This window comes from Macrobrachium nipponense, chromosome 10, assembly GCF_015104395.2.
Source record: "Macrobrachium nipponense isolate FS-2020 chromosome 10, ASM1510439v2, whole genome shotgun sequence".
Classification (NCBI taxonomy): Eukaryota; Metazoa; Arthropoda; class Malacostraca; order Decapoda; family Palaemonidae; genus Macrobrachium; species Macrobrachium nipponense.
The window spans coordinates 97,083,309-97,227,487 of NC_087204.1; the positions used below are offsets into that span (position 1 = coordinate 97,083,309).

A 144,179-nucleotide genomic window follows, 5' to 3' on the forward strand; every position below is an offset into this window, starting at 1 on the left:
GATGACCCTGAGCCTTTTTCCATGGTTTTGATGCCTCGCCCTATTCATCAGGTAAGGAATCCTTAACAAATTTGTATAAAATGTTTTATAAATTGCTAATAGAAATTTTATTAAAAGTGTACATATGCGACAATTACATCCACCTTATATATTTATGTACCCTATCATTCTTTCCAGATCTAGATGTTCCCTCATCAGTTGCTACGAGTAGTATCACCTCTCCAGAGCCCAAATCAGTTGATACGAGTAGTATCACCTCTCCCAATTCCTTCTTAGGTAAAAGAATTCTTCATTTTTTATATTGTACATACGTATTACACACTACATATGTCAAACAGTAATAACATGCAGTAGTTACAGTAGTAACTCTATCATTTTATATATTTTTATCATTCCAGACTCCCAAGCACCTGCCCATCCTACTCCATAGCCCAGCCACCCACTCATCTACCATATGCCCATCCCAGTAAGCAAGCCAAACCACTAGAATTTTGGTAAGGACATTTTTTTTTAATAATGTTTTAATATTACATATGTAATAACCATGTTATGTATGTAACATACATACTATAATCATATGTATTACATATCATTCCAGACTGGCATGCACCTGTGACTTACATAAACCAGACCTCTACATAGCCTACATGTCTTCATTTTGCTGAAGGTAAGGAATTCTCAGTTGTGTTTAATGTTTGCATACGTACAATAAATTTTGTACACCTAAGTGGTTACATACTGTCCTTTAATATTAATTCTTCATTCCAGACTGCCCATCATCCTAGCCTGTTATCTGTGATAAAGCACACTGAAGTTAGGTTTGGAATGCATCCTTATCATGAATGCTCTACACCTCCACCTCCATCTCCCACAACCTAGGTAACAGCTTTGAGACTCACTAAAAGTTGGTAAGTTATGTAAGGAATTTCTAAATTAAGTGTTATACTACATGTTATATGTGATATTAAACCACTGTATGGTGCATATTACTGTATGTAACTTACTCGCATTAGAGGACTTACTGACAAAATTATTTTTTGTACATTCCAGAGTCCCCTGAATGATGTAGGCTATGGGGCCACATAAGACTTTGTCCATCCAGGGTACATTGAACGACAACTTTAAACTAAAAGTAAGGAATTAATTAACATACATTAACTCTTTTAGTACTCTTGATATATCTACAGTAATTAACATATTGCATTCACAACTTTCTGTAGTGTATATTTTGTACACTAATTTTGTTACTTTTTTCCTTCCAGAACCAACATTTTCACACAACTCCAGGTTGTTACTAACAAATTAACTACAAGTGTCATCAAGGGATAACTACAAGTAGAAGCACCATTTTTGGATGGAAAAAAACCCTTCAGGAAAGTATACGTATCACATGTAACATGTAGTGTAACAAAGTATGAACAGTAAGGTTTTTACATACAGTAGTATTACATACGTACATAACTTTTTTTTACAGGAATTTCCAAACCAAGTTTGATTATGTACATACATGTTATAAACCACTGTACGTATGGTTACTGTATGTAACTTACTAAACATACATACATGACTTAACTTTGATACTTTTTTGGTACATTCCCAGAAAACCAGACCCCCTCCATGATTGCAGGCTCTGGGGCCACTAAAAACTTTGTCCAGGGTTACTACATAACATAGCACGACAACTGTAAACTATGTACTACTGTTACTAAAGGTAAGGAATTGATACATAGTAGTAAACATACATTAAGTAAGTTTTATAACGTACATACCAAAAAAAAGTGACCAAGATCTCTCACATGGGATAAGTGATCAAGGTCCCTCATGGAATTACATACTGTACCATCCCTGCTGAACAGGGGGTGTAGACCAATCATTTACAACATGCATACGTACCAGTTGATATTAAACCACTGTATGGTGCATATTACTGTATGTAACTTACCATGCATAGAGTACTTACTGACAAAATTATTTTTGTACATTCCAGAACCCCCTGAATGATGTAGGCTATGGGGCCACATAAGACTTTGTGCATCCAGGGTTACATAGCACGACAACTTTAAACTAAAGGTAAGGAATTAATTAACATACATTAACTAAGTTTTATACATGTTATATATGTGATATTAAAACCACTGTATGGTGCATGTTACTGTATGTAACTTACTATGCATAGAGTACTTACTGACATACTAATTATTTTTGTACATTCCAGAACCCCCTGATGATGTAGGCTATGGGGCCACCATAAGACTTTTGTGCATCCAGGGTTACATAGCATGACAACTTTAAACTAAAAGTAAGGAATTAATTCACATACATTAACTTTTTTACTCTTGATATAACTCAAAGTAAGGAATTATAAACTAAAAGTAGGAATTAATTAACATACATTAACTCTTTTACTCTTGATATCTATAATTTACATATTGCATTCAGGACTTTGTGTAGTATTTTGTACTAATTGTGTTATACTTTTACCTTCCAGAGCTACCAGACTGGGATTTTAGTGTACTCCAGGATCTACCAAAGGATTACTAGTGTACAGTGTATAATGTGTTTAGTGTATAATCCTAACCAAGGAATTAAGTGTAGTACATTGTGCTTTATAGTGTCACAAGAGTTTAATAAAGAATTATACCTTCAAGAACCATCCTTTGCCATTGAAATAACCACACTACACATCATGCAATACTTGCATGTCACACAGGTAAGGTCTCTCTAACTTTTTCTTAGTTTAAGGCATATTTCCAAGTGTCGTTCCGGCTTACGACGATTTTCGGCTTACGACGCGCCTCAAGAACGGAACCCCCGTCGTAACCTGGGGACTGCCTGTATGCATATAATATTCGTAAATAATAGTGATCACGTGATATATACTGATACAGTTTTTCACTTCATCTCATAAAGATACATATGCTACAGAAAATACTAATGTACTCTGATAATCGCATAGAATGAAGATTAGCATGATAAAAATCATATTTTAACTGATAAAAATTTCATATATGAATTAATAAAATTATTAATGTTTATGCTGGTTGATTCGTTGATTTTTATGCTAACTGTTATATATCTGATTCATTAATCCATATACTAACTCATATATAACTGCAGATGGGTTAAGTAAGATAAAAGGTAACAGATTGATTATAGGCTACCTGAGTGTTTTTATTACATATGTATATGGATTCATATAATTATGATTAATATATGTGCACTTTAAATAGATTCCCATTGCGTACACGCAAAGATATATTTAGATTCTGTTATTTATGATCATTTATATAATAGATTCCTATTGCGTACACGCAAAGATATATTTTCAATTCTGTTATTTATGATCATTTATATATAGGATACATGATACTTTATATATATAGGATACATGACCGAAGTTATACTACTTCACATTTAACTAGCGCTCGAACAACTTTTCGTCCATTACACAGTTCCAGACAACCACCTATAGCCAAATGAAATGGCCAATTTCAATGGTTAAAACAAGGGGAAAATTTGCCTGGGCGGGTCCAACGTTCTGTTTTGTGCTCATACTTGTTCTCTGCATCCTAAGCCACACGAATACGTTCGCGATGAATAAAATCATCCCCAGCACGAGTCCTTCGCCAGCAAAGTAGAGTTGAATATCCTTCGGGTCGTAATTGTCGGAAGTATGTCCCTTTTGTAGTCTATTTCCGACAGCCGCCGGAGCATTCCGCATTAAAACGAGATTAACAACGGGATACGGTGTCGGTCGAAGAAGTCCATGATGGTGCTTATTCCTTTCACATTGTAGGCGGTTGTTACTAGACTGCCGTCGTCCGCAGTGACGAACGATTTTTTTTTGAAGTTGCGATGTGAAACTCTCGTACTGCAGGATACTGTAACCAGGTTCCATTAATCAGCCTGCAAGTGAAATTATACTTGTCACAAGGGCAAAGTAAATTCAGACGACATCCAAATACAGGGGGGGAGAAAGCCATTAAGACCAGACTTAACCCACATGAATTCGCTGATTTTTTATGGAATTCAAAAGAGTCAGCTGTACAAACTTTTTTATCCATGGCATTAACAATGAGTGAACCTATCCAGGTCTATGATGACTGTAAAAATATCCATAATTATAAAAAATAAACAGATATCAATACGAATCCCAAAGAAAATTCGATATTACTGGTAGTAAATTACTAGACAAAGAAGTGGAAAACGGAGCTATTTGTAAGATTGCCAGGCGACATAAGAGTCAAAGAGAATATTAATCATGATTCTGTATTTCTCTATGCTAACTGAAATTAAGTCGTGATAAAATCTGATCCTATGTGCCCCTAACAAAAGTTTCATATTCAATTTCTCGCGCGCATCCTCTGAGGTTAATTTTTAAAACTTTATTAATAGGCTAGAGATGCAACGAAAGAACCCACTATGTAACTAATTTCTATATAAACTTTGTTTTTTTTTTTTCAAGAAAATGTGACATTTTCCCATGAATGTCATAGGCTAATGTTGCAAGTAAATTTTCCATATCCATGACTTGATACTTCTAATTGTCTATGAGGTTCAGAAAAAAAAATTAATTCATTTTGATGTTATAGAAATTCTATTTGCTTAGTTTGTTTATTCATTTTAAAACGATTGCAATCCTTAACTAAAGTTGCATTGCACACACGGATAAGAATAGGTTATGTGGTATGTCATGTGACCTATGAAACCACATGTGAAGTTTCATGAGCTAAGCATTCCTTTCTCCAGTCAATCTGCTTCGCAAGCGGTTTATTGAGGTTATAAAGAACAATGATTAGTCGGCAAACGCGACAGGCATCTTCTAGACTGATGACGTCGTCACCAGCTTAAGAGTTACGTTACTTGCTGTAAAAGAAACGACTTAGTATAAATTTTTTTTGTTTTTTGTTTTTTAATAGTCCGACCCACACGAAAAGAATGTCTGAAAAAAAAAAAAAAAAAAAAAAAAAAAACAGTACCAAAAATTGAACAATATATTATGTTTCATTGGATATCTGCATGATTGTAAATAAATGTAATACTGTTAAAATTAGATATTCCTTATTCAAACTAATGAAAAGGGTTTCCATACAAATTTATATATACTATTTGCCCTGTATAAGATTATTCGCATAGATATACATTTTCACTTCTAGACTTCCTGACTTTAAAATCTCTTTTATTTTATATTATTTTATTTATTTATTATTATATATTTTTTTTTTTTTCATTGACTACGAATATAAATCACCGGGACAGACAATATGTCAGTAGGTTTTGATATGTATTTGAACTTTTAGCTTATTTGTCATTACTAAAGCGTTAAGTTAGAGTTCAAATCTTTACGCATATATATTTGGAATTTTTTAATTAACCTATGGTTACGTTTTGCTTATTGATTTTATCGTGATTCCTTTTTTTTGTTTTATAATTTGTAACCCTTTCCGACTTCGTACGGAGTGTATTATATTGACTCACTTGTATCCATATTTATTTTATTTTTATATTTATTTATTTATATATTTGATAAATTAATGGTTGGCTTGAATATGTGGAAAAGTGTTCTAGCGGCGTACCGTATAAGGCTACCTGCGGTATCATTTCTACATATACAAGATATGAATGATAAAGGTATCTAAAACCGCGAGAACCGCTATAATCCAGTTCGGATCCAATATCACGAGTTGTAACTCGTAGGACATTGACACTTTCTTATTTATCTCTTATTCTACCAAACCGATTGACTGGGTGATAAAATATGGTATTGGTTTTCTTAATGGATAGGAATTCACACGAGTTAAGGAGATTATTGATTTACACCACCCGAGTCAGATTATCATGTGTTGAATTCCATGTTTACTGATTTACCACTCATAAATATTCCTAACGCACTCAATTGCGGTGTTTGTTTTTTAGTGCTATTAATTCTATATAACGTGTCAAGGAACTATTAACACTAAGAGGTGTTTATTTCCTCTGTCAGACTCGTAATTCTGTTAATAATTCTACGTATATTCTTTCAAGGATTGATTTGGCACAGGATAGGCCCCTAAACTGACAGGTGTCTTAGTGTATCCCTTGTTTTCATGACACGTGTTACAATTAATTATGTGCTCTTTATATCTGTAAGCATCGTAGGCCAGTAAAAAGTGATTTGGCTTTCTGTGACATAATATGGAACCCTGGATGACGGAATGCAGCCAGTTTAGGACGATTGGTATGAAAGAGATTATTACTACTACCTGGTCGTTAGTCACCTGCTGTGTTCTTCGGGTTTTCCTCGTCACGGACCTACATATAATATTACATTTGATTACATAATTCTGATACACATACTTTAAATATACTTTTGCTTTAGGGGTTTCTGCTGCTTCGAAGTGTTTATTGTTTTATGCTTAGCCGCTGACCCTGTTTCCGTTCGAAGTGTTTATTGTTTTGTTTATTGCTGCTGACCCTGTTTTCGTTCGAAGTGTTTATTGTTTTGTTTATCGCTGTTGACTCTTGCTTTGTTCAGTTTGTAACAGTTCGGCGCTCCGACCCAGATATTCAATGCTCGCGATCTCTTGGGTTAAGGAATTTTCTTGTTTAGATACGTTTTTAACAATAGGCACGGATGTTTCTATATTTTCTTAGTTCAATTAATGGTTCCTTGCAGGGCTGTTGCCTTGTAGTATGTGCGGGATTGCGGGATAATGCGTCAGCTATGATAATTGCTTTCCCAGGTAGATATCTTATCTTGGCTCCAAAGACCTGAATGATCATTTGTCACCGAGTTCCTTTTGGACTGTGATTAAAGCCTTTGAAAAACTCGGTAAAGGACTCATGTTCAGTAAGGACTTTATCAGGATAGCCATAGATTATGAACTTAAAATGTACTAGTGAGTTAACGATACCTAGCCCTCCCTTGCCTATTACTGCATATTTACTTTCAGAGGGCTTTAGTTTACGTGAATAAAAAGCTATAGGGAAGAACTGTTTATCATATTACTGAAGTAATACCCCTCTTACCCCTTGGTCTGAGGTGTCTGTTGCTAAAAAAAAAAAAAAAATCCTTATTTAAATCAGGGATTTTTTAAGTTAGGTGAGCTGCATTATTCCGCTTTTAAGATATCGAACGCCTGTTGATGCTTTTTAGACCATAATAAATCTACGCTCTTCTTCGTAAGATCTGTTAAAGGAGCTGTCATGATTGAAGAGTTACATATTTACATACGATTGTAATACCCACTACAGCGCAAAAGTGCTGTATCCCCCTTTTACGTTAATAGGTATCGGAAAGTTATGAATAGCCGACACCTTACCATGGACTACTTTAAGACCTTGACTAGACACATAAAACCTAGATAAACTTGTTCGGTTTTTAAAAACTCACATTTAGATATTTTACTCTGAGATTATTTCTCTTTGTCTCTGTAGCACTAGCTCTAGTTTATGTGAATGTACTTCTAAGGTATTTAGAAAAGATTATAAGACCAACCATATAAGCATGTAGGGTATCCCCTAAAAAGTCTCCAAACACTATATTGTAATTAGGGCGCAACGTAAGGCAGAGGCATACGTAAAAATTGATAATGTCCCCTGAGTGTGCTGAAAACGGAGTATGAGGTACAATCACTTAGGTAATGGTATCTGGTAAAAGCTTTTAAGTAAGTCCAAGCTGGTGAAAAATAATTTATTCTGGCGTTTGAGGGAAAAATTATATGGGCTATTTGATTTCCTAATGACTCCTATTACTAACATTTTTCAACTTCATCATTTATCTCTATTTTGAAATTTCATTGAGAATCTATACGAAGGTACATATATAGCTTTATGTTTGTCCTTAGACCGTATTTTGTTTTTAATGACATCCGTTTTTCTCCCAGAGATCACTCGCTAGTGGAGAAACTTCCTGGTATTCAGATAAAAGATAAAAAAAAAATTTCTGCTGAATCACCTCTGCTTGAATGACTTTACTGATATTACTTTAGATAGAGTATAAGAGTAACTTGTTGCTGCGAGTCAACCGTGTATAGGGCTTTGTTCGCGGAAATCGTTATATTTCAGAGTGTCGGGAAGGGTTAAAATTTCAGATCCCAGCAAAGTCTTTTTACACGCACTAAGACATTCGAGGGTGCATGCTTCTCGAGATTTTGCGTGCACACTGCGACTGCGGTTGTGGGAGAATTCTATTGGGTCATTTGAACAATGTTACGATTTATGAGACAATTGTATAGTTCCTCTATATAAGTTATTATTTGATTAACTGTCTCTTTTTGTTCAAACGGATTTTAATAAGTTTGAAGGTTTATAGAATTTTCCTTTGATAAACACGCCTTATTTTGCAGGATGTAAGATAATATTTTGTATACCCCTAGATGGATATCTTACAATTACACTAGATACCGATCAATGTTTTTTTTTATAACTATAGAGGTATCTGTAAGCGCTCGCTTATCCGGACTTCTCATTAGGGAAGTTCGAAAAACAGACGGTGAGTCCGTAAATAAAGGATATTACGTGGACTAAAGGCATAAAAACAAGATATTCTAATTTTTACGGCGCGTACAGTCGGGCTTAATCCACCACTACTTATAATAACTTATGTATTAAAAAAACGAGAACCTGCTCTGATTACTTGATACAGTCGTGTGATTCATAGGAAAAATCCTTTTTAATTCAAAAAGATATTGGCATGTATGATCCAACATCGCTTTTCCCCACTCTGCTAGAGTCGCTTATTGTGTGGAATTTGCTTTGCTTTGAAAACTCGGCAGATTTAACTAACCTTGACCGCTTGACTGGATGACATAATACCCAAGTGCTTAAGCACGATTTGTTTGTTTCTGAAAGGGCTACTGTTTACCTATTTCTTTTTGTAATAATTAGGATCCTTCTCTTTATTACCATCGACAACGTATTGTATGTTTTTAGCATTCTGTTGTTGGTTACGTGTAAAACAACGAACGTATGAATGACGAACTATTAGGAGTTGAGCGATTACTATTAAGACAAATTATCTCTACTGCATTCAATATTAACTGTTTGTACTTGCTGTTGTTTACTTCATTCTTTGCTAAAATTTGAAATAGTGAGATATCCTGGTCAGCGCATTTAGCCTAATGAAAGTTTTTTACAGACATGTTATTCCTTGCAATCCAGCCGTATTTTTAAAGTTAAAGTTGAGTCATTGAGGTTCGATATTTTATATAACTCAAAAAACTCAAGGCTAAAACTGCGATCGGGACTTGCAAAGGAGCATTTTATTGTCATGACCCGACATAGTGTTACCTCTAATTTATCTAGATTTGTACGGGCGTTCCACTTGTTTTTGTGTGTTTTCTTATCACTACGGTGCCTAACGATCCTATCCATGCATCTGTATAAATACAGACGTCCACTGCGTAAACGCATATTCACTGTTTAATATGATTTGTTACGTAAGGGATTAATAATCACCCAAAATGATAAAATTAACATAGTATATGATTATGATATTTCAGCAGAACTTCTGGAAACAGACACTCAAAGATAAAAACTCGCAGTAGCGAAATCTCAATGATGTAGATAATTTCTGTAAAAAAGTAAGATTAAGAATGTCTCGTAACTTCAGCCACAGGAATAACGAAATTCGACCTGTAAAGGAAACACTCAAAGTTACTCCAAATGAATAAAAAATTGTACTTAGCTTGCTTTTGTGAGAAGTCACGGTGTTCCGATAACGACACACGGCCTTGGTCCTCCTTCTCTATTTAGCGGATGACCTGGTTTTTTGGCTTGAGTTTCCCCCGTGCGCGATGTTTGGATGATTCGAGCCCTTGTAGATCCGATGCTGCAGACGCGTTCGGTTTGTTTCTTGAAGTGCCGGAAACGCTCACTAACGATGTTTTCTTGAATGATTCTAATGAGAGACGAAGCTTGCGTTGCCGTAGGAAAAAGGACACGTCGGTTTTGTTTCTTGAAGTTATTCACTAAACGATGATACTAAGTTGCTTGAAGAATCTTGTTGTTTTCTGAAGTCGCTCACTAAACGATGATACTAGGTTGCTTGAAGAATCTGCTGCTTTTGTCGTCGTTGACTTCTTATGATACATCATTTATTCTGGTTTTTCTTCGGAGAAGTTGTAGAGTTCTTCTGGTACGCTGCCACCTCTTTTAGGCGCGTACAGTCGCTGCCACCACTTTTAGGCGCGTACAGTCGCTGCCACCACTTTTAGGGCTGTTGCCTTGTATAATAAGGCGCCCTATGCGGTAATGTTAGACTTGCGATAATCTTACGCTAAGTCGGTTGGTATTGCACTTCCATATTCAATGGAGTGTCTTGGGGTTTGTAGATCACTTACGAAGTCGGTATTATCTTCTTGGTTATGACGACGATGTGTTAAACTCATGATAATCAGTGATGAGGTGAGGATCTAGTAGAAACCACGAAGTACAAAAATACTCATATTCTCTGAATTTACATGGTGAAGATCAAGTAGGATTGTACAAGTCTTCTAATGACGATAGCTTGATCGCTTCTGCCAATGATGATGGCTAATTCTATTCTCTCTACATGATAAAGCTTAGGTAAAGAGGTACAGGTCTTCTAATGACGATAGCTAACTCTATTCTGCTCTACTGCCATCTCGGTTACCAGTCATAAAGGAACAGACAGTAGCTCGAACATATGAACATACAATCAGATGACATAGTTACATACGAACATACAATCAGATGACATAGTTACTAATCACGTAGGCCGCTTGAGCTATAGGTCACGGTGTTTGTCTCAAGCAGGAAGCTTGGACTAAAGTTTATAAACAATTGAATGACTACAGGTGACAGCATGTTATCTTAGCCTACTTTTATTGTATATGTCATCTTTAGCGTCTCTAGTCTGATCACATTCCTGCAAGCAATCTGGTTGACCTCTTTAGTTTTAGTCTTTTATATATATGGACTAACATTCCATATTTTTATTATGTAAACACTTACATATGTATACTGTAAACGTACTGACATGCCTCTACTTTTATTGAACAGTTATTCTACTCATTATGTTATTGTTAAGAGTTGTCAAAGTTGTGGTTGCAAGTGGCAGCAAAGGTAGAATGCTCATATAAGTATTTACCCAATACAGATACCTGGTCATAAGTCTAGGTCTGCATGCAGGCATGCATAAAATTTTTTACTACATATTTTCTAATGTCTTATTATGCAACTGCTAAAATATGTTAGTACAGAACTTAACAAATGTGGTACTGTACTGTTATACTCTTGTTCCTATCTGGTTTTCCACTTTACATTTGTGTATACAAGCATTCTCTTTCAAAGGAGTCCTCTTGCATTTGTTTATACAGTTAATACTAAAAAATATTTTACAAGAAATATGCAAAGCAATTATTATACTTACAAAGATATTCTAAATTTGCCAATGATTTTGAAATAAAATCAAATGACTGATCTTTGAGTTTAGCATATGGAGTTCCAAGAGCCAAATACAACACCTCAGTCTGCCTGCTAAGGGAGGAGAGGCTTTTTACAGAACCTTTAAAATGTGTCAGTTTCACCCTGAAAAAGAAAATAATGGACAGCTTTCAAAATTGCTAGAATACATCAGTAATTAGTATTTCACGAATTGTATTAGACCAAAAAGAAAATTCCACTACTTTTCTACAGATGTTTGTGCCAAGTAAAATAGCACATTTTTAAAGTTCAATACTAATGTAATTTATATTTTTTCCTAAATAAACAAAACAGGTTTTTACATAGGAGTACCCTTCAGTGTAACCTGAACAGCTACCACAGGTCCCAGAGAAATGTGTATGAGAACTTGTAGCATGCTTAAAATGAAAATATAAAATAAAAGTATACTTTACTGTAATAAAAAGTAATAAAAAAAATAGATATGAAAGCACTCCTACAATTACCATTTCTGGGCTCAGCCGTGTCGCTCCCGTGAAATGTGTCTACGTCCATGGGCAATGGCCGAAAATCTAGCCAAAGAGTTACAGTTGCAGTTACCTCCCCCGTCCCTACTGGTGCATACAGTCGCATCAATGACAGGTTGGGGAGGTTATTCACAGCACGAGAAGGTTCAGGGAACTTGGTCACCTCAGTTCCAAAAGCTTCACATCAACCTCCTGGAAGCTATGGCAGTGTTTCTGACCTTAAAGAAGCCCCGTCCTCTGGAGAAGACTCATATCAGGTTGGTTCTCGACAGTGCGGTAGTGGTACACTGTATAAACAGAGGTGGTTCAAAGTCAAGTCATGTGAACCACGTGATGATAGCAATTTTTTCTCTAGCTGACAAGATCACCTGGCATCTATCGGCTACCCATCTGGCAGGAGTCCACAATGTAGTAGCAGACGCACTGTCCCGGTCAGTCCCCCTTGGAATCAGAATGGTCACTGGACCAGGAATCCTTCAAGAGGGTTTGCAGGAGAGTACCGGGTCTGGAAGTAGATCTGTTCGCTACAGGGGCAAACCACAAGCTGCCTTGTTACGTAGCCCCAAATATGGACCCTCTGGCATACGCTACGGACGCCCTGAGTATATATTGGAACCAGTGGAGGAAGAATTTCCCTCCAGTGAACCTTCTCCTGAAGGTGCTGCACAAGTTGAAATCCTTCAAAGGTCAGGTGGCTCTCATAGCTCCTTACTGGCCCAAGAGCAATTGGTTTCCCCTTCTCCTGGAACTAGGTCTTCGACCTCACCCTCTCCCGGTCTTGAGGCTGTCGCAACAAGTTCAAACGGTGACTGTGTTCGATTCCTCAGGTGTTCACAAAACCCTATCTTTATGGATTTCATGAAGTTTGCAGGTAGGAGAGTAGGGGACATTGATCCACAGAACATTTTGTTCTTGGAGTCAGACAAAAGAGAATCTACACTTCGCCAGTATGATTCAGCAGTTAAACAATTGTCTACATTTTTCAGGGAATCAATGTCAAAGTAATGACAATGAACGTGGCTATAACCTTCTTCAGGACTTTATTCGAACAAGGCTTGGCAGTTGCCACAATAAGAACCACTAAGTCAGCTCTGAAAAAGGTTTTCTTCTCGGGTTTGGTATAAATCTAACCGAGTCTTATTTCACCTCAATCCCAAGGGCATGTGCACGCCTGCGGCCCATTCACAGGCCGTCGTCAGTGTCATGGTTTCTTAACGATGTTCTCAGGTTTGACTCTAAAACCGACAACTTCAAATGTGATTGCCAAACCCTTTTGCATAAGGCACTGTTTTTTATTAAGTCTGGCTTCAGGTGCCAGAATATCGGAGATGTCATCTTTATCTAGAGGCCAAGGGCATACAGAATTCCTTTCCTCGGGTGACGTGTTGCTTTCACCAAATAAATACTTTATGGTTAAGAATGAGAACCCTTTGGTAAGGTGGTCCCCATGGAAGGTTGTTCCGCTTCCGCAACATCCATCTTTATGTCCTGTTAAAACTCTTAAGGACTATTTATCTAGAACATCTACCTTTTCCAAAGGGCCCCCCCTTTTCATGTGGGGCGGCGGTGGTACCATATCTCTAAAGGGCATTAGGCAGCAGTTTTTGTATTTCATCAAGAAAGCCAGCCCAGGGTCATTTCCCAAGGTGCGTGGTATTCGGGCAATAACAACTTCTGTAAATTTCTTCAAATATATGAACTTTGATGATCTGAAGAAGTATACTGGTTGGAAGTTGCACTGGGTTTTCCAAAAGCATTACCTTAAGTCTTTGGAGGATCTTAAATATCATGCAATAGCTGTAGGGAGATCAGTCTCCTGCTACAACATCAATATAGTACTGTCCTTGTGTCATATGAATATTTTCCATTATGCCAGCATTATTAACATTCTACCTACCGCAGCAAATCTTTGTTATTAGAATTGGTGTATGGTGTTAATTTATACAATTTAATATTCTATTTCATTTCAGAGTGATGTAGCTTGGTGTTTCTCTGGTACAATTTCACGGGAGCGACACGGCTGAGCCCAGAAAAGGGATTTTGACGTAGGAAAAATCTATTTCTGGGCGAGGAAGCCGTGTCGCCCAGTGAAATCCCACCCTGGTTTTTCCTCCCCCCTTGTTGTGCACCAAGCTTCATTGCTATCGATAAGTATGACGTCACAGGCGCCTTCAACGGGGTAGCTAGGTGTGACCTATGGGTCGGCTCCCCGTATTTAGGGTCTTTTGATGAGGAAAAGGCTAATTGGAGGGGTTGCTGTGGTAGTGTTTAACACTCGCCCCAGTTTTATACCGACACCTTTTATATAGGTGAGCGAGTCAAGAGGCTTCTGACATGTCCAATTTAGCAGTTCTCTGGTATTATAGCAATATTTTACTAGAAATAGTGCTAAAGCAGACACATTTCACTGAGCGACACGGCTTCCTCGCCCAGAAATAGATTTTTCCTACGTCAAAATCCCTTTTATAGCAGCAACTGACTAAGCAAATCACAAGAGTGAAGTGCATTCCAGTTTCTTCATACTGATCTATATTTAAGCAAAATTTCTAGTTGAAGAAAAATAAAAACTTTCATAACAAGGAAAAAGTAAACAAAACAAAACTAGTACTAGTACATATTTGTGTTTCCTCCAGGTGCCACCCCAACAAATGGAAAAATGACACGTACACTAAAAGCCTCATCGGCAAGGTGCTGAACTCTCCTAACACTATTTATTAACTCCCATCTACCTTGTACACACTCCCTTGTTTTCTGAATCCAAGTAGCAATGGGTCACAATGCAGCTAAGAAGTGAAAGAGTGAGTCCATTCTAACAGTAAAGGCTGTTAGAAAAAAGATGAAATCCCTTAGGTACGATTGGGTCAAGGTGGTTTGATGCTGCAAATACTTACCCTCACTACCTGTTACTATAAAGTTACTCTGAGCCAACAGGAACAGATCCATGAGTTTTTGCCATAGCAGTAAGACTGACTACTTAATGATGCATCACAAAGCCAGAAAAAAAAGTGTTGCAAAACACCTACTTCTTGAGTTGGCTGGTACTGTGCTAGCAAGGGACCCCTGCTCTAGACATAGGGGATAGTCCTACTTTAATGGCATACACAGAGTATATAGGACATAGATGTCACTTGTCAGGAATGCAAAAAGATCCCAGAGAGAGGAAAGACATGCTCATATCTCTGAATCTCTTATCAGATTGACAGTGCTTACATTTTTCATCAGGAATTTACAAGCACAAGAGTGATCCTAAGCCTCTGAGTGCTGAACATGAAAGCTGAAGTCTCAGTCCAAAGCCTTTCTTAAAAGCCCTCACAGAGCTGAAGCAGGCTATGAACAGTCATGTCCCTTCCTAGTAGCCAAAGCCCCAGGAGGGCAAGACTGTTCAAAGCTCCTGTCTGGCACAGACAGCCCACCCACAGCCAGAGATCTATGCTCTTCAGCCTAAAGGCTTGTTACAGGCAGCTAATCTTTCACCATGATCACTGAGACAAGCTAATTTCAGAATGAGGGGTGGTTACCATGATCATCTGAAGGAAAGTTCAAAGAATCTTTCTGAGACTACCAAGAGCCAGCAGATCAGGAAAAACACTCTACATGGGCTCCACAAGAGGCTATGAAGGTGTTTGAGCCCCAGAGTGATCAAACACACTGCTGACAACCCAGTGGGATAGTGTGAGAAGGTGCAGGACATGGGAATGTCCCAGGGGGGGAAGGAGGAAGGCATCCTCCACAGTAGACCAGGGATATGGCACCACAGAACACAACACCAAGAATTCCCTGTTAGTGTTAGTAGCATGGCAAACATATTACCATAAACCTCTTCTACATGACTCAGATGGGTGGGCTGGTCTACCAAAACATTCCTCCATCATAAAATGTACACAGCTGACAGCTTGATGGCATGGCAACCCATCCAGTCATGTACATATCTGCTTTGCTAACTGACAGGGGTGATGGGAACTCTCCTTATCACCATGCTAGTTGCTTAACTGTCCTTATCCCCATGCTAGTTGCTTAAGTCACTGCAGATATGCTGTCACTCACCAACAGGAGTGACTCATCAAGCGATCTTTGAATACAGCAGGGCTAACAGCCCTGCTTGCCTTTCCAAAATTTTAATGTGCAGATAAGAATCATCCTTGGCCAAGGGGACTTGCCATAACCAAGCTGGTTGACAGGAAAGAACATCTAGATGCCTTGAATGCTAAGTGGGAATGAGATACAACTTCTCCTAGTTTACAACAATCTCCATACTGTGACGAAGTGAGTAAGTAATCTATGTTCTGAAGTAACTGCACCTTCATGATGTCAGCACATATATAACACTCAAATAGTCAAATGGGTCCAACCTGAAAGCAAAGGTGGACATTCTTGCAAAAAAGCTCATGGGACTGATCATGGCTCACGATCAGTACAACAGGAAATAGTCAATGCACCAATATATCTGGAAAGAGTTCCATGTTATGGACTACAGATTAGTACTATTTCCTACGCTCAATGACACAAACTAGTATTGGGTACAGGTCAATAGATAAATGTGCTGCCATGCGCACACACCCCCAGGGAAAGTGGCAAGCCACACACCAAGCCTGGAGCAGCATGAATGCAGACAAGCAGATGGTTCTAATATCTGTGTTAACCATGTAGAAACACTGCATGCAAAGCAAACCCCTTTACTGAGAGTGTACTCCGAGGACTGTGAACACACTAACAAAAGGGTAGCACTGGTTCAACAGGGTGTATTTCAGGCAAAACATGGCTGGATGAGCTGGAAGCAAATCCTTTCCAAAGCAGAAAGATGAAAGAGAAGATAAAAAGGAAGATGGAAGCACTCAACAATGATGTAGAGGAGGAGGTTGAAGGATAGCACTTGCACTTCTCCCACTTCTCGACTCAAACCTTACTCTCTTTGAACACTTTGAGGCAGGAAGAGCCATTGTTGCTACTGCTGGGAAGAAACAGGAATATCTTCAATGGGAAGCAACAATACCAGAAGAGGGTCAACCTCCTTAGCAGTCAAAGCAACAGCAGCAGCAGCAGCAGCAGCAGCAGCACCAGAAAAACCCTTCTCCTTAACACCATCAGTTGTTTAGAAATGATGCAAAGATGGAATTCCTGGGATATATAACAAATAGGTACCACATCTTCAGCTCTTCAGCAGGTATTACTCGACTAACCACAACTACGCACCTGGAACATCACAAGTCAATCTGGTAGTTTTCTGAAAAGAGTGAGGAACACGGGTAGGGGTCCTGCTCGGGAGAGGCTGGCCCAGGTACCTAACCCCTCGACCATGGAGTGCGACAGTTCACAACCCTCCCCAAGACCAAGAGGAAGGGACATTCAAAGTTAAGGAGCATAAACATAGCAACTGGAAGGGTTTGGTGGAGTTACTGGGGTAGTAGTAATACCTACAGAACAATCTGGTACACACTTCCTATCCATCCTCCCCCTAATAATTTTATCAAAGAGAGACAGATTAACCAAGGCACCCTTTACATGGGAAGAAGCAAAAAACCACAATACGCCTATAAGGGATATGAAGTGCCAACACAAACCCTCCTGTCCCTCACAAAACCATTGTAGTACTTCCCCCCCACCCCCCATACACATACACATCAACAAAGAAATATGCAGGCTCAGCAGACAGCCCAGGAGAAAGCAAGGTACAATGTCTGCACTTGATAAAGCTGAAGAAGACCTTGATAACACCGTGTGAGTGTGAGGTATTTTCAAACTCATCTCCATAACCACCCATTAACTACCTTGTAACAAGTTCATCAACCATCGCTATATTGCACTGAAGGATATCCCTAGTTTGTATTTCCTTAGGAATGATTCTTAATTTCTATGGGTATACAGTAGATGATACATACTTATTTTTTTTCAGCAAGCAGTGAAGAAAGTCATCAGACCATCCTTGTTCAGGATAGTGCCAATGGTGTAGTAAACTCAGATGAATAAATGTCTTCCTACTTGACAGAGATTTCAACACATCTTTTAAATACCCTAGTTTACAAGGGTCACTAAAAGTGTCTATGTTCACATACTCAAATTCTGAATTCTGTAGTACACACGCAGCTGCTTTTAAGTGTCCATCTCTTACATACAAGTAATTAGTATTCCCAGATATTATCTCTCTCACTTTGGGAACTATGTTAACTTCACAGTCTGTTTCAGTAAGGATATTCAACCAAGCTTCAGTATCTGTCAGATTTGTTTCTTTCAAAAGGTCGACAAGTTCACTGGCATATTCTTCTGACAAACTACTTTCCAATTTCAATACACCAATCAAATGTATTAACACTTTTTGATACCTTAACAATGAGAAAGAATCAGGTTTATCATAATGAAGGTCTTGTAATATCTCTAAAGACAGAATATTTTTTTTTTTTTTTTTTTTTGTCTTGTTTAGACTTCTAAGCGTTTTTTTTTTAACTTCCCCTCTAATCCTTTTTTGTCACTCCAATAGGAAGTTGATTTGATATCAAAATTTCATGAAAATCTGTCATTAATCTCTGGAGGATTTCATCATCACTTCCACGTTTCAAGAGATCACACAGAGCAAGGGCACCATAAAATTCACAAAATCCTTTGTGTCCAAAAACCTTTTTCTGGTCATCATTTTTACTGTTTTCCCTTCCACTTAAGGTGAAAAATGAAGAAAGAATACCTTCATATGATATATTTAGTTGTGAGCACTTACGCTTTAAAAAAATTAAGTCAGAGTTATTTACAGCAAAGTTTTCATGTCTTAAAGCATTGAGATTTTCTCTGAATACAAGCTTTAAGCATTCAGACAGGTGGTCCCTTAATTCACTGGATTGGTGAGCTCTCTTACTTTCATAAATTCTATTTAACAAACGATCTGTCATCAATTTTACTATTTCATTATATAAACTTGTTGAGGTTTTCAACAACTCGACTCTTCTTGGTGCCTGTGTCCACAAAAAAATTAAGAGTGTCAAATTCAAAGGATGTGTCATAAGTTTACTACACCAAGGCGTTTTCTGGATAAAGGCACAAAGGTTACTCACTTCATTTCCTTTTGAACCCTTGCTCTTCATAATATTATGCCATTTCAGTACAAATTCAGACAACCTATCTTGTGGTACTCCCACAATCTCAAGGTGGCATATTTCAATGTTTTTAGGAATAATCTTGAAAAGGGCTTCATCTCTATTCGGTCTGGTTGTAATCAACAGCTGCATTTTGTGACTATTTAGCCTTTGTATGAAGTGGATAAGAAGGGTTTGTGAATAACTGTTCATTTCCTCAAAACCATCCATAATAACTAAGATTTTCAAGTTCATAATTGCCATTACAAGGCTCTCACCTGTCATTTTCTTAAATGTTTTTGGCATGTGCATTAGAAATAACTCTTTGATATCTGTGCAAGCTGGGATGCGAAACTCTGAGAAGAGGATAAGATCATACTGTTTTAGATTTCTAATAAAGTCTGTTTCCTTGCACCAATGTGATAAAATTACTTTGGCCAAAGTTGTCTTCCCTGCACCTGCTAATCCCTCAACAACAATAACAGATGCAATTTCACCATTACTACTTTTCACATTCAAGATATCTTGAACTGTCAAAGTACCCGAATGATTAAAATATTTCTTTTTGGAAACTAGATTATTTGGTGTGAAAATATCATGAACATCAACTGTTTTAGAAAATCCTGGTATTTCAGAAGAACAATCAATTACGAATTCTTCTTTTAAATGTTCCTGTACTTCCAATTTACCTTGTTCTCTCACTAGATTTTCAAGTTCACACTGAGAATCATTATCCAATGATGTTCTTTTGGCTCTTTCTGAGATACAATCTATTTCTCTAATTGTTTCACAAATCAACTTTTCCACCGTTTCCTTGTGAACATCATACCTCCTTCTTGCTTGATCATAAAGGATCCCGATTTTGATTTTGATATCATCAACAAACTCCAAAAATTCCTCTCTTGAAAAATGACCATGATCTTCATGAACAAACTCATTGCGTTTATTTTTCAAGTATTGCAGAGTATATTCCAGAGTATTAGGTTCTGACCAAGTGGGATCTTTAGCATCAGCAACATTCCGGCACACTAATTTGATGCAAAGATATAGGAGAGTAATATCAAATGAGGTGCCCTCAGGATCTTTGGTCATTTGCATAATCTGATGTCCAGTAAACCACTTCTTCATGAAAATATTAGAGACTTTCTTTTCTCTTAATAAATAATCTTTAACAGATGTGTCAGGTTGCTTAGCACAACCCCACCTAAAAACCTGATAAAGTGCTCGTCTAACAACATTTGATAATATATAATGAGCTTGTAAACTATAGAACTCATTTTCTTGCATAAAACATCCTTCACCAGTGCTTGTCTCCATAATGTATTTCCAATGAGCATTAAAAAAAATTAACAAATCTTCGCCTGCAGCTGCTTCAAAAACAAACCTGTTATATACTTGTTACTGCACATCTCACCTGGAAAACAAACAAAAAACAAACAAAATGAATGCTGTTCAATTTTTAAAAATTCTACACCTACAACTTTATATTATTATATGTACATGATGTATTGCATTTTGGCCTAAACTTCAGACACTCAAAAATACTATTTCTACAGCTCCAAGTGGTGGTCCATACTTTGAAAATGACCAGCTCTCTGATGGCAATATCAGGCCTAGCTACAAGGAACAGGGGTTGAGAGGGTGGCAATTCCTGTAATTAATGGGTGTGTATATAAAAACTTACTTTTGCTTTCTTTTCAAACGTAATTTGTTTCTACAAAAACCAATACTTTTTAGTAGCCTGAATAGCTATCTAGGTGGAAAGACTTCAGCTGTCACTGTCACCAAAGGAAACACACACATCACCAGGGCATATTGGAGTCAAACAAACTTGGAGAAAGACTACACAGTATTACTAAAAAGTTCAGGAGACAACAGGGTCATGAACTTGACAGGAACCTTGTTAAGAAGACCATGTTCTGAACTGTTTGGACTGATTAACAAAAAGTTACAGAGGATGATAAATGTTACACACAACCCCCTTCTTTCAGGAATTGAAAATTTGTCCTGCTACTACCATGGACCATTGTCAATGGCACAAAAAATTAAAAAAAAAACATCTCAAGACATTAAATAAGAGTGTATCATGTCAAAAGACACAAAATCGCACTACTACCTCTCAAAATAACGTTCTTGCTGTACAAAATAAGAAGCTAGCTGACTCAAGTACATGTTGGTTTAGTAACATCCAGTGTGCCTTAAATTATTTTCAACAATGTGGCAAGTTAGACTCAAAACTAGTTCATTATTTAGTAGATCTATATAACTATTCCACAGCGATCTAGGACTATGGCAGTTGACGTTTCCCTGTATTTTACTTGCTTTACAAAGAGTTCAAGGGAATATTTTTTTCGTTCCACTGTAACTAAGCTTTTATTTACCTTAGAACCCTATACATCAGTACACCGCACCGTTGGTACCATCGTGTAGTCTTCAAAGGTAAATTACTGTTTAGTTACAGTCGTCTTCGTCTGAATAAATATTACTTTCAAATCTTATACAGCAAGTAAAATAACATAGGAAAACGTCAATTGCCACAGTCTAGATCGCCGCGGAATGCTTATATATATAGAAATACCCATTGTTTTTTTCCATAAATACAACATTCAATCATCATACTAGCAAGTAAAAAAGCAGAACTGCATACAATATTTCCATTTATTACAGACTGCTCAAAAGCAGACCAGGTAATGCTAAGAGGACCTCTGTATAGGTAGAGATTTCATTAATAAATTTTTTTTACTGAAAAATATAGAAAAGTGTATAAGATGCAGAACTGGTGAGATAACTATAAAAATCTATCAAAGTAATGTAAGAAACTTACCATCTTTGGTTTGTATTTTATATGCAAAACAGTCCTGTAGGATCCCATGTTTAGTACCAGACCTTTAGGGATGATCATAACAACAAACAAATGACAGTAAATTTGCTCTCATTACTTTGGTATACTTTTCAGTTTATCTATACTGCATCACATACCTAGACTACACCCTCTTCTAATTTTAGAAAACAAATTTCATCAGTCTTAATGATAAACAATTTCATGTGGAGCTCTTCCTTAGAATTAGCACATCAAAGACGGCTAGCTATATCCTAACCTAAAATTTCATTAATAAAACAGGGAAAATAGAGTGGTAGATCTATATTACTATTACGCAGCGGCCTAGACTATGGCAGTTGCAGTTTTTCTATGCAGTTTTACCTCCTGCACAAGAATTTTAAGTAATATTTATTCGGACGACTGTAATTAACCGCCAGGGGCCGGGTACTAAACATGGCGAAATATACTGGACGCCCCAATCCCTAGTGGATGTCGTATCTGCGGTTACCTTCCTTGCAGTCCATGCGGAACTATTCTTTAGAATTACCAATGGGGTACCTGGCTTTGATATGGCAGGGATTTCCCCATCCACGACCCTATATGAAACTGTGAAACCTTAGGTAGAGTGAATAGCAAAAGGATGTGTGCATACCTAGTTGCACTATACGGATGCAGGCTTATTTGGACCTTGGCTGATTCGGACCTTAATCTTGGCTGATTTGGACCATTTGCTAGGCTGAGTCGGACCCATACAAATAATTTTATATTATAGCAATGGGTATTTCTATATAAGCATTCCACATCATTCGTTCCTGCGCATACGAAAGCCACCAGGAATTGGGGCGTCAAATGTATTTCGCAGTGTTTAGTACGAGCCCCTGGGGGTTAATTACAATCGTCCGAATAAATATTACTTAAAATTCTTGTTCAAGAGGTAAAACTGCATAGAAAAATCGGCCAATCATATGAAGGTCCGAATAAGTCTGGATAAAGGTCCGAATGAGCCAGTACATGCTCCAAATCAGCCTGGTCCAAATCAGCCAAGGTCCGAATAAGCCTGTTCCCCACTAGTACTATACTTACCTAGTATTACCAGATGCCGGCGAACGAGAGAATTGAGAACTATTATAAAGTATGGGTGTACCAGACAGGAACAAGGGAGCAAGTACAGAGTAGGGGGGATAAGGGTTTCTGTAGGTCTACTAGGTAGGTACCTAGCCTAGTAGACATTTTTGTCTTGGGCAAAGAATTTCTGAGGGAATAGGTACTACCTTATAGGCCTAACCTAATAATCAGACTTACTATTACCCAAGATTACCTTCGGAGCCGTGCCCTAGGATTGCTTAACCCCCAAGTACTAATTCGTGACCCCTTGCTCGCCAAACCAGGGATTACCTAGCCTTAGCATATCTCACTAGACCTCAGAATTTATGAGCCGATAACCAAGTCTACCCAAATTCTTAACTAGTAAAGCCTCTAAAGACTTTTTTCCACACCCCCCCTCGTTGCCTAAGGCTGGCTACTTAAGCCTGTCCTAAGGGTAGAATGGAAACCTAGCTAGGCTTGGTATGACTTATGAGTTTCAGTACTTTAAGTAAGAGAGGTCAAAGGGCAAGTGACCTTCAATCAAGAACACGAGCTAGCCTACTACGTGAAGTACAGTGGAACTTACTGGTAATGAACTGGTTCTAACCAACAGACACACATGCTAGAGAAGTTTGAAGTTTGTGGTACTCTAACTATCAGACAAGGTACCTACTAAGTTATTTCATTTCAGGTGGACTCTGATTGGCTGGTATCGGGAGGAAGTCTGCTCTCTCATTGTGTCATATTTTCGCCTGTGGCTTAGAAAACTAGCAATATGTTTATACTTCTTCATTTATCCCACGTTTTGCAAAAGATAGGCAATTTTTGGTCATACCAAAGGATTCTGTGTTAATTGTACAACCAAGTCATCTTTTCCTGAAACCAATAAGAATAAACGAACTGGATATTGGTACGGCAGCCGTACCCCGATCGCTGTAGATATTGGTATGGCAGTGAACTGAGCATGTACGAAACCTTGTTTACCGCCTCAGGCATATCATGACAGCAAGAAAAATTGGCGACGGAACAGCATGAATGGCGGAATAATACATTAGTTACCGCCGAAAAACAAATGTTTTCAGGCTTTAACGAGCTGAAAGAAGCCATAGACATAAATGAAGACTCAAACTTTCACAAATTGTGGATAGATCTACATTACTATTCCGCGGCGGCATGGACTATGGCAGTTGCGGTTTTTCTATGCAGTTTTACCTCCTGAAAAAGAACTTTAAGTAATATTTACTCGGACGACTGTAATTAACGCCCCCAGGGCTCGTACTAAACACGGCGAATTCCATTGGACGCCCCAATTCCTGGTGGCTTTCGTATTCGCGGGGACGAACGATGCGGAATGCTTCTACAGAAATACCAAATTGTATATACGTAGGTCAAGAAAGATCGAATCGCCCCTGAAAAGAACTCCGAAGAGGAGATTCAAAGAGGATGTGAAATACACAGAAATCGTGCTCTGCTGTATTCATGGTGGTAAGGAAACTACCAAAGTCGCTCCTCTGGTAAACGGCCAATCAATCGTAAGTAATTGCAGCTGCCGGAGAAGATGATAGAAGTTACCAGCTACCGAAATGGCAAAATTAAACAATATTTTAGCACTATTCCATTAAAATTGGGATAGTTTTGTTATGTAGCACAAAAAAGCGGGACAAAAGCAAAACAAAAAAAAGGTTGGGGGCATTTTGCTAACTTTAAAGAAAACGGACAGATGTCAAAAAAGCGGGACTGTCCCGCCTAAAAGCGGAACTCAGGTCACATAAATACAGTATGATTAGCAAACTGGTAAACGGATACAGCTAACTGCCGTACCTACAGCAAGTCAAGAGCGCAATACGGGACCACAATCTGCCGTATCCCCACCACACTACGTTATTTGTACGGCAGGAAGTCTGAAATTGACGCATGCACAGTTCACTGCCGTACCAATATCTACCGCGATCGGGATACGACTGCCATACCAATATCCTGTGCACAAGATAAAACACAAAGGAATTACGAGTAAAAGTGGAGAGGGAAACATTTGATTCTTTATACCTGTTTTTATTTATCATCGGATTTTTAATAATTCATGCCATCAAGATAAAATAAGACTTGTGGTTTCATAAAATAAAATAACCCTGAATACGCTGGTGCCTTCAGATTTTAGATAAGTGTAATATGTGAAGAGAAAATGAAGAATATGTTTTATTATGTTGCACCAGTACTTGACTCGGCCTGAAAGGAAGTCAATCTTCCTTAATTCTTTGCTGTTTATTACTTCACCGAGATTATTATTTCATATCACTCAAATAAGTCTCTGATATCTCTTTCATTTGAAAATATATTCATATATTAAAATCATAAACAATATTCTGAAACAACCTGATTAAAGCTTAGGCTGAGTTGAAGAGTGCGAAGTCTGTCCACAGAGTTCAAATACTTTGCTGGACTGAATTCCCCGCGGGCTGCCTAGATCTGAGCTAACGATACTAAGCCATAGACGAAAATAATGAGATACTGAGCGAGCGGCCTACCTCTCGGTACCAGCCAATCAGAGGACGCCAAACAAACGTCTCATTGGCGCAAGAATCTACCTCAAATGAATCGACTATAGTACTAGCTATTAGGAAATAATACTTAGGTTACAGTACTAATACTACTGAACGCACACCTGGATAGTGGCAAGCATAAATTTAGCCTTTCAAGAAGTTTTCAACACACAGTACTTTTTTACTTTTTTTTTCTTTCTTTTTTACTTTTTAGGGGTTTATTTCTCGCCCTCCGTCAGACACTAAGAGTGTTCAGGCGGGCCTTGATGTGTGAAAATAATTTCTTTCCAGTTAATATTTTGCTCTGTATCTTTTCAGTATTCGCTAGCATTTATATTCAGGCTTAATAGTTTTCTGATCACTATTATAGCACTTTCCAAAGAGATAAGTCTTCAGGTTTTTCTTGAAAGCTGCCACATTTTTGCTATTCTTGACATCAAGTGGAAGGTCGTTGAAGAGTCTCGGTGCATGCCAATAATACAAAAAGTTCTTTCCTACCTATTGGCATGATTCAAACACTAATTTCGAAAATAGTCTATATGGGTCATCAGCATGTCTAACTCTTACAGCAGCGCTAGTAACTTGAGAGTAGGGGACCAAGCAATCACGAAGATATTTAGGCTTATCACTTGTAAGTGCCTTGTAAGTCAACAAACAAATCTTAAATTCAATTCTAGCCTTAACAGGTAACCAATGTAGATCGATCAGTGCAGGAGTTATTCTCTCGCCGAAATTTAATGCCCTTTTTTTTTCAGTCTAGCCGCCCGGTTTTGCACATTTTGAAGCTTTCTTAGTAGTGTATTGGGCAATTTATAGTACAGAGAATTGCAATAATCAAGCCTTGATATTACGTGACTCATCACTAAAATTTTTGTACTGCCCTCTGTTAGATATTTTCTAATAAATGCTATGTTTCTCAGGTGATAGTTACACACTTTCACTGTATTCACTATTTGATCCCCCATTGACAAATTACAATCCATCAGCACACCCAAATTTTTCACAACAGGCACAATCCTAACATCAGCCACCTTTGTGCCAAAAAACATACATTCAGTTTTATCACCATTTAATTTAAGCCTTTTCCTCTGCATCCATGTTTTTATTTCAGTCATTATCTCATCAATTTTCTTCATTGTATCTTGTGTTGTTGAAATTGAAAGGTAAAACTGAGTATCATCCTGCATATAGTTTAAAGCCCACTTTTTGTTTTTTCAAGATATGTGATAGCTCGATAGTATATATTTGAACAGATAGCGCCCAGAAACACTACCTGTGGTACACCTTTCATAAGAATTATCTCACTAGATCGGTTTCCAGAAACTTCTACAATAGTCTTCCTGTTCGTTAAATAGCTTCGCAAAAATTCCAGTGCTTCCTCAGTCACTCCAATGGACTTTAAGTCGTCAAATAAGTACTCGTGCACAACAGTATCGAAGGCAGCACTAAGATCTAACATAATCAAAATTCCACACTTTCCTTCATCAAGAAGACCTATCATATCATTCATTATTGAGCATAAGGTAGTTTCTGTAGAGTGATTAGCTCTATAGGCCGACTGATTTTCCGGGAATACCTCTAACTCATCAATATGCGCCCATAATTGCTCACTTATGATTTTTTCAATAAGCTTCGACATGTAAGATAAATTTGATATGGGCCTATATGAATTTAGTTTGTTTACATCACCTTTTCCTTTGTATATTGGTTTGATCAACGCAGTTTTTTCACAGCTAGGAAAACTGGATTGTGATATACTTAGGTTAATTATATTTAGGTAAATATTATATACAACTTGCATGTTTGGAGCTTCACTTATTAAACTATTTGGGAAGGGTCGTTTCCACAATATGTATTCTTCATCTCTATCATAACCTTTAACAAGTCACGCATATTTATTTCCTTAAATTTTTTTAACTTCTTACCCTCCTTCACTGGCATAACTGACTGTCCTTCTAGCTGATTTTAGGGGAAACCTCTATAAATTTTATCAATTTTTTCATTAAAGAATATAGCAAATTTCTCTGCACAGACATTTTCAGGTAAGACATATTTTTTCTTTAATCCCATCAAATCATCTAGATTTTTGTGAAATTCCCTCATGTTATTAGTTTTTTACTTTCGTCGTTGTAGAATTTTCTTTTTGTTTTTTCTAACAGGATGTTATAGTCATTTCGGCCTTATTATATAGATTTCTGGCTTGTGAGGATTTGGCTCTTTTCCATCTACCTTCCATCTTACGTCTATGTCTTTTTGCCTTTAATAGCTCACTATTATACCATCTAACATTTTCGTGTACAACTATTTGTTTGCTCTTTAAAGGACACTTGGTATCATACATTTTTCCAAAATTTTCATTATATTTTTTGGTATAACACCCAACACATTCTCTATCTACCATATGTTCACATTGTATGTTCTCACAAGACATTTGCGCTACACTAACTTCAATAAAATTCTCAGCGTCGAATTTTTCCCGTTCCCTATATGTGATCCATTTCTTCAATACTCTGATGCAATTTATATTAACATCGAAAGTGATGAGTTTATGTGTTTTTGAGATCTCATGCAAAGTCTGGTTCAACTTAAAGGTTTCTTATTAGGTCAGAATCTCTCCCACATATGACCAAGTCGAGTGTATGACCACCTACTGACGTTGATACCAAAACACTGTTTATTAAATTAAACATCTTTAGCCTTATTATCATTTTCGTCATCTACCCAACAATTAAAGTCTCCACCAATTAATGTATTTTTAATATCGTCTACCACACCCACAAGAACACTAAATTCTTCAATGAATTTCTTCATATTACTCCCTGGTGGTCTATACAATGATATTATATTCAATACCTTACTGTTTCTTGTCAGTTTTAAATAGATATATTCGAACGTTTCAAATACTATTTCATTCATGATAGAAACTCTAGAGAAGGTTTTCGACACGAAGACACCTACTCCTCCTCCAGTTTTATCCTTTCTTGGTACATGGTAGAAATCATGAGTACACGGCGTCATCTCCTGAATCTTTGAGTTATCACTAATATTTCCCTGCAACCAAGTCTCAGTTAATAAGCATAAATCTAATTCCATTTCATTAATAAGATTTCTAATCTTCAAGGTTTTATTCCCCACCGATTGAAAGTATTTTAGTCAGACCACACTTAACCAATGGGCTAGACTCCATGATCGGTTCTATTTTTTTATCCTGGTAAGCTCCTCCTTGTATACTTTACAGTTTTCATCATAAGTCCTATGATTCGTATCACTGTAATTCCTCATTGAGTAGTTATAACACTTTAACGTATTAACACTACAATCCCTGGTTCGGGGTTCCTGGCTACACTTGGCACATACCTGAGTCTTGCTACAACTATCGGCAGTATGACCAAATTCCTGGCATTTATAACACTGAAATACATTGTAGGAATCATAAATTTTACAGCATCCTCCATACGTGGTATATACTCTATCGTCCTTTTTACGGAAAGCTTTCCTGATAGTTGGACTACACTTAATAATGACATGTGATTTACTGCTATGTCTTGATTTAAACTTCCTGATCAATTTAAAGTCCTCTTCATATTCACATATATCATTCAACCATTCATTCTTCTCCTTTATACTAGCAATTATATCATCTTCATTTTCATCGATATTGCAGACCTTGATCTTCGGTTTAAGTAGATCGTTTTATCCACTTCTACCTTAATGTCTTTCTTGACCTCTTCTAAGTCATTTTTAGCCTTTTCTAACCCAACTTTATCCGCAAAATTAACTACCAAGTGGCCTTGTTTAGAGGTTTTGACCTGTTCAACATCCGTGGTTATCTTCTTCATGATTGTTTTCTTGATATCTGAAGCCTTCATATTTTCCTCCGCAGATCTTATGACCAAAGTATTCTTTGACTTCAGCTTACTTGCATATGTGGTCTTGGTCACGTTCTCTTGTTCGTATTCCGTAAGTTTCTCTCTCAGCTCAACAATTTCATGACACATATTGGTGTATTGAGCAATTATCATATCCATAAAATCTGACATCTGTCGTTGTACATTTACCTTCATCTCTTCCATGGACTAGCTTAGAACAAGAGGTTTTCAACATATTCCATGGACTATCCTTAGAACATGCAGAGATGCGAAAAGGAATGTAATCTGCAGTATTAGCCAGGGTAATGTTCTTGGCTCACTGACGTTGACCTGGGTAGATCTACGCAGTACACGGTACGCAGGGTACTTTGTACCAATTTATATCCTATATACCTTGCTTTGTACTTTGCCTCGAAAACAACCTGAATGCTCAAGCCTCACGAAGAAAATGCTATACTTAATTTGCACAAGTTTTGACTTTGTGGTAGCTGATTTAGCTAAAAGATTTGGCAATATCTAACCCCCGGTGTATTATGGGGAATGGAGCTGAATCTTAACTCAAAGGATGTTAGGCAGTTAGCAGGTCAAGTTCATTTCATCCTCACTAACAAGGTCTTTTCAATAACAGTCCTTCAGTAACTACAAGTAATTCACTTAATTATATATGTGACAGTGTCATATTAACTGTTAGTTATTTCATTTTTAAGAAAAAACATTCGGTCAAAGTCTTCAGTTCCGGAAAAAACACTGGATTACTGGACAAGTATTTCAATTTTCAGTACCTAATTCATCTACTTATCATAAGGAATTATCTTTATTACTTTTTGTGATATTTTGAATACTGATAACCCTTTTGTTCAGTTAAATTTCTTATTCCACTAGTCTTTGACACCGTCGTTCAATTAGCTTACTGTAATTTAGTACATGCTTTATATGAAATCTTTGCAAAACGCTGATCACCCTTTAAAATTTCAGATCAAGTGAAGTACCAATTGGATTCCAATACTGGAAAACAGTGCTAAAAAAAAGTCTGTGTGCTACTATTAAAAACTTGACAGGCCAGGCGATTCAAAAGTATGACATCTTCAATATATTTCCATCTAACATACCATTAACCATCAACGATTCACTTACCTACAGTTTCATTATCTTTGGGATCGTCCATGTTTCGTGGTATTTTGCATAATAATCATACATTGGGGGCAGCCACGATCAGCATCGGTAATTATGATTTTCAGAAGCTCAAATCCTGCATTCCAGTCGACTCCTATCAAGCCAAATCGACCACAGACCTGACGACGAGATCGAAGGGAATTTCACAACGTTTTGATATTTCATATCAGTTTGTCTTATACACATTTTTTCCATAAGATTCCGTTTTCGAATTCTGTGGCTTACAATTACCTTGAACGCATTTTAATTACTAAAGTGATACAAAATATAATCATTCTTACTATATAAATATCCATCAAATTATACTAGTTTTAGTATACTTTATTATTTGCTAATTCTATTAATTTATTCTTTGTTCCAAGACAGTGTAATAAGATTGACATTTTAAAAGAGTAATTGTATAGCAACAACAATAGCCTAGCCACTGCCACAGCACTTCAAACACCGTAAATACCTTTTCATGTGTGGCGTAAGTGTTGTTCAAGATGAAGAATTTTGTAGAAAAATAAAGCCGCCTTTCTAAAAAGCAACGCAACGTGGCCCTGGTTGCAACATGATTGGTCACTGAATGATTTGCATGACAGAACGTTATAGGAAGTTAATAGGAACATTTTATAACTGCAATTCTTTTCAACGTAATTTGGTTATGGAAACTTTACACTAACAAAATCGGACGGCCACTAACATTTACATTTATTTTCGTACTCTTCGCCATGAAATTGAATCAGGCACTATCATAAAATTTATCTCGTTCAAATAAGGAACTAAATTATACATGAATATGTACACAGACCCATATCAATTACGTCATTGAAATATATAAATTTACGCGCTAGGTTTGAACCTCTATTTTTCATCCCGGTATCTTTGGTATTCCTTGTGGAATGGAATACAATACGTATAGAATTTAGGCCAAAGTCCAAGCGATGGGACCTAAGAGGTCATTCAACGCGGAATGGGAAATTGGGTGTAAAAAGGTTTGAAATTTGTAACAGGAGAAAAACCTCGCAGTTGCATTATGAAATCATTGTTCGGAGAGGGTAGAAAGTAAGATGGAAGAAGAGATAAGAGTGGCGGTACGGTAAGAGGAATAAATAGTGTTGTACTACCTACAGTGCACTGTGTGAGCTGCATGACGGTACACTACCCAACTAAAGGGGTTATCTCGGCTTACCTTTCATCATTCAGCAGAGGCCTAGTACGAGGTTCGAGTTTATGAGTTCGACTCTATTATCCTGTTCTAAAGGCAGACCTTCTAACAGCAGTAGTAACAGGATGTTTGCCCCCTTTAAATCCTTATATGTGCATTTTCCAGTCGTATCGGTCTTTCACATACCATGCCTGAAAAGCCAGTTTAATCAGTATTAAAATCATACTTTCATAGTTACCCCCAATTTTATTTCGAACGGCAAAAATCATAACTTTCATACAGTAAACTTTTTCATTTCACTTAATTAGCGACAGCCAACATATTTCAGTTTTCATTTTGCCATCTATAAGCTTTATGGTTATCCTACAGTAACCCGCTCAAAATGTTTTTGTATGTTACATCAATAAATTACTCAACTGTTAGGAGCAAAACTTCCTCCATTGCCGCTTTCTTTCTAATGAGACGTAAACGATCACTGCATCAACTTTGCTCCACATTTTTAGCTGTGTAAACACTTTACGTCTTTGCCTTGTCTGCATTTCTCACCCCCTCAGCACACCAGACTCTACTACAGATAAATTTATCCTATTTACTTTTCAATCACATACAGACGGTGGAATCAATTGAAAAGCATCGAATAGAAAATAACATAAGTAAATGAGAAATTTCAGATAATAATCCACTGTAGTTAGCAGGAGAGAGAGAGAGAGAGAGAGAGAGAGAGAGAGAGAGAGAGAGAGAGAGAGAGAGAGAGAGAGAGAAACTCATTCAATCGAGCGCCGCCTACTCAGTGACAGTCGCAGTGCCCCTTGCCCTTTCCAGCCACTCGCAGTGTGCAGCCACTGCTAGTCTTCGGTCGTCGGCCCCGAGACCGGCGAGACGGCTCGTCGCTTATGCTTAAGTCACACTGACATCTTGGGGGAAAGCGGAGCCCTTTCACGTCTTCGTAAATTGTAAGTATTGATGTGAAGCGATTAATTCAATTGGGGAAACAAATTAAACTAAACCCAAGAATTCTTTCTTCTAATCTGAAAATCACAGTTAATCGCTAAACAACTACTGCGTATACAGGTGTCCATGTGTTTATGAAAATACCCAACTTACAAGGAGTGGAATAAATAACTGAAAAAGAAATACTATGCGAAATATCAAATTGACATTGATTGACCACAGAAACGCCAAGTTCAAAACAGGCACGCGAGCAGAGAACTAACCAGCATCATCACCGGTAAGCATATAATATGATCCAGCCTACAGATCTGCCCTTTACTTTCATTCCAGCAATATAATTCGTTTGCTGATCTTTTCTGGTTTAAATCCATTCTTTCGTCACATTCAACTAACATTTGGTTTTAATTAATCCCAGCTAACACTGAACGTAACTGCAACGTTGCCAACAGGTTGGTGGATGTTTGACGTTCAGGGAACGTTGCTGATCAAAGACTGGTAGTACAATCGGAAATTTTCCCAACACACACTCATCCACCAAACAGAAGGGCAGTGATTTTTAACCTACGGTTTATTTTCGTATGTGTAGTCGGTTTATTGACGGCATGCGTATGAATGTGTGTGTTTGTAACAGTACATTACTGAGTGAAAACGTTGAGAGCGGCGTGAACGAATTCTCCCGCTTCCTAAACGTGCAGAATGTTTCCTCCTGATAAGCAAACGTATAACGTAGAGCAACCGAAAGCAAACCAGGAAAAATCTGGTTAGAAATCAAAGCTCTTCGACAACAAGGTTCATTGGGCGTAGTTACATTCACGAAGACTTTGTACGAAACAGATATACATGCAATTCAAAGTTATATTGCTTTAATCAGCAACGTTCCGCGGGTTTGAAAAGACAACGATGTGATTTTAAGGCTGCGTTTACACCAAGCGAGTCGAGTCGAGTCTAGACGAGTCAAGATGATTCACGACTCTTCTTGAATCGCCACATTCATTCAAATGGGCGAATTTCAGAATCAGTGACTCAGGCGGACCCATTTTTTCATCAGTCACGGTCACGGCGAGTCCGCTGACAGGTGAGTATGCACTCAAATATCAATTTCCAAATCATAGCGAAATCGGCATTGAAATTATTTGCTTGTAGGTATGTACGTACGTTTGTAAGTGTATAAATATATGTGTGTTGTTTATATAACTTGTAACTGTCTGTAACTGAAAAAGCCTAAGAAAACCGAGAGCGTTCCTCTGGCGTCCAAAACGTTTTACAACGTATCAAAACGTAAACACTGCGTGGCAACTTGCAACGCATTAGGAAATCCAAGAGTTCCAAGCCACACCTTAATTCAACAGAGCTCTTTTGCGTGAACTGTCTTGTGCCTCCTAGATCACAATAATGTTAAAATATAGAAAATCATGATAATGTTAAAATATAGAACATAATGATAAAGAATAATAAATAATGTGAAATCTTAAAACGTGTAAGGTACAGTGTAATGTTAGAAAAGCAGTAGGTATTTATAAGACTGTGATCAGTCAATTTACTCACCATATTTCATGCACCCCGATTTTAACATAAAATTGACTGAAAACTCGACTGAAAGAGGATTAAACCCAAAGGATGTGTAGCTGTTATATATACTCATCCACTGTTCGTTTTGAAACCTTCCTGTATCCATGATAGGAAAGTTGGACCCTGTAATGTTACAGACACTGATAAAAGCTGTACTACAGACGCCATCTATTGAGCTGGTGCAGAAACAAATTCTCCAAATCTCTCCTGTTTCTCTTTAATTTGTACAGGTCTCATTAATTTCTACATTTTTTTCTTCAGAGAATCCTCCCTATGGGCTACCTATATATATATAAGCTCGATGGCACTCGTTACGCTGCGCTGGAACCTGGTGCTGCCCGTCCTGTCTCCCTAGCCCTCCCGATCCCCTACCTACCCCGCACCCACCAGGGGCAGACAAACAAAAAAAATCCACTCGGATTTTATTATTATAGATATATATATGTATAATTTGTAAGTCAACAGGGTCCTACTTACAGGTTATGAGTTTCTTTTGCAGTGACGTTCCATTTCAAGACCATGGTGTATACTACATCAAGGATACATACACGACATAACAGTTAATGCTGTCCACTTAAGGGTAAGAGTAAACTACAGGAGGACTTCAGTACTGCTCACTCGTTCTGCCATAAAACTGGGGATGGATGGAATTCTTCAGCAGCCTTCCATTGACACCAAACGCGGTCTTCTGAAAGATCAGGTTTTCTGTACAGATGAAAAATAGAAAATAATAACATTTCTGCATGTTAGGAGGTGACCGTTGCAATTCACTAGGACTCTAAAATATATAATAGGCACCTGTACTTTGTTTTGATACTTCTGAAATATCATATATATATGAAGAGTATTCATGTTGCCAATTTTTCTTTTTTTGCATCACTTACTTCACGATATATATATATACACACACACACACACACACACACACACACACACACACACACACACATATATATATATATATATATATATATATATATATATATATATATATATATATATATATATATATAACACACACACACTGAAGGAAGAGACCAGAATAATGACTACACATTCAAAATATAGTAAGTTACCCTGAGAGAGAAACTGGTTGTTTGCCAACTTAATTTTTTAATACATCGATGAAGAAGCTCTATGTGCATCAACACCATGACTATAGACGGAAAGAGGAAAGTAAACATTTCATCGTGATTTACGACTGATCTATGAAATTTAAGCTGTCAAGCCACGTACTGGAGCACTTTCGACTATTCAGAGCTTGTGCCAGTATGAAGGCCTCAAGTGTAGCAGGGGGAACCTGGAATGGAGGTCAAGTAAAAGGCTAAAAAAAGTGGGTGCAGCCACGATCAAATAGGACGCTGCAAACATCCTTGAGTGATGCCTACAGTGCACCTACTGGAGGTGCAGTGTCGGAACTACCTTCCCACGGGTAGGGGAACATTGCACTCTGAAAATAATTCATAAATACAAAGCAATGGCAAAGTCACAGTCCTCAGTATTGTACCACTGAAACAACTTGAAAAGCACCACACGGAAGCTTTACCAAATATGTAGCCACTGAGCCGGCTTTTACGGAATCACTTCTAAACTTGGCCAGTAATGCACAGAAGAAACTTGCCTAGTATTGTACGACTACTTGGCCAAAAACAGAAGCCACTTAATAAATTTGTAAGATGTCATAAGTGCTTAAGCAAAAGTACAAGTCACTAAAAACTAAAAGTAACTTGCAAAATAACATTTAAGTATCTGACCAAAAATGTTGGTTCCTGAAGCATCTTGAAATATCATGTACCTATTTGACCAATGAAGTAGCTTGCAAAGTATCCACTGAGTATTTGTCCAAACGAGTAAGACACTGAAGTAGCTTGCAAAGTATCCTGTAAGTATTTGTCCAAGCGTGTAAGCACTGAAGTAGCTTCCAAAGTACCAATTAAATATTTGATCAAAAGTGTAAGCCTCTGAAGTAGCTTGCAAAGTATCAAGGAAGTATTTGACCAAAAGTGTAAGACACTGGAGTAGCCTGCAAAGTATCAAGTAAGAACTTGACCAAGAGTGTAAGACACTGGAGTAGCTTGCAAAGTATCAAGTAAGAACTTGACCAAAAGATTAAGCCACTGAAGTAGCTTGCCAAGTATCCTGTAAGTATTTGACCATAAGCGTAAGCTACTGATGTAGTTTGTAAACTACCGAGTATTATAAATAGTACAATATAATTGTGATCCACTGAAGCAACGAATAAGAATACTTGTAATTTTATATAAAATATTGTAAAACGACTGATTCGTGTATCAGGTATATATAAACAGTTAGAAAATCGAATTTCGATATATATATATATATATATATATATATATATATATATATATATACATATATATATATGCACCAAATACTGTCCCAAACAGACAGTACGGCAAATCTTTAAATTTTCAATACTGGCTAAATGGTTATAGCTCATTTGATGCGTCACCAAACATGATGGGCAGTTTTTTCTTTTTTTTTTACGTTACTTCCATTCCCACTTCCTGTCTTCATTCTTGTTGCCCAGCCTCTCCGACTATTACTTCTTAGCGCAACAGTGAGGTTTTCTTCCAGTTACACCTTTTGTTTCGTTGAACTTCATGTCCTCCAATTTTTAGATCTCTTTAGCTTGCTGTCCAACCAATCCGACTACTTGTTTTCACTATCTTGAGCTCTGAATGGCCAAAAGTGCCCTACTTCTTGGCTTCTAAGCCTAAAATTCACAAATCAATCGGTCAATCATGCCCCAAACTCATAACGGTAACGTTCCCGCACCAGTGGAAATAATTGTACGCTTCCATCAGTCTAATAGTGGTTCCCAACCTTTTTTGGCCATGCACCACCCAATCTCCTCTAAAATCCTGACGCCCCTTGCGATGAAATACTATAATTCTTTTATTCACGCGGAGGAACCTAAAAGGCAATTAACTGGTTTAAACCTTCTCGAATTACCCCCTTAAAAATCAAATTAACCCCTGTACGAATAATGATGGGAACCGCTGGTCTAGAAAGAGCCCGTGGCTTCCATACGTTTTACTCTAGACCGATAGACGTTCCAGTGAAATATTTACGACAAATATTTTCTCTGGTTCTTATCCATTGTGGCTGTGTACTGACGATCCATTGAAGTGATGAAAATAAGACGTACATTTTATTTAAGCCTTAAGATCTACATCATTTATTTTATTTCGAAAAGCTAAAACAAAAACAACGCAGCAATTCTAAATGCTAGAAAAATCTATAAATAGTACGCCAAACCAGACCTCCCTTGCTCAAGAGAGCTCGAGTGCCCACAACCCCGGGGACTGTGCCCCCCCCCCCCCCCCCCCGCGATCCTCCCACCTCAGTTACGCCGCTGATCTTGTCTGCATCATTATAATGACCCCCACAAAATGACAGAATATATCGGCGGTCTATCTAGACAATGGAATATACGTAACCTGAAGTTCAGCTAAGCTTAACTGTTGCAAATGTCGCAGTCAGACATCAACATAGTAATGAATTGAAGCATTATAAAAAAATGGTTACTTGTTCACGATACTAAACTGACACGTTCAGTGCGTATGATAAAATTTTCTTGATTGCTTTCTATTTGGATGACCCACACCTACCAAGTCAGGTTCAAAGTTAGGTTGCAACGTGTTAGGTAGTTAGTAGCCCTTACTTGCCAGGGGTTGCGAATACATACCTAGTGTAAGAAGTAGACGAGGACATCGCTTCGGGTCGTTGATTGAGTCCAGAGGTGCACACCAGGCCTCTTATTCGTTTCAACGCTTTACCCCCACCTACGAGGTAACGACGGGTAATGGCTTCCATAATGATAATAGTTCCTGGCTTCCTGCGTGAACAGTACCCAGCGACCAACTAACGTAAAGTCTGGACCAAGGCCTGGCTGCTGCCTGTCTGCTCATCCTCCGAGGCAAGAGAGGACGGCGACTAGCGACATCTCTTGAGAGAACAGAGAACGTCGACGCTCCGACTGATGCTCGTTACATTTTGCGTTGTAAGTGAGCAGTCTTCAAATATTGTCTGGCTGGTAGGTACCTAATACGTTTTAGAGAAATTCATGGATCTTCTTGTTTTCACGGTGTTGTTTAAAGGGCGTGTTTGTTATTCTTATCTTTCGAAAACGGAAAAAAAGCTAACGTAAAGAGTAGTTGACCACGATCAAGATAACAACTCTAGTACAGGTCATTTAAGAAACATCCCGAAAGCAACAGTGAAAACAGCGCCGGCACGAGCACGAATAAATTAGCGACCAAGAGCGACTGTATAGGTAAGATTACTACTACTACTACGACTAGCGATACTTTCACTACTCACATACATTTAGAATACATCTGAAGGACTGTATTCAGATAAGAAAATTAAAAGTAAGAGTATAGTGTCACGTTACTTTACAAGCTAAATGAAAACGGTCAGGTAATGGTTAACAGCCGACTAGTTGAAATGAATTGTGCCCAGCTGTTCCAGGGAAGGTGAACTCCTTCACCTGGAAAACAACAACAACAACAATAATAATAATGGAAGCCTTGAAGTATGGGGGATTTTGACATTCCGTACTTAAACCATAAAAGCGCGCACGTACTAAGGAAAATGGTACGATATAAAAAAAACAACTTAGGCTTATGTTAAAGACCAGAAATATTGTAGTAATGTTCTCCCGGAAATAAATACATGCTTTCAATGACCTGTATGAGGATGTCGACACACAGGAGGGCCAAATAAACATCCACAGGATAACCAAAGCAAGAGACAAAGTAACAAAAGACCTCACACACATTAAGTAAATTAAAGATAGAAATTGTATGGTTCTAAAAAAAGAAGGGGGAATTAAAGGTGGGTGGAGAGAGTATTTCGAAAATCTCCTAAGTGAAGAAAATTCCAGGAATATCATTGAGGAGGGAATAGCAAATGAAAGAGAAGTTCCCAGGATTAGTCGGAGAGAAGTGAGACTGAAGAAGGGTAGCAGCTAAAGCAGTGGGACCAGATGGGATACCAGTTGAGGTATGGAGGTGCTTAGGAGAGGAAGGAATTAACATCTTGTGGGACTAGTTCAAAAGATCTACCATCAGGAGGAGATACATGACACCCGGAGAAACAGCCTGCTAGTCTCCATTTACAAACATAAAGGGGATATCCAAGATTTTGACAACTATCGGGGCATAAAATTGATGGCTCATACCTTGAAAATTTATGAAAGAATAACAGAGGCAAGGCTAAGGGATGAAACATCTGTAAATGAAGAACAGTTTGGGTTCATGCTAGGAAAAGGAACAACAGATGCCATCTTTGTATTGTAACAAGTCATGGAAAAATATAGAGAAAAGGGAAAGGAACTACATCTGGTATTTATAGATCTTGAGAAAGCATATGACCGAGTGCCTATAGGCAAGAAGTCTGGAAGGCAGATTACATGGAACTGAAATATCACATCACGGGGATAGAACGAAAGTGAGAAAAATGACCCATTAAAGTGAGGAAAGAGTTAAAAAAAATTATTATAACATGAAAAAGAGGGCAGTTCCAGTATTGGCAAACGTCGAGATTTGGAATATCAGTGCTTCAATTTATTCATTCAAACATTCAAAATTAACGTATGCTTCATAAGTAAATAGTATATTATGACGACAAGATTAATTAAACTAAAGGAAAAAGTTTATTTTAATTATCCTTGTTCGGTTTTTGGAAGCTTTCGTTTAGTACATCGATTGTGTCTTTCTTTAGTTTGTCAGTCAATGCTGGCTTTGCAATAAATACGTTTAATGAATTTTATGTCGTCTTATGGAACAGTTTGGATTCAATCGGATCCTTCAATGTGAGAAAAGTATCAATACTTTGTCATCCTTAGGCTTATAATATGTTTCCTTGATTTTCTGTTCTGTTTTGCATATTTCTGTTTGTTCCATCGTTTCATTTTAAAATTTTGCAAATAACTGCATCAAATAACAAGTTAAAGAAATGGTTTATGAGCTGCGGCCCACGAAACCTTTAGCTACGGCCCAGTGGTGGCCTGTCCTATAGCGTTGCCAGACGTACGATCATGGCTAACTTTAATCTTAAATAAAAATCAAAACTACTGAGGCTAGAGAGCTGCAATTTGGTATGTTTGATGATTGAAGGGTGGGTGATCAACATACCAATTTGCAGCCCTCTAGCCTCAGTAAATTTTAAGATCTGATGGCGGACAGAGAAAGTGAGGACGGACACACAAATAGCCATCTCAATAGTCTTCTTTTACAGAAAACTAAAAGCGAAAACTCGAGTTGACACCAACGTACTGAATTTCAACTCAAAAGTCAGTATGTACTACAGCACTTTACTGAATTTCAACTCGGATATGAGTAGTATACAGAACTTTACATCATTTTGGTAGGAGATTGTAATATTAAAAATACATTTTCTTTCCCACACAGGCATTTAATGTTAGGATAGGACCGTTAGATGACTGACTCCGTCTCGTTGTGTCCAAAGATTCTGCTTCCGAATTCTTGGACTGTTCGTCCTGAAGAGACCTTATTTTTGCACCACCAGGCCAGTCTCACAAGCATAGCTGGAAAGAAGAGTTGATTTTTGACGGTCAGATGTATAATACAATGAATCTCATAATTCTTATATTCATATAGTGTTTTGAAGAATTTTGTTGAATTGATTCTTATTCACGAGTCAATCGGGTCACGGAGATACGGAAGGTATGGCTTGCTTGTACATGCAACTTCATCTGGTGAAAAAAAATGCAAGATTTTATAACCTTGACTAAGAGGTGAACATAATAGCAAGGCAAAGATGAAGAAGCTGGACAGGTGGGTGGGAAGAGATCGAGTTAGACTGTCGACAGTAAAAGTAGAAAGCAGAGATAGAGAGTATGGGATGTTGCAAAAGGCATTAAGCACTGCCAAAAGCGTGTCAGAAAAGCTCAATGTATAGGCAATAACAAACAGAAAATCAACCTCTCTTATTGAAAATACAAATGTTGAATTATTTAGTGGCTTTATGAACCATAGTCTTAGACCTAAGAAACATATCGATATCGTAAGTGAAGATAAGTAGGGCAAATGACAGATGAGTAACGTTAAAGAATTCTGGGCCATCTTTGCCGCGAGATTTTACACGCTCTGCTAGTCCAAATCCCAGATCAAAATGAGGCCAGGTGTAATATCTCGGAATTCGTAATCTCTAATCTTAGACGGTAGAAAAAATGGGAGTCTCGTGAGATATATCGCAATGAAGAAGAAGGAAGCTCAACTTACTATTTTCGAAAGGAGCAGCTTACGTCATTCCATCTATATCCAACTTCTTTGCGCATTTCAACGCAGTCTTCTGGCCTCGAGACTCCGTTGGGCTCCCCCTTGCCAAATCTGGTAAAATATTCGTATTTGTTTTTTTAAGTCTTTATTTTGTTGGTTAGTTCATGCTCAGTTATTTCGTGTTTACTTTTCAAACACACCTGCATTTTTTTCTGTGGAAGCGTACTTTGCAAGTTATTGGATGGTTTCATCTGATTGCAAGCACGCTCAGAATAAGACTAACACCAGTTGTTAATTACAAGAATCGAATGGGAAATCACATTTTGCATGGAATCTTACGATTAATTAACCTAGTGAATATCAACATGGAAATGCCGTTAATAATAAAAAAAAAATCAATCTTACGCCTCGTAACTGGAGGTTTCACCAGAAGCCCAAACAAATTTTCCTTCTTTGCTTCTGTCGTTGTAGCCAATCCACGAGCTGTGATTCAAAATACCTTCAGAGAGACGAAAAATATTTTAATTCACAGAATATTTTATAAGACTATACATATTGCAAAACTGCAAATTTTTAGATTTCGTATGATGTAGGCCTAAAAAAGATATAGGTACTATTGTAACAATTATCATTTCGGTGATAGACATCTTTAAACTTAAAAATTCAGCGAAGATTCCATTTGGTCTATGCCCTTGGCAACTACTGAACAAAGTCTGAAGTAGCCATATGGGACTGAACGTTACATTTTACTTTTTATCGGCAAGTGGTAACTTTTACGAATGATTTTATGCTCACTTGCAACAAAGCGTTGCTCATCTGACGAAGTGATCGTGACGTAGGAACCACCGATGTTCTTGCAATATTTTAAACCTGAGTCCCAAGAGCCTCTTTCTGAAGAAATGTGGTAGCAAGAATCGACAAATCTTGACCATCCGTCAGGGCAGACTATGACTGGGGCAGGAGTGGTAGTAGTTGTGGTAGGTGGTTCAGTGGTGGTGGTGGTAGTAGTAGTCGTAGTAGTGGGGACAGTCGTGGTTGTTGTAGTAGGTTCTATGGTACTAACTAATTCTTTCTGGTCGTTATTATTCTCTCCATTGTTACCACAACCTTGCATGGTGGTTTCTTCAGGTTCATCTGTTTCTGGAACACTGGTTGTGGTTGCTTCTGGAGTTGTTGCAGGTTCAGTGAAAGCGGAAGATGTTATTGTTACAACAGTACTGCCAGAATCTGATTCAGAATATTCTGAGACGTCTGTCTTTTCAGAAGCTGTTTCTGTTGCGGTAATACCTGCGGAAGCTGCTGATGTCTGTGATGGCTCTTGCTCTGTAGAAGTTTCTGAAACTGTTGAAACTGCTGTTTCAACTCCGGAAGAAGTTGTAGTTTCACTGCTAGCGATACCTGTTGTTATATCTGAGACTGTAGCTGAACTCCCAGTAATGACGCCAATTGTTGAAGTAGTCTGAAGTGTTGCTGGAAACGGATCACATATGCCACTCTCCTCTCGGTACTTTTCAAGGAGATCTTTGTCTGTTGGGAATCAATTCTGCTTTAATACCTTATTTAATATTTTTTTATTTTTAGTATTCTCACAGAAAATTATTTGGCTCAACTGGTTAGACATGCTATTTTGAATTATTTTTTGTGGTACATCTACCTGAAGCCGACTCAATAATACTGCACTTGACTCCAGAGTAGCTATATTTCATCTTGATCATGAGTCCCATTGGTGAAAGTGTTGTTGATCTCTTGTAGACGGGTCCTGCTGACCAAGTCTAAAAGAAAAAATACATACACGCATACATACATCTCCGACTTACGTTTACAACTTCCCAATGAGCAGTATCGAATTGAGGGCACCTTTGATTACAAGAAGCATTCTCTTTATAGGGATACCATCATGCGATGTCAAATGAATGTATTTTTTTTTTTTTTTTACATTTTTTTTAATATCTTGTAGTCAGAACGTGGCATTACATAGACATTATTTGCGAAGACGTTGAATTCATGCTCGTGTTTCATCATCGTTACCGTTATGGAAAACTCGAAATCTGCACCGTTGAAAAATAATGTTATTTGGTACAAAGTTTGAAGGAAAGATACTAAAAGATGCAAAAAAAAAAAAAAAAAAAAATGTTCGAGTGTCTAAAATTTTTAAAGAAATATTATTGAAGAATAATTCTAATTAGGGTAACATGCTGATTTTTTAAATATTCTAGAATAACATTAATAAGTGTTGAGGCACTATTTAGATTCAATTAAAAACAAAGGAATTTATTACCTTAGATGAATCACATTTGAAACAAATATCTTCTTTGTTTACTTCACCACGCCATACATTGCATTTTCTATAACGAAATAATAATAAAGCGGTAAAAAAAAATCTGGAAAAAGATTTCTGCGGCCTTATTCTATCATACCATCAATTATAACATAAGTCTTAAGCGTTGATTTTATGAATGACAGTGCTTGCCATATGCCCATGCTCTTACAGGTGTTCACTGGAACTTCAGTGCCAACAGCATCTGGCTTTCGCTCATCGAAAGACCAGCAGTGTATCAAATTCGTCACTGTCTGACATTGTTTTTACCATTTAGACGGGTGATATAGTTTCATGTGCTTCATTTGGTGACGTCTAACTGATTTGCTAAAAGTAAGTACGCTTATTTACTAAGTATCATTGTGCCCGGTCCTTTAAAAGTCTTCGTTATTTTAGCAATTTTAGGGCATTGCTTGTGAACACAAATGGAGATGGAATATCATAGTGGATAGAGGTTGAAATTCATGCAGTCTAGGTGCACCGGACACTGAAGATCCCTATAGACGAGTGGATTCGGAGGGACAAAACAGTATGGATGGCTCTGTCACGTGAAGCAATGGGTTATAATAGGCCTGAACGCCAAGAGAATAAGAGCAAAAACGAGAATTATCACCTGCATATCTCCGGGGCACGCTGAAGAGCAGTTCACCAGTGGGACTTCACCCGAGAAGTCTAAAGAGATGGTTTCGCCACATTCTAGGGAAGTCACGTCATCCCTCAGAGATCCACAGGCCCCCAACTGAACACGAACGTAAGAATGTTCATTAAATGCTTTGTTTACATGACTGTCTCATTAATTGAGTTCTTATAGAAGGTAGCTATTAAAAAAAAAATTCTGTTATGTATAGCTGGTATCCATTAGTTCCGTAAAGTTTTTTGTGGCAGAATGGATACAAAAAGGATTCTGTCAGTTTTTCTGTTTCTTTACTCGATTAAATTCTCCAGGAGCTGATTTTGTTTCAACAGAAACAATTATAAGTTATATTAAGTTATGTCAGGTTAGAGCGAAAACTACGCTTGGCTGAAAAAAAAAATGACACTAAAGCTTGAGTTAGTGCATAGTACCATCTTGGTACCCTCTTTTCCTAACGGATGATATAACAAAAATTTTCACGTCATGATCTTGACAGTTTTCCTGAATTGGTGAAGACTGAATAATTCAACAGTACATTCTCAAACATTCAACTAAATAAGAACAGCGTACGATATTTGCCACATTATGATACTGTGTGAGCTGCAAAACACACACTCAAAGTATGATATGAGTCTTTAGATAAATTCATGCTACTGGCGGATAGGTCTAAATTTCCCTGAATTTACCATGGCCGTAGACAGCACGAGGAAGAGAAGCTGTGAGACCTGCATATCTTCTGGGTGGGAGAGCAAGTAGAACTCGACTCTGCTCCGTCAACCACTCCTTTACATATCAAGGCCACTGCACCTGATCAGTTCAGTATCCACTGTCGGCTGATGAGTCTAATCTCCTCCGGTCAGGTTCTGGAGATGTCATTCAAGTTGTCTGACTTGCGCATTAGCAATTCAGATGTTCTGTAATTTTGCGTTTAATTCACCAAAAGCTTTTATGGGCATTCATAGTAATTTGCTGTACAAATAAGAAGTTGCCAAGTAAATTTGGTGATCTTGCGTAACATTCATATGGAGGTTCATGGTGAAGGGGCGGGAGGGAAGGGGAGAGAGTAGTGAAAGGGAAGGGGAATGTAGGGGGAGGAAGAAGGGTTTAAGAACTCGACAAGAATCGAAATGAAGTCAATAACAATTTTCGAAAATGGAAGTAAAATAATAATAATAATAATAATAATAATAATAATAATAATAATAATAATAATAATAATAATAATAATAATAATAGAATAAGATGAAAAAAGTAGCTGTTCAACCAATTTCATGGAGAAGAAACCGCAACTGACGAGGATGCCCAAAATACATCCACCCCCATAAGAATCAGTTGTTCGTGAATTTCTTCTCCTTAAGTTAACATAGACCGACATCTCAAAATCAGTCGGGTTAAATGAATCAGTAATTGATGGAAAGGTAGAAAATTCTACTTTTTTTCTAGAAGTGAATGGTTAAAACGCTTGGTTGATCCTTGGATTTGCGATTGTCAGGTTCAAATTTCAAATTCAAAAAATTTATTGACATAAAAAAAGGAGCTGTTAGTCTTGTTAGGCAACCCACTCAAAAAATCAATGACGTTACAACCAGTTTTAACAAATGGAAAGGCTTTCTACATAGAATTCGAAATTACAAAAAGTGAATTAACACAAACCTAATAAAACTATTTCACAAGATCAGAATTACATAATACTTAATCATAGCTATAATTTTCATCCAACAAACATTTTAGTAAAGTCCACACTTTCAGTAGAAATAGACTAAAACCAAATACATCTGTTATAATTAAATTGAATGCTACAATAGCACTTCAAATTAACTTAAATGTTGGAAATAACCAAAATTTTATTTACATAAAATACATTTTATACCCCCTTTTTACAAAAAAGGAGAATTATTTTTTTAATATACAGAAAATACCTACTTCCATTTCATAACAAATTACAAATAAGACATTTTCTGGGGAACACTGTTGTATACAGTATTACGGCAAACACTAAACATTCTACAAATAAAAACAGTAATAAAGTAAATTATCAATTCTAATACCTTATGTCAATGATTTTACATTTCTTTGTAATATTCTTGTACAAATTATTATTAATGAAAAAACACACCATTTGCCCGTAACAATTATTATTAAGATTTCTAAATTCTGCCAAAGAACTACATTCCATAATGTAATGGTGCAGTGTGTGCGAATTAGCAGTCACAAAATTTACAAGGGGTACCCTCTCCATTCTTGTATTCCCAATAGTATTTATAGCCTAGTTTAAGTCTCATAACAATTCCATCACATTTAGCTGAAGACTTCCCATAACTAAAACGTGTATTGTTACTAATATAATCATAATGAGCCATACTGTTATTGCCATTACTCATGATTGCCCTAGCCTTCTCAATGTCCCATCCTTCCCTTACTCTTGCCATGTGTGACTTCATTTTCCTTATACTAACTGATCTATAGATTCTTTATCGCACCCTTGTTTAGCTAATTCATCGGCAACATCATTAAAATATATACCACAATGTGAGGGTATCCAGACGAATTTTACACTGTAGCCTGACGCTTTTAATAACAGAAACGTACTCTTTGCATTTGGTAACTATTCCATCATCAGAAGGTACTTTAGATTTTTCCTTATTTATTCCAAATTTCAAATACTCATAAATAGCAAACAGCTCAGCAGTAGTAGATGAGCTGTGATCGCCAATACCTTTAGATATTCTCTCCTCTGTGCTAATACCAAATTCAAAATATTCTCTAATTACAACACCAAGACCAGCTCGACATCCAGTGACAGAACAGAACCACCACAATACGCATGAATCACCATATCCCTAGGGTACTGCGATATCTTCTCCAAAAACAGCTGTTTAAGTTCATGGGGACTGTTGTCTCTTTTTCTCAAATCAAGTTGTTCTATACTTATATCTACTTTCTCAGTAATCCAAGGTTTTATTGGACTTGAATTAGGCAAAGGTACACAGAAATAAAAAACATTATAGTCACTCAATATTTTACAAAGCCTTCGTGAATATTCATTCAGTCTGAAGAATCCTGGAACGCCTGTAATATATCTATTTACAATAGTTTTGAGATGCCTATATATAATTTTGTCTAATCAGTCTTTTAAATGAGGAGACTACTACCTCTCTTATTCTTTGAGTGACACTTGGCAAATTCAGTTCCATTCGCATTATGTCAATCCTTGCAGTCCTAGGGCAACCTAATATTACCCTCATTGCTTCATTTTGCAACAATTCCAAGGGCCGAAGATCTTTATCTGTATAACAACATAAGACTGGAGCCGAGTAGTCTATGATACTTCTAATTGTGGAAAGATATACAGACCTTAATATTGGAATACCTACAAAGTTACCATAATTAGATAATACACGTAAAGGCTTAAGCCGGGAAATACATATATTCCTCACATAGGTAATTTGATCCCTTATCTTATCAAAACCGATATACATACCCAAGTATTTATAATTTGTTACTCTTTTTAGTTGTTTTACTCCATTCAGCCAGAATGTTTCATCACTTACCATTTGTGATTGATATTTCGTTTTACTTTCATTCACCACAAGACCCAAAGATATGCAAAGATCTGATATTTCAGCCAACACAATACTCAAAGTCTCCTCTGATGTATATTGTATGAGAATATCATCTGCATATATGATTACTTGTGAATTTCCATGAAATTCATAACTTGCAATTTCATCCATTAATATATTGAAAAGCATGGGGCTGAGCACATCCCCTTGTGGAGTACCAAGTTCAAAATACTTTTCAGTCGATTCGTAACCCTGGAACATAACAGTTCCCCTTCTGTTATTCAAATATTGTGAAATCCAAGTCAGTAGCTTACCTTTGATACCTTTTTAACGAGACACTCTAATATCACATCCTTATTAGCTTTATCGAAGGCGCCCTTTAAATCTAAAAACATTCTGCAGTTGACACGAGCTGTACCAAGACTTTTTAATATGCAATTAGAGGCACTCTTGTTCTTTAAAAAACCATAAAGATTCGGAGCAAGGAGCCCGTCAGCTTTATACAATAGCCTATTTAGTACCATACGTTTCATGGTTTTTGATAAACATGAAGTCAAGGAGATAGGTCTATAATCATTTCCCTTAGGTACAGGTATCATAAGGGCAATTGTCCATTTAATAGGTAAGCGACCATTACTGTATGACAGATTAAATAACGCTAAAAGAGGACCATCCTCCATTGTTATAAGACAGTTTATAACATCATATGTTATGCCATCTTTACCTGGAGCTGTTGACTTCCCCTTCTTAACACAATTCAACATTTCATCCCTGGTGAAAGGAATACAGGTGTCATCCATTAATTTCTTCTGCATACAAACCAGTTTATGTCTTTGTTTCTGTAACTTCCTAAGGCTTACCTGTATATTTCGAGGGCGAGAATCTAAGCTCGACGCATACGACCATTTGGCGGCTAATGCCTCTGCTTTTTCTCTGGCATTAGGATGTGCATTAGTCTTCCTTTTAACTCCCCTTACTTTATTGACTTAATGATTTTGAAAAGATGTCCCGTAAAAAACCTTCCCAATACTCACTTCTAACCTTTTGCCTCTTTTCTGTAGCATGCTCAGCCACTGTAACCATCGTTTCTCTGTATTGCATATTATCATGGTCTTTAGACCATTCCCTGTGGCATTTTCGTAGCAACTTGTTCCAGCCTTTCACTATTTTATCATTATGATACCTAGGTTTATGATTGCTGGCAGAATTAGTCTTTTTCTGTGGTTTGTAAAGTATGGATTCTATTACTGCTAGCAAGTCATCAAGGAAAACATTTTCATCCTCAATACCTAACAGTTTATACATTTTGTACCAGTCACTTACTTTCTCTATGAAATCATCTTTCTGCCTATCATGTAATACATAACGTTTTCTATTGATAATAAGTGGAATCTTTCCTAATAAAAACTAATTCTAAGAGCAAAATTATCACTTAATAAAGTGGTTACTACAGAGAAATCTGTTTGTACTCCAGGCATTTTGGAAAGGATAGCATAATCAAGCCTGCCTCCTCTAACATGTGTTGCTTCACTATTACCAAGTACAGACGCATTTTCAACCGAATCTAAAAATCTATTTAAAATAATTCCATTGTGATTTCGGGAGCAAATACCAAGACTAATATGTCTAGCGTTTAAATCACCGAGTAATACACAATCCTCAGAATAAATGACATCAGGTAGATCCTCAATAGCCAAAGAATCTGCATGTACATAAACATTAACAATATATATATTTCTGCATCTTGAAGCGTTACTTTAATAGCCAAACACTCAGTACCGTTGACTTTACTAGCACAGTAGTATGATGCTGGAATAGTAATTCTTATGTAAATTGTTAAACCTCTGCAATTCGTGGATTCATCAGCTTGTAATTCAAAATGATAGTAACCGTTAATTTGTAGTGATGAAACGTTTCTACCTTCTTCCTGCAAGGCTATTACAATCAACATTTGTAGACTGGGTATATGCATGCAAATCAGTAATTCGTTTTCTTAAAGTATTTATATTCCAGGATATAATATGGAATTTATGTGCCATTTTGAGTAATACTCTTTCTTAACTTACTTGCAGAATGAAGAAAATTCATTTTTAAATCACTGGTTGGACTTTCCATATATTCAGTTATCGAATCAAGAATGAGGGTAAAATCTCCGACCACATTTTTCACATAATCTGGCTTATTTGCTGACAAGCCAGCCTTGCATGCAACTGGGCTTTCACCAGCACAATTATCATATACCTCTGCAACCTCAACATTTTGAGTCACCCTTTCATTAAGAATAACCTTATTTTGCAAATATAGACGATTCATAGTACTCTTAATACCTAACACGGCCTGTTATAGTTCTTCAATCTCTTTACGAAATTATGAGATAAAGTTATTATAATGAACTTGCGTCTCCTCACGAGATTTATTCTTGACCAAACTTTGGTTTTGCTGTTCCATACGCTTTTCCCAGAAATTCTCACTAACCACTGGAACCTGAGTATGAATAAAGCAGAACTATCATTTCTTGGACTTTCATTATTTGTCTTAAGCGAACGATCACTTTTGGGCCTTCGAGGACACACTCTATAGAGCTGGCATCATGTGCCACCCCCCCCCCCCCCTCACAATTACACCATTTTGGTTCGATTACTTCCTTTTCCTTGATTTTGTCACCACACACCTTCGACTCGTGGGATTTACCACAAAATCGACAGCGAAGCTCATTTAAGCTCTTCCAGGCCATATGACCCCACTTGCAACACTTATAACACATGACAGGGTTGTCAGTGTACACAGCAACACGTTTGTATCCTAGGCACTTGATAAATACTCTCTCTATTGGAGGACCCTTGACAAGTGCAGTTAATTGTGGTTTAGGGACATACTCACTACTAACTTTAACTTTTCTACGCTTTGCCCATATGAATAGCTCGTCAACTAGTACATCTTCTGGATCCAAATAAGTAGGGTAGTCAAAAATAATTACCTTTGTACATATACCAAACGGATCCTTTGGTTTTTCCATTACAATATTTTCAAAACCACTTTTTGTTAAAAAACAAACAGCTACCTCATCCTTCACTGTAATATATGGGATGTTTCTCCCTACCTTAAATAGAACCTCAAATTCAGGATGACACTTGGACAGCCTAACTGCCCATCGAACCTGATCGTGGAAGCCCAAAACATTCTTGGGAAAATACAGCCGAGGCCTTTTAGCATTCATAACATTACCTTCTCTTGTTGTAGAGCCTTCACCTAAAATAATTTCTTCAGCACTGCTCATCATTTTCCTTTTCTTCTGTTTCTTACTTTGGACTGGGATAAAGGGTTGCTCGTCATCGCTGCTACTATAAAGTCACATCTAAATCCATTATGACGATCTGCCGAGCTCCATCCAAGCCTATATTGCTGCTGTTAATATTCTCCGCCATAAACCATCCAAGAACGGCCAGATCCCTCTAATTGTCCGGTAAATAAAGTAAACTTCAAAAACAACTTCAACGGTGGGAACACGTCCTTCATTGATGCCTGCTGCTTTTGGAGTGTGATTGTCAGCTGTGACGCTGTCAGGCTGTCACGAACTTGTGTCCTCGTGAGTGTGAAGAACTGACGTATGCAGCAAGGATGAAAGATTGGAAGAGGCATGTTATGAAGTTTTTTTTTTTTTCTTTTTCAGAGCGATGGCAAACTGACATCTGTATGATAAATGAAATGGAAAACAGAAGAGCCGAGACCTTCAATCCACATCAAAATCGTTTATCTTCTGTGTGTACGCGTGTATGTGTTTTATATCTGTTATACGTTTTCCACGTCTTTTCGAAATGTGTTGACTATATAGTTACAAAGCCTATTATTTGGCAGTTAGTTATAACTAGGCAAAGAAAAAGAATGAACGAGACTGCGCGAAAGAGAAAAAGAAACGCGCGAAGAGAAATTGCCTGTTTAGCTTATAATCTAAATGTCTTTCATGAATTGAAAAAAATCATTTCAGAAGTTTCTGCTCCTTCAGAATGACTAATAGCCCACCATTGAAAGCCTGAATGAAGGCCTGCAGGATAAACAAAAATATTACGTTTCGTCCTCTCGGCTATTCCCATAATACCAAAACACGCGAAAAAGTGTAGCCTGGTGCACATTAAACCGATTGCTGAATGCTGTTGCTATTTGCTAATTTTCCTTTAAACAGCATGTTTCTTCTTCCTACGAAATTGATACTCTATGGGCCGACTCATTTTCGCTAATTGTGTGTAAACATCAGTACTCTGCTGGTAACCATAGATCTGTTTGCCGAAAAGATTTATCTTTTTCCAAGGTCTCTTTCTTTGGACCTTGTCTTTTTTTTTTTTTTTTTTTGTTTTTTTTTTTTTTTTAGTGGTGTTCTGTAATTTATAAATTCATCCATCAACGCACCTTTTACTGCGGCTTTTATTGATATTTTATGAGTTACAGTTCCACGCTCACTCCAATATCTTTTAAGGTTCTGTTTCCTGGACCGTAATCGTTATTCTGATTTGTCCTCCTCTCTTTGCGTAGGTAACAAAGGTCATCCTTGAAGTTTTAGCTAAGAGTTAGAGAATTCAGCACTAATTTCATTTAAGAGTTAGAGAATTCAGCACTAATTTCATTATCTGTAGAGTCTCGTTCCAGAAAATCAAATAAAGACTGGCTTAGTCACCACTCCCCAATTTGTTGTTTCATGTGACTAAACTTCTTGGAACGTCGAGAAGAAGATTGTGAAAAGAAAACAAACAAATCTGAATGCACGAAACTGTGAAACCTGCTTGTAGTTTAAAGTAATCCGTATCAAATTATCAAATCCAACAAAGTGTGACATAACTAACCTATTAGTTATTACCCCAGCGTACTTAAGTAGACTTTGTCGTGGTCAGTGTAAAGTTAACAGTTTTTTTTCGTATATTTTGGTAAAGATAGTTGGCTTCATCGAACCCAACCAGTGAGTACCTAGGCTAGGTACCTAATTGCAGAAAATCTCCACATGCTTCCCTAGCCTATTAAAAATTGTACATTGATAAATTGTACCTAGATTACAAACATCATCATATTTCTGTGCAGCTGTGAGGGTTATCTCTCAGTTCCATTTTGGATCCTTCTACTACATCAGCTCTGTTATTTTCTGAATCTCTTCAGGGGAAACAACCGAGTGGACTAGCTGTGCCAGTCTTGCCCGCTTGTTGATCCACCATCCGAAAAAGTACTTTAACACGTCCTGACACTGGAGATGGGCAGCAGTCACGCGTATCGGTGGTGAGAGCAACATCTCTAGACCTCTACTCTTCTTTCGAAGTACTAAGTATTTTCTCCAAAAGTACTGTTTCAGAGGGTGGATCAAGAAGCGGGTAAGACTGGCACAGCTAGTCCACTTGGTTGTTTCCCCTATCTTGCTGTCCAGCCAGTCCAGCTCCCTCTTATTAGGCTATAGGGTAAAATATTGAATGGCCGGCCTCTACCATAGCGCGACCACCTTTCCAAAAATCTGAAATTAGCCCACCATGGCCTTAATTTGTGACTTGGGAGAAAAAACTTACTTCAAGAGGAAAGTAGGTGTCTTGAGGTGTTGCTCCGAAGGGTGCAGGCTCATGACTAATGTCTATCCTGGGTTACAGGACATGTTAAAGCTTTTTCAGGAAGGTGGTCATGCTACAGTAGAGGCCAGCCATTCAGTATTTTACCCCAGTTAGGTTAAATTGAGTGGCCAGAAGTACAATACCTAAATAGTTATAGCTACATAGTTAGTGTACTGGTTTTCCCATATTGGAACTGAAGGGCAAGTTATTACCTATAGTGCGTTTACTTTTCTAAGATCGCTGTGGTGTGGCTTGTACAGATATCATACGTTGCCAATTTTCATATTATGGTAATCATATTAGCTTCATGGAGTCTATTGAAATAGTTTTCATTTCTTGAAATTAGTTCTTTGTTTCCATCAGATATTTTGAATATATCTTATTTTGTATATTCTTCATTAAAACCTCAGTTTCATTAATGCAAATGAAGATATGGCATATTTTTTCCCCAGCGATGCAGATCTGAGTTTAGGAGACCTCCTATGGTTTTTAAGAGGATTTAAAAGGTTATGGTCAATATCATTAAAGGATACTCGCTCTCGATCACCTACTGTGATAAGTATGGACAGCCCAGCCCAAGTGACTCCCGCAAATGCCTTCACCCTCCGTCTAAGGCTAATGAAATACGTAGTCTATAATGTCCTGAAATACTTCATTTCATAAAAACAACATGAAGGTCCTGTAACTGAAGTTTCAAAGGCTATCCAGAGAACATATGAAGCAACAAAAGTGTCAGAAATTACTATTCGTAGACTTAACAAGGAATCAAGAGAGATGGGGAATATAATGGAGAGAAAGTGATTCCTGAGACTGACATGGATGATTTTGGTAAAAATGTTCTGCGAAGAAGGAATGAGTAGATGTCTTTTCTTAAGCAATGAACCAAACAAAACAAGATAGTGAAGGCCCAACACCGAAGCCAACAGGCCATTCAGCGCATCTACAATTATAGAAAGAGAAAGAAGGAATAGCTAAATAGAATTGGGAATGAAAATAAAAAAAAAAGTTAACAGGGAAGAAGCAAACCCTTTCCCTTGACTCCCAAGGTCTAAAGCGAATCCTCCTACCTAAGAAGGATTATATCTGCGGGAAGCATTTAATGGGACCTACATACCCATAGATATGATAACTCAGCATTTTCTACCTGGCCCCACCACAGCTATCTTAGAAAAGTAAGTGCACTTTAGTGAGATATTTCCCTAATTAAAAAATTAATGAATTTATTTTATGAATTCATTAGTTCTTCCTCCCATCAGTAGTGATAGGACCCAGGGCTATTTTTTGTATGGTGTAAAGATCAGTTTGGAACTTGTAAAAATTCTCAATCTTCCTTACTTTAAATCATTAGGTACTATATTTTCCTTATCATTGACTTGCCCAATATATTGTTAAAGAAAACACCGTTATAATTTTTGCACCACTGGTATTTAATTTTGACGCTTTGAGTAACTTAGTTTATTATCCAGAAAGCTTTGTATTCATTTAGTATTTAGGCAAGTGATTGCATCACAGGTGCAGTGTTGATAGCAGTTCACACCCCACCCCCTTTCCTTCAGTTTGGTGTTTTGGGTTACCTTCTGTCTTGGTAAGGATGCCTAAGTTACATATCTGTTAAATGGTTCGTAGCAGCATCCCTTTCCAGCCCAGCTGCATTGCTTTCTGGCTTTTACTTTTCAGCCATTCCCTTTGGTCTTATCCCACTAAGCTTTCCAAGTTTTCAAATGTTCCTTTGCTCTAGTGTTCATATTTCATTTAATAGCAGCTCCTTCAAGTGAACTATGTGAGAGTCTATAAGGGAGACTTTGGTCTTGTTGAATGACTGCAACTATAACAATAACATTTTTAGAGGTAATAATTTACTTATAATAACTATAATCACAGAAAATAATCAAGCCTGTGAAAATATAGATGCGTATAGGATATAGAGAGTATTGACTAAGTGACTACAAGAACATTACAGGGCAGGAGGTAAATATATGATTGTTAGATATCAGTGGGAACCCTGCCGTTTTCCCCCATTTTAATTAATTTTGTATGAACCATCCTCTATGAATTACAATACAGTAACCTATGTTAATTTCATTATGGAGTACATTATAAGTATCTAAACAAAAATATCTACAGATTCAACAAATGTCATCAGTGAATTTATATGTTTTTTCTGTAAAAGTTTCCCTTACATCTTGTAGATAGACTCCATTTACATCATAAATGGAAATTTAGTGTTTTTTTTTTTTTTTTTTTTTTTGCTTTCTCTTACAGGTGGTTCCAGTTATGTCATGATAGAAGAAAATGCATCGAATTCTTTTCCCATTCCAAATATGTTCAAGGGTAAGTAGGATTAAGAGACTGTAAGGAAGTGCAATCATTGTTGCAACTATTGATAAATACTCATAAGTGATGTTCTACCACTCATTTCCTGGTGTGTCTTATAAGTTTAATGAGAGTCTCAAAATTGCTTTGACAAAGTATAATGTGCTTGACATTTAAGATATGAAGATTGCTGGTAAATTTTTTTGTGAATAATAGTCACAACAATCTAGCTGACAGAATAGTCACAGTTCCTTAACACTACATTTATCTGTATGGAGTGTGATTGTGGAAGTACATACTTTGCAGTATATAGATTTGCAACAGTACTGTAGCTCCTTTGGATACATTTTTTCAGATTCCATCGCTTCATTGGTGCCCATATTTTTATAGTGTACCCAATATGGCTTTTACAGTGGCTACAAATTCATTGTTTATTTTTGGTTTTTACTCAGTTTTACCAAGCAATTATTCAGCTGTAGGATTCCCATGCATGAATCCTACAGCTGAATAATTGCTTGGTAAGTATGAATAAAACATTTTATTATAAAAATATTGTGTTTATATACTTTTTCTAGTATGGTTTTCATGATGGAGAGCAAAAATCCATTAAACCTAGCCAGTGTTTGTGAAAATAATTTCAGTGACTTAATGGTGGTAATTGTTGTTCATTGTTCACTGTTTTTCTGTACTTTCAGGTTCCTCCTATAATAACACCAAAGCTGTTAGAAACATGCAGCTTTCTATCGAAAGGGCCAACCACTCTCCATGTTCCACAGAAGTTCCGTACTCGACTATAAGAAACCTAAGTATAGGAGAGTCATTAAAGGAGTCCAGACACCTTTCAAGCACCATTATAGTAAGTGTCTGACTTTGTATATACTACCATGTATGTCATTCTCATTCCATTTTCCTTAAAACTCTTAAATGCAGATATACTGTATTTCTTTATGCTGTTTAGTACGACTCCAAATGACCAATTGTATTTTGTAGTTCTAGATAATCAAGCATATTTTCAAATAATATATACAGTACAAGTTAGCTGGAATAGTTCCAGAATTTTAGCTATTTTATGTATTTGATCTCATTTGCAGCTTTTCAAGTAACAAGCAATAAAGTGTCTTTGGTTATATTTTAGGGAACCTAGGACTATTTTTTTTTTTCCACAAAATAATATTTTAGTGTTAATGATGCTTTCTGTTCTTCTGCTCCTTACATATACTGTATTACAAGTTACTGTTTAATGAAATGAATTGCTAGAATCAAACAAAGGGTTTTCCCAATTGGCCAACCTTGTTTGATCGTTGACCACCATTAGCAAGAGATTTTGGTGTTGATGTAATTTACCAAGACTTGAAAAGGAGCATTTGTATCTGTAGAGTTTTTTAGGAAAAATTTTTTTTTGATGGGTAAATATAGCAATTTCAGTATGTTCCAGTCTTGTGAACATGTTTTAGATCACCCAACTTGTGTGCCATAGCACCAAAGTTTCTTGTGTGATCAACTGAGGGTGCCATAATATTTAGGGAACAAATTAATTGAAAAACTATAGAAATTTCTTTAGTATTCACCCTCTCATCCTTGGTATCAGTGGCACGTATTGATATGTTATCCATACAGCCTCACCTGCAGTCTGTCCTATTTACCTAGTAGTGCTACATGTCCTTAAGCTGTTAAGCCTGGTAGATCCATTTCCATTTCTTTTCAACCTGCACAGTGACTTTTGTATGACTTGGAGTCACTGCAGATCTTTATCATTGATATGAGTTAACGTTCCAGATTTGTGAATTTAAGGGAGGGAGTTTTGGATGGGAAGATTTTGGTAATGTAAATTAATATATATCCCTACATCATTTTTTGTAGAAGACGTATTAGGGTGGAGGTAAGATATCCACTTGCATTTTTATTAGCATTGATAAGTTCATTGTCAGAGAGGAAATCCTTGAGGAAGATGAAAATCAAATGGTGACTCCTTAATCAGATTCGAACACTTGTGGGTGTTTGTGGGTAAAATGTGGAAGTTGAAACAAGTGCATCTTCCAAAGAAAGACATACAGTATTCTGATGTCCATTTAGTGTATGGTTTTGCATGAAACCTTGATGAGCATAATTTTTCCCCATGTGTATAATTTGTGGTACACAATGAGGCCATAGTATCAGGCAAATTGAAGCACAACACCTCACTATTGAACAGTATGCTGAGTCACAGAAGAAATTACCATATTTTTCCATTTGTTAGAGGAGTAGGTTAATGCAGCTTTTAAAATGGCCAAAAGAATAGCCATTATTGACACTGCTCATAATGTCTCTGTGAGAGTAGCAAAACCAATAGTGAAGAGCATGACACCTCATACAGCTGATGATAAAGTTATCCCCCCTGTATACAACAGGATTGTTGAAACAATATTTGGCTAGGAAGCTTTGGATCAGGTTCTCTCCAAGTAGTATGTACAGGCAGTCCCCGGCTTACGATGGGTTCGGCTTACAACGTTCCGAGGTTACAACGCTTTTCAATTATATTTATCAGAAATTATTTCCAGGTTTACGACGCATGTTCCACGGTTACAGCGCCTACAACGCTCATCTGGCAGAAGAAATATGACTCCAAAAATGCAAAATAATCAATATTTGAAGGTTTTTGGATGAAAAATGCAATAAGAATGCAGTTTACATAGTTTTTAATGCACCCAAAGCATTAAGAGTATGGTTTTCTTAGGATTTTTGATGATGTTCTGGCTTATAACGCGTCTCAAGAACGGAACCCCCGTCGTAACCCAGGGACTGCCTGTAGTATGTTTATCTGAAATGTCAGTTAAAATAGATAAACATGTAATAGAGCAGTTCAAATCTAATGCAAAAATTGCTCTACAAGGTGAATGAGTGTTGACGTTTCTGGAAAATCCACGCTGTTTGGGTTATGTCAATTTATTGGTAAAGAAATACTGTAGTTGAATAATTTTTGTTTTGCAAGGATCTACAGTCCACAGCCCATGGCCAGTACATCTTTGCATCCAGAACATTGTATCTCACTGGCCATGGTCATTCATGGAATGGCTGTTGTGGCATATAGAGCACCCTCAAAGTTTTTACCTGAACACTTTGAATTGTTTTTTAAGAAAATACTTGTTTATAGTAGGGCAAAAAATGTATTTCAGAGGTGTAATCAACACATGCATGTTTTTTGATTTTGCAAAAGCATCCTGTTTCACTCTGTGGTCTATTTTGCCTTATTAGCTTGTTTTGGTTGCATGAAAGGGCCAATTACTCATATATTTAGTTTGCAACATTTCCAACTACTGTTATAGTTACATTTTTGTTGCCATTCCTTTTATATTGAATAAAATAGCCTCAGAGTAAAGACACATATTTTTCATGTTCAATTTACTGAGGGACAAAGTTTTGTCACAGTGACATTGAATTTGATCAATTATTTCTAATAAGGGTGTTGGGGACCTCTGAAAGGCAGATGTTCCTTGAACCAGGGAAGGCTTAGAACCACTGTTTTAGATGGTTGAAAATCAACCTTATGCTCCAGGTTATCAAGCAGTGCTTTTTGCATATTAGTATTTCTTATATTGATTTACAAAATGTCAGTTTGCCTTATAATATGTTAAGGACATGTTGTCTGGTGGGCTATAGTCTTCAGAGTTTTTCAGAACTATTCTGTTGAAACTGATTTTCTTGTAATGTAGTGTCATTAGTTTTGATAATACTGTACCTTATAACCATTTCTCTATTTGCAGATGTTCCATATACTGAGCTGAGTAGTTTGTTGATAAACCATCTACCAAAACTTAAATATGTCAGTAAAGATCAGTTGAATGACTTATTAATATACCTTAAGGTAAGAAGTTTTCACTTTGTAAACACATTTACTGTATCTCCTGCAGTTTTTGAATACATACTCAAGTTTATTATGGATTTCATATCCCCATACTTTTCCAGGAAGTTACTTCCCTTTCCCAGTTTTCATGTTTACAGTAAACATTTACTTTATAAATGTGACTAAATTTTTTCTTGCTTTGTACATTGTCTTTATTTGTCATGCTACTTTCATTTTTTTTTTTTAACCCATCCTTGAGAATTTGATTGTTTTGTAATAACTACAAATCCTTGTTTCATGTAAACATTTACTTGAGGATAAGGATCCATGTATATATGATAGTTGGTTTTTCAGTGTTAGCTGCCTTTTATATCATATAGCACTGGGGAGGTACAGGCTGACGACAGTGCTGGCTTTCCTGATTGACTGATATTTGTTTAATATTCTTAACATTTCATGACTGTTTTTTGCAGTGTTCTTGTTGTGTGTTGTGTTATTAAAGGAATGTATTGTAAAGACTAGATGAGTAACTGGTTGCAGGGCTGTGAGTTTGTTACTGAGGGGAATCATCTAGCTGAATTTATGTGATTTGTAAAGGAATTCAGTTCCCTGCTGGAATTATTACTGAAAAAAGTTGAATGAGCTACTTATAAAAATTTGTGGGCCTCCATAATTTTTAAAGGAATAAAAAAGTTGTAGGATTCATCATATTCATTCCTTTATATGAATAATGTTCTAGATTTATGAAATCTACATCCTGGTTCAGTGATGTGTAACATAGCAAGAGTAAAATGACAAAGGTGCATTAAAATAATTTTTATTTATGATATACATTCATTTTATGGAAATACTTAGTTTACGAAATGTTTTGTATGGCATCTTTAAACCAGATGGCATATTGAGTCACACAGGCAATTTCAGAATAACAGAAGACAAAGAGGAATGCAAGACTTGTTTTTTTTTTTTGTTTTTTTTCTGTTTATCAGCCAGATGATAGTTTCATGGGTACTGGAAGGGGGGAGGCTTTTTAACCCTATAGCTCAGAACTTACACATGTGTAAAAGCTAAATAATTCATCCAGGACCAGGGGAAACAAATCTACAGTTATGTATGGGTAGTACATATGGTAAATCTCTACAAAGAGCTGTTGGGAATCTGTTCAATTCCCCTTTTCAGTGGAGAATGAAATGAGGAATCGAACAGATTCCCAAAAGTTCCCTTCTCAGTGGAGAATGAAATGAGGAATCGAACAGATTCCCTAAAGCTCTCTATAGAGATTTATTTTAGATGATATATATAATCATGGATTTGTTTCTTCATTACATGACTCATGCTACTTTCAGTCCAGGACATATAACAAAGATTAGATGATTCCCACATATTTTGATGGTTCACTGCCCATGCTGAAATTAAAGAGAGTGATGATACTGACTGAGCACCCAGAGTTGGATAAATAATATAATCAATTGAAAGTTAATCTATCTCATCTAAGAAACTGACATTTGTAACTGCAATTTTATATTCTACTGGATAAGATTTTTCTACATTACATTGCATTTATCCTTTTTCATGAAGTCTAATTTAGATAGGAAATTTATTACAGAAAGGTGATTACAAATGGGAGGAAGTGAAGAAGGAGAAAGAAATCTTGCTTTTGCCTTACCGTGAAGTAAAACACCGTTTTAATCTTCTTGATGAATTTGGTTTACTACATCCTCGGTTGCATGATGTTTTACAGTGAGTAGCTTGACTGTTTGGTAAAGATCTGTATTGCTTATTGTTTTATTTTAACTACTGTAGAGACTCAGCATAGGTATTGAATGGCAAGTTTAGATCACTAATAATATAGAAATTATTTTTTTCCCCTTTTTGTCATGTTATCATAATTCATTCATTCTTGATATTTCCCATTGGCATCACCTTGGCATAGTGAAGAGTGATACGTAAATATGTGTAGAACATATGTTAATGAAGTTTACAATGGAAAGTCAGTGATGTCAAATTTGCATTTTCTACCTCATGTGTAGGTATTACTCACACTGCATAGGAATATCCCACAGAATACAGGATTTCAATGCCTATTATAGATTTATGCTGTAATTGTAGAAAGCTCATCAGCAAAAAAAAGATTCTGACCTGTTTGTTCATTCAACACATATTTGTTTTATCACAGCCCTATTAATCATGCGTATATGCATACATATACATATTCAGTGACAAGATGTATATATGGCACTGCAAACAGTACAGTATGTAGTGGATTTGGAAAAATTAGGTATAACTCCTGGTAGCTACAAAGATGGCAAAATTGGTGAATGATCAGTTCCTACTAAATAATCACTGTTCCTCAGTAATGGAATTAACTTAAATGAAAAGGTCAGAAATATATGATGATTATTTGAGAAACAATGGAAAATTATAATAATAAATCCTGGAATGGTTTGAGATCTTGGTAAACAAGGTAAGTGGCTTGAGATATATAAAGATCCAGGTAATGCAAGTGCAGCTAGACTCTTCTGTCTGAAAGATAAAACTTTGACCTTTGGAAACATTGTTGACAAGACAGTCAGGCACATAAAATTGATGGGGTGTTGTAATGGAACAAGCATTTTCTAAGCCGAAACTAGGAAACTTTTTGCCACTTTAAGTTAAAAGTTACTTCAGCTTAAGCCCACTGTTTACACAAATAACAGAACTCCAAGTACAGCACTTAATAACTCTGGTGGATTTGGTATAAGAATTTTTTGTTTGCTATGGTAATGGAAGTATAGGATCCTCTTCCTAGACACTTCAGTGGATTCTTCAGTAGGGAAGGTTCCACCCATCATTGATTATTCTTTAATTTTCATTTTTTTTAAACTGTTGAAGATACAAACTGGAAATTAATGCAAAATTAAAATTAGATGTTTGTATTTTTGGATTGCTACATGTGTTTGGTAATTTTGTTCTTATATAGCTATATACTCAGTGCTCTGTTAACTGCATCCATTTCCTCCTTGGGATGTTCTTTAGTTTATCATCCACTGCCAGCTGTGGACTAAAAGCAAAGGTATATGTATATAAAAAGATGGCATAAATGAAGAAGTTATGAATTTGTCTCAAAACTTTATTTTGTTGTGATCTGATAGCATAGAAGATAATTTGTTTTTAAGTATTCACTATCTCTTCATATATTCATAGCAGTTTTGTTGACCATGTACACTATTTGCTTGAAGTTATGTAGTTTATTACAAAATGTTCAGATTACTCTCAAGTCCATGTAAATCATTGCTTTGCTTTTATAAATCTTATAAGTTTTCTTTATAATCTTTACTTATATATTTGACACTTGTAAAATGAAGTATAAATGTAGTTCAGAGTAAGAATAAGTTGATTTTTATAACTTTTGCAGCATTGGAGTTTTCCTTCAAACCAAAGTGGCTTTACTGCGAACTCTTGGAATGTATAGCGAACATTATGATGTGATTGACCATATTCTGTATAGAACTGAAGAGCTGGAATTACCTGAAGAAATATTATTCAAGATCAAGAACACCTTCCTGGATATTGAAGAGCTTTCCTTAGCAGGGATACATCTTTATATTTTAGCATACTATTTATCCCAAAGGTAATAGTACCTGCATGCATTGACTTACATTTCATGACAATGAAATAGGAACTTTGAACACTATGTTACTATATTATTATTTTTATTATTCAACTGAAACTGTGAGCCACAGTTATTCACTCATTGGTGGCCAGAAGTAGTATTCATTAAATTTTAGCCTGGGTTTTAGTAACTGATATTGCGTATTAATGAAGACAGAAAGGAACTGCTCCAGCATGGTAATTTATTTGAAGAATGGCAGTAATTTGTATGCAGTACTCATTCTAGTTCTTTGTTGCTGGATTGTCAATATAGTATGTGCTCTATGATGCTGTCGTGGGTAAATTTTTTTCTAAATAGTTAATCTTATTTTTATTTTTTTTTCTTATAGATTTAAAGTTGATGTAGATGTCGTCAAGGATATGATGAAGATCCAGCTTTTGCCTACTTGGAAGCCTCTTATGGCCTACACTCAAATCTGTGATATTTTAATAGAAGTCTTGAAGTTGGAATTTTCTTTTGTAAGTTGGCCCAGCAATAACTTTTGATGTGCAATAATGAATATGGAAAATTTCATAAAAGGGTCGAAGTAAGAGTGAGAAGTAAAATTTCATGACCTAAGCAAAGTATTTGTAAAGATATAGAGGAGAGTAGATAGTCAAGAAGAGGGCAATTAAGAGGAAAGGCAAAAATGGAGGTAAGAAAGTGAAATAGATCATTAGCAAGAACAAGCTGTTCTGAAGGAAGTAAATGCAGGGGAAGGTCAATGAGCAAATGGATCTCAAAATAGAAAGAAAGACGCAAATAGAGAGCTTCTATCTGAAGTGAAGGCAGTTCTGATTTGATTAAGCTAGAACAGAAGCAGAAGTGTATATTTCAAGAGAAGAAAGTGTTAATTTAAATGGGATTTTGTTCATAAATTGTTAGCTCATTTTTGTATAGTACTATTTTTCTTTGATTTCTGAAATTTTTGATTGGCCTTTTTCCATGTCATAGAGAGTTCTAGAACACTTTGAAAGTTGAGTGTAAACCATTGTAAAATTGTATCTACTATTACTATTATATTGTTAATTTTATTGTTTGAAGTGGGCAACCATTCATATGAAACAACTTAATTAAAATGTGCTCATTACCGAGAATTTGAAGTAGGTATGTGTTTGGTGAACTCAACACAAGTGCTACAAATATACCTCCCTGCTGCTTATTGTTTTGCTGTGAATAGAGCATGTTTTTTGTATACACTCATGCAAAATTTTTGACATTTCTTTTTTCAATCGTATAAAAGCAAACATTTTATTTTTCCATTATTTGTTGGGAATGTACATGAATTGGTTATGGAAAGTGAGGTGAAACACTCCTTTTAAGAGAAGGTCACACCCTGTATTAACCATTTCTTTGAGACTTTGTATTGTTGCTATTTTCAGGTAATGGACCATCCTGCAGTACTGAATATAAATCCTGAAAATGTAAAAAAAATCATAAGGAGTTGTTCTGTAATTGGTGGAGCTCTTATAACTGAATTAATTAGAGAAGATCCAAAAATTCTTCTTATACCTCACCAAAAGTTATCCAGATGGGGAAAGTTGTTTGATAAATATAAAGGTAAGTGGCAGTTATCCTTAGATTTCATGTGAAGTAAGATTGGTGAAAAATTAGTATATATAGTGGATACCTCTACATATGAAAGTCCCTACATACGAAAAATTCAGGTTACGAAAGCAAAGACGAAGATTATTTTTGCTTCTGTATACGAAAATAATTCAGGTTGCGAAATGGTAAAGTCCGAGATTTGCCCCGGCCGCCGAGAACAATTTTAAAACTGGCGCGCTGCCAACTCGGTAGACTCGACACCATCCTCCCGCTCTCCCATTGCTTCCTGATGCTAGTCACCGCCGTAAGATCCTGCTCTCATATTGGTCAGCATCTGTCCCATCATGCCTCTATGTAAAGGCATTCCTTGACCATTTTTTGCGGCAGCATTATCGTAAACATCTCTGGAATTCGTTCTTTCACATATATTTTGTTTGTTAACGTAAATTCGTGTTAGTGATTTCGCATTCGTTGTACTGTAAGTTACTTTATCGTGTTGTGTGTGAACTTAATGACTTATGTTATTAGCCATAGGTCCCAAGAATGTTGTTGAAGTTCACAGAAAGAAGAGGATGTTTTCTATGGAGACGAAGATGGAGATAATCAAGAAGTGTTAATGTTTTCTGCTATTTGTTAATGTGTTATGTAAAGTTTAGTGTTAATGTTTTCTGCCATTTTTTAATGTGTTTCGTAAAGTTAAGTGTTCATGTTTGCTGCCGTTTGTCCTCCCCCTCTGTCGCCACTTCGGACATCACCTCACTTGAAAGGTAAGGTCCACATTTTACTACATACGTATGCACATATACAAACACTATTTCTTGTACCTTGTACACTAATACACTTTATTTACAGGTACAATAACATTTAGGTTAAGTATTGAATGGTCCAAATTGTTGTATTTCATTGTTTATTGGTCAATTTAGCTTAATTTAAAATTTACTGTGTTGTTTTTGTAGAGCTTGGAATGAATTAGGCAATTTACATGTAAAACGTAGTTCTAGTTATGAAAAAATCAGGTTATGAAGGCCGCTTCGGAATGGATTAATTTCGTAACCTGAGGCACTACTGTATAGTTTTTCCACTCTGCCTTTCCTCAAATACAACAAGTTAATGCTTTTTAACCTTTCCCATGGAACACTTCCCTCCTTCATACATAATATACAAACCTCATTCAGCTACTTATTCTCACTACCATCATGCTATTGCATCTCACTTGTAATTACATCAACTCCTTGTGCCTCTCCATTTTTCCACCTTTTAGTTTCCAACTTTTCTTCCTCAGCAGTCAGTTCCAGAAGCATTCTCAAATTTAAATGCACCCTTTCCTCTCTGGCTTTCAGATCTACCTCTCGTTTGTTCTCTACCTTCAGTAACTCTTTACCCACTCCAGTCTTCTTTAATGTAGATTCACCTCAGCCAACTTCCATTTTTCTATCCCTAAATCTCCAATTTCATCATCCTACTGAACAGGTACTAAGATATTTTACCATTTGAGTAAAACTGTTTTTCAGGTAACTACAGTATTGTTACCTTTTGTCTAAGTGCTCATACCTTATTTTAAAAATATTTTAACCTTAGTGGACACAGTTTAACATTAAAGTAACATATCCAATCTATAAGCAACTCTGTTGGAGTATGATTTTTCCTTATTTAGCCTTAATAACAATTTTTAACTGAAAAAGTAGTTTTCAGTTTGGACTGAATTATTTATTAGAGTTTAACTTCATACATAAGTTTTCCTTATCTTAATCTGTTTTTTTATTACCATTGGCTGCTCAATAAATAAAAATACAGAAGAACTTGCAATTTTCACTAAATTTAAATCTTTGTGCCCAGAGCTTTGAAATTTTATTGTACAGCTTTGAAGAATTACTGTATGCTTATTCTTGTGAAGGGTTCATCATGATGCTGATAAGGCTTCTGTATAGGCATATAAAGTGGTTGTGAGTTGTGGAAGTTTTTGAACTGATGAGTCATTCTAGATTCAGCATTAAATAATGAAAGTTACGTTGACTGGAATTTCTTCCTTGGAAAATGCTTCCTCTTTGGGAGTAATGGTTTATTAATACAGATGAAAGCTAGTTGTTAAAGGTTAAAAGTTGTTTAGTATTAGTTATGCAGTATTTACTATATTTTGATGTTCTTATATGATAAATGGTTTGTTGGTTTATCACAGTTACAGGACTCAAAGCCTCACCTGAAATGATTAGACTTTTTCAGTCTGATGTTACTAAAGAACTAGAAGAAAGATTTGCAGTCTTGCGAAAGATGCCAGAATTTGAGGTTAGTTATTTGACAGCAATTGTTTTAAGATAAAGATGAACAATGTCAAAATGTTTTATTAATAGTTCACCACAAAGTTTCAAGTGTTTTTAAGATAATTGGCATAGAAAGTTTTTCTCCAAGAATTTTCCATTCTTGGAGGCTAAATTACATTTAGAATTATAGATTCCATTAGCAGTAGAGTCACAGAAAAGTCCTTTAAGAGGAGTTAATATTGCTAGTATTTAAGGGTGATGAACTGTTTGAAAATGATTGAAGATGCTTTACTGTCAAAGGGGGACAAAAATGTTTTGTTTCATTTGTATATTAGTTCAAATTTTGCACTGCAGCATTGTTTTCTTGTCTGGTTACTTTAGATTGCAGTGCAGCATAGGATTGACTCATTCTGATTTTTTTTTTTTAATGTATGCTTTGGTTTTTCAAGAGAACCATTAGCACCACTTACATGGATAGTATTTGTTCATGCAACTTACCTGACAGATATATATATATATAGCTGTATTTTCTGACGTCCGACAGAATTTCAAAACTCGCGGCACACGCAGTGGGCGGCCAGGTGGTAGTACCCATTTCCGCCGCTGGGAGGCGGATATCAGGAACCATTCCCATTTTCTATTCATATTTTTTCTGTCGCCGGTCGGTAAACAACTGTTTACAGACCTCCGTCTAGGATTTTTGGATTAAACTCGTACTTAAGTCTCTGGATTGACTTTTGGTTATTGATTCTGGATTGTTGGATTGGCATACGCAATAGTGGACTGTTTTTTTTATTTTGGATTGGCTTTTCTGTAAACGTGATGTTTGGATCAAGTGCAGTGAGTTTCAGTGTGTGTGAGGAGTGATTGTAAGGTGAGGCTACCGAAATCATCGGTAGACCCCCACACAGTATGTATGGGTTGTAGGGGGCATGTTTGTTTGGTGGATGATCGGTGCAATGAATGTGATGGATTGACCGATGATGGATGGAAGGTGTATGATTCCTATCGGCGTAAATTGGAACGCAATAGGATCAGGAGGTCTTCCTCCAGGAGTGGTTCTACTAAAGGTAAGGGAACTAATATTTCACCTGCTCTAACACCTGTAGATTTTGTATCTCCTAAACCTGTGTTGTTGCCTTCGGGCCCTGATTCTGTGTCTGGAGAAGGTAATGCCCTTTCTCTGATTTTGGAGTCTCTTCGTACTCTTGAGACTAAAGTGAAAGCCTTAGAAACTGGCGCTGTGAAAGTGTGTGATCGTGCCCCTAGTGTTGTGGAGGGGGCGTCAGATCGGCCCCATAATGCCTCTAGGCCTAGACCGCTATCGGACTCCCAGGAATCAGGGAGGGGATATGTCGAAAGCCGCAAGAGGGTTATGGGGGCTCCCCACCGATCTGGCGTCCCTTCGGCAGGCCTTGTTGCAAGTTCCCAGGCTGCCAGGGAGCGCGCACAGGCGCGTCTCCTTAAGGACTGTTTTTCGTCCTCCGAGGTGTCCTCCCCGTGCAAGGGGTGGAGCGCTCGGAGAGACTCGCGTCCGCTGAAAAGGACGTTTCGTTGTGAGGACGCTTCACGTCCTGTCTCGCCAGTTTTGTTGCGCTCTTCTCCGGATGCGTATGACGCCTTTCCGCCTCAGAAGAGAGGTAGGATGTCATCCGGCAATGACGCTGAGATGCGCTACAGTCGCTCTCTTGAGAAGCAGGTAGCTGTACCTGTGAGAAGGAAGGAGGTGTCCCCTCGCCCCTCGTCTTCTTGCAGGATCAGCCCTGCCCCCTCTGTTCGTTCTTCTCCTACGAAGAATATTCTTTTGTCCCTTCAGGACCAGTTGTCAGCGCTAATGGCTCAGAGGACTCGCCCAGCAGTAGTCGAGCCTAAGCGGAGGAAGGACCTTAGGCTGCCTGTCAAGAGGATGAAGCAGTCTCCTTCTCCCCCTCCTCGTTCGTCTCTTTCTCCAATTGTGTCTCCTTCGGCGAATCGCCGATCTCGTTCGCCCGCTAAGAAAGCGGGTCGTCAGGACGCTTTCGTTCCCTCTAAACGTCATGGGCAGGCTGCTCGCCGTGACGCTCGAGAGGGCGCTCAGGACGCTTTTGAGTACGCTCAGGACGCTTTCGAGGACGCTCAGCAGGACGCTTTCCAGGACGCTTCGGAGGACGCCGAGCAGGAAGAAGACGTGCACCAGGACGCTCGGAAGGATGCTCGTAGTGACGTGTCTCCTTGTAAAGAGATAGTTAAGACTAGCAAAGACACGCTTTCTTCTAAGTCTACACTTTTGTGTAAGAAGCGTAAGGACGCTTCTCTTAGTAGTTAGGCGGCCTCGGGCGCCGTCAAGGACGCTCATCGCCGTCAAGACGCTCTGCCTCCTTCGAGCTGTAAGGTTCGCCACAAGGAAGGCAGCCTAGATGAGGCTTCTGCTGTTAAGCAACGGGGGTCTTTGATCAAGGCCAGACCCGCTGGACGTACGCCCTCTCCGGAGGGGCGGTCTCCTATTCCTATTAGGGAAGAAGGAGAATTGAGTAGTCCTGCTGACTCGGTAGATGAGGAACCTTCTTCTGCTTCTTCAGTATCGGATTACAAGGTTCTTGTGCGGCTGTTGCGCTCGTCCTTCGGGGACAAGTTTCAGCCTGCAGCTCCCAAGTCTCCTCCCTCGCAGTTTTCGTCTTCCAAGTCATGTAAGACCCCAGAGTTTGTCGAAATGAAGACTTCACTCTCCACTAAGAGGGCCTTCAAGAAACTCCAGGACTGGATGGAACGAAGGAAGGAGCAGGGCAAGTCAACTTTCGCCCTTCCTCCCTCTAGACTCAGCGGAAAAGGAGGTATTTGGTATGAGACCAAAGGAGACGTGGGTGTGAGGATCCCTTCTTCAGTGCAAGGGGATTTCTCTAGCTTAGTGGATTCTCAGAGGAGGTCCCTCTTTTCCACTGCCAAGGTGTCATGGACCCCTACGGAGACAGACCATCATTTGAAAGGGCTGCTACGGACTCTTGAAGTCTTCAACTTCTTAGACTGGTGCTTGGGAGTTCTAGATCTACAATCTAGAAGCCCTGATTCTCTCAGTTTGGGGGAGCTGTCCAGCGTGCTATCGTGCATGGACAAGGCCGTCAGGGATGGTTCGGAGGAGCTTGTCTCTCATTTTGGGACTGCCTTCCTGAAGAAGAGAGCTTTGCTGTGTAACTTCACAGCTAGATCGGTTACACCCGCTCAGAAAGCGGAACTGCTCTTTTCGCCTCTTACGAGCCATCTCTTCCCCCAGACTTTGGTCAAGGACCTAGCAAGTAGCTTGCAGGAAAAAGCGACACAGGACCTTTTAGCCCAGTCCTCGAGACGTCCGGCAGTTCCTTCCACTTCATCTTTTGTGCGACCTCCGAAGAAGGTTAAACCCTTTCGGGGGCTCCTCCCTCGAGAGCGATCCTCGAGGGAGAGGGCTTGCAAGAGGAAGAGCTTCCTTTAAACCCAAGCCATCTAAGTGAAAGTATTGTCCTTCAGACACCAGTCGGAGCCAGACTGAAGTCTTTTGCGGGAGCATGGAGAGAGAGAGATACGGACCCTTGGTCCCTCAAGATCGTGGAGCAGGGGTACAAGATCCCCTTTTTGGATCCTCCTCCTCTTTCCACGACTCCCAGAGACCTTTCTCCGTCATATCAGGGAGAAAAGAAACAAGTTTTGTTCGATCTTTTACAACAGATGATCGAGAAAAGAGCGGTGGAACAAGTCGCGGACCTGGGGTCTCCAGGTTTTTACAACAGGATTTTCCTAGTATCAAAGCAGTCAGTCGTCGGGTTGGCGTCCAGTCCTAGATGTAAGCAGGCTCAATTATTTTGTGGAAAAGATCAAATTCAAGATGGAGACGCCTCAGTCTGTTCTGGGAGCCTTGAGACCGGGCGACTGGATGGTGTCCTTAGACCTGCAGGACGCGTACTTTCACGTTCCGATCCACCCTCTTTCAAGAAAATACCTAAGATTCGTTTTAGGCAACAAAGTGTGGCAGTTCAGAGCCCTTTGTTTCGGCCTGACCACGGCTCCGATGGTTTTCACCGTAATCATGAAGAATGTGGCGAGGTGGCTACACTCTTCAGGGATAAGAGTTTCCCTTTACCTCGACGATTGGCTTATCAGAGCGTCGTCGAGAGAAAAGTGTCTGAAGGACCTTCAGTTAACGTTAGCCTTAGCGAAGTCCCTGGGACTTCTTGTCAACCTCGAAAAGTCGCATCTGACCCCGACACAGTCCATCGTGTATCTGGGGATTCAGAAGGATTCAGTGGCTTTTCGAGCGTTTCCATCCCAGGAACATCAGCGGCTAGGCTTAGAGAAAATCTCAGCCTTCTTGGGGAAAGAAACTTGCTCGGCGAGGGAATGGATGAGTCAGCTGGGCACCATTTCCTCGCTGGAAAGGTTTGTTTCCTTGGGAAGACTGCACCTCAGGCCTCTCCAGTTTTTCCTTGCGGACGAATAAAGAGCCATCTAAGATGGTGGCTCGATCCTCAGAAGCTACAGGAGGGCTTATCCCTAAGTCTTCTGAGCCCCGACCTAGTGTTGTTTTCAGACGCGTTCCCATTGCGGGCTGGGGAGCAACACTAGGAGGGGAAGAAGTGTCAGGCTCCTGGAGAGGGGAATAGGCAGTCTGGCACATCAATGTCAAAGAACTTGCAGCGATCTTCCTGTCTCTGCAGTTCTTCGAAGAAAGATTGACAAACAAAACCGTTCAAGTCAATTCAGACAACACCACAGCCCTCGCGTATTTGAAGAATCAGGGAGGAACACACTCCCGGACTTTGTTTCACCTAGCGAAGGAGATTCTGCTGTGGGCAAAGGTGAAGAAGATCACGATCCTGACAAGATTCATAGCAGGAGTGCAGAACGTCAGGGCGGACCTTCTCAGTCGTCAGGACCAAATCCTGCCGACGGAATGGATCCTACACAAAGACGTGTGTCAAGATCTTTGGAAGTTGTGGGGACGTCCTCTGGTCGACTTATTCGCGACGTCGAGGACGAAGAGGCTTCCTCTGTATTGCTCCCCGGTCCTAGATCCAGAAGCAATCGCTGTGGACGCATTGCTATGGAGTTGGACGGGCCTAGGCCTGTATGCCTTCCCACCATTCAAGATCATGGGGGAAGTCATGAGGAAGTTTGCGGCTTCGGAAGGGACGAGGTTGACCCTGATCGCCCCGATGTGGCCAGCGAGAGAATGGTTCACGGAGGTCATGTCTTTCCTTGTAGACTTCCCAAGGACGTTGCCCTGGAGGAAAGATCTACTCAAACAGCCTCACTTCGAAAGGTATCACCAAAACCTCTCCGCTCTGGGTCTGACTGCGTTCAGACTATCGAAAAGTTGGCCAGAGCGAGAGGTTTTTCGAAAGCAGCTGCGAGAGCAATCGCAAATGCAAGACGAGCATCTACAAGAGCTGTCTACCAATCGAAGTGGGCTTCCTTCAGGGCATGGTGTAAAAAGGAGGGAGTTTTCTCTTCCATGACCTCTGTGAACCAGATAGCCGATTTTCTGCTTTTTCTTAGGAACGTGCAGAAATTAGCAGTCCCGACCATTAAGGGATACAAGAGCATGTTGTCAGCAGTTTTTAGGCACAGAGGCCTGGACCTTTCTGACAACAAGGATCTTCATGATCTCTTGAAATCTTTTGAGACCTTGAAGATTCCTCAAGCGAGACCGCCTTCATGGAACCTTGACGTAGTTCTTAGGTTTTTGATGTCAAGTCCGTTTGAAACATCTTTCAAATCAGCGTCTCTTCGGAACTTGACAAGGAAGGCTCTTTTCCTAACTTCTCTGGCGACGGCAAAGAGAGTTAGTGAAATCCAAGATTTTAGTCATCTAGTGGGCTTCAAAGGAGACAACGCTGTCTGCTCTTTGAGTCCAACTTTCTTGGCAAAGAATGAAAACCCGTCTAACCCTTGGCCGAAAAGCTTCGAAATTAAGGGTATGTCAAGTCTGGTGGGCCAAGAACCAGAGAGAGTCCTGTGCCCTGTCAGGGCTCTCAAGTTCTATGTTCATAGAACAAAAGAGGTAAGAGGTCCCTCAGGTAATCTCTGGTGCTCTGTGAAGAGACCGGAATTACCTTTATCTAAGAATGCTGTGGCTTTCTTCCTGAGGGACGTCATTAAAGAGGCTCATTCATCTTGCCAGAAGACTGATTTGAGCCTCTTACGAGTGAAAGCTCACGAAGTCAGAGCTGTCGCTACCTCTCTTGCCTTACAAAAGAACATGTCAATCAAGGACATTCTTGATGGCTCCTTTTGGAGGAGCAATTCTGTTTTCACCTCACATTACTTAAGGGATGTGAGAACGATTTATGACGACTGCAATTCTCTTGGGCCATACGTTTCTGCAGACACAGTCTTGGGGGCTGGAGGTAGCTCTTTCCCTATCCCTTAGTTAGGTTTTAGGTTAGTTTTTTTTTAATTGTTGTGTTTTTGGTTTTTGGTGAGTCTTGTGTGAAGATCTCCCATCTCTTAGTTTAGTGTTCAGGGGGTCTTTGGCTAGTTGGTCAGGTGGTGGTCAGTTGCTTCATAGCCCTCATATGTATGGTTCGATGGTCTTGTCACGTTGAGGTCACGTCCCCATTGACAGAGCATCCAGAGCGCACCAGCACTACAGGTCTCCACCTGGCTGGCAACTCTGATTGAGCAGAAGCAGGCTTAAGTGACAGTAATCACAGAGTCTACTTTGCTAACAGGTGAGGAACCAAGGTGTATATCATCTACTTAATTTAGTTTCCTACAAATCCTATTCTGTCTCTTCCCACCATCCAAAGGTGGGATTCAGCTATATATATATCTGTCAAGTAAGTTGCATGAACAAAATGTTATTGTTATAATACATACAATTAAGTTTGTTCATACTTACCTGGTAGATATATATAATTAGAGTGCCCACCCTCCTCCCCTCAGGAGACAGGGGCATTGATAAAATATGAATAGAAAATGGGAATGGTTCCTGATATCCGCCTCCCAGCGGCGGGAATGGGTACTACCACCTGGCCGCCCACTGCGTGTGCCGCGAGTTTTGAAATTCTGTCGGACGTCAGAAAATACAGCTACAGTGGACCCCCCGTATTCGCGTTCTCCAGATTCGCGGACTCACACATTCGCGGATTTCTCTCGGGAACGTTTCCCTGCATTATTCGCAGAAAATTTGCGCATTCGCGGTATTTTTCTATGATAAATATCCACAAATTCCTGGTTTTTTTGATGAATTTCATCATAAAATGCACTTTTTGTGATAAAACTATTAAAAAAACCATGTAGGAAAATTTTTAGTGGGTTTTTCTTGAGTTTTAACTAACAAAATAGGCTGTTTTTAGCATTTTTATAGGGGTTCCAAACATTCGCGGGTTCTAACTATTCACGGGGGGGTCTGGTACGCATCCCCCGCGAATACGGGGGGACCACTGTATATATATATATATCTGCCAGGTAAGTATGAACAAACTTAATTGTATTATAACAATAACATGTTTATTTGTGTTTAATGTATAATTAATTTCTTTTTAGGTGGTTTTGGTGTCAAAAAGATTTGTTGAACTACTTTTTGAAACCTCACGCTATTAAAAAGATTGTTGATTTGACATATTCCGGGCAAGCTCTCAGCAGTGTTAATGCAGCATTCTATGTAGGTTGTGTGTGAGTTTAGTTTGTGTTTTAATAGAACACTATTAGACAATATTTCAAGATGTACATAAAGGATTATCATTAATTCAAAATTCTGACCAGGGTATTCTTCATGTTGTGTTACTACAGTATATATATGGTTGTCCTGAAGGGAGAAAATTTTTTGCCTCATTGATGACAAATTTTGCAGATTAATTTGTTATTGGGATTCTAAGTTAGACTTTTTTTATTTTGTTGTATGCAAATTTAAGATAATTTTCATGTGTTTTTTAACAGGATGTAAAGTCATCTAGATTGAATTCATACCGATTATTATCCAGAGAAATGAAGACTTTTATTGCTAAGGAGCTGGGCATTGATGAAAATAACGTAAGTATGGTAATATGATTGTTTGTACGGTTTTAGAAATTTTTCTGTTTTCTTTAATGTGGATTTCAAAGAGAGATTGCCATTATTATTAAAGTTCATATCAGCTTGCATAAATTCAGTTTTCCTCATCTCTTTCATCATGGTGAAAGTATTGCTGGCAGTCTGGATCTAAAATCCATTCTCTTCATCTAACTCTTCTCAGTTAATTGTTTCCTCTATGTTTCAGTGCTGCTCTTCATACTATACTGTTTAACCCTCCTTCTCTTTATTTCTTTTGGTGATTTATTCCATAGTGTTCTTGATCCTTGGATATCACCTTGAAATTCAGCCCAAAACTTCAAAGTTATTGAAACTTCAAAATTTAATTTTCTACATTAAAGACAATCAGTTTTGGCTAGGTATAAGGTTGTAGAAATGTGACTATGTAGTCTCATTAAGGTAGACTATGGTGTAATACTGTACTCTTTTCCACTCTTGTATCTCATGTATCAAGGGAGAATGCAGTATTAGAAATTTATATGATCTGTATTGTAGGAGACTATTTTAGAAAGAATTGTAATCAGAACTAAAGTTTTTTCCTCTCATTGTATTGCTTTTTTTCTGAATTCATACGGTTTTGGAATTTTGATTCCATTTTATTGATGACTCACTTTTATTTTTGTTATTGTCATAAATAAGGTTTTGAATTTGTGAAAATTTTTTGTTTTTTATGCCTTTGCAGGACCAGGAGTTTGCTCCAATTAATGAGTTAAGGACAAGTTTAGGAATAGCAAACACCAGAAAGGTACTGAAGCTACTCATAGACTATGGATTTTCTAAAGAACAGGTAAGTTTCACTCTCATATCATGTATTTCTTATTTAAAGCATAAAAAAATTCCCAGTATTTCAGAGCTTTCCAGGTGCATTATTCTCCTGCCTGACACTAGCTCACATGTTTAACTTTGTGTGATGTGCCAATTTTGTTATTATACTAGGATAAGCTTTTTTCCATTTTAGCAACAGTCGTATTTAAGTTATTTGTATTCCAATCCATTATGGACCAGTGTTTCAAAAATTTTGGACCTTGTTGATGTTGCTGTATCAATTAGCTTAATGAAACAAATGAGTTGCCTAAAGGATTTGTTTTGTTTTTATGTGAGAGGTGTAATGAAAGAAGTTGGATAACTAAGTAGAAAGAGACAGAATGGAAATAGTGAAAAGATAAAGAATAAAATTAATGCAGGCTAAAGGAACACTGCACAGAATCTTTAGTGCTATTTAGAGTATGCAGTAGAAGTCACAATATAAGTGGTAACACTCAAGGGACACAGACTTAAAATCCACCATTATCACTCAGAGGGTAGAGACCAATTAGTCATGTTAGTAGATTTTTTTATGATTCTGTATTTTTTTCTTGGACATCGCATTTCAAGTCAGTGCCCCTTTTACCAGTTATAAATATAACTAGTACAAATTCTATTGCAAATCCATCTTGGAAAGAGTTTGCACAGCTTTTACTTTTAAACTCGCATAGAAAGATATGTATGGGGGAGGTAGTTGGCATTCTGAAATAAGGACAAATGACTTGCACAAAATATTTGGTTTTATGTTATTTTAGACAAAGTGAGGCTCATTTGCACTGTCTCACACCTCATGAAAATATTGAAGCATCTCTTTTGTTATCCATTACTATAGGTATTTCCTTTTATCCTAGTTTGCTGTTCAACTTAAGTTTTTTCATGCTACAATCTTTGCCCCTTGCTTAAGCAAGAATAATTCATATTATGACTCATAATTTGAGTTGTAATCTGGTTAAGATTTTGATGATGACTGGGCGTCAGTTTTGCACTGGTTGTAGTAATGATAACTTTATAGTTATTCCAGGGATTAGTGTTCTGATTTTACAGTGTCTTTGCTCTATTAACCAGTAGTATGTTGCCAAACTAGGGTATGATGGCAGGGCATAGAAATTGGTTTTTCTATGGTACTATGTTTAGTCGTTTTCATATATATTTGTCAGCTTGTCTAGTTATGTGAGGATCCCTTTGTATTCAAACCAACTGAGAATAGGATGAACTGAAAAATTGTATCTTCTGTCCAATTTTTCTCATTGCTAAATGATGGTATTATTTGATGGTCTAATTTCTTGTGCAGTGGATTCTAATGTATTAGATAATGAGTCATTGTTTGTAGTCAATATGGTAAGTTTATATGCCCTGTTTTCTTCACAGAGAAATAAAAACAACAGGGTTTGAAGTTACTTGTGACTAATCATGTGATTCATTTGTATGCTTATTTTGAAAATATTTTATATTACTGCTAAAGAGTGATAAATTGAATTTATGGAATTGAAAGGTTTAATGCTTCATAAAAGATTTTGCAAATTAGAGTACAAGGGAGTACAAGGTACATAGACATTTTGTGAAGACCAGGTTGGTCTTATGTCAAACTTTGTAAAGAGCAGTGCCAGTGTCTTTTAGGTTTTTCTTCTGTGTTTTGAAATATACATAGGCAGCAAAATTCTCTTAGACATTGTTTGTTTTCTTTCTCACAATGAGGATTTTTTTTCAGATTCTAGACTGTATACAGATTCTAAGTTTGGAGTACACACCATTAAAGTCAACTTTAGATAATTTTCCAAGATTGCCAGAAACGCAACCCTTTCATGAATGGATGAAGAATTCTCAAGTTCTCCATCTTTTAGCGTATCTAGTGAAGAAAGACACCCCTACAAATTGGTAGTTATTTATTTGACACTGCATAACTACCATTATATTGGTGAGTAAATAAAATGTCACCAGTTTGAATACAGTAATAGTCATAACTGATTTATCAGAGAATAGTGATTGGTTGAGTTTTTAAGATGAAAATAAAAGATAGCTCATTTTAAAGAGAATGTAGAGATCATTTTCTTCAATTACCTGTTATATTTACCAACACAATATCCTTTAAAATATCCAAAGCATATGAAGGCAACCACATTATTCATAAATACCTCATTCTAAATTCTTGAACAAATAGAGATGTTGTCAAAAATTTGAAAATGGTATTGTGATCTGGCCAGGTTTTGTAATGGGGATAACCTAAAGCAGGCTCTTGAGTGGAATATACAAGAATGATTAACAAATTAAGACTTATCCTCCATAGAGAATATGGTATGAATGTTTATTTGTAGCCTATGTTCTTTAATACCAGGACTGTTGACCCACTATGTAGTAATTTCAGTTGGATAAATGAATAAATCAGTTTTTTAATGTTCTAAGGTTTTAGATGTCTGAGTATCCTTAAAATTCTATCTTACCTCAGTTTCAATTGAATAAGGCTCTTGTAACACGCATTTTGATTGATAAGAGTTTTGATCTGTAGTGATCAGTAAGAGAGCTTTCACAAAAATAAAGCATCATTTTAAAGGCCAATAGGAAGGGATTGCCACTACTTTCCTTAGCGCTTATTAGACATAGATAGATATACTTTGTCCTCAACATACAAAAAAGTTCCGTTCTGAGAGCTTGTTTGACGAGTTAAATTTATTTTTTTTAAGTCCAACAAAGTTAGCCTTGTCATTCAGCATTGTAGTTAGCCTACAACATATAACAAGAAAATTTGATCTTTGAAAATGATATAGGTGTTGATAAACAAAAATCTTTGATCTTATAATTTACAGGTTGCTTCTCTGCCTGGGGAGCTTCTCAGACCTATAGGACTTGAGTGGTCATAGATTTACAAATTAAATGTAAATCTCTTTTTGTTAAACTTTTATTGACAGTTTAATTGTAAATCTTTTTTAATAAACTTTTATTGTATGTTTTGTTTACTTTTCCTAGATTTTGTTTTAAATGTTCATAGTTATGGTACTGTACCTATTTCTGTAATGTCAGATAATTTGTAAATTGCTCTCCAATTGGATACAAGTTATACATTTTCATTCTTTAAGCATAAATGTATGTATAAGTTTTCTGGAAGTGATTTTATCTTGGCCACTTGTTTTGGTTGTACTGTAGCATTCTAGTCTTAAACAGATTTTTCCCTTTTAATTTTATTTACTCTATATTATCCATTAATCTTACATAGTTCACCTACCCTTGTGAATTTGTGGTGCACATATTCTTAATAAATGTAATTCAGACATCATAAAAAATTTTCTTAATGTAGCAATGAATATTAGAGCATATTACACCAAATTATTCTTTAGTATATTGTAAAGAATTTGAGACACGTTATTCTTCAGAAATGTGCTTCCGTGTACGATAGTTTGTCAAGAAAATTTTGTTCACCATTAAGATTAGATTCACTTTCCCTTGGGAATAATTTGTCCTTAAGGGAAAATTTTTAAGTCCTTGTCATTACAGTACAGTACAAAGCCTATAATCCAAATTAAATTCAGACACGTGGCAAGATTTGAACCCGCATCCGATAATTCAGAATGAGGCTAATGGTAACTTGACCGTGACAGAAATTCTTATTTACACTTACATATATCTGTTAAATTCAGATACATTTGCATGTTTACTGTTTAAGTTTAATTTTTTTTTTTTTTTTTTTTTTTTTTTTTTTTGTTTTTTTTTTTTTTTTTTTTTTTTTTACTGGACACTATAGATTCACATACTATTAGTAAAAGCCATATTAACCTACGAAGTAATACACCATGCTACAATGGTGAGCATGGGTCTATTCCAACTCTCTATACTATGTATTTTTCCATCTGTCCACCCGCCTGTGGTGTTTGCGTATGGTAACGCTGCGTCCCGGGCTTTAGATAGTACGAGATGTATAAGTTTTAGGTAAATAAAAGGATATCTTTGTGTACATTTGCAACTGAAAAGTGTTTTAATAATTTACTGTGTGCGAATTACACCATTTTATTCGAAATAGGATATTGTTATTATTGTTGAATGTAAGCTGAATGTAACTATCTAAATCACGGGACGCAGTGTTACCATATGCACACACCACAGGCTGGTGGACAGATGGAAAAAACCAAGTATAGTTATTGTATCTGAATTGATAGATATATGTAAGCATGAGTGGGAATAGGAATTGACTTACATCTCTGTCTGTGGTCAAGTGCTGAGGTAAACCTCAATATGACCTGTGATATGATAATGGAGCTTGAAAAGGTTTCCAGCGTAGTAAGACAGCACAAGCAATTGAAGGGATTTAAAATGACAAGGGAAATTGCCAAGCCAGTGATGATTCTAACCCCAACTCAAGATTTAAGACATGGACAAATATGTCTGAAAAATCAGATACATGGTGGCATCCATTAAATAGCATACTAAGGCATTTATCAGGAATAGAAGGAACTACAATAAGTTACTTTTTTGTTATTATTCAGCATGCACAGCTGTGAGTTCAGAAATAGTAGCATTACGCAGCATAAGAGACATAATAAACAAATTGCAGTAGTTAAGCTTAATTAAATAAGATGCATGAATGAACTCAAGATAAACTTGACAAAAATTTAACACAAAAAAGTCAAAAGCCTAATGAAATAACAAAAGTAAAAGACAAAATATGTATCTTTTAATTAACCTTACAAACACTCGACGTTGTATTGCCCATATATTATACAGTGAAATATAATGTGGGTACAAATTGCTCATGAACCTCTAAACAAAGGACCCAGTACTACTACTACTACTACTACTACTACTACTACTACTACTACTTATAAAAATAAGAAAGAAAACTTGTGGGCAATGATAAGGACCTCCCGAATAAGCTTTTCTAACATCGCCAACGAAAGATTTAGTTGGTGTAACTCAGGTGCACTCGAGTACAGAGATGGATGGCTGACTTGGTGACTATTGACCTATGCATAAACATAGCCTAATCTTTCTGTGTTGCATAGCAAAAAGACATTGTAATTTCCTAAGATGGTATGAATCTTCAGTATCTACTTCTGCAATATAGTCCACCTGCTTTGCATATACTGTTGCAGTTTTTTCTTACTCAATATCAGTTACTGCTCCAATTTTTCTACACCTCTGGAAGCATGAATTTATTCCCTGACGTAATTATTACTTTTTATTTGCCACTTTTGTTGATAGTCTCTTTGATCTGCATTAACAATATTATATTTGTGGTGCTAAGAAAACTGTGCCTAAACAGCTCTTGTAGTGCTTCTTCTACCTAACAAGATTAAACGGTCAGGAGATATAATGCAGGATTCGCGAGAGTAGCTGAAAACGGATTAGTTAAACCGAGGTAAAGAGTCAAACTTACGTTAAAATATTTTGATTTGATATAAATCGTACCCTAACGCCGGAAATGATAAAAAGCCTTAATGAACTATGTTTTGTGTATAAAAAAAACAGCTCAGACTTACCTGGGCGGCCACACCAGAGCATAGCCAGAGCCCAGACCCAGAGCTCCAAAGTAACTGGTCTTTGGTCTATCGGTGTGAGTCTGACAGTCTGACTCTGACTGTGACTGGTCAGTTGTTGAAGAACTTCGGAGGAAGTTGGCTGTACCGTACCTCCTCTCTGTCTTTGCTTGCTGTGATAAGTGCGTTTGTTTGTTTGTTCAAGACAAACAGATAAGTGCGGCCCCTTTAAATAATTACTAGTTATTTAGCTTTGAGGCTGTTTGCAACAAATTAAGGTAAGATGTAATTAAATATGAATTAGCTACCTAGTATAAGAAGATGTTATTTACTGTCGTAATATGCATTAGTATGCAGCCAAGTGCATTAGTAGCCACCTAATGGTGTCTTTAAAGCAAGCTTTGTTCAGTAGCTGAATCTCTTGAGACTTTAGCTACCTACTCATTGCCCAGAGTAGGCCTAGGTTCTTTCATGCGTGTTCAGGAGGCCTAGCTAAGCCCATTAAGTTAGGATAAGGTTACTTTATCCAATTCGTGTAGTAGTATAGTCCGTAATACGCTAAGTCAACGTAACTTGACTTAGGATATAGGTTCTGCCGGTACTAATTCATAGTAGCTTAGACTTGGTTACCTAGCTAGTGTGTGTTAACTTTTTGAGGATTACCTATAGGTAGTCTAATCTCCCCCGTTACAAATAGGTAGGCCTATACAGGTATACTACTAGGTAGTAGCTAGTACTATAGCTAATTAGCCTAAGGTTGGTCTACTATGCCTTATTAAGTAACTCACTGGCTCGTTTGCTTGTATAGTACTACTTAGGCTAGATAGCCTATACTTAGGCTAGGTAGCTACCTAGATACCCACTTGTAGTTTTAGCCACCTGTTTTCCACGTCAGTAGGTAGGTAGCCCCCTGTTCATTACCTAGCTACTACCTATAGAACACTTGTCATGGTACCTGTGTTTTTGTATTTGTGGTATTTCTACAGAAGCAGTCCGCACGGACTGCAAGGAACGTAACCACGGATACGACATCCGCTAGGAATTGGGGCGTCCAATGTACCTATTTCGCCGTGTTTAGTACTGTCCCCGGGTGGGTTATTTACAGTCGTCCGAATAAATATTACTTTAAATTCTTGTTCAATAGGTAAAACTGCATAGAAAAACCGCAACTACCATAGTCTAGGCTGCCGCGGATAGTAGGCTAAGTACCCTAGATCTACCGTATTTGTAATGGTGTGCCTTCTGAAAAAGCCTTAGTGTAGGCCTAGTTAATTTTATTACTGTGATACCTAAATACTAGGGTAAACAATCACGGACGATCCATCATCATCACGCTGGCCGGGTCTTATTCACTCTATATTTAATTGGTGAAACAAGAATACAATTACAACTTTAAGCATACCATTCAAAAGATTGAAGTTTCATCAACATAATGTGATGTATGAAAGCCTCATACAAACTAAAATAAGCATATGACGCTCTTCGTAAAATGTTTTCAAGGCAGTTTTGAAATCCAATATGGCGGCTGTCGTGTGGCTGGCCGGTCTAATCACGGACTGTCCACCTCCTTTCTTAGCCTTCCCAGCACTCGTTTGAACAATGTTAGCGTATATATGTAACTTTTATTGATCTTATCCAAGATTGCAGTTGTAATCAGCACAATAAAACAACATTTTGTTGCCTATATTAGTGAAAGTATGAAACTTGTTATTCCCGGGGTCATGGTTTGAACTGAATTCATTTTTACATTGTAATCGGATGTTTTATCTTTACTGCCATCACAACTGAAACTCCACAGTGCTTATTTGATTGTAATTATACACATTTTGGTCTTAATTCACTCCACATTGCACTTGAACCACATTGCTGTTTCTGGTTCCTAAGCGCTCACTCCACAAACACAGTTACGAGCAGCAGACGACGACACTGTTTATGATATGCAAAGCTTTATTCCCTTAATAGTTTACTTTACTAACCTCATATCTATCCAGTCTTGAGTTGGGTGTCTAACCTATGCCAAAAATTATATACTGGGTAGTAGCTATAGTAGGTTCACATCAACCGTGCATCTGATATCTAGGCCAGTCCCGGAGCGCTTACAGTTCAGTTGACCACGGGTTTCGTCTGCTATGGAATCGGCGGAGCAATACAAACAAGATGGCGGACGCTTTGTTTTGGCGCCCGGTTTAAAAACCCCGAAACCTATAAAAACGATAATGGGGGACCCTTTTGGGAACCGGGGTTTTTGGGTGGGGGAGTACATGCGAGTAAATGAAAACGGTAAGGGGGAGCCATTGTAAACCGGGTTTTTGGGTGGGGGGAAACCCAGATGACGACAATGAACACGAAAAACAACAAAACCCTAGCAGACGAAACCCGTTGCCAAGTAAACTGTAGGAGCTCACGTACCAACAAAAATGTAGGAGAGGTCCCGTCCCCCGTTGTGTTAGGCTAACCAAACGACGGCAATGAACACTAAAAATCACGAAACCCAAGCAAAAAAAACCAGTGGCCAACTAAACTGTATGAGCTCCCGTTCCAACTAAACTGTAGGAGCTCCTGTTCCAACTAAAACTGTAGGAGCTCCGGTGATCGTAACCAAACGAACCAACCTAACCAAACTTAGGCCGCGTGCCCTTACCTGTCCGGGGGGCCTTCGCCCCCTGGACCCCCCAGTATAGTATATTAAGTGATTGCTACCTAACCAAAGGAACCAACCTAACCATAGTTAGTCTCCACGTCCTTACCTGGCCGGGGGGCTTCTCGCCCCCCTGGACCCCCCAGTATAGTATAGTTAACAGTGATTCCTAACCAAAGGAACCGACCTAACCAACTAAGTCTGCATGTCCTTACCCTGGACCGGGGGGCTTCGCCCCCCTGGACCCCCCTGTGTATTAAGTTAACAATTATAAATATCTAACCAATATAACTTGTCCATAAATATGGCTGGCACCCGTATATCCTTACTGATAACTAAACAAAATGAATATTTCCGAGAATATTTTGGTTAAAGTCAAGGCCACGTTGTTTGCTCGAACACATGGACTGCGTTCGAAACAGTGGACTTCTAGCGAACGTGAATGTTCGGATGTGTTGAGCGTGCCTGACTTCAGCAAAGCGGAAATAACAATGGCGTGCTTAATTTTGGCAAAATATTAGAATAACGTGCATTTACATTGATAACCTTACCTTGGAGATGTTGCTAGTCGTCCAGAAATATAGAACTTAATAAGAGAAATCCGAGTCGTTCAAATCTTCTGGGTAGAGGATTTTTTTTTTCTTCTTGGCGGGACGGTTGTTTTCCGAGATGACTGAACAAGGGGAATTTGTTTTCATTAAATAACTAACTAGGGATCGTTCGTCTTGACACAAAATGTATATGTCTTCCAGCGTGACGGGAACGGCGGCAGCGAACGCCACGTGTGGCGGAACACGACAAATTCTCGGCAGAAGAAGACATGGTAGCTATGACGAAGCACTGAACTGGCTGAGAAGCAGGAACAGACTGAAGGGTCGAGGAAGGTCGGCATGGTCCGTTCCAGGTACTAGTTATCCTAGCGGATAACTAGTACCTGGAAAATATGTATCGAAGAATGTAAAAAATGTAGGTCATACAGATGAGTTGGGCAAGGAAAGAAATATCGAATAATGGGAAAAAAACAAATTTATCTCCTACAGATTATGTTGGCACGGGTAAAACTATCGTGGGCAAGAGTCAAAATATCGAATAATGAAAAAAAAATGGAACTCCTGCAAGCATGGAAAAAAAATATAGAATAACGAAGGGAAAAAAATGGAGCTCTTACAGTTCAGTTGGGCATGGGTGAAAATATAGAATACTGTAAATTAAATTGGAGGTCCTAAAGATTAGTTGGGCAAGATTAAAAATATCGAAGAGAATCGGCTTTCATGTTGATGCTGTTCGGTTCGGTCCTGTGGGTTGGGTTCGGGTTTGGTCGGCTGGGGTCGGGTTTGGTAGGCTGCGGGTCATCTGCGAGAACTACTACCTGGGCGGAGGGGATTACGGACCGGGCAACATGGTGTTACACGGTCCGGTCACTGAACTGTAATCTACCCCCAGTCCCTTACGACGCTCCTGATTGGCTGTTGATAAACCAGTCACAGGGCTAGAAACTCTCGGTCTCTCTCAAGAGTTCACATAGGCAGGATGTAGTGTGTTGCACCTCTCCTGAGGGATACTACTTTTTAAAGATTTATGCCTCAGGAAAGATGGAACATACATCCTGCCTATATGAACTCTCGAGAGAGACTGAGAGTTTCCAGCCCTGTGATTGGCTTATCATCATCCAATCAGGAGCGTCGTAAGGGACTGGCCTAGACATCAGATACACAGTTGATGAGAATCTATTATAGTGGTAATTACGAATACTGTGCATGTATGCAGTGGAATACAGTGGACCTGCCGTATTCACGTTATCCAGATTCGCGGACTCACACATTCGCGGATTTCTCTGGGGAACATTTCCCCGCATTATTCGCAGAAAATTCGCACATTCGCTGTATTTTTCTATGAGAAATATCCACAAATTCCTCATTTTTTTTTATCAGTTTCATCATAAAATGCACTTTTTGTGATATAGTTATTAAAAACCAAGTATAATAATTTTTAGTGGGTTTTTCTTGAGTTTTAACTTACAAAGTAGGCTGTTTTAGCATATTTATAGGGGTTCCAAACATTTGCGGGTTCTAACTATTCACAGGGGGTTCTGGTACGCATCCCCCGCGAATACGGGGGGACCACTGTATGGGCTACCACAACCTAAGCTGACAGGTTGGCCAGTTTGTTCGCAAGAATGCTACATGTTACCTAGCGCTGAGGCTCTTGTAGTAGGACAAATAATTTCCAGACTTAAACAGTTGTTTTTATAGACAAAGATATCATCTGTTAATGTAATTATGTGACTGGAGAATATAGAAAATGGTGTAGTATAGTTTTGCTTTCATGCCCAAGGGGCTGGTACTAAACATGGAGCTAAGTGGATCTTCTGCCATGTTTAGTACCAGCCCCTTGGAGATTAATGTAACAGCAAACAAAAAAAGACAGTAAATTCCTCATTGTCCCAGTAAATTTCTCAAATGATCTCACCTGTACTGCTTTATATATAGTACATGTATTGTTTTTCACAAAATTACATTAATGAACGATATCTTCACCCTGCCCTCTCCTTTACATTTACCATTTTTTTTACTTATGAAGCTCTTTCTTTCTCAACTCCTGTAGATTCTTGAAAGACCAGGTTTTTGGCGCAAGTAAGAGCTTATGTGTGAAACAAATGTAACTTTCTTTTCAAGTTTGGTTTCTTACAAATCCACTGCTGTATTAGAATGTAAGGAGTTTGTTTCCTTACAAGGCCATTGCTGTATTAGAATGAAAGTATAGTCTGTTTCCTTACAAGCCATTGCTGTATGTATTAGAATGAAAGTACATAAATTTTTTCCTCCCTACCCCAGTTTTTCTCACTGCACGGCCAAAGCAGCATGAAGAAAGCAATGTTGCTGCTATAGACCAGGTGATTCTACCTCATTGGCAACTTGCTTAATTGTTCATTCATTTTATCTTATTTTCCATAAGAAAGAACAAATCAGTAAAGAAAAAAATGTGTTCTGAATCTACACTTTTAGCCTAGAGCTTAAATATTCTTATATGTAAGAACAGTTGAATTTATTTGAGTTCAGTACTTATATTGAAGAGGCAATTGGATACATAAATCCATGTCATGGAAAGGCAGTGCTTGAGATGTGTCATAGCTTGGACTTTGAACTCAGATATCTTGTGATGTAGAGTACTATGATAGTGGTGGTGAAATCTGTACTTATCAGTTTGATAATAGTGACCTTTCACCTGTTAAATATATAGCTATTGATCACACTTTCCTCAACTATTCATGGTAGTACATTTATAGTAGTGTGATGGGTTAGATAAACTTATTTGTTAACTCATTCCACTTTTCCACTTAAATGGAAACTGAGCTTCAGTTCATACAGATTATGATGTTAACAAAATCAGTTTCAAGGCATTTTGAGGCAGTGTTTATGTGATTCTTAATCTTTAGGTTTCTAGATAGTATCAATATTTTGAACCCAGGACTGTAAGGCACAACTGGTTTGTTGATAGTCCCTGGTAAAAAACTTGGCAGTGTGAGTCAATTCACCCCCCAGCACACACATGAACCCCCTGCCATTGGTTTTCTCTTGAACTGTATGCTGTTAGGATGTGAGGAAAGACATGTTTACTGGTGTCACCATTCATGTCAATTCCAGGACAAACACTTATGGAATGTGTGTCATATGTCATGATTTCTTTCCTCCTTGGTGGTCTTTCTTGATACAGCACTTGAGCATCCGATGCTTTATCTCTTCTGTTATTTTCTGTGATGGATGCATATCCTTTTGTAGCTATTAATGATGGATGATGAACATTAAACTGGCTGTTTTTTTCTGTGATGGATGCATATCCTTTTGTAGCTATTAATGATGGATGATGAACATTAAACTGGCTGTTTTCCTGCTTCAATTTTTTTCTGATGCAGAAATTTAATGTCATATTTTTTGGTCAAAGTGCTTCGCAAGTTGAAATGGGTTTAACAGATCATTATACACTTCCTTAAGCTTGTTATTAGAATGTTTTATCTTTGAATCATCACTGATAAGCTTTAATTAATATACGTAGTTTTATTAAGAAACTTTAAACAGTTTGTCACATGTAATTGCTACTGTGCTTCTCTACCTATCATATGAAAACTCATATGAAAGAGATAGTGACTGTTATAGTTGGAACTTGATAGTAAATCCCTATCATTAATTTATCAAGGAATACCGATATGGAGGATATGTTCATGTCAATTCTAATAAAAACTACATAGTAACCTCATATGCAGATTGTAAGGATTAGATAATTTCTATACTGGACATGTTTTTGGAACATTTTTCTGTAACATTTTTTATAGTACACCAAACGTGACTTGATATATTGGTATCTGTAATCTTCATTATCTCTTAAGAAATAACACAAATTGTCTTCCATATGCTTCCACTTACATAAATCTCCTCTCATTTCCAGCCCTTCATCTCATTGTTCTCATCCAAGGCTTTGGTCTACTAACTCCTTTGGTGCCTAGAGATGCATACAGTACTTATTATTCTCTCCAGGGTGGTACAAAGCACAGTTCCTTGTCATCTGTAGGTCTCCTTTATCATTATCTTATCTACTTGAAGAAGGTCTATATTTCCCATATGATATCAGTTGTCAGTCTGCCCAGCCATATGACTCACAGTATTCTTCTGAAACCTTTATTCTCAAATTAACTAAATCTTTTAGAGTTCAGTTTTTTCATTATTATCATGAGATTCCCATAAGTGTATTATAGTGTTACAGAATGAACTAGACTAATGTACTGTTTGGTCTTATTTTTGTATGGAATTCTAGTCTATTTGATTTCCAGGTATTATTGAGCCTGCTCAGTGTTTGATTACCTCTTTTAGTCTTTGAAATTCCATCTCAGTAAGAGAGATTCAAACACTGGGCAGGCTCAATAATATCTGAAAATTAAACAGAAGAAATTCCATACAAAAATAAGACTAAACTGTACAGTAGTCTAGCAAGTTCTGTAATACTATGTGGACCTGAATCCCAGTACAATAATGAAACAACTGAACTCCAAGTTAGTTCCTTTGAGAACAAAGGTTTCGGAAGAATATTGTGAATCAGATGGCTGGGCAGATTGGCAAGTTGTATCATATTGGAAAGACTACCACATTGATCCTTTTTTCAGTTAATAGTATTAATGCATTTTTATCCCTTGGTTTCCAGGTCCCATCTCTTTACATAATACGAGTAACGATCTCCTACGAGTTAGTCTAGGAGTAGGAGAGGAGTCATTACACAAACACCCACAGTCATTTTATATCAAACCAGAATATTAAGGAACGTAAATTAAATATAAAAAATGCTAGATATATATATAGTAATTACACAAATAACACAAGTTGCTAATAAATAACGGCAGTACAAATCATACAAAGTAAAAAAAAAAAAAAAAAAAAAAAAACTTACGATTACTTAATTGTAAATAATTACTTCTCAAACACTCTTCAAGTATGTAAAACAAACTAAATGTAGTTACCACCACAGATCAGCTGGAGAGGGGTTAAAGGTTCTGTAGTCTGAAAGCCAATAACATATGCTTTTATAAAGCCAAGGAGGTTAACAGAAAACGAGACTCGGCAAGGAGTCTTGAGACTGAAGGGACAGGTGGTAGCATACTTAATGATTATCAAGTACAGAAACAATTATTCCCCGGACATATGATTAATGCAAATCATTTTCTATAAAATATAAACAATCGTAACAGCTCCCCGTGCTAAAAGGCGGCCGAGAGGTTTCACGATCATCCATTTATGATGGATGGGAGGGATGCTTTAAGATGCCTAAATGCGAGACAATGCATCTACTACTTTATTTTCTGCTCCAGGAATATGCTTCACTTTCACGTTGAATTCCTGGATAATGAAAGACCACTGGAGCAGTGTCTTGTTATGGAGCTTGGCCCTTTCAAGGAAGGCCAGTGGCAAGTTGTCTGACAAGACTGTCACAGGAGTATTTCCATGCAGATACTATACGCCAAAATGTTGAAGTGCAGCTACAAGACCATAGAGCTCTTGCTCTACGGTAGACCAACGCTGCTGAGTTGGTGAGAACTTCCTGGAAAAGTATGAAACAGGAAGCAATGGGGATTCATCAGATTGCTCTTCATCCTTTGACTGCAGAAGCACAGCACCAATACCTGTGTTGCCAGCATCAACCTGCAGATCAAAAGGCTTTTACACATTTGGGCATTTTAGGATTGGAACAGAGGTTAACATTAGTTTTAACCGATTAAAATAATTCTGGCATTCTGGTGACCAGATGAAATTTGCTTTAGCTGATGTAAGCTCAGAGGGGTTTTGCAACAAAAGCAAAATTTACAATATTTACTGTAATAAGCAGACATCCCAAGGAAAGTCTGTACTTGCTTACGGTTAGATGGAACTGTATTCTAAGACTGCCTTTATGTTACTATCTTTAGGTACAACAGAACCACTACCAATTACATGACCTAAATAGTTAACTTTGGCATTGCCAAAACAAGATTACGAAAGATTAATGGTCAGATTGTTAGAGTGAAGTTTGTGGAACAATCTCTCCAATGTTTCAAAATTTTTTCCCAGCTGCTTATTGCAACAACCAAGTCGTCCAAGTAGGCATAAACATTTTCGATCTCTCTGATCAACTCATTCCATCACACGCTGGAAGGTTGCAGGTGCATTACACATGCCAAAGGGAAGAACGTTATACTGAAACAAGCCAAAAGGAGTAATGAATGCACTGATTTCTCTAGCATTTTCAGTTAACTGGATCTCATAATATCCCTTTAAGAGGTCTATTTGAGTTAAATAATTGCAATATCCTATATTGTCTAAGATATCTTGTATTCTAGGAAGTGGGTAAGAGTCCTTCTCTGTAACACTATTCACTCTTCTATAATCTGTGCACATCCTTACTTTCCCATTAGGTTTGGCAGCTAAAATGCAAGGCGAAGCCCAAGGTGAGCAACTAGGGGAAGCTATTCCATTGTTTAATAAATATTAAACTTCACTTCATTAACTGAAGTTTTTCACCCACAATACGATAGTACTACTGTTGTCGAATAGGAAAGGTATTAGGGAGAAGCTTTATATCATGTAAAACAATATTACAGTTAAAAGGAATAGCTGAACACACTTTCATATTTACGTAACAGACTCTGTAATTGTGTTCTCTGCTCACAAGTCACGTGTTCAAAATACTTATCTAAGGATGCAAGAATATCAAAGTTGGAAAAATCTGTCCATGAAGTATTCATGTTTATGTGGCTATCTTTTTCATCGTAGTCTTCAGTACTTCCTCTACAAGGTTGCACACTTACTTCACAGGGTTGCACACTCAACTAAAACTGGAAATCTTATGGTAAGGTTTAATTAGGTTGACATTAACTAGCTGGGTAGACTTCTTCCTGTCAGGAGTAGATACAACATAATTAAGTTTATTTATCACTTTTGATACCTTATATGGTCCAGAGAACTTATGTTTTAATGGAGATCCTGGAATTGGAAAATATATTAGAACATTGTCACCAAATGTGAACTTTCGCACCTTAGCTTTCTTGTTATAATTTTCATTCATTTTCTCTTGTGAAACTTTCAGATTATTGAAGGCAAATTTATAAATTGTCAAATTATATTTCATGTTTTGCAAATACTTAGAAACTGTTACAGGAGTGACTACTTCAACCTCACCAGTTAATTTTTCTTTAACAACTCTTAGCACAACTGTAGCTTTTCTACCAAAAAGCATTTCAAACTGAGAAACTCCAAGGGATTTGTTTGGAACACTGCGTATCACAAACATCAAGAGATACAGGGTTTCATCCCAGTCTCTTGCAGATTCCTAGGCATATTTTCCAAGAAGGCTTTTCAATGTCTGATGTGCCCTTTCCAGCACACCCTGAGACTGTGGATGATAAGCTGAAGAAAATGATTGTTTAATATGCAGCTTTTTCAAGACAGATTGGAAAACTTAACTTTTGAAATTTGTTCCCCTATCACATTTGTAATTCTTTAGGAAAACCTAAGACAGTAAACACTTTAATTAGACTTTCTACAATCTTTTTGGCAGCTATATTAGGTAAAGGGAATGGCAATTTGAAATCTTGTGGTGGGACACATTACAGTCAGCAGATACCGATTACCTTTACGGGTTTTTGGCAAAGGACCCACACAATCTATAACTTTACTGAATGGTTCATGTGGAATGGCAATAGTTTGTAATGGTGCAGGTGGTATCACCTCGTTGGGCTTTCCCGCTATCTGGCAGATATGACAACACTGTACAAAGCTTTATACATCATTTGAGGCCACCACTCAAACAACTGTATCTGCACAAAACAAATCTGAGAAAAACGCGATTGAAGTTTTGCAATGTTTACGTTATCATATTTCCGTTAATATTTATGCTATGACTTCATTCTTTTTTCAAAATGAAGCTAAAAGCACGCTCTTTACAAATATGTGTAAATATTATCTGTATCCAAACTGTACCTCAAACAACACTAACTGCAAAAAACCGAAGTTTGTCAACATTGGAATGCGTATAAGTGATAATTATGAATGGTATGATGTAATTTTTTTCTTCAACATTATTTTAGCAGAGATTTTAGAAACTTAAATAATTAAAAACTAGTATGTATAATTATATAATGGGAAGAAATAAAAACTAAAAAACTTAAAGAATGGTGTTCTGTAAAATTATTCAGTTATGTAGCTCTCCTTATGACACGTCTTTGGTCATCATTCATAGTAGGCCTACGTGGTGCAATCACATAACTACATACCTAAAATAATGTTTTAAAGCATACTATAGCCCTAAAAGCATGGTAGGATGCAAGATTTACTAGCACCATTTTTTTTATTAGCTACACATAATTAGGCATAAAAAAGAGCATGACTATCCAATATTGGGTACAGTAATGATGGGCTAATAGATTTTAAAATCCAGTAAGGTATACTGTTTGGAAGGTATTTTCACTGGTTTATTTACCATAAAAAGAAGTAATTATGTGTGCACACATTCTTTTCACACCGAGTACTACATTCTACGGAGTTTTTTTCCATTTCATTCGATTCCTTACCCATATTTGATGATCGCAATAACTTATTTTTGTCAGAAACAATGTTTTATGAAAATTATATGGTAAACCTAGGAACACGAGAACTTGACAGCCAAACTAAGTGCTCTTTAAATATGACTTCATACCAAATCAAAGAACCTCATTGGTGGACGCATGCAGATAAAGTTTAGTTCGACAGAACATTATCCGGGCTCCTTTTCCTTCTAATAACCGCTTATCTGCAAATTTTGCAGATATACTGTTTAGATTCATTTTCATCCCAGGCTCTTTCACTAATAACAACTCACAAATATTGCGCATTTATAATTCTAGTTACTCTCAAGTCTCTCTAGATTATGAACGTGAAAAACTTTTTTTTTAAAATTTCTAAACACTAGTATATAGAAGAAGAGTTGCTGGATTCGAAAGTATGTATAACTCAAAATCCGAAAATTTGCAGAGACTACTGTTCGAGTGGCGGCCTCATTTTTCATTCCTGGCCAGTAGAAATTAAAAGATAATCTCAGTTTTACTTACCCCTAAATGAGAATCGGCACAATGAGCAATTTCAAGAATCTTACTTTAGTAAAAATGGAACTATAACCTGCTCACAGTCTGCCAAAGATTCTTTCGCAGACAATTTAGAAGGTCGAAACAAAGCGCATCAGTAATTCAGTATTCCCTTTTCGATGTAGCAGCAAGGAACTTTGTCAATATCTGATTTCTGAACAGCCTTTTCATGTAAATTACTCAAAACTACAGTCTTCCTGCTGTAATTTAACAAAATTACCTTTAGAAAGGTTTAACATCAGGTAAGTTTGAATGATTAATAGAAACATTAGGTACATTCTTAGGTTGCTCATCAGTAGATTTCTTTGAGCGAGTTACTACATAAATTTAATCCTTAGGCCTATTACCTAGTGACTTATCACATTTGCTCTCAGGATCATAATTTATCAAATTGCACAATACTTTACTACCCGCTAAATCATTACGGAGGACAAGATCTACATTAACAGGAAATTCATTATCAGTGACAGCAACTTTTACAGTTTCATTAACATAAGGGCAATCAAGATTTACTTCAGCAAGTGGCAATACTTTACGACTTGAAAAGTCTGAAATAACTACAGGTTCATTAGTAAATTTAATGTCAGGAACAAGACTTATGTATTATGGACTGAACAGTCCCTGTATCTCTTATAGTATATATACTTTCTTTGAATTGAGAAGGCCATGGCGAACAAATTCTTTGAAATAATCTATCTGATCAACAGCACAATGCAAACTAGTTTTCTTAACCACTGACTGGGATACCTTACTAGACTGATTGGCCACTTTGCAACCTGGTTTTGTACAATTCTTTGTGTAGCCAGGCTGCTTACAATAAGCACAAGAGCTAATACCAGTTGCACCATCACCATCAGTATCTTTAGACTTCAGGAATTTTAGGCTTACTCTTATGAATAAGCTATGGTTATCAGCAAGAATTCCAGCTTTCATTAGATCTTTGACCTCTCTCTCAGCTATATACATCGAAATAGGTGGTGGTAATCTCCGATGGAATTCTTCCAAGACTACTAGATTAACTAATGAATTAAAGTAGCGACTTTTTCCACTTGCAAGCCATTTTTTAAATAACTTAAGCTTTTGATTGGCAAATTCTGTAAATGTTTGAGTAGTAGTCTTAGTAGCATTCCGAAACAATTGTCTAACCCTCGCTGAGCGCCTCAGTGGCGTGGTTGGTTTAGTGCTTGTTTCTGACCTCGGTGGTCGCGGGTTCGATTCTCGGCCATTCCATTGAGGAGTGAGAGATGTGTATTTCTGGTGATAGAAGTTCACTCTCGACGTGGTTCGGAAGTCACGTAAAGCCGTTGGTCCGTTGCTGAATAACCACTGGTTCCATGCAACGTAAAAACACCATACAAACAAACAAATCTAACCCTCGCTGGTGATAGCATAAGCGTCTAGAATATTCTGCTTTACATATAACCTTGTAACCTTCACCAATTAAATTTGATAAAACTATTTGTTTTGCCACGTAATTGGGGTTTAATTAACCATAACCACTGATCTGCAGGCCATTCTAGATTAGCAGCAATATCTTCAAAAGCTATGAAAAACTTTCAAAGTCTCTCAATAAAAAATGGCACAAGCTTTCTTGCTCTATTCTAAGTCAAAATGAATGGGCCGAGAACTAGAAATATAAAACTCTTTACGGTGCTTTTCTACAGCTATTTTAGCCTTTTCCTTTTCCAGCCTCTTATTCAACTATGCCTCTTTTAATCTTATATTCCAAGTCCAAAAGCTTCTGCTTTTCCTCTAACCTCTTCCGAGAAAGATAATACTCTTGTTCTTTGCTAACTTCATTTAATCTTAACTATTCTAGCTAGCTCTAATTCTTTATCTACTTTACTATGCTTTGACCTCAAGTTAATAACCTGTTCTTCAGTAAAAACATCCTCATATATATAGTAATCCAAAATAGAGTCTAGAATTTGACCTTTAAGCGCTGTGTGGCTCACTTCAATACTAAGCTGACTAGCAAGGGACAGCAAGTCCACCTTCTTAGCTTGAGAAAGCAGAAAAAGTTTGCCGGCAGGGTTTGCTACAAATTTCGATACATCAAAAGGCATTTCGGAGATTCTTACTCTAACGATACAAAATATCAGGAGTTAAGTCATTAAAATGCAAAAGCACGAACTAGTGCCAGGGTATAAAAGCAATAGTTATGAGTAGTAAAGGAAATTGACATATCAAAGTTGGTCGAAGTCTAATCAGTGAAAAATTTATCAACGACACTGAAAATCACCAAGACCAATAGGCAACATCGAAAATTATTCTGACGAAAATTATATTTAGATACGTAAGTTTAATAAAATTTGCATATGCGAGTAAGAGTATGAATGAAGCATTAGTCTGCATTAAAGACTAAACATATCTCAAGAACAAATTTCAGACGCTTCGAAAGCGTTGTCATGTGAAGACCAATGGTTTGTACGGGAGCAAACTGCTAGTCCAGACTAAACTACTTTAACGATAGTGACGTGGCTTAGGTCGCTACAACAAAAGATAACTTGACAGTTTCCCTAATAACTGTCAAACAAGGAGCAAGGTACTACACGAAGTGGATTGTCAACTCTAAACTCAATACTATCGGGAGCAAGGTATTGCTAAGACACCAACACGGCATAAATGACTGAGAACTTAATCTAACTCGTCAATACTATCGGGAGCAAGGTATTGCTAAGACACCAACACGGCATAAATGGCCGAGAACTTAATCTACCGAAGGGGTTAGCAGTCAGACGAACACTTTGGGGAAGCTACACTCAACTTCAACCGAAAATTATGACAGTAGTTAACAATTGACAATACATACAGTTTTAAAAAACTTATTTGAAAAATAATCATCAAATTACGAAAAACATTATCCTGATATTTGATACCGAAAAAGCAGTTTCTTCTACCTACAGACGTGTGTGTGAAGTTAACATGATAAACACTTTCCGAATAATACTAATAGTTATTGAAAACAGCAACTCGTAATCCCCGTCAGGCCCCCAAAATGTAACATCTCCTATGAGTTAGTCTAGGAGTAGGAGAGGAGTCATTACACAAACACCCACAGTCACTTTATATCAAGCCAGAATATTAAGGAACTTAAATTAAATATAAAAGAAATACTAGATATATATAATTACACAAGTTACTAATAAATAACGGCAGTACAAATCATACAAATGAAATAAGAAAAACTTACGAATACTTAACAATTGTAAATAATTACTTCACAAACACTCTTCAAGTATTTAAAATAAACTAAATGTAGTTACCACCACAGGTCAGCTGGAGAGGGGTTAAAGGTCCCTTATAAAGCCAAGGAGGTTAACAGAAAACGAGACTCGGCAAGGAGTCTCGAGACTGAAGGGACAGGTGGTAGCATACTTAATGATTATCGAGTACAGAAACAATTATTCCCCGGACATATGACTAATGCAAATCATTTTCTACAAAATATAAACATAATCGTAACACTGAGTCATTCTATTATGCAAGCTTTGCAGATCATGTGGTGTTTTGCTAATTAAAATATTAATTTGGATATTTCAAGTCTCAGCATTCTGTTGTTATTTCAGTCATAACTGTAAACTGAAGTGAACTCTTATTTTTCTTTCAGAAAATGATTGGGGTAATCATGGTTGTGTATCAGTACATACTAGTTGTATTTGACCTTATCCATTTGTGGGTATATTCTATATTCCTGATCTTACAGTCTGCATGGTATCTTATATCTCCCCGGTCCATGAAGTCAGTCACTGGAGAAATAGTTTTGGTTAGTATTTTTGTGATTTTTGTATTTAGTTCATCTGTTGTTTTCAGCTACAACAATGATACTGAAATAGTATATTGATTAGAGTTTTTTTTACACTTTTTAGAATTTTTTTCTTTACTTTTACCCTAGGAAAGAATTTATTCTGTTTGCAATTTTATTTTCAATAGAGTTCCAATTCCAACAGATAACAGGTGCAGGTCATGGAATTGGTCGTGAACTTGCACTGCAGTTTGCTCGGCTTGGAGCAAAGGTTATTTGCTTAGACATTAATGAGGTAACTACTGATGTGATTTTTCAAGATTTGAAAATTGAAGATTTTATTCTGCATTGTTTGAGTCCTTAATTATTCATTTAAATGGTTTGTTTAAAAATTTTGAAAAGTGTGTTTTTTCTTGCATAATCTGATAGAAGAATAACAAGTCAACAGTAGCTGACGTTTGCCGAGAAGGAGGAACTGCTTGGGCCTACAAATGTGATGTCTCTCAAAGAGAAGAAGTAAATGTGGTTTGCCGGAAGGTTAGTTCTGTATTCCTTACTATATTTCACATGATTATCAGTCTTACTTTGCAAGTTCACCAAGTACTTAAAAGTAATCCTCATATTAGTATTTGCTGTCCCATTACCTACTTTACACATAAACATTGTCAACATTTTTGAGTCACCATCCTTGGGTAGTTCAAGTGGTCTTTCTAGGTTCTCTTTTATATTTATGCTAGTGGATAAGCTTTTTATACATTTTAATTTTCTATAAATACGGATTGAGATTCTAGTTTTTGAAACAGTTTTAAAGAGGATTTCATTTTATTGAAGTAAGCTGCTCTTAAGATTACAGTAAATTTGTTGATAAATGCGTATATTAATTCCTAGATGTAATTGTATTTTTATTACAGATTCAGGAAGAAATTGGACTTGTGACCATACTAGTTAACAATGCTGGAATCATGCCATGTAAAGCCTTTATGAAACACACACCAGAGGAAATTGAAAAGCTATTTAGTATCAATGTCTTTGCTCATTTTTGGGTAAGTTTGAACTGTGCACTCAGTTGAGATGTTTACTATATTGAGAAAGAGCATATTTTTTATAGGTTTGTTGTACATTGAAAGTTTTTATTAATACATATAGTACATAAATATTATGTACAGTAATTATTGTGTACAGTTATATCTTCTGATGAGTAGCATACTGATTGTAAGTCATCATAAGGGGCCACCTCCTGGGCAGCTCAAGGACTTCTCCCTGGTCTAAAGTGCAATTACTTTGACAATGCAAAAATTGACAACAGGATATTTAGAATGTATCTGTGCTGAGTATTTTTCACAGGACATCCCCTTGGGGTATCCTATTAATCTCTTCTGTATGCTTGGAAAGACATATGTGAGACCTCTTCTCGTTCTCTGCGACAGAAGCTAGAGGTTGTCTGTTCATGGTCCCAGAATTGTTCATTGGAAAAGACTACTACTCCTTTCTGCCGCCAGCTCCACTCATTAACAGTCGAGATGTACCAGTGGGTGATCAACAACTCTGTGGAGCTCATGGCCAGGTACATTCCAGGCAGGAGGAATGTGGTGACCAACAAACTAAGTCGTTGGAGTAAAGTCCTTCTTACGGAGTGGTCTCTGCATCAGGACGAAGTGGACAGGCCGTTTCATCTTTGGGGAAGACCCATGTTAGACCTCTTTGCCACTCGCTTCAACCGGAAGTTGGAGGTCTACTTCTCGGTGGTCCAGGGTCCTCTTCCTCTGGCAGAGGATGCTCTACAGCATCCTCGGGACTCTCGAGGTGTACTCCTTCCGTCCGTTCTGCCTGATCCGTCAGGTCCTGAACAGAGTACGTAATGAGTTCCAGGAATCTCAGGATGGCCTTGATGGTGCCTCTGTGGCCACAGGCAGATTAGGTTCTCAGACCTTTTGTATCTTCTCTTCTGTCATCAGTTCTGGGGGAAATTCCCCCATGGAACAACCTCCTTTGCCAGCCTCGTGTGGAAAGGTTCCACCAGTTGTTTGGATCTCTATTGCTTCACAGCTGGAGACTGTCAAGTATCTCTGAAGAGTGAGAAGCTTTTCTTGCAAAGTAGCAGGCCAGATGTTCAGGTATCTCAGGAGGTCTACATCAGCGGTTTACCAGGGCAAGTGGGCCATCTACTGTGGTTGGGGTCATCGACAGGGTTTTTCTCCACTCTGAACTTCAGTCAGAGGATAGCAGATTTTCTAATCTTTCTCAGAAACGAGAAAGCTCTTTCTGTCTTGGCTTTCAGAATCTACAGAGCCACCTTGGGGTTGGTCCTGTGCCTGAAGGGCATGGACATCTCTTCATCCTGGGGAATCTTGATGTTTTTCAAGAGTTTTGAACAATCCTGTTCACCAAGAGAACTCAAACCTCTGATGTGGGATCTTACTCTGGTCCTGAGCAGCCTCACTCGAGCTCCATTGAAGCCACTTTGTTGATTGTCAGCCAGGAATCTGACTCTAAAGACAGTTTTCCTGTTAACCTTTGCTTCCTCAAAGAGAGTTGGAGAGCTTCATGGCCTGACTTATGACTAAACACACCAGGGGTTGGAGGTCTGTGGCTTTCAAATTTGTTCCTGAATTTGTAGCTAAGACTCAAAATTGCTCAGTTCATGATGGAAGATTTGCCTCATTTTCAAATACCTCCCTGAATGAGTTTATGGACAGCAATCCGTAGGAGTTTTTGCTTTATCCTGTCAGAACTCTGCACTGCTATCTAAAAAGGATTCGTCACCCAAGTCCTAGGTGTCATAGACATTTTGTTAGCAATGGCTGGTCTGGAATGGAAGTCTCCAAGAACTCCATTTCATTCTGGTTGCGTGAAATGATTAAGCAGGCATACTCATCATGTTATATTTCTGTCACAGAGTCTGTGCAGGCTAGAGCAGATGACATCAGAGGAATGAGTTCCTCTCTGGTATCTTAGAAGAACTCGTATGTTCATTGGATTTTGAATGCTGGTTCCTGGCTTTGTCAGACCATGATCACTTCCTTTTCTTAAAGGATATTGCCCACAGGTCCTTGGACACCTTTCTTGGGTCTGATGGTAGCTACCCAACAAGTTGTGTAGCTCATCCATTGCCCCTAGCAGGGCAGCTTGTATCTTACCTAAGATGATTGTGTGAAAGAGAGAATGAGTGAGATGGCGGGTCTCCTCCAGTCTTTTCCTTTCTTCTTCCCATGGGCAGGTTGAAAAATAAGACACGTCATAAGCTGGAACCAGTCTTGATACAGGTGAGTGTGGCAGCCACACTGGTTGCAGTTATTTGGTTTGTTCCCATACAATAAACAAATCCTGAGGTCTTAACGTTAACTGGCCACCTCTAGCTGCTCCTCTCATATCCTGGGTTGGAAGAAAGACTGACGTGTCACAAGGTTCCAAGCCTGGTTGGGGACCAGCTTCCACCTCGTATACACATGAGTTGCTTATATGGTTAAAAAACAGTTTCCAGCTGGCACTAAAAGATTGTCTTACTGTTAGGTCCTGAGGTTTGTTAGCTATGAAATATACAAATTGATTAAAAATTCATCCTTTTTAATTCACAAGTCCAAGTCAATCTGCTGGAGGAAATTGTAGCTGTATGTTACGAAAAATACAAATTATTTAAAAAATTTGTTATTTTGTATCTAGAATTAACCGTGATAGATTTTTATTCTGTATATGTGATGTGCCACATAGAAACCTAGAAAATAAATTGCTTGATTTCTTCGCATTGGCAACTGTTACAGCCAAGAGATATTTGAGACAAGATACTACTACATGAACTAAAGTCTTGTAGGTTCTGTGGAAAGCAAAGAAACAAGAAATGAAAACTGTTTGCTTATTAAGGTGGCCTCACACTCGGCCTTTTTTGCTCCAGCACCGAGCCGTTGCTGCCAAGAATGGAAAACCTGGAGCTTTTAGCTCGAGATTTTTGCTTCCCGACTGGACGGGAAGCAGCCAGCACGAACCACAAGCAGCCGCGTAATGTAAACAAACAAGATGGCTGCTGCTGATAGGACGTACTCTCAGACCTATGGCTCTTCTCCTGAGTCACTCTCGAACCCACAAACATTTTTGTTACTCTTGCATTTACGTAAGATTCCGAAAACACATCACTGTAGCACATCTTGCAACAGTCCGATAATTTCTGGGCATCATGATGCTATCAGCTGATCAGTTTTGTTTACTTTTTCCTACTGCTCCTCGAAACCACGAGCTCCTAGTGTGACGAAACAACACTTTTGCTCGCGAGCATCAGCTAGATGCTGGCCAGAACCGTGAGCAAGAAATGACTAGTGTGATACCAGCTTAACACAGTCTATAAAAGTGCAGTGAACATAGACAATAAAAGCATTTACATACAGAAATCATGAAAATGTGTAGACAATGACTGAGGACCAGGCAGTGGATCAGAACTGCAAGTTTAGCAAGTACTCGGCTGTCCCTTTCACTCATTCAGTTTATCTTGTATGCCCTATGAACATGAAATAATACAGTAAGAAAAGTAAAATTATGGATAGTGTTTGACTTATTAACCCTTAATAGACTGGGTAATAAATCAATATTCAGCACCCCAGGCCAGCAAAACTTTGAGGTTGGCCAATTTCAGAAAAAAAACACCTCAATGGAAAGAGGGAGCTATGCAAATGCTTAAGGTGTAAGAAAAAATCAGAAAAATTTTCCCTACCTTCCACGGGAAGTTGAAAATGACTACAGTCACCTCGCAGTTAACTCATTTTTTATTTAATGCGAGCTATAAAATATTTTAGAATTTTCTATTTAACATTGGCCCCCGAGCATTTTCAAATCACATACGCATCAGCGCAGCAGACGACGGCTGTCAACATAAAAAGACATAGCACGGTGCACTGTATGTATTTATTAATGAAGCAAAAGACTTTGTGTACTGTATTTATTAATAAAGCTAAAGACTTTGCTTATTTATTAATGAAGCAAAAGATTTTGTTAGGCTTTTCTTTTTTGTCTGACTTACATAGCATTATATTAATAATGCAGTATACAGAATTCCCCAAGTCCAGGAATGTAACCCCTTTATTAATGTTAGTATTTCTTATGGGAAAAATATGCTTAAATAACGCGTTTTTAATTAACGTGCGCTCTCCAGGAACCTAGCCATCGCATTAATTGAGAGGTGACTGTAGTGTTTACAAATCCTTGTGAGGCCTCTTTTACAAGACGGTCGTAAATTTTATGAAGTTATACATGGTTTGTCTAATAAACAAAATTATTTTATTTTTAAAAAATTATTTTGTTCATGAAACTTAACTGTCAGATATATATATATAGCTGTATTCTCCAAAGTCTGACAGAATTTCAAAACTCCCGGCAAACGCAGTGGTCGGCCAGGTGGTTAGTACCCATTCCCGCCGCTGGGAGGCGGGTATCAGGAACCATTCCCATTTTCTATTCAGATTTTCTCTGTCCCCCGGTACTGTCAACACCTGTTTTCAGTACCTCCGTCTTAGGATTTTGAAACTTCATTGCCGCTTGAGTATCCTGATTGTCTTTTGGTTTATTGACTTGGATTTGTGGCTAGGCATACGCTATCGTGGTTTGATTTTTATTTTGGCTTTTGACTGTTCTTGGATTAAGATGTCTGGATCTAGTTCTAGTTTCAGGGTGTGTTGTGTGCAAGAGTGTAAGGTGAGGCTACCGAAAGCTTCGGTAGACCCTCACTCGGTATGCACGAGGTGTAGGGGCCATGTTTGTTTGTTGAATGATAGATGCCCTTTCAGTGATTATGGAGTCTATACGTGCCCTGGATTCGAAAGTGCTCTCGCTCCAATCCAGTGTGGTAAAGTGTAGTGATGGTGTTTGTGCCCCTAGTGTTGTGGAGGGGGCATCAGATCGGTCCCCATAATGCCTCTAGGTCTAGACCTCTGTCGGACTCCCAGGACTCAGGGAGTGGGCAAGTCGACAGCCGAAGGAGAGTTACGGGAACTATCCACCGGTCTGAAGTCCCTTCGGCAGAACCTGTGGACGCTTCCCAGGCTGCCAAGGATCATGCACGGGCGCGAATCCTTAAAGAGTGTTTCTCGTCCTCCGAGTTGTCCTCCCCGCACAGGGGTTGGAGCTCTCGGAGGGACTCTCTCGATGAGAGTGGCAAGGATGCAAGATGTCGCACAGGCAGCCGTCGTCCTTGTCGCCCTCTCCAGAGAAGTTTTAGAGAGGAGGACGCTTCACGTCCTCCTTCTCGACCTGTGTTCCACTCGTCTCCCGAATGCTTCGAGGACGTTCCTCCGCAGAAGAGGACCAGGAAGTCATCGGAAGAGGAGGCAATTGAGCGCACCAGTCGCTCTGAGATTGTTCCTGAGAGAAGGAAGAGGGCGTCCCCTCGCCTATCATCTTCTCACAGGATCAGCCCTTCTCCTGATCATGAATCCTCTCCATCTAGGGAGATTCTCATAGCAATGCAGCAACAGTTGGCGTCTTATTTCTCCAAGAGAGAGGCAGAACCCCGTCGCCGTAGAAAGGATTTGAGGCTGCCTGTCAAGAGAACCAGGCAGTCTCCCTCTCCCTCTCCTCATTCGTCGCCCCCCGTGGCTTCGTCAACTTCTAGAGCCTGTTTACCTCCTCATAAGGAGTGCAGAGTATCTAGAAGTGTAAATGAACGTCATGCGGGACGCTCAATGAGCTGTGAGGATCGTAGTGGCAACTATCGCCTGACTTGCAGTGACGCATCGCGCCCTTTTCTTCGTGACGCTCGGCGGGCTGCTCATCAGGACGCTTCTCAGGCTGCTCGCTCGGACGCCTCTGTGGCTGCTGCATCCCATCAGGACGCTATTCAGGATGCTCATCGAGATGCACACCAGGACGCTGGAAATCGACGCGCTGCACGTCCTCGGCAGGACGCTTGCGAGGACGCCTTTCAAGACACTCGATGCTCTGCACATCAAGACGCTCGTCAGGAGGCCCCGCAGGATGCTCCTTTACAAGAACTGAGTAAAGCTTCGGAGTTGGCTTTGACACATACCCGACCTTCTTCTTCGAACCCTCCTTCAGATAGAGGCCCCCTTTTACGAGGAGGGCCTTGGGGTTTAATTACTTCGCGGTCTGTTAAGGACCCTTCTGCTGTTCCCGTGGAGGAAGGAGAGTCCTCGGGTGACTCGCATCTTGCGGATGAAGAAGAACCTGCTGCATCTTCATCTTCGGATTATAAGACATTGACCCGCCTCCTGAAAGACTTGTTTGCTGATAAGTTTCAGCCCCCAGTTCCTCGCTCTCCCCCTTCACAGTTGGCCTCGGCGAAAGCTAGGAAGGCACCTGGTTTCGTGAAGATGGCAACTTCGCTCTCTACGAAGAAAGCATTTAAGAGGATCCATGACTGGATGGACTCCAGGAAGGCGAAAGGCAAGACTTCCTTTGCCCTACCGCCAGCGAGGCTAAGCGGGAGAGCTGGAATTTGGTATGCGACGGGAGAAGAAGCGGGGTTGAGCATTCCTTCCTCTTCCCAAGGTGATTTTGCCAGCTTGGTAGATGCTCCGAGGAGATCTTTCCTTCCCTCAGCTAAAGTTTCCTGGACGCTGTCGGAAATGGATCACCACCATAAAGGGTTATTCAGAACGTTGGAAGTTTTTAACTTCCTGGATTGGTGCTTGGGGGCCCTGGATCTGCAGTCTAGGAGCCCTGACTTGATTTCTTTCAAGGAGTTATCCAGTGTATTAGCATGCATGGATAAGGCAGTCAGGGATGGTTCTGATGAGCTGACATCCCACTTTGCTACGGGCCTCCTGAAGAAACGTGCGCTATACTGTAGCTTTACTTCAAAGTCAGTGTCTCCTGCACAGAGAGCAGAGTTGTTGTTCGCACCTTTTTCTTCCCATCTCTTCCCGAAGTCGATGGTGAAGGATCTGTCGGTTAACCTTCAAGAAAAGGCGACGCAGGACCTCTTGACCCAGTCTTCTAGACGTCCTGCGGCCCAATCTTCTACCAGGGTCACGCAGGCTCCCAAGAAGTTTAAGCCCTTTCGTGGTGGGGCTTCCTCGAGAGCGTCTCCTCGAGGAGGAGGCTTTGCTAGAGGCAGGACCCCCTCTAAACCCAAGGGGAAAAAGTGACGTCGCGGGCCTTCAGACACCGGTCGGAGCAAGACTTATCCTTTGCAGAGGCATGGAGAATAAGAGGGACGGACACCTGGTCCCTCGAGATAATCGAGAGAGGATACAAGGTCCCTTTCCTCTCCACATCACCGCCCTCATACCAGCTGCCGAAGCAACAGATCCTGCTCGATCTCCTCGAGCAAATGATAGAGAAGAGAGCCGTAGAACAGGTTCTAATGCTAGATTCCCCAGGCTTCTACAACAGGTTGTTCCTGGTTCCGAAGCAGTCTGGGGGATGGAGACCTGTCCTGGACGTCAGCAGACTGAACCTTTTTATAAGAAAGGAAAAATTCAAGATGGAAACAACACAGTCTGTTCTAGGAGCTTTAAGACCAGGGGACTGGATGGTGTCCTTGGACCTCCAAGACGCCTACTTCCACGTCCCGATCCATCCTCAGTCAAGGAAGTTCCTGAGGTTCGTCTTAAAGGTACAGGTTTTCCAATTCAGAGTGCTCTGCTTCGGGATAAGTACAGTTCCTATGGTCTTCACGCTTCTCATGCGAAATGTGGCAAAATGGCTTCACCTCTCAAAGATAAGAGTCTCGCTTTACCTAGACGATTGGCTCATCTGGTCGTCGTCGGATGCGAAGTGTCTGGAGGACCTTCATACGACGTTGCAGCTGACGAAGGCCCTGGGCCTACTAGTTAACTTCGAAAAGTCCCATCTGACCCCTACGCAGTCCATCGTGTATCTGGGGATTCAGATGGATTCAGCGGCTTTTCAAGCTTTTCCATCCCTGGAACGTCAGCAGAACTGCTTAGAAAAAGTGTCAGTCTTCTTAGGGAAGGAAACATGCTCGGCGAAGGAATGGATGAGTCTGCTGGGGACTATTTCCTCGCTGGAGAAGTTTGTTTCCCTGGGGAGGCTACACCTCAGGCCGCTCCAGTTTTTCCTAGCGGAGAACTGGAAAGACAAGAAAGATCTAGATGCGACTTTAACAATCTCTCAGTCGATCAAGGATCACCTGAGGTGGTGGCTCGATCCCGTCAAGCTTTCAGAAGGGTTGTCTGTCATCCTTCTGAGCCCCGACCTAGTGTTGTTCTCAGACGCGTCCATGGCGGGCTGGGGAGCAACACTGGAAAAGGAGGAAGTGTCTGGCATCTGGAGAGGGGAACAGACGTACTGGCTCATAAACCTCAAAGAATCGGAGGCAATTCGGTTGGCTCTCCAGTTCTTCGAAGGACGGATTGTTGGCCGAGTTGTCCAGATCAACTCGGACAACACCATGGCTCTTGCATATATCAAGAAGCAGGGGGGAACACACTCTCGGTCCCTGTTCGAGATCCTGCTTTGGGCAAAAGCACGGAACGTAACGATCCTGACGAGGTTTGCTTCAGGAGTCCAAAACGTCCATGCGGATCTTCTCAGCCGTTGGCAGCAACTGCTTGCGACCGAATGGACTCTTCATCTAGAAGTCTGCCAAGAGCTGTGGAGACTATGGGGACGCCCATTAGTAGATCTCTTCGCTACATCGAAAACGAAGAGACTTCCTCTTTACTGCTCCCCTGTTCTCGACCCGGGAGCAGTAGCAATAGACGCCATCCTATGGGATTGGACGGGGATGGACGTCTACGCCTTTCCCCCGTTCAAACTCCTGGGAGAAGTGATCAAAAAGTTTGCGGCATCAGAGGGAGCGAGAATGACGCTAATCGCCCCGTTTTGGCCTTCAAGCGACTGGTTCACAGAGGTCATGTCCTTCCTAGTGGACTTCCCAAGGACTCTGCCAGAAAGAGTCGATCTACTCAGACAGCCCCACTTCGAGAGGTACCACAGAAACCTCTCCGCTCTGAGTCTGACTGCATTCAGACCATCGAAAAGTTGGTCAGAGCGAGAGGGTTTTCAAGACCTGTGGCAAGAGCAATTGCCAACGCAAGAAGAGCTTCCTCTCGGGCAGTTTACCAATCAAAGTGGGCTGTCTTCAGGAGATGGTGCAGGAGGAAAGGTGTTTACTCCTCCACGACCTCTGTGAATCAGATCGCTGAATTCCTTCTCCATCTGAGGAATGTTGACAGGCTCACAGTTCCCACGATTAGAGGTTACAAGAGCATGTTGTTGACGGTCTTTCGACACAGAGGTTTAGATCTGGCTAACAACAAAGACCTCCACGATCTTTTAAGGTCCTTTGAAACCTCAAAAGTGCCGCAACCTAAGATTCCGTCATGGAACCTAGACATAGTTCTAAGGTTCCTGATGTCAAGTCCTTTCGAACCTTTACATGCTGCTTCCTTAAAGGACGTGACAAGGAAGGCTATTTTCCTAACCGCTCTGGCTACAGCAAAGAGGGATAGTGAGATTCAAGCCATCAGTAAGCATGTGGGCTTTAGAGGACATAATGCAGTATGTTCCTTGAGCCCTTCCTTCTTAGCGAAGAATGAAAATCCGTCCAACCCCTGGTCCAAGAGTTTTGACATCAAGGGGTTAGCAGAAATCATTGGACGAGAACCAGAGAGAGTCCTGTGCCCTGTCAGGGCTCTCAAGTTTTATATAGAAAGGACTAAACAGTGTCGCGGTCCTTCGGACAATCTGTGGTGTTCCGTCAAGAGACCAGACTTACCAATGTCAAAGAACGCACTGGCGTTCTTTTTGAGAAGCACCATCAAGGAGGCTCATTCGTCCTGTCCAGATGGTGATCTTAAACTTTTGAAAGTTAATGCTTACAAGGTAAGAGCTGTCGCGACCTCGGTGGCATTTCAAAAGAACATGGCACTCAGCGATATCCTGAATGCCACATTTTGGCGAAGCAACTCTGTGTTTGCTTCACACTACCTGCAGGATGTGAAGACGGCATATGAGAACTGCTACTCGCTAGGGCCATACATTTCCGCAGATACAATCTTGGGGGCAGGAAGCAGCACGCATCCTATCCTATAGAAAATGGTTAGGTGTGCTTCTAATATGGTTGTAGGGTCAGCTGCTTGAGGCGGACTTCCCTTTCTTTATAAGTTATATGGGGTTGACTTTTGATAGGCTAGGTCAGGTGGTGGTTTTTTGCTTCGTTGCCCTCATAGTATGGTCAACATGGTCTAGTCACATTGTGGTCACGCCCCCGTTGACAGATAATCTAGAACTCACCAGCTATACTGGAGACTCTAGTAAAGCAAAAGCAGACTTGGGTGACAGTAATCACGAAGTCAGCTATGCTAACAGGTAAGGAACCAAGATGTCAATCATCTGCATGCAATTTGTTTCCTAAATCATTCTATTCTGCCCCTTCCCACCTCCAATGGTGGGATTCAGCTATATATATATATCTCTGACAGGTAAGTTTCATGAACAAAATGATATTGTTATGATACAATAAAGTTTGTTCATACTTACCTGGCAGATATATATAATCAAGTACCCACCCACCTCCCCTCAGGGGACAGTGGCACTAGAAAATCTGAATAGAAAATGGGAATGGTTCCTAATACCCGCCTCCCAGCGGCGGGAATGGGTACTAACCACCTGGTCGACCACTGCATGTGCCGGGAGTTTTGAAATTCTGTCGGACTTCGGAGAATACAGCTATATATATATATCTGCCAGGTAAGTATGAACAAACTTTATTGTATCATAACAATATCATAATTGTAGCTCACAATATCAAAACAGATAAGAAATAAAATTACTAGTAACAAATTCTGAGCATAGCTGTTGGAAAATATTCACGTAAATTTACTGAGAGCGAAGATGCAATAACTTTTTTGGATTTATACATGTTTTTTCTAATATGTCTTTACATTTTTCTTTGCAAAATTACATTTACAACTGACTAACTATCATAAAAGATAAGAACTAAAACCAACAAGAACCCAAGTAAGCCTCTCTTGAGCCACCCAGTGGATTTTAGCCAGTCTAAAAGTTGTCATTAGTGAATTTATGGGCTATAGTAGTAATGGCACCTCTTTCCTGCCTGACTCCTCAAAATTGATGGCACATAATATTTTTACTCACCATGAGTCACTCCATCGTCCACCCAAAACCTGTTATTGCTACTCATGTGAGCATGTCCATCCATTAAGGGTTAATACCATGTCAACATGAATGGTAGCCCAAAAGAAATATGTAGTTATAAATTTAAAGTCACATTACAGTACGTGTACTTGATAATATGACTAGTGATTTGCTTGGAAGATGTAAAGCTTTGCTGTAGTTATCTCAGTAACATTGTTTTTTTGGCTGAAACACAATTCTGAAAAATAATGCCAAAAGATTTGGGTAACTGTTTGATATTTAGCACTATAAACCGTTGATAGTGACTGATATGATACTGTTGTTTTTCTTGTCTGTTATTGTTGATCGAGTTATTCTTTATTGATTTTTATATTGTGTGTAGTTTATTCATTAACTTGTAAATACTGCACTTTGATTAAGAAAAAGCAAATTGGATGTCTTATTGGCATATGACCTAATTGACTGTTTTTCATAATTAAATGTATTTTGTGAGATTATAGCATTCCTAGAAATTATAAAGTGAAATTGCAGCATTCTTCTTTTTTTAAAGGGTATACAGCATATCACTGTAAATAAATAATTATGTATTTTCCAGATGATTAGAGAATGGTTACCCCTTTTTGTCGCAGCTGGTAAAGGCCATGTTGTAGCAGTATCTTCCATTGCAGGTCTTATGGCAACAAGTAATTTAGTGCCATACTGTTCAAGTAAATATGCTGTGAAAGGTATGTAACATTAACAAAACATTTTAAATTTTTAAGTCTTACGGTGTTCTCTTATTTTCCTTCATAAGAAAATGCCAAATTGGGCCAAGCACTGACAAATGTTGAAAGGATATGGTGGTTGTAGAGATGTTTTCTGGAGTTATTATTTTCTCCATGTAATGTCTGAATACAGCTTAATTTAATGCAGCTTGCTCTTTACTTGAGGAGATGTTTTTCATATGCAGAACAAACTTTTGGTCTTAACTATAGGATAAATCTTGTGCACCAGCTGGAAACCAGTTAAAACAATCAAAGATTGTATAGCAAGGAATCTGTGAGATCTGGCAACTCCTGTGCACTCACAGAGTTACTAGTACCCTTTGCTGCCTTGGCTACCTAAGAAAGCAGATCTGTTGTGTCAACATTTTTAAACATTGCCAATTGTGTCTTCATTGAAAGTATTTACTGGCATTTAAGGTATGCATTTTATCTCCATGAAAGGAACAATGACCTTATGTTGCACAGTGGTTGATAGCAGTTATTTGAACTGTGTGAAGTCTAGATGCTGAACAAAACTCAACGGGCTGAAGGCCGTCACAGATTAAGACAAATTTGAAGGGAAACTAAGGATCAATATTAGGGGAATATATTTTCAGTTAATTACTTGAACATCTCAAAGGGCACCGTAGGTGTTGCTAAGGACTCTCATGGTCCATACTTAGGAATAATGAATAAGGTTGGTTGAAGTACTGGAACCATGTGGTCGGTTCTGCTGACACGTGAGAGAACTTGGTGTGCAGATAGGAGCCCAGAGCATTTAAGGATAGAGAATCCACCTTTCACAACAGGGATGAACACTGTATGGATACCTGGAACGAGGTATGGATATATAAATACATGTACGAGACACAGAGGGACTGATCGGATGTGGTGAGACCGCCTAATCTTTCTGATCTGCTTAATGTAAGTCTTACATACAAAGGGACAATGAAATGAATGAATTTCTCCAAAGCAAGTTACAGTATTCAAGGGGGAGGGTGTTGATACAAAGACACCAAACTTACGTTTTCTCCCCTAATAATTGATCTTAGAGGGTGCTAATAAAAAGAGGTCATTCAAGCAATAGATAAACAGTAAAATTATATGCAAGGGAACCACAGCACCTAAAAGAAAGTTAATTTCATGAGAGACAAAAGGGAACACGAGGCTGTGGGGGTGTGACAAAGGAGGACATGAACAAAGCTTGCACGTGGCACAGAATGAGAACACAGGAAAAAGAGAATAAAGGTTGACTTTGCACTAACTGAACATTACCTTCCCTGGAAACTGGAATCCATTTCTTTTATGGCGCTGATGAGCACGGGGCAATGCAGTATAGAATGAATTGAATGAGATGTGCAACAGCAAGGAAACAGACAAGGAGGAGGTTGTTGGGGAGGGGTGTTGCAATTGCCATTCACTGAACATGTCTGATCAGCTTTCTGGATGCTGTAGATCTGAGACAGAGGTCCTCCTTTGCCAGGTTTTATAAGTTCTGTTTCACCCTAGGGCGGCCACGTAGATTCTTCCAAGATGGCTGGCATGCCTGGGGGAGGTGAGAAGAGAGGGGCACAGTCAGGGGAAATAGAAGATAGGTTTCAGCACTTGGCCTTTGGCCTAAATTTTGTATTCCAATTCCAATTGTGATAGCAAGACTAAACATGGGTTCATTATCAAAGGCCTAAATTTTGTATTCCAATTCCAATTGTGATAGCAAGACTAAACATGGGTTCATTATCAATGTACTTATCATTGTTACACTTGGAAAAAAGCAAAAGTACAGGATGACGTGTAGGACATAACATAATGCAGCTAAAGCCCAAAGGCATGATACAATTCCATATTATACTTTTGATACTGCCATGAATATGTTTTATACAAGTACTTAAGTGCAATTGTAAGAAATAACTTTTATTTGAAAAAATTGTAGAGAAAAGGGCTGATAAAAAATTGCACATTTTAGGTAGTAATGCATTAGCATCTATACTTTGTTCATACACAAACAAACCTTCGGTCTTAACAATAGGATAATTTCTAGGCCTAGCTGGATCTGGTTAAATCGCAGATGAAAGCAAGGAATCTTATTAAGACCTCAAGTTTGTAGCTATGAAAAATACAAATTGTCTTAGAAAATGTCATATTTTGTTTTTAGCATTTATAATATGCCTGCTGTGGCAGGAGTATGCGCTTTGAAATGTTATAAAGAACAAAATTTTACAGGCTTAATGGATGGACTGAGCGAAGAGTTGCGCTATGCTGAGAGACATCCAAACATAAAATTCACTTGTATTCACCCATTTGTGGTGGACACTGGGCTTGCCCAGAAGCCTCGAATCAGGTAAGTACCATAGAAAGTTCATTATGTCAAAGTATGGTAGTATTTCACAGCTTTTTTTCTGCTTAAAAATTTGCTTTTCTATAACCAGTCACCTCTCAGGGGATTTTACTGTAGTAATGTGCCTTGCTTGGCTCACTGTAAACAGTGTACATTGTTTGCAAGTACAGCCTAAGCATTATACAATATTTTTCATGATGTTCATGCAAAACTTGGTAATCAGTACAATAACTATGGTAACTTGATAAAATCTAGTGGTAGTGTTAGTTCTAATGTTGAGATTAAAGTATTCAAGACAAAGGTTTTATTTAACCTTGAGTCATTTTATGGGGCTTGCCTGAAGGATCGATTGTAAAATGAGCATAAACATGGAAGAAGAAGATAAAGTTAGAATTAGAGAGCCAAGTGAAAAGGAAACGAAGAAGAGAACATTTAGTATTATGTATCTGAAGTGTATCATGAAAGCCTGCTGGTGTGCATTTTAGGAAACTTGGAACTTCCTCATATTCATGGAGTCAATTGCAAAATTGCAGTGAGTTTTTGGGTAACAATAATGATTGTGTTCTGTTAACTGTGAAGGAAAATGTCAGTTACACGGATTTCAATAGTCTCCTGGCTAAGGTATCCTCTCTGCCGAATGCTCATAACATGAGATAAGCAACGTAATGTGGTAATTCATCTTTGGGGTTTAGGTGCATAATGTAAGTGAACATTAATATTATATTGATGCTATGCATTTTCATGGTCATTTTGTCTTTTTAGCCATTTGGAAAATGGTACTTAGTAAAACGTTTTTCAGATTCCCTTACTTTAACCCAATAACGACGACTTCAGAATGTGCAGGAAAGATTATTGAAGGCGTTCGCCGAGAAGAGGACACTGTGTGCATTCCATCAAAAGACTACTATGGGCATAAGTTGATGAAGTAAGAAAACATTTTATTTGTAGAATTCTTACTAAATGACAAATATAGAAGTATTTTTTATATATTTGTAGGATTTCAGCATGGTTTTATTTACACCAGATGCTTTAAACCATATAGATAATATATTAAATCAAGCATTGGTGATATCAAAAAGTACATGATTATAATGGCTCTTTTGTCTTCCACCCTCTATGAAACTTCAAAAAATATCTTTGTTTGGTTGAAATTTAGCAAATGAAAAAGGTATTAACATAGCATTTGATACTTTGCCAATGTTGTTTGTTTCAGCTTTCACTGCAACAGTTGTTAAAATACTTTCCCTGGGGATTTTAGTATATTTTTAAGATTTGCCATGGTACCATTTAGATTTGTACGTCGACTGTAGCTCCTAGGCTATATGATAATTTTCTACAAAAGCTTTCTTGGCTCATCACCGCACCTTTTATCTTTCTGCTGGTGGTTGTTGTTTCATTCTTCATAATATAGGAGGTGTAGTCCATCCAAAAAGGGCACTTCATGAATCCCCTTAAAGAGATTGATAGATTCATAGGGAAAGTCACCCCCACAGACAAGTAAGCGTTCATTTTGACTATTACCATCCAGGGTTAGAGAAACACCATGTTTGAAACCTATTTAATTGAGCTCCCCAGAGTTCTACAATTGGGCAGTGGTGATCAGAAAGGCCATTGGTGGGTGTTTACCTGGCATCGACTTGGATATTTTCATCTTTTTCAGTGACAGTTTTATTACAAAGTCTCTTAATGCAGTGAATTTCATTGTAAGTTTTGAATCACTTCCAGCCTCCTCTCTTCATGCTAAAAGGAGGGGAAGTAGAAAATAGCTGATAAGATTGTATTGTGTTAGAGTATACAAATTTCTGTTTCAACATTCATGATTGTTTTATTTGGTCAAAAACTAATTGACTTTTCACTTGCAGCTTAGTACCTATCAGCGTACGCAAAGCTTTCCTGGACTTTATGGACACAGGAGTGGATGAACACGATAGCTAAATGCTGGTTTTCCATCTTGAAGAATGGTTGTTTTTCCATCATGACCAAATCTTCCATTGGTCTTGGTAATAACTGTTGTCTATTTTAATGAACTTTTATGATTAGCTAAGTGATTTTAGAACAAAGACCAGTCAGACTGATGGGCAGTCTTTCTGATAAGTTGATGGGAATTTTTAGTCATGAAAGTTTTATTTTTGTAAGGAATTTAGACTAAAGTGCCTTTATGAAAATTTTCATATTTAAAGTTCTTTTTGTGAATTAAGGTATAGTGAAGGTTGTATGCACAATTGGATGAGGATTAACAGTAAATGCATGTGTCTTATGTTTGTTCTTTATAAAAAAAGTTTTATGAGCGGCTCTTAACCACCAGACTTGCTTTATATAAAGTATTGTGAGCTGCTCCAAACCAATCTTGCTCAAACTGAAGCTCATCCATTCTTTCCCTCTCAACATAATATTTTAAAGCAAATTAAGTGAGCAATTTTTTTTCATGTAATGGAAACACAGGCTAGTATTACAACCCAAATCTTAAAAAAAGAAAATAAAAAAGAAGCTGCCTGATAACCACAGTCTTATGAAGGGACAAAAAGAACTGTTGATAACCAGTCTTATTTTGTGTTGTGAAAGAGGGGGAAGGCTAAAACACATCTAATCTGGTGAAGCCCTTTGAAAACCTGTTATCAGTAGTCTATTTCAGATATGTGAAAGAGCAGCGTTCATTAGCATTATGGTAGATGGAATTTTATGATGTAGGAAATTAACTTAAAAAAAGGGGGGGGGGGTTTTCCTAACTTTTACCTATATTGGTCTGCTGCTGAACCTTTTTGAAGATGTTATCTAGACTAACAATTCTAATATTTGACTTGTAAGTCTTCTAGAGATAGCAGTGCAGAGGCACATGTATAAGTGCAAACCTCATAGATTTTGAAACAATATTATATTAAACTTTGGGTTGTGCTTAGTTGTATATACTTTGAAAAGAACTCAAACATCAAAATATTTCCAAAGGTTAACACTAATCATAACTATGAAATATATGTAGTGTTTTAATGAAAGAATATGTTATTCAGGCTGTCATAGTTATACTTTTATTTCAAACTATTTTAGATTAATAAAATTTTATACCATTTAGATTATTTAGATTTTTACATAAAGAGTAATGATATTTTAAGTCTTCTATACTGGTTAAACTATTTTACAAAAGTAATATAGTATACATACATTGTGAAAATACTTGTTGTATTGGTTTCTTGGCTGTATTTAGATAAGTGTAACACTTACCTAATAGTGTACTATATTCTATGAGGCACTTGCAAATGCCACCACCTCTGTGATGTTCTGTACATATACCTCAACTTTTCCTAAATATTCAACCACAAATGTTACTCTCTTATAATGAACTTTAAGGTATTCACACGGATTGTTGAGGAAATTTTCTAGGCTGTGACTTATTATTAGGTAGTGCAACCTTATACAAAGTATTGAAGTTACAACCTGAATGGATGAAAATGTATTTATTGTATTCATTTATGGATTTTTGTATGTAGCATAGCCACTTTATTATTATTGTATGTATACCTTGCAAACTGCAAAGTTTGCTTTGGAATTTGAACTCCTGGCTACCTAAGTATTTCACTGCTATTGAATGTGTAGCTGGAAGATAGGCAGGTTTCCTGCTCAGTTTTAAGCTGGAAAGTAGCAGAAACCTACTCTTCTCTCAAATGGGAAAGATACTTCAGTTGCTTAATCCATTTCCCCTGTCAATCAGAACCAAAATACACTTCCATTTCTTAAACCATTTCCCTGTCAATCAGAACCAAAATACACTTTAGTTTCTTACCAAAATACACTTCATTTTCTTAAACCATTTTTCTGTCAGTCAGAACCATAATACACTTCCATTTCTTAAACCATTTCTCTGTCAATCAGAATCAAAAAACACTTTAGTTTCTTACCAAAGTACACTTCAGTTTTTTAAACCATTTCCCTGTCAATCAGAACCAAAATACTTAAACTTTAGTTCCTTAAACCATTTCAATGTCAATCAGAACCAAAATACACTTCAGTTTCTTGAACTATTTCCCTGTCAGTCAGAACCAAAATAGAGTTTGGTTTCTTAAGCCATTTCCCTGTCAATCAGAACCAAAATACATGATCAGTGCCGCCCATCACATATTAGCCATTACTAGTTTTTAACAAATGAAGGTACAAAAATAGTGAATACAGCTATTGTAATAAATGTAATTAGCATTTAGAGTAATGTAACTTTAAATTAAAAGTGTTGGGCAATAGGAAATGCTGTTGTCAATTTTATTACAATTTATTGTATTAGTAAAAATTTAAATTATTAGTATTATATATAAAGGGTTGTGCAAAAACAAATGAAAGAAGTAAGATAAAGTAAGTTTATGCAAGTTCATCACCATAATTTCTTCATAATTAATCAAAATAACAGAACTGAAATATGTAGATAAAAAGTGTAAGTTGCAAACAAAAATATTGCAAGGAAAGATAAGCTTAAAACTTAAACTTTAAATAGTTAAAGTTATTCCAAGATCAGAGACTGTTTAACCCATAACCTTGTCGATAACCAGCCCCATTATTTTCAGGAATTTTTTTTATATAAGGGGTAGTAAGTGTAGAGTCAATCATTGAAAAATGGAAGGCTGAGAAAGAGAGAACACTTCCCGTTTTGCAAAACATTTTACTTTCCATTGTTTTCCATGATGCCCCATCTTATGCTTATAAGATGTGCATCATGGATAACAATGATAATAAAAGATGGGGCAGATAGGGCTTACCCCTATCAACACACAAGGTTCATAATTTTGCTTTACTACATAGATTTCACTTATAGTGGCTGTGTGTGTAGTAATTTGATTGTTTACCTTGTCAATATGTATATTCTATATTTAAACTTGTAATTGACCCCTATTTACATTTTATTTTTTAACCACAAGACTTAAGTTAATTAGATTTGTCAGTTAAGATTCCAAGCATTATTTGAAATAATTTTGTTCTTCCTACAACTGTACTTGTATTACCTAAATAGTGATAACTAAGATGTGACCGAGTTATTTTGTAATACTGGAAAATTTTGGGTTTCATTGTTAGAACAGCTATGGATTTTCTTTCTGATCTCTTGATTTCAAGTATAGTCACTTCAAAATGAGATTAGTAGTATTGAGCTTCCAGTGTGCAGAAAATGGTTTTACTTCTTCCAGTAAACAGCATTTAATTTTGTATGTATGTTGTGAGTACATAATGTAGTACTTATGTAATCAAATGAATGAAGACTTCTCAGTGTTTTTACAATGTTGTATATTTGTTATCTGCAAATGTGCTGATTGTGTTGATTTTTTTCATGGCATTATAAGATTTGTGATGTATTTTATAAGTAACTTTTTATTTGCATGTTATTTCTAACAATGTTTTTACTGGTTGTGTTAATTTTGTATCCTAATGTAGGTTGGAAAAATATAACAAAACTTGCTGGGAGTTTGAGCATGTATTGTTTATGTACTACAGTAAGGATTTGTACTATCAGATAAGGTCAGTAGAAAACTTTTTATATTTTTTATTCTCATTCAATTGTCCCTTTAGGATTGGTTATACAGTATTGAGTACTGTAAATAAATAAAATCACAGTTATACTTTTATCGCAGAGATTTACATTCATTTAGTGTTTTGACGACCTCATTACTTTAAAAAGATTTACTTTTAATTTCACAGTGAAAATCCTGTGTATAAACCACTTTCATTCAGGTTACTAGACTTACTTCCATTGGTGGTTGTCATTGTTGAACAATATTCTAAAACAACTTTTTCATGTATTGTAGTGGGTCAGGTACACATTATCATAGTTTGCATAGACCATGTCAATTTAGTATTACTCCACAATGGCAAATAGAGGTAAGGGTGTTTGTTATTTCTCTTCTTTCAAAAAATTTATTGAAATTCAGGTCTGTCTTGTTTTCCATGCCTGTAGTCATAACTCAAGCAACTCTCTCATGTGCAATATAATCATTCCTCCTCATTCAGTCCATGAAATTTAGCAGTTTGAAGTGACCTAAGCAGTTCAGAGGTGGTCTTTTCGTTGTGTTCAGAAGCATCCTTCTTTTTGCATTTGCGTATTTCAGTACTTAATACTTAGTCAGTCAGTATTTTTTTTTTTTTTTTTTTTTTTTTTTTTTTTTTTTTTTTTTTTTTTTTTTTACTGTCAATATTTTGTTCACTTAGTCCGTCCGCTCTTTTTTTTTTTTTTTTTTTTTTTCTTTTAACGGTCAATATTTTGTTCACTATGTGTTAACACAGTAATGGAAATTTACTGCCTTTACACCCCAATATGTTACTTTTCTTAATTTATTCCTATATATTTTTTTGACTTCCAAAGCTCTTGCTGTATTTACCTGCTGCAATCCATAGTTACACCATTTGTATGTTCAAACCTACTCCTTTGCTGTCAGGGAGGGTTTGGCTACTGGGACTATTCTACAAAGAAAAAGGCATCTTATGATTAATGGCTTGTTGAACTGTCAATATTTTTGGTTCAAGTGTGGGTACACAAGCTGTTGTACATATCTTGTTAATTGGTAACAGGCTATCTTCAGGTGAATAACAGTTTTATCATGAATAACAGTTTCATCATGGTGTGACCCCCATGATTAATTTGTTCAGCATCCCTTTTACTATCAAGGCCCACTTGCCACTCCCCGGGCACATACCATTCCTTCAATACTCTGCTAATTAAAAAGGTATGATGTTAATGTTAGAGGTAATTAACTGACTCAAGACTTTTAACTATCTTATATCTTTAGCTTGGGTAATAGCATGACCAATCCTTCTTGCTGGTGTCATACCAATTACACCAGCTTTTCCACTTCAGTTACTCTCCAGCTCCAGCTTTACTGATGGTTCTATTAGGGTAAAGGTTGCTTTATCTTATGAACAAAATTTGTAGATATATATACAGTAAAGAAGAATAATGAAAAGGAAAAAGAATATCACATTTATTGTAGATATTACAAAATAACAGCATTATTCCATAAATGTAACAATCACAATTAGAGCCATGTTTCTTAATAAAATATATGTCCTAAAAAAACTAATATTAAAACTAATTACTGCAAAAAGCCGCAATTAAAATTCCCATAATTAATAGATTGTTCTAGTTCTAATGTATGTTAAAGAGGAATATGAAATGTTGCAGTACAGTGGAGTCATTATTTCTATTTTCATATTTTAACATAGGCTACATGAATTCATGACATCAGGTAGGTATTTCAGGTTAAGGTTAGTGATTTTCATTTATATATTCCTGCTGGCAACCACTATATCTGTACGAGTATTAAAACCAGGCATTGTGATAAAACTATATTGGAAATGGTACCCTACCTTTACTTCTTTGTATAAGGTAACCTTAACTCTACTCTTGTCAACAGCCATACCTCATGGAAAGCACCGCTTCTCATTTTTGTTAACATTATAAGCTGCCAAGTTAGAGCTGTTGTGACTACATGTAGCATGAAGACTGAACATTCCTTAAAGGTGAAAGTCACACCTTTGTCATCATTCATTCATTCATATTTTTTCTTTTACTCCTTTACTCTTTATGTAAGTGTGTACTACGTACTTACTGTGATAAAAGTTTGATTGCTTAAATATACTATGTAATATTGTTGATTCTTGCTCCTTTCCATTATATATTTACATTAAGTACTAATGTACTGTAATAATAGAAGATTCTTTATAAAATTTAGATATTAACTTTCTATAGATTTAAGGTATTCTTTATAAAATTTAGAAACAAACTTTCTATAGATTTATCAACACTAAAAATTCATACTAAATCGTACTGTCATAATAGCCATTATAGTATTATTAAAACATAATTTATAAACTACAGAAGAAATGAGAAATCTGTATTTAGTGGAAACTCTTCTGGTTGCTTTCCCCTGTAAAACAGAAAGTAAAATCAATTGTCACCATATCATACATTTCTAAACAATTAGCAAAAGATTCCAGCCTGAAAATACTGTAGTCTACCTTTCTTAAATGTTAAATCTCAAACCTTTGCTATATATATATTTATATATTTCATCTGTGATTATAAAAGACAACTAGAGGAATTATTTTTTACTAATCCCAATTCCAACTCAACCAGCATGGAGTAATTTCAGGCCAAAACAGCAACAATAAAATACATAATGTAAAAGTTATTTCACTCACGGTCTGAATAGTCTGGCAGGATGATGGCCTTTCAGTATAGCTGAGTTTGAAGCAACAAGTAGCATTGATCCCTCTCTGAGACCAAGAACAGGAGGGGTGCCAGGAATTTCATGGTACTGGTTGATACGCTCCCCTCTTGTTTCCTTAAAACATAAAGAATCTAAGTGCTGTGCACATATTTCTATATAATGCATTTTTGGTTTCTAATATCCCCTTACATTTAGTAAAATGTGCATTCATTAGTTTCCATATCAGAAGCCAAAAAATTAAGTGAAGAAGGATTTACACTAAAGAATTACGAACCTTGGATAATGTACTATGAAAAGCTAAAATTAAATCTTTAGTAAGGAAGCCCCCTAACAAATTGAAAGCAAAACCCATGAAAAATTAAAACATGATGTTATTATGATATAACAAAGTTTCATGTATACTTACCTGGCAGGTATATATATAGCTATATTCTCTGTTCGCACTGGCAGAATTTTCAAAACTCGCGGCAACCGCTAGATCACTGGTAGTTCAGGTGATCGCCACCCCGTTCCCGTGGCGCTGGTGCTCGGAATCATTCCCATTTTCGTCAGATTTTTCTCTGAACCCTGTCTCCTGAGGGGAGGTGGGTGGGAATTTAATTATATATACCTGCCAGGTAAGTATACATGAAACTTTGTTATATCATAATAACATCATTTTCATGTATGACACTTACCTGGCAGGTATATATATAGCTGATTGACACATTTGGAGGTGGGTCAAAGACAGCAACATTGTAAGAGTTTTGAAATTTAAAATAAATTCCAAATACTCTTAGATTCCTTACCTGCTAAGGTAGCCTGACCTTCATAAATCCTGCCTTTCTTAGCCTGGCTCAAACCTTAGTAGCTCCCAACTACGGTATGATGACCACCTAATAGTGATGAAGCTAAAAATAAAACAAGGGTCTTGACAAACTGGACGGGGACCAAATTCGTTGACAGGAAACCCTAGCCCTCTCTTACCACGGGCATTCATGCTAGGATAAGTTTAGACCACCTGAACACACACAAAGCTAACATAACACACTACACTTCATAGACTGAAGAGGAAATAACCCTCTCAAACAACCATAAAAACAACACCACTTAATTAAAATACCTAGCATGTTAGTAAGCTATGGGGTGGAAACTCCCTTGCCCAATACTGCTCCTGAGGATACATAAGGGCCCAAAGTTTGACAGTTGTCAAAGGTTGTTTTGACGTTTCTAAGGTAATGAGACGCAAACACTGAATTAGTCCTCCAAAACGTCGTTTCAATGATATCTTTGAGGGCCATATTCCTTTTAAATGCCAAGGAGTAGCTACTGCTCTCACTTCGTGCGCCTTAACCTTAAGGATGCCGAAATTTTCTTCTTGGCATAACATATGTGATTCTTTAATCAGTTCCCTGAGGAAAAAGGCGCAATAGCAATTTTTCTTTTGGCTCATTCGCCTCGCTAGGTAAGGGTCCTTCACAGAGCACCACAGTGATTCTGAAGTTCCTCTAATATTATTGGTTTTCTCTATATAATAGCGCAAAGCCCTTACTGGACAGAGAACTCTCTCTTGTTCCTGTCCTACCAAATCTGAAAGACCCATAATCTCAAAAGACCTTGGCCAGGGATGAGCTGGATTCTCGTTCTTGTCCAAGAAAACCTCCTGAAAAGAGCAAACTGCCTTGTCATGCTTCCAGCCACTGTTTTCTAATTGCTTGCAGCTCACTAACCCTTTTAGCTGTGGCCAAGGCCACCAAAAAGATGGTCTTTTTCGAGTATCTCTAAACGAAGCTTGATCCATCGGATCGAACTTATTAGTTCCTAAGAATTTCAGGACTGACATCGAGATTCCAGGAAGGTGTTCTGTATCGGTGTTCCTTCCTTGTTCCAAAGGACCTTATGAGGTCTCTCAGATCGAGATTATTGGTAATATCTAAACCTCTGTGTCTAAATACTGAGGCCAACATACTACGATATCCTTTAATTGTCTGAGTTGACAACCCTACTTCCTTCTTTAAATATGAAAGGAAGTCGGCAATTTGGGTCACAGAGGTAACTGGATGAAGAAATCTTCCGACTCTTGCACCACTTACGAAAGATTTCCCACTTCTTCGCCTGGTAGACCTTAATAGTCGAGGCTCTTCTTGCTCCGGCCACAGCTCTGGCCGCCTCTCTAGAAAACCCCTCGCTCTGACAAGTCTTTCGATAGTCTGAAAGCAGTCAGACCCAGAGCGAGGGTGTTCTTGTGGTACCTGTTGAAGTGAGGCTGTTTGAGTAGATCTACTCTTGCTGGCAAGTGTTTTCTTGGTACATCTACTGTCCATTCCAGTACCTCTGTGAACCAATCTCGGGCCGGCCAGTAGGGAGCTATGAGAGTCATTCTCGTCCCTTGACTCTCCCTGAATTTCTTCAAAACCTTTCCTAATATCTTGAACGGGGGAAAGGCGTACACGTCTAGCCCCCCGTCCAATCTAGAAGAAAGGCGTCTACTGCGACTGCTTGACGGTCTGGGACTGGAGAGCAATAAGTCGTCAATCTCTTTGTCATTGCGGTCGCAAACAAGTCCTCTTTGTCATTGCGGTCGCAAACAAGTCCACCACTGGACGACCCCATAATTTCCACAGACTCTGGCATACTTCTAGATGAAGAGTCCATTCTGTAGACAGAAGTTGACCTTCCCCTGCTCAACAGGTCCGCTCTCACATTCTTCTCCCTTGAATGAACCTGGTGAGAAGGGTTACGTTTTCCTTCTCTGCCCATAGAAGGATCTCCTCCGCCAACTTGCAAAGAGAGACTGAATGCGTTCCCCCTTGCTTGCGGATGTACGCCAGAGCTGTGGTATTGTCCCGCGTTGACCTTGCACCGGCCTTGTTGCGGATCACCGCGTTGAACTCTTTCAAAGCCAAGAAAATCGCCATCAGTTCCTTCCTGTTTATATGCCAAGACGCTTCCTCCTTGCTCCAGCGACCTGACACTTCTTGAGGGCCGAGAGTCGCTCCCAGCCTGCGTCCAAAGACGCGTCTGAAAACAATACAAGGTCTGGGCGGTTCTTCTGCTGGAGCGACGCTCCTCCGCTAATTCTTCCCCGGAGTTAGCCACCAAAGTAATTTCTCTTTGATCTTGCGAGGAATTCGAAACAGGAAGGAATCCGGTTGTGATTTTCTTGGCCAGACTTGGTTCAAAAATATTTGCAAGGGTCTCATGTGAAGCCTTCCTAGAGAAACGAACCGTTCCAGTGACGAGAGAGTCCCCAGTAAGCTCATCCACTCTCGTGCAGAACATTGTTCTTTCTCTAGAAAGGCTTGTACTTTCCGGATGCATTGAGCTTGCCTGTCGGGAGATGGAAAAGCCCGCCCGAAAAGTCGCTGAGGAAATCAGAATCCCCAAATAAACTAGCTCCTGATTGGGGATCAGATTCGACTTTTCTAAGTTCACCATCAGCCTAATTCGTTCGTTAATGCCAACGTCATTTCTAAGTCCTCCAGACATTGTCTTCTTGATTGGGCTCTTATGAGCCCAATCGTCTAGGTATAGAGACACTCTTATCCCTAGAATATGTAGCCACTTCGCCACGCTTGACATCACTCTTGTAAAAACTTGTGGGGCTGTGCACAGTCCGAAGCAGAGGGCTTTGAACTGAAAGACCCTGTTCTGGATCACAAATCTTAAGTACTTCCTGGATCCTGCATGAATTGGGATATGAAAATATGCGTCTTGAAGGTCCAGGGTAACCATACCAGTCCCCTGGACGCACCGCTGCAGTACTGAATCGGTCGTCTCCATAGTAAATTTTTGTCTTTTTCCACAAATAAGTTGAGTTGACTTACGTCCAGTACTGTCTCCATCCCCCGAGGATTTCGCTACTAAGAAAAGCCGGTTGTAAAATCCCGGGGATAAGTGATCCAGAACAGGTTCTATTGCTCCTTTCCTGAGCATAGAAAGTACTTGCTCTTGCAGTGCTTCTTGTTTCCCTGGATCGCTGTAGTGAGCTCCAAGCTCTCTTGGCGATGTCGAAAGAGGTGGTTTCTTCAGAAAAGGGATCTTGTAACCTTCCTTGGCTACCGTGACGACCCAAGGATCTGCTCCCTTTTCTTGCCAAATCTCCAAAACTTCTGGAGTCTGGCCCCAACTGATGTCTGAAGGACTTGTTTCTTCATTGTTTATTACTGGGTTTCGAACCCCTCTTGGGAGGAGCTCTTCTTCCTCTGAAGGAAGGACGAGAAAAGGACTTGCCTCGAAAGGGCTGACTAGCCTGTCTTGATTCCTTAGGTGTCTTCTTAACCACTTTGGTGGGTAAAAATTTCCTTACCGAAGACGTTAAAAGATCCTGCGTCGCTTTCCGAGTCAGGGAAAGCGAAATATCCTTGATAAGATCCGAAGGAAATAACTGATCCGAGAGTGGGGAAAAACCAATTCGGATTTCTGAGCGTTAGAAACGCCCTTTGCAGCAAAAGAGGACAGGAGTGACCTCTTCTTTAAAAACTCCTGCGGTGAAAAGCGATGCTAACTCATTCGCCCATCCCTTAGGGCTTTATCCATGCAGGACATAATACTGCTTGGAAGTTGCGAAGAAGTTGATTCCTTATCTCCAAGGTTCGTCCCAGAGCCCCCAAGGACCAATCAAGAAAATTAAAAACCATCGAATGTCCGGAAAAATACCTTTCAAGAGATGATCTAACTCTGATGACGTCCACCAAACTTCAGCCGAATTCAAAGCATGTTCTGCGGGTAACTGTCCAACATGTTGGAAAAATCCCCGGGCCTGGGAGAGGACCAGGAGCCTCCCATGCCCAGACTTTCCCCCTCCCGTCGCATACCAGATTCCGGACTTCGATGCTAATTTGGCTGGAGGGAAGGAGAAAGAAGTCTTGCCCGCTTCCCTCTTTCTTCAAAAGAACGTATCGATCCTTTGAAGAGCCTTCTTTGCTGTAATTGAAAGCTTCATGTTCAAAAACGATGACTTCTTCGGTGTTTTATTCTTGGAGAATTGAGAAAGGGGTGACATCGGAGCTGAAGGCTGAAATTCCCCTTCAAAAATTGACAGAAGGCAATCAGTAGTCTGAAGAAGGTGCTTCACCATCTTTCTCTTCTTCAGACGCTAAGTCTTCCATCTCCTCTTCTGCCGAAGAAACATCTTGTAATCCAAGGTCTTGCTGCTGAACATCTTCTCTAACCTCACGGGAAGAAGAAGGGTTAACCTCCTGCCGCCTGCGTCCTGCGTCCTTCTGAGATATGTCCACCAAACGTGAATCCGCTCCGTAATTGCGTCCTGCGTCCTGTCCGCCTGAGAGTCCGTCCGACTTAGCCGGTAACTTGCGTCCTACACGAGAATCCGAAGTGCGATGAGGAGGAGGCAAACAATCATGCGTCCTTTTGGAGGACTTGACGGGGAGAGAAACGTCCTTACGTCTCGTAGGAGGATGTTCCGTTGCTTCCCACGATTTAACTAGATCGGCTAACCTTCCTTGCATCTCTTTAAGAAAGTCCTTAGTCTCTGTTTCCTGACGGGATGCCTGAGCATGCGGGGAACGAAGACAAGAAGTATTGCTACGACGAGAAACTCGAACCTGAGGTCTACGAGAAGGAGAAGATACAGGAGAAACTGCCCAGGATGCAGAAGGAGGGCTCCTATCAGGCGAACCGCCGTCTAAATGAAGTCTTGCGTCCTGCCTTGAACGAAAAGTTCTCCTCCTTTTAAACCGGAACCCGCCACGTCCTCATCGTCACTAGATGAGAAAATCTCGGGGCTACTCCACCGCTCTTGAGCGTCAAGTTCATCCTGAGACGACGTAGGTCTATGCGTCCTCTTCAGCGGACGCGATTCTTCCGCATAGCGTCGATACCTGCCTGACGCAGAACTATCGGTAGAAGAAAAACACTTCCCAGTGTCGCCTTTTCTATGGCGCACTGCTGCAGCCTGGGACGCAACAGGACTGCCTGAAAGACTGATCGTAAGGGAACCCCTCTCGCCTCCCTTCGACTGTCGACATGCCTTCTCCCTTGGGTCTGGGAGCTTGGCAGAGGCCTAGGTCTAGGAGCACGAGAGAGACGATCAGCCGCCCCCTCCACTACACTGACACTCTCAAAAGCACCCACTTTGTCTGTAAGACGCTGAATCTGATCGCCCATTGACGCAAGGGCGGCAAACACTTTCACATAATTAGGATCCTCAGAAACAGCAGCAGGCGCAGGAGAAACCTGAGGAGAAGGATCTACAACTTCTACTTGGGAAGGAGGAGGAGAAATAACAGAAGCATTCAAGGCCTTACTAGAAGAGCCTGACCTCTCACTCCGAGACACCGATCTCCTCACTCTATCCTTTTCTAGTCTCTCAACATATTTAGTGAAAGTCTTCCATTCCTTCTCATTTAAACTTTCACACTCATTACATCTATTATCCCAAGTACACACACCCTCTCTACACTTCTTACATACTGTGTGAGGGTCTACCGAGGCTTTTGGCAGTCTCACCTTGCACCCTTCTTTCACACACACTCTAAATACTAAACCAGAATCAGACATTATAAGAAATTCCAAACGCGATTGCCAATCCAACTTTCCAATACGATACCCAATAAATCCATCAAAATACAGCGAAAGTCAGCTAACGAGTTCGAAATTCTAGCAGGGAACCCACAACGATGTTGCCGGTTCGGCTGGCAGAAAAAATCTGACGAAAATGGGAATGATTCCGAGCACCAGCGCCACGGGAACGGGGTGGCGATCACCTGAATTACCGGTGATCTAGCGGTTGCCGCGAGTTTTGAAAATTCTGCCAGTGCGAACAGAGAATATAGCTATATATATACCTGCCAGGTAAGTGTCATACATGAAATTGACAGATAAGAAAAATTATACTCTCTCCATATTATAACCTACGTAAGTTATGATACAAAATGAAAGGGCTAACATTCAGTAAATGATAGTGATGTCAAGACATTAGCCAAACTTATAATGAACATGATTCAATTCAAAATGTTCCCCAACTCTAAACAAATCTGAATTACAATAAGTACTACTTACTGCATTGTTGTCTACCTTTCATGCTTTTCATCTCTTCTCTCTGGTCTTGGCTGTCTAAATTATTTAACTTTACCTTTTTCTTATTTTCACCCTTCATTTAAAAACAAATCCTTTTGGTGGGCCTCTTTACCAGACTATAAGTGTGGTTCAGTGGCCTCATTAGTTCAGAAAATTAAAAAATGGCTAATTTTATTATGCAAGCAGACCAGCAAATGACACAGCGACTACCACATGAGATGGAAAACTAACCTGTCAGATGGAGTTCTGTCCCAGCACAGAATGCCAGGCATAAATTTAAGGGTAAAGTGTATAGACTGAAATTCACAACCCACCCATGGAATAAAAATATATGCACAAGCATAATTTTCTGTTACTTACCCCCATATGCTTGCTTGCAGGATTGGCATCAATGTAATGAGGGTTGATGTTGAATGGTACTAAGCCCAAGGCACTGAAACTTGGTGGGTATACTATGGGCATATCATTTGTTGTATTAATACTGATTGTTGAAACATTAGTTCCTGCACTGCTTCCAATGTAAGGAACACCATCCTGTAATCAGATATGTAACAATATTTTTACAAATGCCATTTTCTCTTGGGTTTACATACACTATAAACAAAATTGTAAACAACTTGACATTTCTTGAATGCAACACCATTATATTCAAATTCCTTAAGAGTGTAGCACAATTTAAAAGACAAGCAAGAGTAAGATGGTAGTTTTGACCTCGTCCAATAAGAGGAATCCCTCATCGTGCTTGCTGTAGCGTGTCAATTGTTTGCTAGTTTGCTAGCACTGACCCTTGAGTGCTGAAACAATCATCAGAGCTGGGGAGAAGAATAAAAAAAATTTCTTCTGGGCTTTTACAGGACACCAACGAGAAAAGTGACTCCTGAGATCCACTCAGTGACACTCAACTTGGGCAAGACTGATCTGTATCTATGGTCATTATTAGCATTACCTTTCATTCAAGATAACTTGAGGATTGTTTCAGGGCCACAACCATGGCACTTAGTATGTATTTATGTGACCATACTGGAGTAAAGACGTCCAAGAAAAGGAGAGATGAGGGCTGAAATTTTAAGTAACCTACAGTTCCTTAAGGATCAGTTTTGAGAATTAGGTTCTTTACAACTAATCCTAGTAAAGGCTCATAAAACTTAATCTGACATTCCACTCTGTCAGTTTGAATGCACGTTAACCTTACTAGCTCATTCTGATGATGATACTGATAGCTGATAATTTCCCTTTGCCAAAGCTACTTAAAAATAATACTGATTTAGTTTGCCAATACTGTCACATTATTCAGTCTGATTTTTTTATTTTTTTTTCCCCAGCTATAACATATGGCCTATAAAAATGCAGTGGTGACTGAAACCGGACAAAATGAGCTGACAAACAAAATTTGACCTAAGCATAAAAAATGGATTTTCTGTGAAAATAAGATGAATGTAATTACAAAATAGTATGTTGCAGAATTGTGAAAATAATAAACATCATAACCCAATAAAGCTACAGAATAACTACAAAACACTAAAAAAAATGCTGTCAGATGATTATAACATTTGATAATTTCACATACAAGCATACCTTACCTCAAGAACTCTCTTGCGAATAGGTTCTATTAAATTATTATCGTACAAGCACTTTAACAGTTGAAATGTATTTCCTCCTCCAATGAATATGGCTTCAGCTTCATTTACAGCTGCTGCTGGATCCTCTACAGAATGAATCCCTTCTAACTGGTATCCTGTAAATCATATGTAAACTTTACTTGATCCCCTGGGCCAACCAATTATGTTATGAGCATACCTGATCTCTTACACTACAGGTTTTGAACAAACATGAGTACATAACAAATTTTCAGGTCAGAAGTGGTTTGTATCAAAGTATTAATAGGTATTTACACAATAGATACAAATAACCAGCATCATATTTCATTACTGTATTTATACTTGGTTTACTACCATAAATGGATATAAACACTTAATCTGTGGTGAAAGACATAGCCTAAGTCCTCAGAGTGTATGTATCATAAACTCACCCCAGGAGGTAAATTTCTTCTTGGCTGTTTCAGTATATTTATCCATAGTTCGCAAAGCATACGGTACAAATAACACTTTCTTCACATTTTTACTGAAATAAAAAAAAAAAAAAAAAAAGAGGTGATCAAAATTCTCAGTCACACTATGCATTTATCTTAATATTTCTAACACAGGTAATTATTATTTAATTAGTACACTTAAATTCCAAATAATATAGTCTGAAATTCCCTGTCAAGTCACCAGACAGATTATAAACTGCAACATTGTTAATGCCTAACATTTTGATAGATTCTTCATGCTACCTTTAAAACAACTCGTTTCATATAAATTTTCTGATGACACTAGTTGAGATAAATGTCAGCACAGTATTACTGTATAAATTTATAGAGAGAACTGATCAATTTCAGACATTTTCAGTAATTTCAATGTTCCCTTGAATATTAACCACTTAATAATTTCAATATTTTCTTAAGTAACCACTTTCAGTAATTTCAATATTCCCTTAAATATTAACCACTTTCAGTAATTTCAATACATATTCCCTTAAATATTGACCACTTTCAGTAATTTCAATATTCCTTTAAATATTAACTACTTCCCCAAGATTGACATTCTTGGTTATTTCCACATCATCACAATGAATTAACTGGTAATGAATCTATTGTACTGTATTAGCAAAAATATAACTAGCAGGAAGCAAATACCACATTTAAGGAATGAAACTCAAGTTTACCTTTTCAAGAAGTCATTAATTTCCTTGGCAGCCCATTCTAAATATCCACTACCATGGATTGTTGAGTTTGACAAGAGAAGCAAATTTCTAGAGGCCATTTTGTAGTAAGTGTCAAATCTGCAGTAATAAAAAAGAAATGTGCACAAGTTACATTAATAAAAAAAATCTAAGCTATAGGAGGAACATACACACTGCACTGGATATTTTATAAAAATATCTGTTGAACAGGTACATTCCTAATAATTACAAAATAGGACTGATGGTTTCAATACTTTCTACTACTGTGGCAACAACGTTAATATCCGACATTTTAATACAAATTGAAGTCCATAATTAATTATATAAAGTTAGTTGTAAAATGCACTTATTAATGCCAGCAGAATGCAAAAATAGTTGGGAAACTAACTGAAGTGCAGCAACTGCTAAGTAACATATCAGGTAGCACTTTAAAAAAATTAATCTAGTATGAGACTGTAATACTTTAAAGTACAAACTGTTTTCAAATAAACCCAAGAACACCAAAGGTGGGTGGGGACTTGACTTTAAAGACGTCTGTGGATAGTTGATCTAAAGGATGATGAATGATGGTAGACATGAATAAATATGAGGTAGTTAATACACTTGTGCAGTACAATACATATATCTGATTACCACAGATTCACAGGTTATAACTGTTTTATATATATCAACAGTATGCTGTAATAGCTTTGTTATAAGATTGATTTGTACGACTAAAAAAAAAATAGTTTCCGAGAACTTATGACTGAATGTATTTCAAGTTCTCACAAGAAGGTTATACAGTATGTCGCCTGACTTCTTCTTTCAACCTTCGTCTGTATTCCAAGGACTGTATACCAAGGTTGGCCACTCAAGTCAACTTTCTCCATCTATTCCTTCCTATTCCTTGCATCTTCTTCCCAAAGTCCCACCTCACCCGTATCCCTCATCAACACGCCCATCCAGCTGATCTGCTGACATCCCATCTCCCTCCCACACTCCTCCTCCTCCTCCTCCCTATCACTGGTCTGTTCTTAAATCTCTTGATTGGTTCCACCTCCTCCTCCCTATCACTGGTATGTTCTTAAATCTCTTGATTGGTTCCACCTCCTCTCTTCTTATTGCATGGCCATAGTATCTCAGATGAGCTTCCCTAGCCCTCTCCTTTACATTACATATACCACAAACTCTTCTTATATCTTGACTTCATCTCAAGAGATCCATTCTATTACTTACAGAGTTCAAATAAGTTGAGGATGTGTAACTCAGTGGTTTTATTAAAGAACTAAATACATACAGTCCTGTATATCAATTCCTGATCAACTCCAAGAAGACCTTTAAAAGGAAGAATAAAAATTCTAACTAATCAAGGTAATGAACTGTCTTAAAAATGGCATAATTTCCAATTATAATACAAAAATTAAATACATCCAATAAAAATTGAATTTCCTCAATATAATAGGACAGACTTGAAAGATTGAAAAACTTTCACCTGGTAATGTGGTTAAACAGCTTAACAATAATAAAGCTGATAAAGTGCAGTACTATCACAATCCTCAAGCGAATTAAAAAGTAGACCCTAGTACAGAAAACACTATCTTATCACTAACAACAATCACCCAAAGATTTGGAAAATGTCTTATAAATGTACTATTGATTAAATTCAGTACTACTTGGATTATCTTGTAAGATTGAACAAACAATTATGAGGAGCATTTCATACTCTAATAAATCTATTTCTTTATCAGATGATATTCAACTAATCACCATCAGCATCATCTTCATTAACATTTTGCATTCTCTCCATAGTCTACAGGACGTTTCGTTTAGTAAAGAACCTCATCTATGTCCTGTCCCCTTAATTTTCTGGGCCTTCCCTTTTTTGGTATCCTGAAAGTTCCAAATCTATTACTGCTCTAACTGCAACATGATCTTTATCCCCCCTTTCTCACTAAATGTGCCAAATAGTTTCATTTTATTTTCTAGCCTTTGAACATGTTATCTCTCTCCAACTTACTCATTACATGCTTCAGCTTACACACACCTCTACTATTTAGGCTATTTCTTGTATGCATAAATTATGTATGTAAATACTGGAAATTGTAAGATACACTATCTAAATATACAGGGTTTGTGCAACATACTTCACTGCCCATGTACAGTAGTCTACAGTACTTATAATGCGCAGTTGCTTATAAATGTCAATGGCAATTTGATTTTGTATTTAGGAGTCATTTTGAAGCATGCTGACTTACTTCTAATAAATTTCATTATCTGTGAACATAATTAGTATTTGAATAAGTATAAATTGAACTTGTGACCAAGCCTATGGTAGGCGGTAGGAACATTAGTTTGATTAGGTTGAATGTTGCATCCTTTAGGTTAAATGTTGCATGCAATTGTATAAACTATTTACTGGACCTGTACAATAATTCTTAAAATTCAAATGGGTATGATTGAACTTGAACTTTTTGCATCATGATTTGGGGATATACTACTGTATTACACTTATTAAGACTCCTTAAGATGAATTTGAAGAATTGCAGAAAAAAAACAAGATGATTTATACCTATAATTAGACCTACCAAATCATAGGCCAAATACGTTATTATTACCAATCTTATTCCACTCTGTTAGCCTAAATTTTTTTATTGCACAAGACTTAAATTCTTTTTTCATCATTCCTGTAAGTTGGTATTTAAGAGCATTTTAAGAAAGGTTCATTTCATGTCATTATGACCAAGTAACCTTTTTTATAGATTAAGAATTAAAATCATCTTGATGAATTCTTCCATACTATATAAAGGCCCCCTTACACTGAACAATTGTATGAACGATTGTCGTTATCAACAAACACACACTATTCACATAGTATGAATGACCTCAGCACCCATTTCAGTCTAAACAAAGATTTCGTCTCAGGACGACATGGCATCATCTCTATAAGAGACGTGCACGATAGTGTTATATCGGCAGACATACACATACATTGCACGACCTGTGTATGACAGATGTAAGTCACAAGCCAGCAACCTGGTCGTGACAAATTCCACTGAGATCGTTCAGACCGCACAACTCCATCCAGTTTTGCCTTCAGACAAGCCCATACACAATGTTATTGTAAACAACACAGACAATCGTTCATACAATCATTCAGTGTATGAGGCCCTTAAGATTTAAAGTACTGTGGGACGGGCAATAGGTATATCAAGGTCTGAGGTTGGGGGTTTAATCGGGCTAGGTCTCTGCATCCTAAATTAGGTTAGATCAGGGGAAGTTAGGCTATGATGTAACCCCTGCTGAAATACTTTTCTGAGTTTTTTTTATTTGTTTTATTATAAATTATTTTCTTAATTTAGGTATCAGTAGAATTCCGTACGCCTGCCGAATTTTGTTTCCTTTTTTTTGTTTCGATGGGTAGCCTAACTCCTATTACTTACCTACCTAAGTCATGCAGAGGCAAGTGGTCTGTTAGAGACACAGCTAAGGTCACAATCACAACAAAAAGAAGTAGCAGAATATATATATATATATATATATATATATATATATATATATATATATATATATGTTTTTGCAAAAAAACCTTTCACCGGGACTCAGTTACCCTAGGCCTTAGGTACCATGTAACCATGTGTACACCCACTGCTTTATGCATACCTCCCAAGAAACAAGTTTTAATGCAGATGCCACTAACTATTAACAGATTATGACACTTCTAAATATTAAGTAGTGTAAATTGAATATACTGACAGCATACTTACAACCGAGAAATGAAGTCTTGGAAAAAGTTGTCGGAAGAAGAAGCACCTAGCAACGACGGGTTGCCCGAATTCTTACCGATCAGCTGAGAGAGACAGAGTGAAGTGTGAACGGTGAACCTGTCTGACAGATCAGATCTCCTGTCACATTAGGGGCAAGGAACCTCGTTGGCTCTTTCTCTCATTTGCTAGTTATCTACGAAGATAATGTGCGATAAAGAATGGCAAGCTTTCTCAATCTCACTGACTAACGTTTACATGTCACGTTACATTCTTCCTAAGTTTTTGAGAATCTCTCTCTCTCTCTCTCTCTCTCTCTCTCTCTCTCTCTCTCTCTCTCTCTCATATATATATATATCTAATAAAAGGAGCCCATAAAAACACAAAATGTAGAGAGAAAAGTACTATATTTCAGAGACTGCTGTCTCTCTCTTCAGGTATATACCTGAAGAGAGAGACAGCAGTCTCTGAAATATAGTACTTTTCTCTCTACATTTTGGTGTTTTTATGGGCTCCTTTTATTAGATGGAATTCTGTTGTTACAGAACACCTTTACCAGTCATATATATATATATATATATATATATCATATATATCTATATATATATATATATATATATATATATATACATATGCATTTGTGTGTTTGTACTATGTATGTATGTACCTATGTATGTGTGCGTGTGTATTTGCGTATTTGTTTGATATGAGGCAGATGACACTTCTAGGTAAGTTACAAGGGCTTAATGTTCTGGAAAATTTATGCTGAGGAGTTTCAGTCACAAACAATTACACACGCACTATATATATATATATATATATATATATATATATATTATATATATATATATATATATGTGTGTGTGTGTGTGTGTGTGTGTGTGTGTGTGTGTGTGTGTGTGTGTGTGTATGAGTGTGTGTCTGAAATTAGCCATGGATAAGAATATGTGACCTTTTTTTTTTTTAATGAAACGCATGACTAACAGCAAAAGATGTAAACGGTTAATTGCGTATACAAGTAGAAGGACAGAGAGACTACATAATAAAGGGTAACAATTAATAGCACAGTAACTAGTTTGCTAAGAGGAACTGAAGTGTCTTATGAGAGTAGAGCATGTGTAAGAATATTTAGCTGGGAGATAGTGTGGGGTAAAAGGGCATCGGAGACAAGGAGGTATATCGTAAGATCATGAGTGTTCAGCACATTAATGGCTGTAAATTAGTACTACTGCTGCTTGGTGCGTTGAACAGAAATAAAATCTGTCATGGGTAATTAAGTCACATATTTGTGCAGAGACATAGCGAACTGGCCGTTAAAAACTATATAGTATACTAGAAATACTTGCGTCAGTGAGACAGCTTTTCCTGCGTCAATGACCTTAGCAGTTGTGAAACCGACACCACCTAAGAAAATTAGAGTCAATCAGACAGACCTGTCATTCGGGAAATTCTTTAGACAAACTACAAGCAGCAGGTAGTAATTAAGATGACTGTACCACCCTTTCATTTTAGCTGCAATTTTTGTTTAATGATAGAAACAAGCAAGTCATTAAATAAAAGAAAGAAAAAAAAAACATAGGTAACGCACTGCTGTAAGGGGAAAACTTAGGACAAACAACCAGTGCCGCATCTAGAAATCTTTCATGGGAGGGGGCACTATGATTATATATATATATATATATATATATATATATATATATATATATATATATATATATATATATATATAAAACTTGTACACACATACGGAAGGTACATATATCAATATTTATATATGTATGCACACACACACACACATATATATAAATATATATATTTATATATCTATATATATAATATATATATATATATATATAGTTGTTGATTTTAATGTTGTTGTTAACCGATCATTTTCAGTTCAACGAATGCTAAAATTAGCACTAAGCATTCACAGCGGTTGAAAATTAATTTGTTTTCATTAATCCACCAATTTCTATTAAGTCTCGCATGAAGTTAAAAGATTGAGATCAGAACACGGAGCTCCCCAATACCGGGAAACGCGTTAATTATATAATATTATATACAAATCCCTTAATTTATTAAAAACTTGGAAGTATAGACACTGTTACGCCAAAAGAAGGCATGAAACATGACTGAAGTACACTAGTATATAAAATGACATCCTGCAAAACGAGTTTCATTGGCAGCTCAACAATGCCTCTTTACATAATGTAACCCTTCCTCGCTTGTACGTTATGGTGTATAAACAGGGAAACTTTTGTGTTCATCGCACTAATGATTCTCCCACAGATGAACTATGTGGTTATTTACCACATAATTCCACATTAGTCCTAGACTAACGACTTTGCCGATAAGGACTGTTTAAAGAAAAGGGCAACACAGTTGTCTGCGTGAGAGATTACTTCATTCTTCTTCGCCATGTTTTTCTAAAATCTGTTTTAGTATTATCTGTAACAACAGCCTGACTTATACACAACAGATTGATTATAATGTTTTAATGGTTCGCTTTTCTTGAACGTCTCGCAAGATGCTTGCTAGCGTATTTTCTTACGTCACTGAGAAAAGGACCGTCGTATAGGTTGAGGTAATGTTTAAAGTTTCAATTCAAATTTTCGGTAGAATTCATAGCCTAATTAAATTTATTTAACAAGCAATTAATTACTTTACTTTAGTTATTGAAGTGATTGCAAATAAATATATCGGCATTGCCGAATAATCGTTGCATTATTGTAAAAATGAGCGTCAACCTTTAGCCGTGCTGTAGCAGCACATGGTCCAGGTCTCCAGGGTAACCGAGTAGACGAGGCTCACAACACTGTCTTCAACCAAACAAACCACAGCGCTTCCTCGCTCTCTTCCTCTTCCGCTATTTTAATATCTTTATTTCATCTCTTGCTTATCAGTGTGTTGATTGATTGTGGTTTCCAACTGAAAAATAAGTTGACAGGTGCGGTGTAGTGATTTAATTCTCCTGACAGTTTCGTAGAAAAGGTTAATAAACCGAAATGCATCAAAGGTACATTGTCCGAGTGAATTAAAGAATATGGAATTCCTATAAAATTCTTGTTGTTCTGCATTGGTGTTGTTTCCTCCGTTTGTGTTTTCATGTCATCAAACTGTTGACAAATGTTTGTTGTGATTTGGGCTTGACATTTGAATACCGTGACTCTGTTTTAACGAGCTACGTTAAATTTATTTGCCACAATTACTGTGAAAATATTTTTGGTTCGCCTGATTATTGATACTTCGTCCTGACTGCAGTTATGACTAGTAGTAATCCTAAGGCTGTGATAATCAGATTCACCTTTTAGGCGCAACCATCAGAAATAATAGGTGATTACCTGTCTAAAGAGAGCCGCCAGGGGTCCTAATTGGGTCGTCATAGGTAGGTAAGTAAATTCATGGTTTGTTACTGGGCCTTGGCCGCCTACCTATAGTTTGCATTTGCATTGCTTTCAGGTTCCTTTCAGGCACAGGTCTATTTCACTTTCCTTTAACATGATCACTCATTATTGTGGTTATGTTGATCACTTTAAAACGTAGGCTAAGTTCAGATAAACTCGAATGTAAGCACTGTTAGCTAATTATAAAGTTATTTATAATTGGCTATATTAGGAAACTTAAACGGTACCAAATTGACCTAAATCAGCCAAATTCAACTTTGGACTTTGGTAATCTAGACTGCATGTAATTAATTTGTGAGACTAGTGTTTTGCAATTAACATTTCAGGCTTACCTATGTTATTTTCTTTGGAAATTACCATTTTTACAAGTAGCTAGTACTAGGTGGTAAGTGTTAAATAGCCCTGTTTGTGAGGTGGCAGGAATGCTGTATACCTATAATAGATTTTAGGCCTACCGAACCGATCTTTAAAAAATTGGCATTAGCTTAGGTTATCATCCTTAAGTCATTATTTGGTTAGCTTACCTAGTTTCGACTGTAACAGTAAATACGTTTTCGTATAGAAATGATATGCAGTATTCTATATGAAGGTACTACATGTTATTTGATATTTTGCAGACTATAGTAGCTATTTCAGTTTTGTTATTGTGCCTAGGTATTTGTTTTTGTAACTTATGATTGAGCGATAATTTAATATATATATATATATCATATATATATATATATATATATATATATATATATATATATATATATATATATATATATATATATATATATATATATAAGTATATGAAGTAGTGGTTGAACTTCAATTTATGTTAGTAACCTCGTTAAGAAAAATTATGAATGGTAAGATTTTAGATCATCATTAGCTAAGCCCTATGAATCTCGGATATTAATTCCAAATCAATTCCAAGTCAATGTGGAATCTGACAATTTTTTTTTGGTTAAGCAACACCTATCTAATGACTGCACTATTGAGACTTTTTACAAGGTATGACAAAGTAGTGTACAAAGTTGTTCTTGATTTTTTTTTTTTTGAAAGAGGTGGTTGGATGAGTTGCCGAGTGATTCACATTTGAACTAACGCTATTCTGCTTTTCATAAAATGGTGCGGAAAGAGTCTAAAGACTCTGGCTGACGAACGGAGCATATTGGTTTGACGACCGGAGTTTATTTACCTTAGAGTCTAACGAACAACCCGCCCTTCCAGTCCTTAATGTTATCATCATGGATGACCCCCCCCCCCCCGCCCCCCCCCCCCCCCCCTTTTTTTTTATCTTTGTTTCTTGATAACTGAAAGCAGGATCATATTTTCGGACGTTGACTATATCGGAGGTCTTTACACTGACTCCGGATTGCCCCAAGATGAAATGACTTGATGAAATGATCTTCCGATAAATTGGGTGTTTCGGCAGCAGCCAAATGTTACGTGTTTCACCCTAACTTAAAACATTCTTTGATATATTGAATTCTAAACACATTCATTATTAAATTAAACTTATATTTCTACGCTCCCGTGTTGGTATCTGCTCTGTTGGTTTTCCGTACTGCATTGACTGATATGGTTAAAACATGAACTGCTATCACTGCCATTGTTGTAATTAACGTGGTAAAGAGTTAATGTAATAAAAATAATTTTATCGTCAGTATCCACTTTATTAGTGAAAGCAGCAGATTGGTGAAAAATAACATTTCGAGGTGGACTGAAATTTTATAGTAAACATTTCTTAGTCAGATGAGTCAACTGTATGCCAGTTTTTGAAAATGCCAATTGTCAACATTTCAACCCTAGAGTATCCTAACGGGTTTTGACGAGTATTGACTAGCCTTGGTTTCTTGTTAGGGATGTTTCTGTGTGCACACATATATATACACTCACATACATAACCAAATCTGTTTTAGCGAAGACTGAGTCGTTACTGGGGTTCTTGGTGTTTTTATGATTACATATTAATAACTTTCAACTGTGTTTTATGTTTTACTTTGCATGCGTACCGGTTTTGAAGCTATAAATATACTTTTACAGTTCAGGGATGTAACGGTTATCTGACCATGATATACGAGAATGTTAAAGGAGAAAAACCCTCGGGTAATTGTAGGCTTTAGGTTTTTATGAAGGAAATGGCATATGTCACCCTGCGTTTTTTCCCCCTTAGTCTCGGTCTACGATTCTACGATGAAGTTGTAAATGAAGGTCCGAAATATTTTTATATTTAAGGTTTCTGGTGTATATATATATGTAAATACACTATATATAATGCTATTTTTCTGTATGAGGGCTGTAATTATACATGGTTAGAGATGTACATTACACTGCCTAAGCATATAATAATGATTCTGGAGGACCGCCACCGTGGCTACTGTGGTTTTCTTGGCAGGAAGTGAGATAAGATGAGAGATCGAATCTGGAGAGAGAGAGAGAGAGAGAGAGAGAGAGAGAGAGAGAGAGAGAGAGAGAGAGAGAGAGAGAGAATATCTGTGGTGAGAGTTCGTAGAATATTACTGGAATCCCTGGTGTGGGTAACAAAGTTTATGCAAATGAGTTTGGTTTTTAATATTCACTGTCAGTATTTTAATAAGTATAATGATTTTGGAGCATTCTTCGGTCTCCTGTTTTAGGTCTGTATGACTAATGGTTGTTACGAGCCAGTTTCAGGCCTCTTAAATGGTCGTTTCTTAAACGTCTTTTGTACAGAGAATTGAGACCAGCTCACATCATAATGTATTTTACTGCAACGCTAAAGGGACTGTCAGTTTACCTTTGAAATATATATTATTTTTTAATGCATTTAGTTTCTTTGATATACAAAGTTCACTTGTAATGATTAAATTTTGTCATTTCGCGTAAGACTATATACGAAATTTACGGAATAAAAAACAACTTTGGGTACTTTAAAGCCATCCCAGTCTCTCTCTCTCTCCTCTCTCTCTCTCTCTTCTCTCTTCTCATCCCTCTCATTCTCTCTCTCTCTCTCGCTCTCTCTCTCTCTCTCTCTCTCCTCTCTCTCCTCTCTCTCTCTCTCTGCTCTCTCTCTCTCTCCTCTCTGCTGAAAGATCCCATTTCCTTGTACTGTACCAGGTGTGTAAACCACCGCTTGATTGCAACCATCCCATGAAAGGTAGTTCACGCCTACAGCGTCATTTTGATGCTACCTTGCCTACCTTGAGTTCATGTTTAGTTAGCCCTTGTGTTACCGTATTTTAGTTGTACATCTTTGTTGCTGCCTTATTGTGTTTGCTTTCGCATATATATTTGGTGTAATGTGCAGTCGTTGTAAGTTGTAATGAATCCATAATGATCGCTGTTCATTTGTTACCTTTAAGCTATCTGTGGTTACCCCCCGGGCCATTGGTTTAGGGAGATAAATTGAGGTTGGCCGCTTTCGTTACAGCTATTCTGTCGATAAGTTATATTAAGTTAAATCATTTGTAAGTGAATTTTTTGGCCATGTTTGTACATTTCCATCGAGTGGGTCGTGGTCTATTATTATGTAAGGTGGTGCAGTTTACCAAGGTTTTGTGCCCATATTTTAAGATTTTTTTTTTTTTTTTTTTTTTTTTTTTTTTTTTTTTTTATTTTTTTTTTTTTTTTTTTTTTTTTTTTTTTTTTTTTTTTTTTTTTTTTTTTTTTTTTTTTTTTTTGCCTGAACCAGGAAACTACCAGAAGTGCGACATTTAAACTCTACTTATTCAAGATTATCTCGGTAAGAGTATAGTTAACATAAGAATACTATAATACGGCAAGAAGGGAACGTGTGTCCCTCATAACGTTATGATCGAGACAGCCAGCATCGTGCTTGCTATTGTTCTGCGGTTGCATCAAAAGGCTTTCAAGAAATGTCCAGATAATATACCTGTGCATTGGATTTCGGCTGAAACAATGGGCTGGCAACGATTCGTTGCAAGTTGCTCGAACACGTTAACTTCACGTTGTATGAGAATGTGAAAGCATTTGGCCTAAACTTTCGAGGCGTTGATGGAGAAATTTGTTGCAAGATTACTTCAGGTTCATATCTTTGCACGTTATACACGTTTTTTTTTATATATTAGATTGCCTTTGTTTTTCCGCATTAAAGGAGCCAAGTAGAAAAAGAGAGTTGTGGGGGTGGGGTTGAGGGTGGGGCCTTGTAGAAGGTAAGCGAGTACTTAGAATTAATTCTACTGGAGGCCGTTTCCCTTATTGAAAACAGTTTGATAACACACACACACACACACACACACGCTACTACTACTATTATTATTACCATTATTACTACTACTGTTACATATGTTTGCCCTTCCGTATACATTCCCACTTTTCTTGGGTAGTAGAACGTCAATTTATTATTACGGAAGTCATAATTCCCGTCGAATCCCGTCACTACCAGTCATATGATATATGCTATAACTCTAATTTCCTCTATCGTTCTTAATTAACGGTCTTGAGTGCCTTCTGTCTTGGGCCGAGTCGGAAAGTTGCCAAGTGAGTTTCGAGGGAATTGTCTATTGCATAAACTTTTCTGCTCTTGCCTTTTGTATCATTTTGTAGGTACTTCTTCTGAAACCTGACGTTCTCATGGTTTGTCTGACGTGTTCATGTGACCCAGTTTAAGTTTGATATTCAGGTTTGCATCATTAGTAATTCTTATGATTTAAGAGCTAGAGTCCATGCTGGTGTGATGCAAACTAGGCCCAATGATATACTTTGTATGAGGTTTAGATGACTCCTTTCATTTTGAGGTTTCTTTCTCATTTACACTTGTTGTTTGGGCCCCTTTTACAGAACATTTTGTTAAGTTTTCACGATCCTCTCCTGGTCTGTGTTATTTTACGCTTATTCGTATGAAGAACAAGTATTATATAGCTCAGTGCGTGTGGAGAAAAGAATTCAATCTATCTCTCTTATGTAAAGTGATTGATCACGAGACCGGTGGTGATGTTTCATCATTCGATGACAGCTCTCACGACCTGCTGACTCTGAAGCATGCAATAGTAAATTGGACTGCCTTACATTTTCCTTTAGTCTCCTAGGAGTTTTTCTTATTGTCATTTTTCCCGCTGCTCTCTTGGAGAATTCGAGCTTTAGAATTCGGTGAACCAGATCAGGTCCATAGGGACCCTCTTCAAAAGTAAATCGGAAAGATGAAATGATGGAGATGAATTAAAGATTTATCCTTTACAGGAAATCTAATCTTTGTTTATACTGATATTTTCTCTTTGAAAATTGGTAAGCTGAACACAGTTATATCTTTCCAAGACCACAACCAGATGGCTTGGTGAGAGAGATGAACTCTGTTCTTGCGTGATTTATAACGACACCGCTATCTGCCGTTGCTCTCGGGAGGTTTTGAAATAACCGCACTAATAGAAGGAGCAGCAGGTCCATAGGCATACTTTATCGGCGAACCGCCACTAGTTTTTGTGGGAGACGTAATGGACTTGGTTCTTCCGCTTCTTCTTCTGTAGGATTATAGGCAGCTTCTTGAGACTGTTGGGTGGTGGGGGAGGCACCCATGGTAAGGGGTTGAGGGAAGGATGAGAATTTCTCGCTGTTAAGAGAGACTGCCGGTTGGGTCTGTTCGGGATGGAGGGGGCGTGTGTGTGTGTGTGTGTGTGTGTGTGTGTCTAGCTGGAACGCGGAGTTGCAAGGTATGGAATCGGATTCTGGGTCAAGAATGCCCAAACTCACCTCCTGTTATCTTCTGGGTAGATTTTCATTCATTCATTCGCAAGCACACCGGTGTACGAGGTTTTTCCTATTGTTGATGGGAGTATTATTAGCTGTGGTACTATGAGAACATTGCGGTTTTCAGTTCATTATCTTTTAATGCACTAGTCAAAATTCACAAGTTGCGCTTAGAGAGTTTTTCTTTGAAACCCGATTTAAAAACTAGAAGAAAACCTCTTAGTGTAAGTGGGCATAAAAGCACTCAACTTTGATGACCTGCATTAGGTAAAAGCAAGTCATTTTTTTCCTTACTAGTTAATAATAATGGTCTCTCCCCTCTCAGCCGTTCTGATACACATAGTCGTAATACACTCATATCATAACCCGTTAGGTTAATCTTCCATATTATGATTTGAGACCAGCTATCCCTCGAAGGGATGGGATGATTGCACGTAATGCGAATAGATTACACAACCGTCTAGAATGACCGTGAATGACAACTAACTTTATAGGCAATCAAGTTGTTTATGGAAGGTCAGGGTCATTGCGTCTGTTTGCGAGTTGCTGGACTAGCCTCATGAAATGCAATTTTATTTCGTTTATATTTATTAAACTTCACTTTCGTTTGATAACGAGCCTTTGGCAATTGCGTGGCATTCCACTTTGGTTTTATCATTGCATATAGTACACTATTACGTCGAATTGGAGCGATTTGCGGTAAACCTGGAGATTATTATGAACTTCCTTCGCCTTGTTTTATGGTTTGTTGTTAAGGAGGGAGACTGCCTCGTTCATATGTTTGCAGAGAAATGGGAAGCATTTAATACGTTATAGTGTCTCCACGCATTTTAAAGAACTGCCGTTAAATTTATGAAGGC

At 38.0% G+C, this 144,179-nt stretch overlaps 5 protein-coding genes across 20 annotated transcripts in view; 3 read left to right on the forward strand and 2 right to left on the reverse strand.

Moving 5' to 3' along the window:
* Positions 1 to 18,356: 18,356 nt before the first annotated feature.
* On the reverse strand, positions 18,357 to 38,072 carry LOC135223791 (uncharacterized). 6 transcript variants are annotated; one of them, XM_064262589.1, is made up of 5 exons: positions 37,842 to 38,072; positions 34,607 to 34,817; positions 31,634 to 31,800; positions 30,421 to 30,578; positions 18,357 to 20,384 (listed from the first exon to the last, which is right to left on the reverse strand). In XM_064262589.1, the coding sequence occupies exon 5, from the start codon at positions 20,285 to 20,287 to the stop codon at positions 18,359 to 18,361; it is 1,929 nt and encodes a 642-aa protein (XP_064118659.1). In that variant the 5' UTR covers positions 20,288 to 20,384; positions 30,421 to 30,578; positions 31,634 to 31,800; positions 34,607 to 34,817; positions 37,842 to 38,072; the 3' UTR covers positions 18,357 to 18,358. The 6 variants fall into 6 exon arrangements, with proteins under 6 accessions (XP_064118659.1, XP_064118658.1, XP_064118657.1 ...); XM_064262588.1 differs by lacking the exons at positions 34,607 to 34,817; positions 37,842 to 38,072 and adding exons at positions 32,027 to 32,177; positions 34,106 to 34,529; XM_064262587.1 differs by lacking the exons at positions 34,607 to 34,817; positions 37,842 to 38,072 and adding an exon at positions 34,106 to 34,525.
* A 14,549-nt stretch (positions 38,073 to 52,621) lies between these two features.
* Positions 52,622 to 78,826, forward strand: LOC135224054 (uncharacterized). Its single transcript, XM_064262970.1, has 16 exons — positions 52,622 to 52,862; positions 55,756 to 55,824; positions 56,502 to 56,662; positions 59,547 to 59,647; positions 61,230 to 61,363; positions 63,018 to 63,233; positions 63,604 to 63,733; positions 64,637 to 64,814; positions 66,979 to 67,085; positions 68,877 to 69,330; positions 69,592 to 69,877; positions 74,558 to 74,675; positions 74,951 to 75,043; positions 75,765 to 75,869; positions 77,595 to 77,801; positions 78,688 to 78,826. The coding sequence occupies exons 3-15, from the start codon at positions 56,572 to 56,574 to the stop codon at positions 77,763 to 77,765; spliced, it is 2,184 nt and encodes a 727-aa protein (XP_064119040.1). The 5' UTR covers positions 52,622 to 52,862; positions 55,756 to 55,824; positions 56,502 to 56,571; the 3' UTR covers positions 77,766 to 77,801; positions 78,688 to 78,826.
* Positions 78,827 to 81,206: 2,380 nt separating this feature from the next.
* On the forward strand, positions 81,207 to 116,800 carry LOC135223792 (epidermal retinol dehydrogenase 2-like). 2 transcript variants are annotated; one of them, XM_064262595.1, is made up of 9 exons: positions 81,207 to 81,230; positions 97,234 to 97,389; positions 97,574 to 97,663; positions 97,798 to 97,905; positions 98,280 to 98,411; positions 110,030 to 110,159; positions 112,398 to 112,515; positions 113,312 to 113,437; positions 114,375 to 116,800. In XM_064262595.1, exons 2-9 carry the CDS (start codon positions 97,237 to 97,239, stop codon positions 114,445 to 114,447), a joined length of 930 nt encoding a protein of 309 aa, XP_064118665.1. In that variant the 5' UTR covers positions 81,207 to 81,230; positions 97,234 to 97,236; the 3' UTR covers positions 114,448 to 116,800. The 2 variants fall into 2 exon arrangements, with proteins under 2 accessions (XP_064118665.1, XP_064118664.1); XM_064262594.1 differs by lacking the exon at positions 81,207 to 81,230 and adding an exon at positions 81,408 to 81,626.
* Positions 116,801 to 119,442: 2,642 nt separating this feature from the next.
* LOC135223793 (alpha-aspartyl dipeptidase-like) lies at positions 119,443 to 134,528 on the reverse strand. The gene is made up of 7 exons (XM_064262596.1): positions 134,249 to 134,528; positions 130,488 to 130,604; positions 129,754 to 129,845; positions 129,305 to 129,459; positions 128,085 to 128,258; positions 120,676 to 120,818; positions 119,443 to 120,401 (listed from the first exon to the last, which is right to left on the reverse strand). The coding sequence occupies exons 2-7, from the start codon at positions 130,583 to 130,585 to the stop codon at positions 120,347 to 120,349; spliced, it is 717 nt and encodes a 238-aa protein (XP_064118666.1). The 5' UTR covers positions 130,586 to 130,604; positions 134,249 to 134,528; the 3' UTR covers positions 119,443 to 120,346.
* A 2,527-nt stretch (positions 134,529 to 137,055) lies between these two features.
* Positions 137,056 to 144,179, forward strand: part of LOC135223794 (uncharacterized) — a 211,520-nt gene continuing 204,396 nt past the window's right edge. For 7 of the 10 annotated variants that reach the window (XM_064262598.1, XM_064262604.1, XM_064262606.1 and 4 more), the window contains exon 1: positions 137,056 to 137,192. The gene's annotated coding sequence lies outside the window, so the exon portion shown is untranslated. Of the gene's footprint in view, positions 137,262 to 144,179 lie in introns of all 10 variants that reach the window. The other 3 variants (XM_064262602.1, XM_064262601.1, XM_064262599.1) reach the window with 2 other exon arrangements.

What these genes read in the sequence shown, in the direction of transcription:
- LOC135223792 (XM_064262595.1), top strand. Translation starts at nt 97,237, where the DNA reads ATGATTGGGGTAATCATGGTTGTGTATCAGTACATACTAGTTGTATTT. An exon ending in ATGTCTTTGCTCATTTTTGG is followed by an intron (nt 98,412 to 110,029) that starts GTAAGTTTGAAC and finishes TGTATTTTCCAG; the next exon opens with ATGATTAGAGAATGGTTACC. An exon ending in GCCCAGAAGCCTCGAATCAG is followed by an intron (nt 112,516 to 113,311) that starts GTAAGTACCATA and finishes AACGTTTTTCAG; the next exon opens with ATTCCCTTACTTTAACCCAA.
- LOC135223793 (XM_064262596.1), bottom strand. Translation starts at nt 130,585, where the DNA reads ATGGCCTCTAGAAATTTGCTTCTCTTGTCAAACTCAACAATCCATGGT. An exon ending in CTGCAAGCAAGCATATGGGG is followed by an intron (nt 120,819 to 128,084) that starts GTAAGTAACAGA and finishes TTATGTTTTAAG; the next exon opens with GAAACAAGAGGGGAGCGTAT. An exon ending in CCTGCCAGACTATTCAGACC is followed by an intron (nt 120,402 to 120,675) that starts GTGAGTGAAATA and finishes TCTGTTTTACAG; the next exon opens with GGGAAAGCAACCAGAAGAGT.
- LOC135223791 (XM_064262589.1), bottom strand. Translation starts at nt 20,287, where the DNA reads ATGGAGACAAGCACTGGTGAAGGATGTTTTATGCAAGAAAATGAGTTC.
- LOC135224054 (XM_064262970.1), top strand. Translation starts at nt 56,572, where the DNA reads ATGTTCCACAGAAGTTCCGTACTCGACTATAAGAAACCTAAGTATAGG. An exon ending in ACCTTTCAAGCACCATTATA is followed by an intron (nt 56,663 to 59,546) that starts GTAAGTGTCTGA and finishes CTCTATTTGCAG; the next exon opens with ATGTTCCATATACTGAGCTG. An exon ending in AGCGGAAAAGGAGGTATTTG is followed by an intron (nt 69,878 to 74,557) that starts GTATGAGACCAA and finishes ATTTCTTTTTAG; the next exon opens with GTGGTTTTGGTGTCAAAAAG.